Genomic DNA, 144,179 nt, shown 5'->3' with positions numbered 1-144,179 from the left:
TTTTTTTAATTTAAATCAAACCAATTACAAAAATTTTAATAAAAAACGTTTCGCCATTTTGAAATTATGACGTCACACCAGCTATTTTGAAAATCCGTAATTATACTATAAAATCGGGAAGAAATACAAAATTTATAAAAAAATATTTAAAGTATATTTTTAACAAATTTTAATTTAAAACGCACTTACATAATAGTCTTCAGTTTGAAAACGGTAAGGAAAAAATAAAAATGGCGACGGATTCTTCCTCCACGGTGACAACCAATAGACTGACCTCCCAAGACTAATACCAATGTAAATATTACGGGAGCTAGTATGGCCTCACGTTCGTCATCTTATTTTCATCTGCTGGAGGCCGCCATTTTGGATTAATTCATCATAGTAGCTATCTTGTTTTCGTCTTTTGGAGGCTACCATCTTGGATTATAACATCAGAGTCAAAATCTTGTTATCGTCTCCTGGATGCAACCATCTTTATTTTCAGTACTTGTAATTTGGAGTGCTAGGTATCAAACATCGCCTTCTAGAGAGCGCTGCTGCCATCTTGTTTTCAGTACTCGATACCATGAGCGCTATTTTCATGTAGTACACACGTCTGCCAGAGTGTGCGGCCACCATATTGTTTAACTTTTACCCACTAGACGACTAGATGATGGATAATTTAAGCTTCTATGAGGAATTTTCGTTTTATTGATTTTTTTTTTGGCAAAAATCCTTTCAGTCATTTCAAATTTCAAAATTTAGAATTCTATTTTCTTTTCTTAAAAATTGAATATTTACATTTTTCAAAAAACATTTTTTTAGATTTTTTGGGGGAATAGTTTTTTTTCTTAAAACTTGAATTTTTTGCTAATTTTGGAGAATTTTTGGCAAATGTCGACCAATTGTGATTCTTTTTTGGAATATTTTTGACAAATTTTGAAGGTGAAGGTCAAACTTCAAGGTTAAGGTTATCCAAGATGGCTGCCGTTAGTCACATCCAAGCTTACACACATCGCCAAACTACCACACACAGAACCCATGCACCGTGTCGGTGGGCCATTTACATACTCTTCTATTAACATAAAACTGTAAATATATTTTTTTAATTCTGTATATTATTGTTAGTTTCACTTGAATTGAATAATATAATATTGTGTTTGTAATTATGATTATTTTTCACTTTTTCATTGTTTCGTTTTGTCAAGTAAAGTATATATAGCCTACTTATAATTGATCTAAACAACATCCTACTAATATTATAAACGCGAAAGTTTGTAAGTATAGATGGATTGATGTTTGTTACTCTTTCACGTAAAAACTACTGAATGTATTTGAATGAAATTTGGCCTACAGCTAGCTCATAACCTGGATTAACACATATAACCCTTATTAATATGAAATTCCATCCCTAAGGGAGTGAAAAAGTGATAAAATCATTTTATAATAGAAAAAATCATAGATCATAGACATACAAATAGTGAGAGAGTGTCATTTCTCTATGTCTGACACACGATCATACACATAGTGAGGTATGGCAAATTAATATTTTTCTCCTTGGTGAGACCAGTCCGCTTAGTGGAGCTCGCAGCGGCTAGCAAAATAAAGGCGCTAATAACAGTTTTGTTCTTATATTCGTCAATAGATAGAGTTGCCTTGAATTTTAAACGCACCATCGTTTGATGCGTATTGCATGAATTTAATTTTCGTTTGTTTGTGCCGTATGCGTTCCTATACCATTCATCCGATTCCGATGAAATTTTGGTGATTTGTTATGCGCATGCCCATGAAGGTTACTGAGATGATATAACTATTTTTCAATTGTTGGAGCACGAATCGTGTCAAAAAATGTGTTTATTTCATTTTATATAGCGGCACTTCATCTGTTTTTGTGGTATAAGTGCGCACGCATGACACAACTTATTTAAATATAAAAGAGAGACAGAGATAGAGTGATATATATATAGAGAGATAGAGACGGAGATATAAGTTGAGATAGAGCGAGGTATAGAGAATGAAATGGGTTAGATAAAGATATATACCTATAGATGTATAGAGCTATATAGAGACGTATATATATGAGATATAGAGATAGTGGGAAGTAAATATGTAGATATAAAGAGATAATTAGAGATAGAGAGATACATAGATGTATATAGATGCAGATAGGGATAAATATATATATAGAGATATGGATAGATGATTTGTATATGTGTAACTACTTTAAACATATTACAAAACAAAACTGAATGAGGCATTGCAATGCAGGCCGAGCATTAGCTAGATAATGGAATCTTTTCAATATTAGTAATCTCTTATTTTTCAGCTTTTTTCTAAATTGCTTTATAAAGTCTTAATTACATACAGACCAGGTAAATAACTTTAAACTGGCAGAACAACGTCTGTCGGGATCTGAAAGTGATATAAATTAATTTTCACATTTGACATTCAAATTAAGAAGACAATTACTAACTACATCTTATTTCGAAAAAGGTGCCCTTCATCCTGTGTTCAGCCCGGGCAACGCCGGGAATTGCAGCTAGTAATATATAAGTGAGTACAAAAAAATTATATTTTTAAATAATAATTTTTTATATAAAACAAAGATTTTTACTCTATCTCAAATTTTATTTAAATACGTTTTAATTTATGTAAGATATACCTACTAACATTTGTTTAAACTGGTTTTTGCCAATATCTCAGATTTAATATTAACTTGTAGTCTAAAATGTGTAGTATATAAGATCAAATCAGCATAAAATATTATCTTTACTCTCGTTGGATAAAATGCTTTCCTCCCAATTATAAAAATTTAAACATAATAATGGTCAATTATAGAGGAATGTGAATACCAATGGGTATTTATTTCATATTTGTCTGAAAAAATACACATTACAAAACCTAGCATATCAAATTTCCGAATGTTTAACTCGCCATGAGTAAAATTGGAAACCTCTGTATCGGTTCAAATGCTTTTCAAAAATTGCCAATAATTTAAAAATTGTTGACTTTGAGGTAGGGCTAATGTTTAATATTATGTTATTAAAGATTTTTTTATAGTTTACAATGGCGGCTTTATTATTTATTGATACTGATTTAATCTTGTTTTCTAACATCTACAGTACTAACTACTTAATTAATATACAATGGTGTTCCAATTTTTAAAATAAAATATTTTTGTTTAGAAAATCATTTCACAGAAAATACTAAACGTATCATAACAAATTAAAGATTTTGTATTGAATTGATAGTACAATTATTTTAGATTCTTTAAAAGTAAATGTAGTTTATCGCCTCAAAGAACATACTTACCATTTTAATTACAGATTAAGATGCAGTAGGTGTTTAATATGGTAATGATTTGTATTAAATTGTTAAAAAAATTCAAGGTTTCACATGCCAAAATCATAAATTAATATTTTTTTTACAAAGTAAAAAATTAAAAACAATTCCTTAAATCTTCTAAAAATTATTTTTCGAAACTAATATTCACATATTAGATATAAACTAATACTATATATTAGCTTTAAAAACCCACGGAAGTGTTCGTAAATACAAACACTTGTGTGTCCTTTTACAATATAAAAAAAATTCCCTTTTGGCACAGCCTATAGGCGTAGGTAGATTTTGAAGTACCTATTTTTCTGGAAACAGTTCGGAAACTTCTATAAATTACAGAAACATTTTAAGAAATATCCTATATGTTCGCCAATATTGAAAAAAAATATCGATTTAACATTTTCTCATATTCTATGCAGCGAAAATATTTTGAATGTGTTTAACTTACTGCATCCAGCATTGAATGTCTAAAAAGAATTTAATATTTTGCCTATTAAGGTAACCAAGCAATTATTTTTGTCTTACAAAAACTATTTTTCATCCTATGGACTAATACGTGGTGGTATAAATTTTTTTGGACAAAGGTTTAAGATAGTATTAAAATGGTTATTAATAAAATCTGGCATATTTGATATTAAGAAAGGTTTTTTTTTATTTCAACCCCTGCTTTTACGGTAATAGTTCGTTTCTTCAAAAATTGTTTCAGCCAAAGGTTTTGATAGAGTAAAGGAGTTTTACAATAAATTATAATGGATTTGATAGTATAACTATTGTAAACATGGAACATATTCACACGTTATTTTTATTTCTAGTATTTCAAAAATCAGCGTTTATTTAATTCTTAAATATGTTAACTTTTCAATTTATGTGGTCATAATATTGAGTTTATGTATTTAGCGACCCAGTTTTTAGCCAGGTATATTTTATCTAGAAATTTACGTCTTGATTATATTTATATTTGGTTTTGATTTTCTCAACATATTTGTTTTCCTTGTTTCATTATATATACCGTTTTTACCTATGCTACGCAGCAATTCACATTTTATTATATTCACCTACACCTTTGCCAAGATTGCCAAGTAGGAGTCTTGCATAGTTTCTCTTAGGAGGGTTGTTCTTCGGCCAGCGAATGAACTTGAATAGTAATTGTTCTTCAATAATCAGAAAAAGGAAATGTGTTGTCGAGTCTAGGCTTCGTACGTGTCAAGACGTCTCCCGTGCGTGTGGCGGTCCCGATGGTCCAGGGATCCCGCACTGGAGTCAGCAAGATGCGCGACCGGTTGGGGTTTTTACTGGATTTCATCCAGAGTCCAAGTCTAGGACGTCTGAATTGCATTTCAACCAGACTTAGGCAGTCGTCTGGGTCCTACTGCACAACCGCGTCGTGTGATAGCAGATGTACAAGTGTCTCAAGAAGTCCTCGGAGCTGAGACTTTCCCTGATGTCAACGTTGGTGATACCGATACTATTTTAGGAGTTTTCAGCCAACCCGAAGGAAAGCAGCAGTGTTCCAGACACCTTCCTAGCTTCGCTCCAGATACTCTGGATCAACGAGGGACAGATCCAGAGGTTCCTGAACTCCAAGAATATTCTGTTCTATTCCCTGAGCTAAGCGATCTAAAATTACTCTGCAATTTTATGACAAACTCGAGGCAGATAGTCATTAAAAGGTCTTATTGAGTTCTAATCATAGGGATGGTTTAGCTGAACAATTGGGTCGTTCATTTAACTGACACAATTTGTAGAAAGAATAAAATATTAACTTTCAGTTAAATAATTACTTTAACTATTTATTTTAGAAATATTCCGTTATATGCTACAAAGATTTTTCTTAAATGCACGCATTTTATATCTATTAACGGCATTAGGAGTATATACATACAAAAAGGAATTAAAACTTACATTATTTCATTTAAGTTTCAAATTGTATTTTTTTTATGTTTGCTATTGAGACCGATTCATGCCAAAGACCTACTGAAATTATTAACAGGTGTTTATTATGTGCGTGCATTTCTTATAGACTCTTAGCCGGATATTACACACACACACTTACTCATTTTACAAATATCATATTAAGTAGTTTGAGGAAATATATTTCATAAATTTCCATTTTACCATTCCTTTATTTTCACCACATTATTAAAAAATTTAATGCCTTTTTGTGTTTCTACCCTTTTTATTTACAGCCTTTGCAGTAATTTTATCTGTGATATAAAATTTACTTAAGACAAATTTTTTCAACAATATTTAAAAAGTTTAACAAAAATAAACATTATTTCGATAGAGTACATGGTAATGATGTTGTTTTTTTTTCAACCCAAGCCTTTTTCAACCTCTTACAGTAAAAAAAATTTGAAAGAATTTAATGGCGTGCCTGCGAAGGGAGTTATGGACTTTTTTGTCATTCAACCCCTCTTTATTCGACCCCTTGCAGTAATGGTCGGTCGTATAAAATATTTTTCAGGCGAATGTTTCAACTGAACGGATTTTTGCAGTGTATATGTACATATATAATTTTTTTTAAATTAAACTTTTTTATTTTTCCAAACCCCTAGAAAAATGGCTCATCTTATCAATAATTGTTTCAAACAAAAGTTTCAGACAAAAATTATAAGACTTACGAACAATTCTAACGGATTTGATAGTCTACGTACTGAAAGAGTTATGTTTTTTTTTTCCTACCCCTTATGTTTTCAATCCCTTGCTGCAATTGTTCGTCTAATGAATAATTGTTTCAGAAAAAAGGTTTAGATAAAAGTTATAATAATAACAAACAATAAGTACGAATTCAATGTTGTGCCTACGAAGGGAGTTATGAATTTTTGTTTGTCCTCCAACCTTGGTTTTTCAACTCCTTGCAGTTTTGTTTGGTCGTATCAACAACGTACTCAGACAAAAGATTTTGGTATCACTCCTACGATTTATAATACTTTCAAACGGATGTGATATTTCCCATATTATGGGAGTACAGCGATTTTACTGTTTTTAAAAACACAATCCACATTTCTACCCCTTTGGTCAGATATTGCCCATTAACGAGCTCGACTGAGATTTTCTATTACTAAATTTTATGTATCACTTTGGAAGTAATTCGTGAAAAATTTCAGCATTTATCATGACCACAATATTGTGATATAAATATACATATATATAATCTGTATCGCAACATTTAATGTTTTCGCCAGATTAAATTATTATTTATGTTAATTAATTTGTATAGTCTATGTCTGATATTTTATTTAATTGAAAACGGTAAATATTCTAAAATGTATATCTATTTGAAGATTATTCTATGGACTGAATAGACGTTTTAAATTGAACAATTACCGAGATCCCTCTAAGGAGGTAATGAATTTGAAACGGTAAATGGTTAAGTTGACGCCGTTATTATTTAATGTAAATTATTATTTCAGTATTGGTATATTTAAATTTTATGAAAAATTTTGTGTTCCGCGCTATTGTTGCGCGCGGATTTCAGAAGTTTAACAGTAATTAATGAAACAGTTTTTGGTTTTCGGCCAATCACGGGCCGCTATTTAAAATAAGTCACTCATTGTTAACTGACTTAATTTGAGAAGGTTGAGAAAGAATGTAATGGCCGGTTTAAGCTATAACTGCTTCGTGACGTCGACGGAAATAAATCCTAAGAAATAGCTAGAAAGTTGTAGGCATCCTGAAATAAGGATGGTAATTATGCATTTTTAGAGTGTAAACGTGCATAAGTAGGGCTTTATCTAAAAAGATAAAGACATTAGGAGTGATATATACGTGAGTAAAGAATTGTAAGAGTCTGTCACTCCAATTCAGTGCTTATCACCACGTACCTCCCATACAATCGTCACATCGCGGGCTAAACGAAATATAAACATTGAGAATTTGAATTTAAATAATATTGTCTACGAGAAACTGACTTTTTTTGTATAATTTATTTTGTTTTTACACACAATTTAACTTAACTCAGAGGTCTGATGAAAGAGGGACTCTGAGCTCTACCGAAATATTAAACCTATCTAGCCGAGGTAATATTTATTAAGAACCCAAATTCATTGAAATAAAACTGTATATATATCGTCGAACCCGAACCAAAGACTTTTGCTAGGTAATGAAATGTGCGCATCGTCACTCCTGTCAGTTGGTAATTTTATGTGTACTGCGGTGTCAATAAACAGTTAGGAAATTTGAACTAATAATTAAGTATTAATAGTAAGAGTAAATTTGAAACATTTCTTTAAATAAATCAGTAAAATTTTCAATTGTGTGTTGATTTTATGTTATTTCTATTTCACCTATTCAAGTGTTTTCAAGCCAATCCCTAACTGTAGCATAATATTCCTAACACATGCCAACTGAATGTTACCTAACCAGTATTGTTTTACACAGAGAAAGAAAGCTCTACGAAATTGAATTGTCTAACACAAAGTGGGGACTATACCACACAGAGTAACAAAAGTTGCCCTACATAGTTTAGTGGCAACCCAAGAGGGGCCATTTGAGTATCTAAAAGGGTCCGCACAATATCTATCTATAATATAAAAATGAATCGCAAAATGTGTTGGTAAGCGCATAACTCAACAACGCCTGGACCAATTTGGCAAATTTTTTTTTTTTTTTTTGTGTTCGTTGAAGTTCAAAGATGGTTTTTACGGCGAGAAAAATTCGAATAATTGCCGGAAAAACTCTAAAACTAGCCCTTTTCTTTTTCCCATACAAACGTTTTCTAACTAAAACGAGCACTCATTGTTGTTTAAACAATGTAGGTATGTTCCTAACGTCAAAGAGTCAATTTGCACTTTATTACCTCTATAAAAAGTTCAATCATATCTTTCAAAACAGTGTGCATTGGAGCACAGATAAACAAATAAAATAAACCTAAATCGAATAGTTCAATTTGGTCGGCTTCGCGATATTATTTCATTTGTTTTACTTTAAAATGCATCAGTTTTCAAGTCATTACATTAGTCAAACAAAACCAGCGTTACCAAAAGTATTTCATAAGTTTAAGTTATTATTATTTCATTTCCCTATTTTAAATACGGCTTGAAGGATTTGACTCCAAGTCATATCAAATTTAAAAAAAGTTGAAACAACAACAAACTTTCAATGTCAGTGTTTTTTTTCCCTTGGATTTTAGGTTACCTACCCTAATGAGTTTGCTTTTGTCAACTTATACACGAAACAAATTCTTACCTATATAGTGTTTTGTGCAGTGTTCATTTACCTATGATCGCGAATTATTGCATGTGACAAAATAATCTATAATATAGATATGCCTCCCATTAGACGAATCAATTTAGGTAGAAGAACCCGAAATGCTACAAACCAAGCTAATTACCGATCTAATCATGCACTACAATGAAAATAAAAATTATTATGTTTCACATGATTAACAATAAAGAGATTACTTATTTTTTTAATTTATCTTTTTATTTATATGTTTTATTTAATTATATTTCTCATTCACAACACCCTATCACCAGGGTGACGGTTCTGTTCAGGAGAATTTTTTGCTCCGACTATAAAATATTTAGGAACAAAAAATTGTCACATTACAAATCATTTTGACAGGACTTTATTGCAATTTAATTAGGCAGTACGAAGTCTGCCGGGTCAGCTAGTATAGATGAAGAGAAAATAAATTTTTTACCTTTAGAATAATGTATTAATAGATGTCCTTAAAATATAATTAACAACACAAACCCCTTGTGTGTTAAATGTGTTAAAAAAGAGTGATACTTGATAATAATACAATATAAGTTAACATTTATTCAAAAAAATAAAATAAAAGTTAGTCCTCCAGCCAATAGATTATTTGTAACATTCTCACGAATGTTATTTATATATTGCTATCCAGTCTTCCCCTTTTACGGCATTTACTATACATAATTGTTGTTATATGCAAACGTTGCAGAAAATGCACGACTTATTACTATAAAGTACCTAGTTCGAATCAGGATACAGGTTACTAAACTAGTAACTTCTATGGCATATAAAAATCTTAGAGTGCTTTACAAAAAAAACTGTCATATTTTATTTTTGAATAAATAACATAATTAAGCTAAACAATAAAATTAAATGGATGTGTTCAGTTATGTACCTCGAACTCAATCACACTATTTTTCACAGATTTCCGAATGGTTAGAAATAGTAGGGCGTAGACTGTTTGGTGTATTATTGCATTTTGTACTAGATACCAATTAAATTACTAACATTAACAGATATTGAAGAGTGACGAACAAATTACAAGAGGTAATAATAATTATGTACTGTTATTTGATTTCAGTTGCAAGAAAAAGTTCTTCAGGCTAGTTTCAGATAATACTTTCATTGAGGCAGTAAACCAAATTAATGGGTTTAATACCAAGAATGAGCAGGATGTGTTTTTGCAAGGACTAATAATGCGTAAAGACGTTCAAAGAAGAAGGCGCAGGAAAGACAACCTGGCAGACGAGAAAGTATGTTTGTGTACCATGTAAGGGACTCTGGTAAACTGGTTGCTGTGTGTAAGAAAGCATTTTTGAGTATTTATTGTGTTAGTGAATCTAGTGCCAAGCGTTTGTGCCAGCTGATAATACTTGGAAAATTACCAAGTGATGGAGAGGGGAAAACACAAACCATCAAGTGCAAAAGACGCTACTATTCTTGCGGATATTCATAGCCATATATCCTCCTTTCCAGTTCATAAAACTCATTATGGTGATGTTGATATTTATTATCTTAGTGGAGAACTAACAGTCAAGAAAATGCATGAAATGTTTGTTGACAAATATACAGACAGGAATGTATCATATCATTACTACCACAAGTATTTCAAGAGCCATTTTAGTTTGAAGTTTTGAAGACCTAGTGTTGATACTTGTGTCATTTGTGAAGAAAAAAGTATTAAACTGAAAAGCAGTCTACATGACACCGCCAAACGCGTCGCAACGGCCGAACTCCTTGTGCATAAACGCAGGAGCAAAAAAATCTATTTAACATTGAAATGTGCATCTCAATTGTGCATCGAAAGAGATGATTTTGTTGCATTGTCATTTAACTACATGCAAAACATATCGTTGCCAAAGATTCCAGTGCAGGATATGTATTATCTTCGTCAGCTGACTGTTCCTGTATTTTCAGTGCACAGCCTTAAAACCAGCGAGGCCGTATTTTACATATACCACGAAGGACAGGCCAAAATGGGGCCGAACGAGGTATGTAGTTTCCTACTTGACTACATGAACAACTTTATTCCTGACTCAGCAACCGAGATATGGTGGTTTTGTGACGGATGTCCAGGCCAGAACAAAAACAACACTGTCATCAGATTTTTAATGGCATTAACTGCACATAAACGGTTCCTCAAGATCAGACTTCTGTTTCCCATCAGAGGCCATTCATTTTTACCTTCGGACAGAAATTTTGCTGTGGTGAAAAGGTGTTTGCGTCGTTTGGACAGATTCTACACACTAAAGGATGTGTGTGAGCTAATTGTGCACTCTAGTGCAAAGAATAAATTTACAAAATAACATTGTCGAAAGTGAAAATGTGTACAACTTTCATAGTTGGTGGCCAACTATTTACAAAAAGAATGTAAATTCACTGGAATCATCAACCTGCAATGTACCACCAAGTCAGAAAATCCCGTTCAGCATTTCCTCCTTCATGGAGTTCCAATTTTCTGCAGACCACTTCGGCATTGTCGTAGCCAAGCCATTTATTGATAGCCTAGTTGCTCACACATTTGCCCTTGGCCCAACATATCCCCACAACCCAGGTCTTCCAACTCAGAAAGCTTATCCCAATGGTTTTATCCCAATTAATGCAGACAAATTACAAGATGTACGAAAGATGCTCAAATACATTCCAGAAGAAGTCGTGCAGGCATTCTACCTTGGCATTGTACAATAGGCAGCAATAGACCATTTAACGTTTACCACATGTAGGTTGTGTCTGATGCAGAGTGAATTGTTGACACAATCTTATTATGTTGACTGAACTGTTATTCTCATTGTTGAAGTATCCTTGTAAATTGAGAAAAATAATCCTACTATCTCTGAAAATTGTTTGTAACACGTGAATGTATTGTTGAAATAAATTGATATTGATCTTAAAGGATAAGGAGTTTCTCAGTGCTATCTGCTAAAAAATATGTTGCCAAACATACAACAATAATTACTTCGTAACTTCACCTCGTTTCTTAATAAAAACATTAAGAGATTAATTTAATTTTAATGATAATTATTACAAAATATATTATATTTTGTATTGAATAATTGTAAATTTGCAAAACGTCTTAAGTCCAGCATTTTTATTTATTTATTCTAAAAACATATAAAATTTAAACCTTCTTTCAGAAGTTGAAAAATATTCTCAATACTGATCTGTTTGCTTTACGCCAATAAAAAGTGGCACAATATGTGCCAACAGCACATTACACAGTTTTTTGTGATTTTCTCAAAAATATTAGTTTGGACTTACGTCGTTTTGCAAATTCACCATTCATATATATATATATATATATACATATACAATATATACACATATAGATATATATATCCTTTTGAGTTAACGATTGTTTTGGGATCTATGGCCTATGAAACGAAAAACTATATCAATATTTTCCAGAAGTCGCACTGTGCTACAATAGGTAGTATTTATTTCAAATCTACCTAAAAAGTGTCTATCAAATATATGGCGAGGAAATTTGTTATCCAACAACAATAATGAAACTCGTCCATAAACTTGAAAGATGTGTACCACTAATACCTCCCGCATATGGCGAAAACTATAATTTTTCCTTGAATTTAATTTGTTTTATAATATTTGGGCTTGTCTGTTTAGTAGAAAACGCCATTGGTTTTTATTTCTAATTTTTTTTTTACTTTTTAAAAAGTTTAATTTTAAAAATATATATATTTTCAAATTTCAGATTATAAAAGGTGAACTTTTAATCTTTGTTTACTTACAGATTTTATTTTTCCATCTTGATAATTTTCCGTCTTTTTCTTTTCAGATTTTGTATGCATTGGCAATAAAAATAGTCGATTTGGACCTCTAGCATAGTGGCTTTGACGAAAGAAGTATGGCACAGAGTGGCGGGAACTGGTTGCAGATTACATCCGGTCATCTGGAGGCGCCATGATTGTAGCTCGCAGGCATGCCCGCACGAGCCCGAAACTGCGTCGAAATGATTGAAAGCTGTTTTGCCAGTTGACCAGCGAAACGATGAAATCAACGAGCCCTCGCACACGCCGCGCGCTGATGGGCACAATATTCATTAGCACCATCCCATTAGGCTCCCAGCGCTCCGCTACCCCCTCCCCTGGCCACGCGACGACCCTGCAACACTCCAGAATATTCCATGTCGGTAAATTTTAGTGCTTTCCCCCCAAAAAAAAAGCATCATGGATTCCGTCAGATTTATGACAGTCTAAAGATCACTCTTTCGTCTTAATGACTCAATTGGCTGCAGCGTTCAGCAGATAACTACAGCAACAGTTAATTGCTCCCTTAACTTACATTTAAAAACAGTATTAATTGTTTAAAATGGAGTCCAAGATAATTTAGCAGGAATTTACTGTGAAAAAAAAATGATTTTTGTTTCAAATTTTGTTTATAAGGTGCTCCTTAGTTATCTGGATACAATTCTCAATAAAGTATTTTTAACTATGTTAACATATCTAATACAATTTGACATCTTTCTTCAAATTGAAAAGACTGAACTACTGGACTTGATTGTGACTCTGATATGTCGGTAGTACACTGGAACCTCTCCACGCTATCTCTAATCGGGTGAAAAAAATGCCATATCTCGAGTCACATATAGGTAGTCCCTAAAGTTTAATATTGCGATACTGTGTTGTGATATGTTGCAGGCCAAGTACCGGAATAAGGCGTTAACTCAAGCCTACCAGTTAACATTCAGGGTTGGCATTTTTGGACAGCAAGCTAAGGAATGATCCAGGCCACTTTGCTCTTGGGTATCTGTAGTTTATGTACATAAGTTAAGTTTTCCTTGCAAGTGCTTCTTTTGCAATAACTGGAGTAAGAAAAATAAATACCAATGGTATGTTATCCTTCTATCCATGACTGGCTTCCTTTTGGGAATTCGTCTAAAATACCGAGAGCCCAGTTGGCTTCACAAGGTAGCTGCTGGTAGCTACCCATCATTCTCCGAGTGTGCACTCCTCATGGGCAGCCAAGACTGGGCTAGCCAAGATCCAACCACGGCTCTTGCGCTCACCTGTCTTCCTTGCTCTCACTTCACCCACCATGCCCTGATGAGCATCAGAAAGCATACCCTGAGGCACCGCACCAAAAAAGGGTTTACCCCCCATGTTCCAGGTGCATCGATACTGCACATCAGCTCCGTTTTCCTCCGGTGGAGTTCGGGAAGCAGATCACGTCCATCCAGCTGCAAGACAAGGATGGTGGGTCACCCAAGAAGGTCACCTTACACACGCCTGGAGGAGGAATTCCCGTGTGTGTTATGCACTCTTGCCCGATCGTCCCAACCTACTAAGAGAAAATAGTGCCACGTTTACGACCTCTGCCTCCGACTCCACATCAACTTCTTTATAAACCGAATAATACTTGCAACCCTTAGCCCCCCTGATAATCCATGCCCCGCCGTCTTCTGAACTGTTTTCAAAACCTACCCCCTTATTCCCACACATAACCGCCAGTTTTAGTAGGGTGACTCTTATGAGATTCTTCTATCTGTCACACTGTGCCAGATGGTCTTGCGTAAGCATTGGCAGTACAGGATAGCACAATAATAAGCAAGCCGGGCAGTTCATGTCTGAAACACCAGTTCTCTTTAGGTCCAGCTCGATGTCAAATGGTGCTCAACGTATGGCAGAAGTGGCTATGAGTTGCAGAGTACCGGCCATCTTTATCAAGCTGAGATGTAGAAAGTGTGCAACCGAGAAAAGTCTTGCAGTGCGGCCCACGTCTCCTGGACCAAGAAGCCCTAAATGACATTATTTTTACAGAATCTTAAATAAAGTGCCGCATATTAATTTTTTTTAGCACTATGTAGGCTACAAGTAACAGTCCAAAGTTCACTTCTTTATAGTAGATAATGTGTTAGTTGTTGCCAAACATCTTGACGGTTATTTGCGCGGAGTTGAAGTAGGTTATCTTCAGAGGGGTTTCAGGAAAAGAATGAAATAAAAACCGCTACATCCTTCGTTTACTTTTAAAACATTCGGCTTTGCTTCACAGAATAAAGTTCTCAGTAATTGAGAGTGACGAACATCAAAGCGTGAAGTGGAATTCAATATTAGAAAAATTACAATAACATAGAACATCGTCATAATATTTGACCACTATAATTTCATATATACTGATGTAAAAATACTCATAGTAAGTTCGTGTGCATAGGAGAGAGCGCATGCAAAGAGCAGGGAAATTAAAAAATTTTATTTATTGTGCGGACGAATGGCACAACAGCCAACGAGAACAGAATAGATTGGGTTTTGTCGGATGTGCGAACTGTTTACATTTATCCTACTAATATTATAAACGCGAAAGTTTGTAAGTATGGATATATGGATGTTTGTTACACTTTCACGTAAAAACTACTGAATGGATTTGAATGAAATTTGGCCTACAGCTAGCTTATAACCTGGATTAACACATAGACCCCGTATTAATATGAAATTCCATCCCTAAGGGAGTGAAAAATTGATAATTTCATTTAATAACAGAAAAAATCATAGATCATAGACATAAAAATAATGAGTGAGTATCATTTCTCTATATCTGACACACGATCATACACATAGTAAGGTCTGGCAAATTAATATTTTTCTCCTTGGTGAGACCAGTCCGCTTAGTGGAGCTCGCAGCGGCTAGCCAAATAAAGGTGCTAATAACAGTTTTGTTCTTAACTTCGTAAATAGATAGAGTTGCCTTGAATTTTATACGCACCATCGTTTGATGCGTTTGACATGTCTTAAATTATCGTTTATTTGTGTCCTATCCGTTCCTATACCACTTATCCGATTGCGATGAAATTTTGGTGATTTGTTATGCGCATGCCCATGAAGGTTACTGAGACGGTATAACTATTTTTAATATTTGAAGCACGATCGTGTCAAAAAATGTGTTTATTTCATTTTATATAGCGGCACTTCGTCTGTTTTTGTTGTATAAGTGCGCACACATGACACAATTTATTTAAATATAAAAGAGAGACAGAGATATATTGTGATATATATATATACATATATATATATAGTGAGATAGAGACGGAGAGATAAGTTGAGATAGAGCGAGGTATATAGAATGAAATGGGTTAGATAAAGAGGACCTATAGATGTATAGAGCTATATAGAGACTTATATATAGAATATATATAGATAGTGGGAAGTATATATGTAGATATAAAGAGATAAATAGAGATAGAGAGATACATAGATGAATATAGATGTAGATAGAGATAAATATATATAGAGAGACGGATAGATGATTTATATATGTGGAACTACTTCAAACATATTACAAAACAAAACTGAATGAGGCATTGCAATGCAGGCCGAGCATTAGCTAGATAATGGAATCTTTTCAATATTAGTAATCTCTTATTTTTCAGCTTTTTTATATATTACTTTATAAAGTCTAAATTACAAAGAGACCAGGTAAATAACTATAAACTGTTTGAACAACGTCGGTCGGGATCTGAAAGTGACACTTCGACACTTCTATGAGTGAGGGCCTCTAATTGTACCTCAGTCCTCCAGATTAACAGTGAACCAATGACAGAAGCAGCACTAAGGTATAATTATTTGAATTTTAGCATAACACGAAATGAACCCGCAAATTTTTCGGGTCTCTAGCCATTATTTTATTGTGTTTGAGATAATAATTTATATGACAAAATATTGAATTATTTTCATGACAATTTTTTACAAATATTGTTATTTACTCTCCGAAAGAAGGACAGTAGTATACGAATGTATGTTCTGGGACTGGCTTCTGGCTGTGGATTGTGCGGATTGTGATTGCCGACCGCCATATTGGATTTTGATGTCACGGCGGCCATCTTGGATGGATGTGACCTTGACCTTTGACCTTGACCTTGACCCCGGCGGCCATTTTGGATCCGCCATCTTGGATCCGCCATTTTGGATGACGTCATGCGTTCTAGAAAATTCCGGTGATGTGTTTTCTGCCATATTGGATGATGACGTCACCGTTGCAATTTCCGTTACGGCCGCCATCTTTAACTTTTTTATTTATTATTCGATTTAAACGAATTTTTTTTAAAAATTATAAAAAAATTCAAATAATAAAATTTTAATAAATTATTTATAAAAAATATATTTTTACGACACGGAATTCGGAGTCCTAGGTTCGAACCCGACAAGGCAAAAAATTTAAAAATGGCGACCGGCTCCTTCCTCAATGGTGGGTGCTGGCAGACTGACCCCCACCACTTATGTCAAAGTATACATATCTTCACCTAGTATGATGCCATGTCCGCCATCTTGAAATTTGGACGCCATCTTGAAAATCTTTATTTATTATCCGATGTTAATGAAAAAAATTCCAAAATTCATCAAAAAATTAATGTATTTGAATTCTGTTTGAATATATCGATGTACGTCCTTGGTTCGATTCCCGACGAGAGTAATGGGTCGATCCTTCCTCCATGAAAGTTACCTAGACTGATATACCACCACCAGTACCAAGGTATATATCATCAACTGGTATGACATCATGTCCGCCATCTTGTCTTCATCCGCTGGAGACCACCATCTTGTTTTCGTCTGCTAGAGTGTGCCGATACCATGTAGTATAATTATCTGGTCACCATACTTTTGTCCTCAACTGTTGAAATTGAACATTGACCTTGAACTTAAACCTTGACCTTAAAATTTGACCTTGACCTTGAACTTTGACCTTGACCTTGAAATTTGACCTTGACCTTGAACTTTCACCCTGACCTTGAAATTTGACCTTGACCTCGAAATTTGACATTGACCTTGAAATTTGACCTTGACCTTGAAATTTGACCTTGACCTTGAAATTTGACTTTGTCCTTGTCGACCATCATGGATACGACATTTTATGTTCAGTACATGCTACCAGGAGCGACCACATGCTGGAGTACACCATCTTGTGCGTGTACTTGTATTATAGAGTACATTTCCATCTGGTTAATTTTATTCTAACCCGCTACAGTGCAGTAATCATTTATTACCGAGGTGCCCCCCGCCATCTTGAAATTCGGCCGCCATCTTGAAATCATGTAATAATGTAGCTAGAAAAGTGGGAAAAAATCCAAAATTCATCAAAAAAATCACTCATTAACTTACATATTGATTCGATCCGCTCCAGTCCTTGGTTCGATACTCGAACGATGCAATAATGTTTAATTTTATGAAAAAATAATAATAATTTCAATAAACCATGTTCAACATTCTTAAGAGACTTTAAATCCTCTACCACCATCATCCTATCCGACATCAAGACCATCATCTTGGAATTTTCGTAATAATTAAACTAAAAATTCAGGAAAAAGTTATAAATTCTTTAAATAAATTTGCAAACAATATACTGATTAATTAGGTCGTCTAAGGTCCTTGGCACGATCCTGGACGAAGCTAAAATAAATTTAATTTAAATACCAGAAAAGCATAAGGTTCGAGAAATAAAACACCACAAAGTCGTTTACAAACATAATATTTATTACACAATTTCTATCATACTACAGAATCACTTGCGAAAGCCAGCAATCGTATAAACATTTAGCCCCGCATAGACGTGCAACGACTACTTCCTAGCTCCAACAGCTCCAAATGCTCCAACAGCTCCAACAGTTCCAAATGCCCCAACTGCCTTTTCTTTCAACAGCTCCAATGATATTGGGCTTCAATGCTACGAGTCTAAGAGACTACGAGGCTACAAGGCTACGAGTCTAAAAGGATCTAGCTGGTTCCGAGTTATACATGGCTGAGAGACTGCATGACTAAAAGACCGCATGACTAAAAGACCGCATGGCTACGAAACTACATGTCTATGAAGCTACATGGATACAAGTCTACTCGGCTCCAACACACAATGTACACACAGTACACCCAGGAAACGGGACGTACACACAGGAAAACGTAATGTACAAACAGGAAAACGAAATGTACAAACAGGAAAACGAAATTTACAAACAGGAAAACGAAATGTACAAACAGGAAAATGAAATGTACAAACAGGAAAACGAAATGTACACACAGGAAAACGAAATGTACAAACAGGAAAACGAAATGTACACGCAGGAAAACGAAATGTACACACAGGAAAACGAAATGTACAAACAGGAAAACGAAATGTACACACAGGAAAACGGAATGAACACACAGGAAAACGGAACGTACACACAGGAAATCGGAACGTACACACAGTACACACAGGAAACGGAATGATCACACATACAGTAGCGGAAACACAGGCTTATTTAAAAATCAGGATACAATAAATAAATCATACTTTTTTAAAATATAAATAATTCATTTTATTTTTCATTAGTACACACATGACAGTTAATCAAATGATTATTGTATGTAGCCAGCGTTCCGAAGTTCTTACATTATGGACGATACATCCTCGATATGCGAGTAGTTCCCTCTACGAACAGATGCCACCATCAGTCTTAGCCGGTCAACCAATATGTTTGGATCTTTCCATGATGTGGAATCAATCTCTTCTGCCACCATCTTCATTGCTTGTTTATTAAAAATATTATTATCTCTGGGGTCCTCCGTTTTAACACCAACCTCAGTGTTACTTTCATCATCTAGCCAGCGATCATCACAAGCTTGATCAGATTTATTTATTATAACACGACGTTTCCATTGCTTCGGTCTCAGTACACCACCACATTCTTCGGTCTTGTCAGCTTTAGGTTCTGCATCACAGTCTTCGATCACGTCGCCAGCTTCAGAGTCACTGTAGCAATCACCGTAGAAGGCATCGTCTTCACCCAGATTACCGTATAAGAACTCGTTATCGTCGATGTCGAAGTGTCTGCATCACCTTCATGCTTCCTTTTTAGGAGTCCATTATTTTTACAAAGTATGGAGGATCTGCTAAATATAGGCTTGAGTGTATTTTCACTTTTCAAGGTGTTGATACTCCCATTAGTTTCAGTCTTCCCGAAACCATCAGCATCCTTCAATATTTGTTTCTCGTCACGATCGGCGTGCTACGGCTTCCATCTTTTCTATATTAATAATATTATTTGTCTTAAAATCTCCGCGTCCGTGTCACTATCACAGACGTAAAGTCATCAACACCGTAGCTACCAGTTATAATACCAGGAGCTGCATCAATATCACTCATTTTATGATATCGTCTCCACATTTCTGTTGTCAGAGATGTACCACAATCTATGATCTTGTGAGCTTTACAATAGTCTCTATTGTTTTCTAGACATGGTTAGCTCCATTCTCATTTTCTTTAAAAGCCTATGTGTCCAGTTTTATTATTTAATCCTTCAACCCATCATCCCAAACACAATTAAATCATCTTAGTATATATAAAAAAAATCATCAAAGTTCCTTTCATTTAATCTTGGGAACCGCATCATCCTTTCCACCTATAGTGTAGTTTCTTGAGCCCAAGAGTCTTTCATTATATATACCATGCAGTGTTCTTCAAGAGATGAGATATACCACCATTTCTACATACAAATACATCCTATCAATGATTTGTTTACACAAAAAAAAACCTTCACGCTATTTTTACATGTTTTATTAAATTACCACTTCGACTAAAATAATTACCACACATAGTAATTTCTACAAACGACTCTATGCACAAGACATTTTAACCATCATCTGTCTGAAAACAACCATGTCCCATCTATATCACTAAGTAAACGAGGGTTAGTGGAGATAGGTCAAACAAGTGCTAATCACCCATAGAACAATAGCCATGAGTTCGATACCTATCGCAGACATTGTAGCAGCTATGTATTTTCCTTACCTCATGTAGAAAATATGTTCCAATGCATACGAATTTAAACTTATTCACGTGCGTCTAGTCAAAAGTACCTAAACTCAAGCACGTTAACCTCAAAAAAAAAATTCTCAAGGATAGAGGCAGAGACTTCCCAATCGAGACACGCATATCGTCACCCGCAAATGAACATTGACCCCTCGCGCAGGAGTTGCAAGCTTGCAGAATGCTGCGGCAGTCATATGTTTGCTCGAGTCATACACACATCACGTCGCTAGTCTTCCCACTCATTACACGTAAAACTCCAGTGAAATCGTAATCCAGCATACGTAAAGTACTTGCTGGAACCACTTCAAAGTATGCATCACTGAACCAGAGCAGAAAATCAGCTTACGAATGTATAACTTGCTACCTACAAAAATAAATGTGTAGTACATATACGAGAGGAGTCGATTCCTACATACCATACTCAATACTCTGATAATTATGTGACAAAAAATTGTAAAATCATGACCCCGCCCAGTATACTTTTATTTTATGTTGTAAAAATTCATGTCGGCAAGCAGCAACGAAGGAGTGAGTAACTTGGACAAAGAACCGCTTTCCAAGTATCCGGAATCTTACTGATACAGCCCATCCAGTGCACCAGCATACCCCGAAGTGTGGTCAATTGATAATCATTCTTTAATTTTTTAATATCACCTCCACAGTGTACACCAATATATGACAGGTTACGATTTAAGACCATAAATTTCCCACAAGTCTGTTAGTTTTATTTCGGGAAGTAATAAATTATTTCCCAAAAATAATAAATCAAGTTCCTATCAGATTTGCTCTAATGTTACGGCATTACCTGTACCTGCACTTTACCAAAATATCTCCCATAAAAATCTAAGAATGCAGATGGCATACTCAGACAAAAATAATTTTAGCAAAAAAAAAAACAGTCTTCAGCATTATTGGTAAAAAAAATAATACACACAAACAAGACATAACGCGCATTACAAATTCGACCAAAATTACGGATCCCATTTAGTTTATTGCATTAAGATAAACGATGTAGGTTAGAGAAGAATGAATAAAAAATTCTTTGATTCTATAATTTATTTAAAATTGTACATTTATGCAGATTAAAATCTGACACTATATATATCGTATACATTTCTCAGTCCACGCGACATTCATTTTTATTAAAAAAATTATTATAGTTCGTTCTATGAGTGACAAAATACAAATAATTCATGCAGATCTCGATACATCAGTTCAGGAGTGTAACACCTTAGAGCACCAGAGATGATGCTAGAAACCCGCCTTTACAAAATTTATAATGTTTTTTCAAGTAAAATTTTCGTGTAACCTGTATACCGCACTTCTCACACAGAAATTTTACACGGTCAAGATTTCTTCTGCAGTCATGCTTTTCATGGATACGTGTACTTCGTAGTCGTTCAAAACGTTTACCACAGTAGCAGCACTGATACAGATATTCATCACAAGTACCATCGCTTCCCCGCTGTACAACTTGCAAATGAACTTTGCTTTTACAATGCCTAATCAAATTACTTTTGTTTGTGAAATGTACACCACACGGGTCACACGGAAATGTCACACGATTAGCGTTTCTTCTACATACATGATTTTCATGTTTTCTTGCATGTTGACGGTATTTAAAACTTTTGTCACAGTACGTACACATATGTCTCCTCGTTAGACCTTGAGTCACCGACGGCTCGGAAAGTATATTACTTTCAATGTGCACTGCTGTTGTAGGCGACGAAGTCCCGTATGTTGCATGAGCTGGAGAGTTCCCAGTCGACATTGACAGACCATCTGTACTAGATGTCAACGAATCGGAAGTATACACGACTGATGCAGAAGCTGGGAATTGCTCACAAAATGTTTTATTTACCAAATGCGGAGTAGTTACAGGTATTGTAGTCTCCTCTTCGTTCGTTAATGCTCACATTGAAGTCTCTTGGAGTGAAGAGGCAGTAGATACAGCCATCATCGGGATCTCTAGAGATGGTAGGCTCGTTACCATCGGAATCTCTGGAGCTGCCCTCATCGTTGTCATAGGGATCTGCTTCGTCATCATCGCCTCCGTCGTCAGGGACCCCGGTGAAGACGCGAGACCCTCCGTCAAGATCTCTGCAGTCGTTGACCCCGCCACCATTGGGATTTGTACCGATTTCGACGTTGCTACCATTGAGTTCGGATACACATGAATATTCATATACCAGACTTATATGCAGACAAGTCAATTCATCAGATCTGCACTGCACCATTACAAGAGGTGGACTGAGGGGCCTGCTGTCTAAGACTCGCTTAAATAACAGTGTTCGCTTGTATAATACGCAAGTCAATACATCATCCATTGTTTTTACTATAAAAAATTAGGAATTTAAAAGAGTACAAGTTTAAATTATATACTCAAACAACTAATCGCACATCGTACATACAAGGTTCATTTAGACTTACTAGAGGAGCAAGAGTCTGTAATCAATGGAACTTTTAGAATCCAAACAAAATTTAAACTACTCAAATGTAAATTTTATTATGTACAACTACACATAACCTACAACTGACTCCAAATGTCTACAACACATGACTAAATTAGTTTATCCGGTACCAGGCTAGGTCCAAAGTCAATTATTTTTTGTACCTCTGATCTACAGTTCAGGGGAGCTTCAGTGTTGATATAACTACAGCAAAGACATGCTCAGTATCATACATCTTCAAAATCCTAACTTTTCAGGGTTGATCCTTGTTAAGCATTACGACAAAAGTCTCCGAAACAAGAGACCTACTCTATAAGTTTACTAGACATTTTAAGCTTGTCATAGCACACATCGATAAATATCTTCGTAAATAACACAAAATATTATCAGACCACTAGCATTCGATTTATGCACATACAGTAGATCACCAACATATTCATCAACACATGTACATTCTACATTAAGCTCCTCACTTACTAATATCATCCTACTCGACTACACTCAGCACACATAAACTAAAATAAGTCAAATAACATCCTATTATTTTTTTACATTCGGATATTTAACAGCATGCCAACTGCTAATTAAATAAGCCTGACAGTGAACATGTTAGCAAAGTTTACTTTTATATAGGACCAGGAATCCATTGAACCTTCAGAACCTAGCTACACATACACAGTGCTGGATGCAAGGAATTCTACACTCATTAGCCATCACTGACACTCATATTACATCATAAACACTTGAGTCAACACTCATTTTCCATCATTAACATGCACACAAATGCAAATTAACCATAGTCGACACTCAATTAAACACTCACTTTCCATAATCTAAACTCAATTCGGCACTCATTTTCCATCATCGACACTCAATTCAACACTCACTTTCCATAATCTAAACTCAATTCGGCACTCATTTTCCATCATCGACACACAATTCAACACTCACTTTCCATCATCTGCACTCATTTTCCATAGTCAACACTCAATTCAACACTCATTTTTTCCATAGTCGACACTCCGTTTCCATCAACGACACTCAATTCGACACTCATTTTCCATCAACGACACTCAATTTGACACTCATTTTCCATAATCAACACTCAATTCGACACTCAATTACCATCATCGACACTCAATTCGACACTCATTCTCCATCAACGACACTCAATTCAACACTCATTTTCCGTCATAGATACTTAATTCTACATACTCTTTCCTTCTTCAACACTCATTTTCCATCATCTACATACAGTAAAATTGAAACTTTCCATCATCCACACAGATACATATAATAATATTCATACTCAACTCAATTCTTTAAAGTAGCAAACGCAGGAACTTTATTAGGGCATGAATAACGACACGTTTTAATATCAATTTTTAAAATTATATTTATATCAAAAATACAAAAGTATAAAATTTCATCAGTCAATACACATTACGAACTTATTATATATACCCTGAAATTCTAAGTTCATCAAGAATAGTCCACGTTTCTTTGATAACTGATACAATTTCGTCATCTTGCGAAACAAGTAAAAGTCACAACCTGTTCGTTAACACGTTCGGGTCTTTCCACGATATATAATCAATTTCACTTGATGACACCATCTTCTTCGAATGTTTGCTGAACATATTCTGAAAATCGTTGTAATAATGATTATGATAATTTGTATCATCATCATCGGTGCTGTCCACATCTTTATCAAACACACTGACATCTTCATCTTGCATATCCCAGTATTTCGAATTTTTTGACATTGGAGTACCATCATTAGCATCAAGCTTACTTGCTAATTTTCCAAAAAAATATTCCAAAGCCTGTAGAAGTCTACTATAAGACGACTTGTCACTTTTTCTGGAAATGTTACTTTCATTATCTTCTACCTTACTTATATCTTCAACACCAGTTAAGCTATTTCCTTCCTCAAGACCTAGAGATATTTTAACACAATCGCTTTTAAGACTAGGTGGATCAATTTCATTGTAAGACATACTGTCCCCGAGCATAGCGTCTCCATCTACGTACTTTATCTCCTGCACGAGCTTGGCTTTACAAGTTTTATCGTGTCTTTTTAAATTATCTCTTCGTGTCAACCGTCTTCCACACTTGCCACAAATTAGTATTTGACGGTATGGGCTTTTAACACATTCGTTCTTTTCATGTCTACGAGCATTATAGATGTTACCAAAGTATTTGCTACAGTATGTACAATGTCCTCCAGATCGAGATCGATATTTGTGTATCGTACCTTCACTAGTCTGTACGTACTCCATAATGGTTGAATAGCAACTAAAGGTATTTTTTAGGTACTTCGTATTTTCATGTATGAACATTCATCAATTATTTACGAAAAAAGATTTTTTTTCTCATTTTGAAGAAAAAATCATGTTCCACGTAGTTTTACTACCCACCTTCATATTTCCTCATATGTTATGTTGTAAAAGCAACCAAAGTTGGTTGTAGGTTACGGAATGCTCACTCACGATCTCTTGAAAAAGGTGTGCCTCCCTAGATCTCAAGAGGAAGAACATTGACCTTATTTAAAAATTAGTGAATAATATCATGGTCTAGCAAGAATCACAAGATAATCTATTCCCATATTAGCAACCATCATGTATCAGTTGTCTGTATAAGCAGTCAATGTTTTGTGTGGGATGCTGGATGCTCCCTTACGATCGCAACAGAAGGAGGGCTTCGCTAGAACTCAAGAGGAAGGGAAATCTTCGTGTGTGATAGCGTTTCTCAGTTGTTTCATGACGTAGTAATCGTCTGATTAATGAACTTTTGTTTTTGCCTGATTTCCACCTGTTAAAATTCTTTTTTAAGTGTTGATTTGATAATATGACTTCGGAAATTTATACGAAACTCTGAATAAAATTACCTGTCTTAGACACCAAGGACAATACAGTTTGTCTTTCATGTTAATGCTTCTCAGCTGTCTCAAAGCATATTATTTGTCTGAGTAAGGTTATTATTTTTTAAATCCACCTGATAATAATATTGTAAGTGCTGATTTATTGACAGAATTTCACTAATTAAATGTAACTCTGAATAGAAATGACATGACTCAGTAAGTAAAAAATTCTTCATGCAGAGATAGATCTCTCACAAATAATCTGAAGCACTCGGTGAAAACCATCAGATGTCTAGTTAGGTATAATCAGAAACACTTGGAGAAAGCCATCAATATAATAACAAGAATAATCTGAAGCACTCGGAGAAATCCATCAGATGTCTAGTTAGGTATAATCAGAAGCACCCGGAGAAAACCATCATAATATTGTCAAGAATAATCTGAAGCACTCGGAGAAATCCATCAGATGTCTAGTTAGGTATAATCAGAAGCACCCGGAGAAAACCATCATAATATTGACAAGAATAATCAGGAGCACACGGAGAAAACCCCCATAATATTGACAAGAATAATCGGAAGCACATGGAGAAAACCACCACAAGTTTTCTTTGATATCATAAAAATACAGAAAAACAATATTTAAAAATAAAAATAAATTAATAAAAAATTTTAAATGACAAAAAGAAAATAAAATAAATAAATAAACAGATTCTGCTAGCTTGTGAACTTCTCATTATTGAGCAAAGATATAGTTCTAGCACAAGCCAGAATTTTATTTCGTTTTCCTGTGTGTACATTTCGTTTTCCTGTTTGTACATTTCATTTTCCTGTTTGTACATTTCGTTTTCCTGTTTGTACATTTCGTTTTCCTGTTTGTACATTTCGTTTTCCTGTTTGTACATTACGTTTTCCTGTGTGTACGTCCCGTTTCCTGGGTGTACTGTGTGTACATTGTGTGTTGGAGCCGAGTAGACTTGTATCCATGTAGCTTCATAGACATGTAGTTTCGTAGCCATGCGGTCTTTTAGTCATGCGGTCTTTTAGTCATGCAGTCTCTCAGCCATGTATAACTCGGAACCAGCTAGATCCTTTTAGACTCGTAGCCTTGTAGCCTCGTAGTCTCTTAGACTCGTAGCATTGAAGCCCAATATCATTGGAGCTGTTGAAAGAAAAGGCAGTTGGGGCATTTGGAACTGTTGGAGCTGTTGGAGCATTTGGAGCTGTTGGAGCTAGGAAGTAGTCGTTGCACGTCTATGCGGGGCTAAATGTTTATACGATTGCTGGCTTTCGCAAGTGATTCTGTAGTATGATAGAAATTGTGTAATAAATATTATGTTTGTAAACGACTTTGTGGTGTTTTATTTCTCGAACCTTATGCTTTTCTGGTATTTAAATTAAATTTATTTTAGCTTCGTCCAGGATCGTGCCAAGGACCTTAGACGACCTAATTAATCAGTATATTGTTTGCAAATTTATTTAAAGAATTTATAACTTTTTCCTGAATTTTTAGTTTAATTATTACGAAAATTCCAAGATGATGGTCTTGATGTCGGATAGGATGATGGTAGTAGAGGATTTAAAGTCTCTTAAGAATGTTGAACATGGTTTATTGAAATTATTATTATTTTTTCATAAAATTAAACATTATTGCATCGTTCGAGTATCGAACCAAGGACTGGAGCGGATCGAATCAATATGTAAGTTAATGAGTGATTTTTTTGATGAATTTTGGATTTTTTCCCGCTTTTCTAGCTACATTATTACATGATTTCAAGATGGCGGCCGAATTTCAAGATGGCGGGGGGCACCTCGGTAATAAATGATTACTGCACTGTAGCGGGTTAGAATAAAATTAACCAGATGGAAATGTACTCTATAATACAAGTACACGCACAAGATGGTGTACTCCAGCATGTGGTCGCTCCTGGTAGCATGTACTGAACATAAAATGTCGTATCCATGATGGTCGACAAGGACAAAGTCAAATTTCAAGGTCAAGGTCAAATTTCAAGGTCAATGTCAAATTTCAAGGTCAAGGTCAAATTTCAATGTCAAAGTCAAATTTCAAGGTCAAGGTCAAATTTCAAGGTCAATGTCAAATTTCAAGGTCAAGGTCAAATTTCAAGGTCAAAGTTCAAGGTCAAGGTCAAATTTCAAGGTCAAGGTCAAATTTCAAGGTCAAGGTTAATTTTCAAGGTCAAGGATCAAAGGTCAAGGTCAAATTTCAAGGTCAAGGTCAAAGTCAAATTTCAAGGTCAAAGTTCAAGGTCAAGGTCAAATTTCAACGTCAAGGTTTAAGTTCAAGGTCAATGTTCAATTTCAACAGTTGAGGACAAAAGTATGGTGACCAGATAATTATACTACATGGTATCGGCACACTCTAGCAGACGAAAACAAGATGGTGGTCTCCAGCGGATGAAGACAAGATGGCGGACATGATGTCATACCAGTTGATGATATATACCTTGGTACTGGTGGTGGTATATCAGTCTAGGTAACTTTCATGGAGGAAGGATCGACCCATTACTCTCGTCGGGAATCGAACCAAGGACGTACATCGATATATTCAAACAGAATTCAAATACATTAATTTTTTGATGAATTTTGGAATTTTTTTCATTAACATCGGATAATAAATAAAGATTTTCAAGATGGCGTCCAAATTTCAAGATGGCGGACATGACATCATACTTGGTGAAGATATGTATACTTTGACATAAGTGGTGGGGGTCAGTCTGCCAGCACCCACCATTGAGGAAGGAGCCGGTCGCCATTTTTAAATTTTTTGCCTTGTCGGGTTCGAACCTAGGACTCCGAATTCCGTGTCGTAAAAGTATATTTTTTATAAATAATTTATTAAAATTTTATTATTTGAATTTTTTTATAATTTTTAAAAAAAATTCGTTTAAATCGAATAATAAATAAAAAAGTTAAAGATGGCGGCCGTAACGGAAATTGCAACGGTGACGTCATCATCCAATATGGCAGAAAACACATCACCGGAATTTTCTAGAACGCATGACGTCATCCAAAATGGCGGATCCAAGATGGCGGATCCAAAATGGCCGCCGGGGTCAAGGTCAAGGTCAAAGGTCAAGGTCACATCCATCCAAGATGGCCGCCGTGACGTCACAATTCAATATGGCGGTCGGCAATCACAATCCGCACAATCCACAGCCAGAAGCCAGTCCCAGAACATACATTCGTATACTACTAAGGACCTTTTACCTAATTTTTGTGTAGTTCGTAAAAATAGCATTGTACGACACTATTTTACTGTGTCTGCTAAATTTTTGATTCAATGCAAAATTTCACTGGCTTAAATTTATGCATAAAAATCCAATTGTTAACCAATCTTATACATGCGTTGTGCACAGTACTACTATATTGATATGCACTCATTTAAGTTTCATCATTGTGCACCCGGCTTTATATTACAGTTATGCACATTAAAGAGAGAGTAATCTGATAGAAACCTGGTATGAAGACGTAACAAATAAGTGTTTACTTTTACTCGTAATTAACTGAGAGAGAACTGCAAAATAAAACGGCTTAAGCAAATTGTATATCAATTAAATTTTTTTTTTTTAATCTGGTTCTAATTAAACTGTCCATCCAACTTACGTATTGTATACTGTCATTTTATAAAGTCGTCCCTTTAGTTCACTTGAACATACTACAGGTTAGTTAGTAGTTGGCAGCCAAATGTTTGCAGGACGGATGGAATCCTACTGGCCTGTGACTGGTTCGTCACGCCGTGAGGGATGAGAGGGAGAAGCTGAGCACTGGGATTCGAACCAAAGTACCCCAATCACATCCACCTATATTCTCCAACCATGCTTTTGAAATTGCCCTCAGCGCAAGGCGGGTTTTAGTCCTGAATGCAACCCCGCTAAGAGTCGCCAAACATCCGTTATTTACTCCACAATTAAAACCAAACAGGTATTGTCACAACTAGAAGTAGTGGGCGGCAATGCGCGGCTTGGAGCGCTCCGCGGGCCCGTGGTTCGATGCCCGGATCTGGCAGTCGGACCTGGTTGCCCGCGATGGCTGTGATGACAGCGCAGTTGCAGTTCACCATTCGGCGGTACCGCCCGATCTAACTACAAGTCTGAGCCTAGACGCGTTTTTTTAAGACGTTTGGCGATAACCGTGTGTGAGTCGTTACTCTTCAGGACGTCTCACTTAGAGTGCAGTCCAGCTACAAAAGTAAATATGCTGTATAATTATTATAAAGGTTATAATTCAATTATATCAAGAATTCATCATTAAAATAATTTCTGAACTATTAATTGATTGAAAAGAAGTGCGTTTTAAATTGCAAACATCGATTCAACCGTAAACTGATGAGTATTATCTCCAAAATACAAGGAACTTATCTAGTTAAAATAATTATTATTTACCAGTTTGGTATATAACAATCCTTTCGCAATATATTCATGTTAAAAAACGAAAATATTACGCGTTGAGACTTACAAAATCTTTAACCTCGTCGCTAGTTTTAAACTTTTACTAAGGTTTTTTGGTATAGGCATAACTTTAACTTGTATTGTGCTAAATTTTAACATTACGTTAATTTTTTTTAGCTTACACACCTAATAGTGATAATCAACTATGGACTTGAACATGTTATTTGATAAGGAAACTTCGTCTGGAACAATGGAAAGGAAAATTATGCGTTAGATTTCTAGTTTTATACAATCGATCGTGTAAATATGTTAGCAGTATTGTAATACCCTTATTGTTTTTAATCTATGCAAAGTTGGATACTCTGTAAAAAATTCATATATATATATGTTTGCCAATACAAGTCATGTTTTACGATTATAAATGTAGTTTAGTTAATTGCTATTTGGAAACAAATGCTTATTAAAGTATAGTGGAAAGTTTGTTCATTAGAATATTTCACAAGTAGGTAGAGTTCTACGTTTCAAGAAAAGGATGTATCATTTTCAACTTATGATATAATAATTGGATATTATCACGTTATGATAAAACTATTCAAGAATAAAAAATGGAACTTCGTCGCAGAAAGTATTATCGCGTCGCGCAGCGATTAAATTGCTCGTGCCAGTTGCTGCTTTCCTGAATCATCGACGAGTGAGGAATACCAAGTTAGTTTACACTCATATAGTAAAATAATGAAAATGGGCTATTAAGGTACATATCTAAGTGATGTTTTAATCAAAAAAATATGAATAATTTTCAATTATATGTAAAAATGTTCTTGTATACTTCATTTAGCAGCATGCAAATGTAATGATTACATAGTAAAGTTTTTTCAAACTAAATTATACAACTTTATTAAAGATATTTTGATTTTCCCTAGCATATGTTGCTTCATAGGCATTTATGCACTATTATTTATATGTTAATAACAAAGGAAAACTTTTGAGAAAGACTTGAACGACTTATTTTTTTACATTTTACTTTTTCGTTTATTTCCAATATAGTCTACACATAAAATTTTTTTTACAATTATTTTGGAACGCGTTAAAAATATTATACTATTAATAATAAAATAAGAATTTACTATTTTAGACACGTGCCCAAATGTTCGTTCTATAAATGAGTAACAGGATGTTCAAATCATTGCTCTACAATTTTGCTAGCCGATGTTAAAATGAGCGTTTTGGTAGTCCCAGAAAATTTTATATTTCAATTATTTGTGAAAACTTTATTACATAAATAATGGTTAGTTTTAATAATAACGGTTAATATTTATTGTCAAAAATTGATCATACAATTATCATGATAGTATTGAAGAATTTATAAAAAAATATAATCATTTATTGGGTGCTATAAATATTTCATATATGAGTAACATGAGCACTGTTCAGCTTCAGTGTCACATTGGTTTTAGGAATTGTTGATGCGGTAATATATTTGAATTGTAGCAATTTGAATAACCATGTTCTTTTGCTCGATTATATAAACTTCCAGATCCATGCAAATTATTATTTATTCTTTAATGTTCTAAATCATTTGCACAGACGTCCCATATTCTTATAGATCAATAAAATAAAGAAAAACTTGTATGTATTAAAATTTTATTATTATATATTCCAAAAACTTACATGGTGTTAAAATTAATTTTTTCAATAAAATTATGCTGTAATGTTTACCTATGGTAGGACCATTTTTCAATACCAGCAACCAAATTTTATTATCAATGTTTGGCAATTAATATTAAACTAAGTATTGAATAAATTTTGCACAAATCACTCAAGTGTAAATTTTATGGAACAACAAAGGAAAGATAAATTTAACATCGGCTAGCAACAATTGTAGAGAAATTATTTGATACTTTTTCACAAAATTTCTTCTCTGGTATTAATATATAAATAATAGTGGATAAATGCCACTGAAGCAAAATGCTAGGGCAGAACAAAATAACTTAAATAATGTTATATAATAGAGTAGAATAGCAAATATTTGGCGCAGAATAATTACAAGCAAAACGTAGCTTGATCATAATACACGATAAAGGAATTTGTTAAGAACGGTAATTATTATTAAAGTTCCGTTGCGCTAGGTACGGTTACAGCCAAACCCACAAGCTGCACCCCTCACGCGGGCAGGTGTTGCTGAGTCAGGCTATGTGACGGCTGCAGCGACCCGCTCTGAGAGCGGCTGCGGCGGAGAGCGCGGCGTCAGGCGGCGCCGATTGCTCGCGATCAGCGCGCTGCCCGCTCCTTCCGCGACCTTCGCCCCGAATCGATACGTGTTGTTGTCGGCGGCGGGTCGTGGAATGTTGCCAGGTCGGAACCGTACACACCTCCAACAAAGATTTGCTGTGCGTTCCGGTTGTGCTAAGTGGGCTCGGGGGTGGCTCCAGAAAATATGTTTCGGGAGGGGCCATCTTACAAAGAAATAATGCAGTTGCAAAATAAGTATGTTACGCAAGTCGGATATTTACAAAATTAAAGAAATTAAATGCTGAACTTTAAAAAGTTTCATAAAACGTTTGAGGGGAAACACTTAAGACATGAATTGAGGTATTTAAGTAAACATAAATATACCCTCCAAAATATAAGAAACGTGCACTTATCAACATATTAAAACTACTTTTAAAATATTTTAGTTTACGTTTGGTATATATTTTTTTAAATTTAATGTTTTGAAACCACCGATATTCTTTACCAAAATTATCTTAATTAATTTTAAACTTCGAATACAAAATGTTGGTCGAAATTTACTACAAATTTACGTTTTTAAATAATTTCGACAAAAATGATCATTTATTATTGATATGAAAAATTACAACAAGAATTCATAGCTTGGAATTGAACATGGGCCATTTCTTGTTAAAAGGAGGCGTCCAATGTAATTTTGCAGTAGGATAACATATTATGCACTCGGTTGTATATTTCTCGTAGTAGAAGCATTACCTCTCACGTGACCTCGTTAGCCAAATGGGTGCTTCGTCACTGTCCGCTGCTAGTGTAGGGCCCAACTGCACTGCTGCAATCTACTCGTCGATATCTCGAATGAGGTGGCTCTAGCTTCCAACTCCTAGCACTATTAATTGGACAGTTACGTGATGCACACACGATGGATTTTTATTTAAGTTTACCAAGTACTATTTATTGCTTCAGCTGATTATGATGCAGAATAAATAGGGATCAGAATCATTTGCCAAATTTATTCAAGAATAAAAAATTTATTGGGGATGGGGAAAAAGACTATAAAATTGAACGACTTAGTTTTTACATTTTACTTTGTTGTGGATTTTCCAATATGGTCTACACATAAAAATTATTTACAATTATTTTTGAACGCATCAAAAAAATTGTACTACTAATAATACAAAAAGAATTCATCATTTTAGACATGTGTTAAACTGATCGTTTTATAGATGAGTAGTAACTGTATGTTCATAATTGCCAAGTAGGAATTATATCCAACGACACCAATGAAATGCTTAATGATTTGTGTTGGTTTCATGCCAGCGAAAATCAATGTCAGCATATGCAACAAATGATATTTCTTTATTTCGTTTATGACATGATAAAATATTCATAAACAGAACGCAGTCCCTAAATGTCCAACTGTTTCGCCATGTACTGACTGTTGTGTTCATCTAGGCTGTCTTCGCTAGTTTGCCAAGTGCCTTATACTGTCATTAATTTTTTCTTTGTTGTATTCTCTATTTTGTCACTTATTCGGTTCTTTTCAGTGTCATTTCTAAGGTTTTACTAAATCGATTAATTAATTTGCATTGTAATATAACAACCTATGTTGTTATTTTTAGATTAACTTCTGTGTTTAATAAAGATTATATAAATTTCCATGTAATTTGGTTTTCATAGACGTACAAATGCGTGGCAATGGCGTTTATTCAAAAATTTTCAACTGATTATTTACTTTGAAAGCAACAAAAGTAAAGCTTTTTTGAAGTTAAAAAAACGTCTTTAGGCGCCCTAACAAAATTATGAGAGTGAATTTTTGCGATGCGCGTGCACCATGCAACGAAATTTTCACAAGATGAAAAAAAAAAAAGACTACGTACAATTAAAAGGTTATATATGTGTTTTAAAATCATATACTTAAGTGATAGATGTTGAAGAATGGTCCATATAATTAAAAAAATAATAATTTTTATTTTGAATGTTAGTGATAGAAATTATGTTTATACTCTTTTCAAATAAATTTATATAAGTGTTGTTATGTTTTCTTATGTATAATTTATTTGCATTATAATTATATATTTCTTATTTAATAAATAACTTAACTAAATAAATAAGAATAAACATTCAGGAAATTTCCTGATTGTTATTTATTAATTACCACTTAACACTATTATTTTAATAAATTAAAAATTAAATTTTATGCACGTGTTTGTATTAATAATGAATACTGAATATTTATAATATTGTAATTCTATTGTATAAATATTTTACAAAATTTATTCATAATAAAAATGCAATCCTTTAAATGTTTTATTTTTATTTATTATTAGCCTGCATAATTAAAGTTAGTTTTATCACGCATGGATATTATAACTTATAACGCGCGTTCATAAGTACAATGCACTCATTTTTTTCCATTTGGGTAACTGTTATGGTTGACCTTAGTTCTATTATAAGACCTGACCAACTACAGGTTATGATTGATTGAGGAGCAACAATGGCCGTGCGTGTGCAGAATAGCAGAGCCGGAAAATACTTTGCAATGTGGCAGCAACCAATTAATAAACGATGCACGAGTAATTGTTTAGTACGTTTAGGAGAAATTCTGAACAAAAATGCATGTGATAGAACTAAAACTTCTTTGATCATTCAAACCTCAACTCGTAAGTTTATCGTAAGGGGTATAAAGGCAGAGAGAAAGAAGACAATTTTCTAATTAATTATTGATAAATCAATAATTATTAATTAACTATAAATATTACTCACTGTTGAAATACATCATAAAGAAAAACTGTGGATGTTAATGTTTCTTCAAACAATACTCGAACTCACCAACACTCTGATCGAAAAATTAAATTCTTGACAGGTATAACTATATATGCAGGAAATGCAGGGACTGTCTCAACAACGCTCTCTGCGCTGCTGGTTGAACAAGGAGGAACGCGATCACGCTGGTAGTAAATATAAAATTCAAGGCACTCACAGCTGACTGTAAAGGATACATACATATAGTTTTTCAAACAAACGCATGTGCAAACTCTCTGACTTATTTTTTCGTTCATCTATCTCTCTCGGTTATATTTTTTTTGGGCGGGGTGACGAATCATCACACAAAGAGGAGAATTAAAACGAGCCCAGTAACGTATATATCATAGTGCTCTCTTTATATTCTTTGATCAAGTAACTGTTCCATGTCTTTTTCGCGTCAGAAACTTTTCAAAACAATGTTTTACGAAAACGTTACATTAAAATTCGGCCTTGAAGTTTCCCTCTCATCGCACCCAAAGAAGTTTCACTTCAAGAATTAGGGATTTACTTACTTAATTATTTTAAACTGACATAATTGTTACTTCAAATAAGTTTTGAAATCTCGTAATTATATTTTTATAAACTCATCGTGGTCGGAAGAAAATATTTGACGCTTATTAGTTCTTTTACATTTTAATCCTGGTCAACGATTATAACATCACATAAGCTCTTATTTGCCTGCGCAGTAAGCTGCAAAATAAAACTTTTATGTGTGACCACCAAGAATAAAGTTATGATCTTTCGCAGTTTAGAATTTAAATTTAAATTTTGAAATTTATTCATAATGGGTTCCTTTAAAAACATAAGGTGCCAAAATGTACCAAATACATTAATTAAATGACGAAATCAAGTCCTTAATTGATAAAACTAACAAGGTAAATTTACCAATATATTTTTTTAATTGAAAAATTACCAAGATAAATGTCAAATTAATTAATCTCCTATTATATGAGGGTTTTTTTTCTGCCATAATTCAAGTGAATAATTTTTTTCACAAGCGTAAATCTACACAAACTAACCAAAAATCAGCAAAACTGTTACTGATAGTAACACAATCAAATTAAATTTACATATGCTCATCCTTTGTATCGCACCTGTTGATCCCATGGTTATGCTAGTGTTTATTTATTGAATCATTTTAAAACTCTAAATAGCAAGTACAAATCGTTCATTAAAATGTCTAATGTGTCTAAGCAATCAAATCCATAAACTTTCGCTCACCAGTAGCTAAAATCTGTATACATTACCTATGCCAACAGATTATACCAAACTAAGTGGGTTTTAAAATGCAAACATAAATTCGACCGTAAACGAATGAGTATTGTCTACAACAAACAATTAAATTATCTAGAAAAATTAATATTTATTTAATTATTATTGACCACTTTGGTATATAATAATCCTTTCGCATTATAGTCATGTTAAAAAACGGAAAGATTACGCGTTGTGACTTACAAAATCGTTACCTCATCGCTAGTTTTAAACTGTTACTAAAGTTTTTTTCTTGTATAATCATAACTGTAACTTGTATTGCGGTTAATTTTAAAATAACATTATTTATTTTTTCACTTACGCACTTAATAGTGATAATAAACTAAGGACTTGAACATGTTATTTGGTAAGGAAGCTTCGTCTGGAACAACGGAAAAGAAAATAATGCGTTAGATTTCTAGTTTTATACAATCGATCGTGTAAATATATTAATAGTATTGTAATAAGCTAATTTTTTTAAATCTATTAAAGGTACAACTGTTTGTAAATTTTTTATTTATATATGTTTGCCAATGTAAGTCATGTTTGGCTATTAGAAATTTTGTTTTGGTTACAAAAAATTTTACTAATTACTATTTGGAAACAAATGCTTATTAAACTACAGTGGAAAATTTGTTCACTATAACATTTCAGTAGTAGGTATAGTTCTGACGTTCTCAAGAAATGGATGTATAATAACAAGTTTGAAGTTGAATTATCTTATGATATAACTTATGATATAATAAGTGGATATTATCACGTCACGATAAAACTATTCAAGAAGAAATAACACAGGTAGACATAAATTTTCCTTATTCTGCAAGCACTACCCCTATAATATATATTGTGAAGTAGATCCTTCCGCTTACACCGTCACGTAGGTAACATACTTCTGAAATTAAAACTGCGCGGACGAGATACGTTGAAGGAGAGATGATGGATTGGTAACCGGGTCTTAATAGTCGATGCTCGGGAGATCGCGACGAAGGCCGCATCTGTGCAGCAGCGAGCAGCTGAGTCCCGCCTGCGACTGCAGATAACGTTTATCGCCGCAGCTCCCCGACCGGAACACTGGGTCCACGCGCTAGCAGCGCTTGTATCGCCTGCAGCAACTCGCGCCTACTCGCTGGTCACGTGCGCCAGGTGAAGTGCTCATATTTCGTAACGAAATGCCTAGTTTGCAAGTCAATTATCTGTTTTCTGTCTTAGTTTCTTAGTTTTTTTTAGGTGCTGACTGGCGGCGGAGTGAGTGGTCAGTGCAACCACTCACCACCAGGGGCGCTTGCGTCCCTGGTCACTAAATCCAGTACTGGACCAATAGCAAAGCGGACCACGAGTCCCAGTGCCCAACCCCCGCATGGTAGACTCTTTTCTACTCTGTCCAACACTTCATCCAGACCATCATCTGTCTCCTGTAAATTCCTGCACGTAATGCATGCCAATTTGCATCCCGCATGAATGTGCCCAGGGTTTTCCCTGTGTCTATGCAGGTTTTACCTGGGCCCAACCTATCTCTAGTTATAGTCTAGATTTAAGAGTGAGGGGAGTTAGTCATGGCGCCAATCGCTGCCATGGCTGGCCAATCCCCTCCTAGCACACGATGCATACGACCCTCTCCCTGCATTGTTAATCCCAGCATGACTAGGCGTATAGGCTTTGGTCTGAGACGCACCTAGGTCCCTCCCTAACCCGGACCACTCCAAAATATACTTAGTTTTAGTTAGGTTAGAAAATAAAAAAAAATTAATCGTGAAGTGCTCAGCCGAGGATCAGATCTGTCTTGGGTCGCGTCCACCCTTACAAGGTCCACTGTTAGGAGTCACGGAAAATTAACGGACTTATAAAACGAAGAATGTAACCTAACCAAACAAAGATTTCTTCGTGATTCAAAATAATGCTTCATCTTTGTAGAAACTACGCCTTATTTCGACTTCCGAGATGTATATTTCCTCCTTACCAAAGGAAAACATTCATTTAGACCAAAAAGGTGTGTTCTTGCTGTACAGTTAAACAGTTTTAATTTTTTTTCATACATCTAGAATACTCTTTTGGCTTCATGTTCAAAGTAAGTAAAAACAGTGACCGTAAGTTTACGAAGATAGCCGTCAATTAACGAAGATCCCTGGCTAATTTGTAATGAGCTTATTAGTATGTATTGGCCGGTACTGGCGATGGGTTTTGGGTGAGGATTGACGATTGTCACCTGACATCTTGGATTATGCCGTCACGGCGGCCATTTTTGATTATCTTCAACTTTTATCTTGACCGTGATCTTGACCTTTGACCTAGACAAGCAACCTCAGTCGCCATCGTGAATTCCGCCATCTTTTCATCAAATTCCCCAATCCCCTAATGTTGCAATTTTTGTTATGGTCACCAACTTGAATTCTAAAAACATATCCGATTTATTGGATCTGATGTCACAACCGCTTTTTTAGATTCTGATGTCAGGTCCTCAATCTTACGTTCGTCTGCTAGAGGCCACAATCTTAGATGATGTGACGGCCACCATTTGTTTTTTTTTTCTGTTCTGCTGGAGGCCACCATCTTGGATTCCATCATATTTATTTTTGATGTTTGTTCATAGACAGCGCCAGCATCGTTCTGTCTCATGCACTTAAGGACGATGTTCCATTACCTGATTATGTTGTGGTCCTTGAGGCCTTACTTAAGGCGCTCGAGTTTAAAGTCGGAGATCGCAGAAGGGAGTACCAACTAAATGCAGTGAGAAGTACGGTCCCTAGGCAAAAAAGAATGACCTGGATAATAATTGAAAACATCACTGCCTGTTTACTATTTAATATTTCCGCTTGGCATCGGCTTGGTACATTGAAATACAGAACCATTTACACAAATCTGCAGAAGATCTAGATCTCGCATTAAAGAAAAGGACATCTAAAGTAATCACATATTATAAACACTATATTACGGGTAATTATACAAATATTTAGAAAGCATTAGTTTTTCCCTAACAGGTCCGTTGATTACAATCCTGGATGACGTAATTGTCTATAACTGTTGTTTAGGCACAATTCCCAATGTTTTGGTCAAACCGGACTCTCGTTTCGACGTAATTATGCGAGTCTCACATCCCGCACCACAGCAATGTGTTAAGTCTGGCTTGCAGTTTACGTAAATTCTCACGTAGCGTAAAAAGGAGAAGTAGAGTTTATTGCGCCACATTACGATTCAAGAAACTAGCAAGATAATGAATTTGAGTTTATGATCAGTCAAGTCTCTCTGCTCATTGTTTTTCTTTGAAAAACCAACCCGGTGTCCGGCTGTTAATAGCGGTTGCGTCGAGGCTTACTTGTAGTTGCGCAGCATGGTGGACGATAACCCGGGCTGGGCACTCGTCGATGCGTAGGTGAATGGAACAGCCTTTCCATTTTAGCAGCGGCGCAACACGCCTGCACCCGCGAGCCGAAGTCGACTCCTCCAGCCGCCAGCACCGTCTCCCCGCTCGCCAGCCGCAGCCCGTCGCAGGTTAACGCGTCACCATGACGTCATAAGGCTCAGCGCGCCGCGCGGTGTTAGCTCGCGGAAACACACACAAGCGCAGCGCCGCGAATGTCCGTAATGCTTTGGTTTTAATCGATCTTCAAGACGAAATTGAACCAAGTGCCAAACAATCTATCATAACATATTATATAATTAATTACCAAATTAAAAGGAGGCGTGGCAAACGCCTCATCCTTATCGACACAATAAACTTTTTTTTTCAAAATACATTGGAAGCGCTGTGATTAGAACTATGACAACATGGACCTCTGGATTAGTAAACATTAGCATTTGAGTGGTAGGTCATCGAGACATTTACCTGATTGAGAATTAAATAAGGTATATAAAAAATAACACATTTTCGGAAATTTAACACTTTTTAAATTGAAAGAATTATAGCATCACCAGTTCAAGACAGAGCCGCCATATTTATTTTAAATACTTGCTTCCAGTAGCACTAATCAACACACATCACCTACAAAAGAGCGCTGTCGTCATTTTGTTTTCAGTAATAGATACCAGGAGCGGCAATGTAACGTAGTACACACGCTATCTGCTAGAATGCACAGCCACCATTTTAGTTTAATTTTTACCCACTAGAGTGCAGGAATCATTTATTACTGTGGCGTCCGCCATCTTGAAATTTTGGTGCCATCCTGAAATTCTCTAATTGTTAAGCTAGAAATTCGGAAAAAATTCCAAAAATCATCAAATAAATCACTTGTTAAAATATTAATTAATACGATTGATACCCGTCCTCGATTTGATTATTGACTGATTCAAAAAAGTAAGTTTTAATAAAAAATTAAATTTAAATAAAATTACTAATATTTAACAGATCTGAGGAATAAAACATCACAAAAAATAAAAAAAAATTAAATTTTACATTATTTCTACTATACTACAAGTACAAAAAAATCACTAGCATTTATCGATTTTTAGTCTTCTTAGAGTACAAAGCAAGTTCTTTACATGTGTTGACATGTCTTTTTCCGAGAAGATCCACATGAGAGTTGATTACCACAGTTTACACAGCAGAGAGTTCTCAATTTCATTAAAAGGACAGTGAAATATTTCATGATGCCTTGCATGTTTTATACATACAAATGTCTTGCCGCAGAATATACAGTTTGATTCGGATGACTGCGTAACGTGTCTGTCCCAATTCCTAATGTGACTTTTTAAATTTACGTACTGTATAAACTGACTACAACACCTGTTGCACTGATATTTAAAAAGGTTCCGAGTTATTATTACTATTGTGTATTACATAATCAATAAATTTAAGTTTTTGGTGCTGTCACAGTACGTACAGTCAGGTGATGAAACACTGTCAAATTCTGCCTAATTGGTTATTGATTTCACTGCTGCTGAAGACACTGTAGTCATTAAAATCTCCCAAACCGCTGGAACAGTATGTGCAACTGCTGACGCTGTTGCCAACAGGAGCTACGTCGTCGTAGCCTCCAGCAGAACAAAAAAAACATAATGGTGGCCATGACTTTATCCAAGATGGTGGCATCTAGCAGACGAAAACAAGACTGTGGACCTGACGTCAGAATCTAAAAAGGTGTTTGTAACATCAAATCCAAGATGTTGAACATGTTATTAGAATTCTAAATTGTGACCGTAACAAAAATTGCAACATTCGAAGATGGCGGAATCCAATATCGCGACTGAGGTCGAAGGTAAAGGTTAAATGTCAATGTCAAAGGTCAAGGCCAAGGGTCACGATCAAGATCAAAGTTCGTGGTTATCCAAGATGGCCGCCGTGACGTCATAATACAAGATGGCGGATGACAATCGTCAATCCTCACCCAGCACCCATCGCCAGTACCGGCCAATAGATACATACTACTGAGCGTACTTCGTAAATTGAAGGTGAACATTTTTAACATTGTGTATACTAGTTAATTTTGAGGTTCTTTATCATAACTCTTTTATGGACTATTTCTTAAATTTAACTCAATATCTCTACATTTTTTGTTGTGTCACAAAAATTGTCAACATATATTCAAATTGATGTGACTTTATGGGTGTATAAAGTCGCACAAGTAATGATACTTGCGAGTACTTGTGGCGGAACCAAAAATGCAAGGAAGGTATCAAGTTATAATTTAAGAAATGGCTTTTAAATACAAGTAATGATAAAAAAACTACATGGCGTGTAAAACCCATCCTTAAGACATATTGTGCAATAAAAATCGTGTTTAAACTAAATGCTTGTTGCAATAATTATACACGTATATTAAAGTAAAGAATAAAATTTATAAAATTATATAATATATTTTCCTCGGCATATATTACAAATTGTTGCGTATAAAACAGGGTCAAGAGACAAAATTTTACTGTAAAATTATTTTGTTGCAATATAGCAGTATGTCTTGACTATCTAACGTTATTACAAGTTTAACAGAAAATATATTTTTAAAATAATTTGTGTTTAAATATGCATTTTCATTTCCCTGAAACCACCATACATAAATAAAACAATATTAAACAGCACGCATGAAAATGTTATTATGTATCCATAAACCAAGCACCATTTCCTAAAAATCAGAATTTGTGCACATTCTGTTGAGAACAACGTAATTTAGTTGGAAAAAATAACAGTTCTTTTCCTAACATCTGTTACCTTAAAATATTTGAACAAACTAAGTGCAACTTTACCTAGGTTTTGTTTTTTTCTGTTTTGCACTACAAAACTCAAAACCTTAACCAAGCGCCTTTTACTGGTCTTGGGCTCAGTAATGTTAAGCGAAGCAGGTAGCTGCACTTGTTTTCACAACAGACAATGCAACATTAGTTGTTAATGTTTAAGTGTTGTTTCGTTTTAGTTTAGTGGACAGACTCATTTAGGGGCCAAAACGATTTTTGTAAAATCACTTTATGCTAGAAAAGATTACCTTGCGCTATCTTCTTCCAGGGCACACGTTTTTGCACAACGACAGTGATTTTAGAGTGATAGAGAGCGTGCTGAAGCTACAACAGCGGTTGCTTGATTTCCGCGGAAAATTTTTATAATTGAGCAACTTAGATCATTCATACTGTAAAAAAAAAAAAAAACAATTCCATACATTAACCGTCTTAATTTTGCAGCAACGTTTTTATATAAGGACGCGCCCATGTAGTTTACAAAATATGTAATTTAACTACACCTTAATTCCTTACAAAGACTGTTCTTTAAGTGTTCATTTGCGTGACGTTAATTTGCAAGAACGCGGAGTGATCTAAGGACAAAAAAAAGAGATAGGGTTGTGTAACTTGTGGATTGACGTGATTCAATGTTGCTAACTGCTGTAGTCCTTCCCCAGTTCCGCCGTCACCTCCTTTGTCGGTCTGACGACTCCTTTGGCCTGTCAGTATCCAACTCTTTCCGTGGTCTGTCTTGCTCCGTGCGTAGGGGCCTTAAGCTGAACACGCCCAGCACCTCGGCCAAAAACACGTTGAAAGCTACGATGCCTGCGGTAAAAGGTTATGTCACAGCAAATGTAAAACATTGACATCGGCAAGATCTCTTCATTAACATATTTTCCAATAATTTTCATTCGAAATTCGTGTTTCACAGTTACATTTATTTTGCTTACTTTGTTGTTATACTTCGCGATAAATAGAGAGAAGATAAGCTGCATCCGAATACTAGCCTAATGTGTCCCTAAGCTAAGGGATCCGCCAAAAGTACAACGTAGTGGATACGGCCATCTTTTCGTTGCTTCCGAATTATTCTTACCAGAGATGCATCGGCATCCCTACATGCGTCCACTCAAATCGAGCTGTCTAGAGATGTGACACTCGCATCCACTAATGCGTCCCTAAATACATTAGCTTCGTAATAATGTTTTATTTTTTTGTGTATAATATTACTTTAGATTTTGGCATAATATTTCTGTAAAACGTTTTGTGCATAAGTGATGATTTAAATAGGGGCAAAAAATCCTTAATAAAATTACCGAAAAGTGAACTTAAACTTACGAGGGTATTTAATTCTCACTATACGTATTTTTTAATATTTTGAGTTTCGTAACAAAATTTTTATTTTGGTCGTTGAGATTTATAACAGATATACTACAATAATTTTTAATTTGTCGTTATTATTTAAGTAAGTATGCTGAATATTTGTAGATATCACAACTAATTATTACTATATTACTTGCATATTAGTACAATAAACTGTCAACATCTGGTGCTAGCAGTGAAAGTATTCGGATACTATCCATCCCTTAGAAATGTGACCTCCACATTTTGTCTCATTTTCTAAGGGATGTAGGTATGTGTGTGCTATGGACGCATCCCTATGTGTTCGGATACAGCTTATGTCTGAAATGGCGAAACAAAATGAAAATACTGAAACATTAAAATTTTTATACGCTATGAAATATTTTGAAGTAAACAGTTTCCAATTGGTTGAACTACCCATTAAAATGTTATATAAGCTCTTTGCCCTACCATAATTTTAATTTTTAAATTATAATACAGGAATTAAAAATACATGCGCTTTTTTTAGTTTCTTATGAGTGAGGAACTTCAAACGCATAAGAAAACGCACTGAAAATAAATTTTGTAGCAATTATTATTATTTCGACGAAACGTTTTCAGTACTATAAAATGTCTATTTAATAACTAATTAAAGTGTCATACAAAGTGATACTATCAACGGAAAATATCTCCATTTATTTCATGTTACCACAGAAATATATTAATATCAAAATACATGTCTAAATAATATAACCAATTTCCATAAAATATTCCATTTTGTGGGAGGGGGTGAGGGAGGCTGCCACGAAAAGAAGCGTTTACATAGTAGACAAAAGAACACAGACTCGTCTGGTACTTTATAATGTCTCGAAAGTCAATTTCCGGCGGCAACAGTTGAAAGGCTTCTTGTGCGGTCTGGGCTTCCAGGCGACCAACCACGAGCTTCTCCGAGACTGTCGCAGGACAATGCAGCTGCGGGTTTTCATAGAACGTTGAGTAAACACAGACAATAATCATTATCTTGTTAATACCTAGGCGTCAATGTGGAATAATTAATTCTAAAATAATCTCAACTTCCGTAGATATTTTAATGGTCACAAGCTTAAAAATTTAGTTTATTGAGTTCAATTTTATACAAAAAATGTAATTTTTTCAAAGATCTTTTGAATGGCTTTTCACAGGCCATAACAAACGTTTTAAAACAACATTATATAATATATATTTATTCCCTTACGTAGTAAATATTTTCATAATTATTTTGTTTTAAATACTTGAAAATTAATAAAACAAACATTCAATACTTTTTTTTCAAAAAACAAATAATGGTAAATTAAAAATAATAATTACTACAAAATTTGTTCCCAACTGTTAGTAAATTTGTATAATCAGTTAGAGTACTAGTCAATAGTTAAGTAACATTACGAAATTTGTACAAATATTTTTGTTGTTAAACAATTGGAGCAATATTTAATTGTAAATGTTTTTCACTATTTAACCAAAAAAAAATTATATATCAAAATGAGCAAAATTTACAAGTGTATATACATGTATACGCAAACGATTTAATGCTGCCACAAACAATATAATAAAATTGGCAGTTGTGATGTCATATGAATTGTTCTTTTTCTAATTTATGCAAATTTGAAGTTCATTCTTCTTCAAAATTTATTTCAAAATTTAAATAAACTGAACGAGCAAATATAGGGCTAAGTGCTCTCTTAAACCTAAAAATAACTAAGGAACACTGATAACCCTATTTCACTGGCCTATTTTGTATGAAAAATAAATGAGTATTATTTTTTTTGCCACATTTTAGGAAAATGGTTTTATAAAAGTACAAAAATATTTATTTTTTAAAAAAAGGTGTGGGCTTATTTTACCTTCTGTGTTTTAATTTTTCTTTTAAGACAAATGTAAAGAAAAAGTAAAATATATATAGTGAAATACCAGTAAATTAATTGTGTGTAAATCTTTAAAACGTAATATAATGAACCGTTTTTGGCTACTCTAAAATATTTCAAGTTTAAAGGCCAAATATATAATAAAATATTTTTAAAATATTGAAAAAAAAATTATGTTAATGGTTATGGCAGTGTGAAAAAAAATATGTAAAAAAATATAGCACCACATTTTTAAAGTTCGGATTGTGTGGTATAAATTTTTTGATGGCCTTAATTATTGACAAGTTCTTGGGGGAAAAAATTTTCTGTTTCATTGGTGATTTAATTAAATATTGTGTATTCACAAAAAAATCTTCAAATTTATTTTTATATGTTTATAATTTTATCATTTTGAATAATAAATCTCGTCGAAAGTACTATATTATAAGTTAGCATACAGAGTTACAAAATAAGAGCCTCCCCTTCTTTAAAATTAAAAATTAATACATAAATAACAGCTGTGAAACGAGGGTCATATGTGCGCTACTCCCGTGTAGTTGGTTTGTGAAGTGACATGTATGTGGTAAACAAAATTCCTAACTTGTCTCTTTACCAATCTATTATGAAGCCAAGCTCTTAAAGGTAGCGTCCAGAACTATATCACTGACCAGTGTAGGCCTACTTGATGAGTGTTTTAAAATCATCCCCCAAATAAAAACGTTTAAAAGTTTTAAATGCATAAAATAATGAATGGGGTTTTAATATTGTTTTTAAACAAGGCACTGAGAGATAATCAGAGTGTTTGGCCAATTTGTTTAAAACGTGTTATAAAGAGTGAACCGCCACATTTAATGGTTCTTTGTGTGACGAAGAGGGTGGAGATTAAGGAAACTTAAATTTTATTTAAAAATTGCTCATTATACATTGGCCTGGTCTCTAGCCAATTATCCACAAGCTTTACTTCTGCAAAACCATTTCATTGACCTGTGTATAAGTAAATTCAGATTTAAGCTTCAAAAAAAATACCAGTCCCACAGAACAATTTGCGATAAGGTTAAAAAAGATCGCCAAGCGAAGACATAAAATGTGCGAACTGCATTTTCGTTACGTGAGTCATGGCCAGCGGGCTGATTATGAATACACTTTGGCGACACAAGTCACGATAAACATAGAAAGTAATGAACATTCCCGCAGGAAGAAGTTGCGTGATTACGAACACAAAATTTTTTGTTAAACTCAACCATTGATGACGTTCAGACTGTATATACCGACATCTTTGAATAAAAACACACATATAGGACGGTATGAATTGCACCGGTGCTACGTTATTTACCACGTGTGTACCAATTGGTGATGTGAAACGAATAAGAGGAAAGCGATGTATTAAATATTATTTATTATTATTGAATAATATGCCATGTGAATGGTATGATTTTAGTTTTATTATATCTGTAAGAGTTAAGGAGTCAAACATATTTACAATGATGTAAATAATCGATAAGCACACGCTTGTTAACCTCAAGACACGTAGTTCAAATCTCAACCCTGAATTTTTTTTACTTTTTAAATAATATTATAATATATTTTCTTAATAAAAAAATTAATCTCAATAAGGTAAAGGGTTATTTATAGAAAGTATTTACAGACTGACTTCAGTTGTTTAAGCAAAAACAAATAAACTCTCATTTACTAAGTGTTATAAATTTTTCAGGTCAGTATTTTAGTTTTGCCCTAGAAGCATAACAGCTAACAGGTGTGAAAACTTTATAGTGTTAACAGTTAAATGAATTTTAACCAAATAACCAGTATTTTAATTAAATTCGTTGTCTAAAATCAGGTCCAAAGTCGAGGTTTTTTCAAGCCTTTTCCTCTTTTAACGGAGCCATTTATAATAGTTTAAATTTCAGTTTGTTTCATACTGCTAGCTGCAAGTGATGGCATCAAGCAAAGTTTACGACCCAGGCAGCGAATTCTAGCGGTGGGCGCTGAAAGTGTGCGATTCGCGTCTAGAAATTCTGGGATGTGCTTGCGAATATTTTATTGATCATAAAATGCATCACGATCGGCATTATTTAAAAGCATTATAATTAAAACTAGCTGTACCCTGCCACGCTTCGCTGTGGCACATTGTGATTGAATAGTTGAGAAATGAGAAACAAAACAAAGAATACATTTCATAAAAGTTTAATTTTGCAATACTTGTGGACATACAATATTTTTAGTTTTTCCACTGTATGCGTAGATATAAAGACTATCTGGTTTTCCGACTCGGGAACACGCAACATACAGTTGTCCATGTGAAAAGCAATCCACATCTAAATCTAAACCACACAATTCAAAAGATTGACCTTGAGCTATATTGATTGTGATTGCAAATGCCAATCTAATTGGGAATTGCAATCTTTTAAATTGAAATGGTGTATCGGTCGGGATCATGGGTATTCGAGGAATGAGGACACCTTCACCTTTGAAAGGCCCCGTTTAAATTGTTGCTTCCACTACGTTATTCATTAATTTCTTAACTGAAAGTCGCGTGCCGTTGCAGAGTTTTGGCTGATTAATATTCCACAAGAGGATAATTGGCACACCTATTTTCAATTAAAGTATGTGTTGTGGTATCCCTGGCAGATCAAGTGAGTTTAAAAATTCCGTTGGATAATTAACTACTTAATCTGCTTCCACAACAGTGTCTATCGACTTATATGTAATTTCATCACTTTAAATACTGGATTGAATAACATTATTAAGTTGATAGTCATCATTATTCTTTGCGGCAAGGATAGCTCTTTCACTGAGCCAATCGTGATTTCTATGATTTTTTTGAATGCCAAGAAATACTTTTTCGATCAGTTCTTCTTTCGATGTTAATAAATTACAAAAATGATCGGGAAATGATATTCGTCTAGACGTCTCATCGACTGGCAGCTGTCCGTTTCCAATTTCCAGTAACTGTCGTGAGAATACCTCAGCTGATGGATCATTCTGCAACTGGACACGCATATTTGTAGTCAACTGCAATGTACGTACGTGCCGCCATAGTGTTGAATATTTCAGGCAAGCATTTATTTCGTCTGCTGGTGTCGATCGAGAAATTACAGGCAATGTTTCCTAAAATCTCCTGCGAGCAATATCAATGCATTCCCGAATGGTTGAACGTTTCCACGCAAATCTCGTAACGATCAATCAAAAGCTTCAAGCGATTTTTTTATGTGCCATCGTGCATTCATCCCAAACAATTAGTTAACATTTTTGTAATACTTTTCCCATACCGGATGCTTTGGAAATATTGCACGTAGAAGTCTCGACGATTTGCATGTTTAATGGCAACTTTAGAGCTGAATGCGCAGTTCTCCCACCTGGTAACAATGTCGCAGCTATTCCAGACGAAGCAAGTGCTAAGGCTATGTCATTTTTTGATCGAACCATTGCTAGAATCAATCTAATTAGGAATGTTTTCCCAGTTCCTCCTGGCGCATCCAAGAAGAAGATCCCCCCAATTCCATCTCTACACGCAATCCCACATCAAATGTTGATAGACCCATACAAAACATAACCTCTACTTACGACTGATGCAATTGTTATTATACAAAACATAACTTCTACTTACGATTGATGCAATAACCATATACACGCAATCCCACATCAAGTGGTGATAGACCCATACAAAACATAACCTCTACTAACGATTGATGCAATTGTTGTTATTGGCGATAAAACATATTAATTAAATAAAAATTAAAAAAAAGGTATAGGGTCTAAGGAGTTCAAAAAATGAATAGCCTAGAACCATCTACATGCAATCCCACATCAAGTGGTGATAGACCCATACAAAACATAACCTCTACTTACGATTGATGCAATTGTTGTTATTGGCGATAGAACATATTAATTAAATTAAAAATTAAAAAAAGGTTTAGGGTCTAAGGAGTTCAAAAAATGAATAGCCTAGAACCATCTACATGCAATCCCACATCAAGTGGTGATAGTTCCATACAAAACAAAACCTTTACTTACGATTAATGCAACTGTTATTGGCGATAGAACATATTAATTTAATTAAAAATTTAAAAAAAAGGTATAGGGTCTAAGGATTTCAACAAATGAATAGCCTAGAACCATCTACATGCAATCCCACTTCAAGTGGTGATAGACCCATACAAAACATAACCATATATATATAACAAAATATAGCCCTTTCCCGCTCGCTTCACTTGACGTAGTTTTTTCCATTGCTAAGAGAAATCCTTTGGCATGGAGAAACTTTTCCATAACAGAAAATGTGTGTTTTTGGTTTTTATTGGTGAGAAAACACATTAATAAAATGGCGCAGTTACTTTTTCGCGGTCGCGGGTATGTTGCTGACGTGAAAAGTAGATAAAAACAATCCTTGATGCGAGTTGTATATAATTGTAAAATTTCAGCTCGATCGGTGCAGAACTTTTGAGTTTTTGAAGCGTACACAAACCAACATAACATTTTTATATATATAGATCATATTCCGTGTTTCTATTTAAATGTTTATTTGCAACATGAACAACATTAGAGAACACGTAAATTTGCTCGTTACAGTGGTTAGATGTTTACATTTCACTCGCGATTACTAAAAGGCTCGCTTACATTTTATTTTTTACAATATAAAATGACTGACAAAACACGTTAGTTTACCGGCTATCAACTAGGTAGAGTCTATATAGGCAGAGGCATCTATTTTTATTCGTAGAATTCATTTAACATATACTAATAAACTGCAGCCACCAAAGCAAAATAGTCTTCAGTTTTCTAAAGAGCTTAGTTGAGATAATGTTTAAAAAAAGTTTCTAAAGTTAAAATGGTGACGTCATAACAAAAGGTAGAAGCAACAAAATAGAACAAAACTTTTATTGAGACACACAGCAGCTAGTGTTTGTTGGTTGTGGTTGGCAGCACATGGCTAATATATATCGCCGCGGTGTTGCAAGATGGCCCACCGCGAAGAGTCACCTGGTCCGGCGATAGCGAAAGTAGAATGTATTGATCCGCCAGGCCGCGGGTAAACACGGCAGGTCGGGCACGGTCACGCTGCGGACAAGCAAGTCCCTCCGCTCACCGCAGTGCATAGAGCACACCGCGGACGAGCGAGTCCCTCCGCTCGCCGCAGCGCATAGAGCACACCGCGGACGAGCGAGTCCCTCCGCTCGCCGCAGCGCAGAGCACACCGAGGACGAAAGTCCCTCCGCTCGCCGCAGCGCATAGAGCACACCGCGGACGAGCGAGTCCCTCCGCTCGCCGCAGCGCATAGAGCACACCGCGGACGAGCGAGTCCCTCCGCTCGCCGTAGCGCATAGAGCACACCGCGGAGGAGCGAGTCCCTCCGCTCGCCGCAGCGCATAGAGCACACCGCGGACGAGCGAGTCCCTCCGCTCGCCGCAGCGCATAGAGCACACCGCGGACGAGCGAGTCCCTCCGCTCGCCGCAGAGCATAGAGCACACCGCGGACGAGCGAGTCCCTCCGCTCGCCGCAGCGCATAGAGCACACCGCGGACGAGCGAGTCCCTCCGCTCGCCGCAGCGCATAGAGCACACCGCGGACGAGCGAGTCCATCCGCTCGCCGCAGCGCATAGAGCACACCGCGGAGGAGCGAGTCCCTCCGCTCGCCGCAGAGCATAGAGCACACCGCGGACGAGCGAGTCCCTCCGCTCGCCGCAGCGCGGAGCACACCGCGGACGAGCGAGTCCCTCCGCTCGCCGCAGCGCATAGAGCACACCGCGGAGGAGCGAGTCCCTCCGCTCGCCGCAGAGCATAGAGCACACCGCGGACGAGCGAGTCCCTCCGCTCGCCGCAGCGCGGAGCACACCGCGGACGAGCGAGTCCCTCCGCTCGCCGCAGCGCATAGAGCACACCGCGGACGAGCGAGTCCCTCCGCTCGCCGCAGAGCATAGAGCACACCGCGGACGAGCGAGTCCCTCCGCTCGCCGCAGCGCATAGAGCACACCGCGGACGAGCGAGTCCCTCCGCTCGCCGCAGCGCATAGAGCACACCGCGGACGAGCGAGTCCATCCGCTCGCCGCAGCGCATAGAGCACACCGCGGAGGAGCGAGTCCCTCCGCTCGCCGCAGAGCATAGAGCACACCGCGGACGAGCGAGTCCCTCCGCTCGCCGCAGCGCGGAGCACACCGCGGACGAGCGAGTCCCTCCGCTCGCCGCAGCGCATAGAGCACACCGCGGAGGAGCGAGTCCCTCCGCTCGCCGCAGAGCATAGAGCACACCGCGGACGAGCGAGTCCCTCCGCTCGCCGCAGCGCGGAGCACACCGCGGACGAGCGAGTCCCTCCGCTCGCCGCAGCGCATAGAGCACACCGCGGACGAGCGAGTCCCTCCGCTCGCCGCAGCGCATAGAGCACACCGCGGACGAGCGAGTCCCTCCGCTCGCCGCAGAGCATAGAGCACACCGCGGACGAGCGAGTCACTCCGCTCGCCGCAGCGGGGAGCACCCCGCGGACGAGCGAGTCCCTCCGCTCGCCGCAGAGCATAGAGCACACTGCGGACGAGCGAGTCCCTCCGCTCGCCGCAGCGCATACAGCACACCGCGGACGAGCGAGTCCCTCCGCTCGCCGCAGCGCATAGAGCACACCGCGGACGAGCGAGTCCCTCCGCTCGCCGCAGCGCATACAGCACACCGCGGACGAGCGAGTCCCTCCGCTCGCCGCAGCGCATAGAGCACACCGCGGACGAGCGAGTCCCTCCGCTCGCCGCAGCGCATAGAGCACACCGCGGACGAGCGAGTCCCTCCGCTCGCCGTAGCGCATAGAGCACACCGCAGAGGAGTGAGTCCCTCCGCTCGCCGCAGCGCATAGAGCACACCGCGGACGAGCGAGTCCCTCCGCTCGCCGCAGCGCATAGAGCACACCGCGGACGAGCGAGTCCCTCCGCTCGCCGCAGAGCATAGCGCACACCGCGGACGAGCGAGTACCTCCGCTCGCCGCAGCGCGGAGCACACCGCGGACGAGCGAGTCCCTCCGCTCGCCGCAGCGCATAGAGCACACCGCGGACGAGCGAGTCCCTCCGCTCGCCGCAGCGCATAGAGCACACCGCGGACGAGCGAGTCCATCCGCTCGCCGCAGCGCATAGAGCACACCGCGGACGAGCGAGTCCCTCCGCTCGCCGCAGAGCATATAGCACACCGCGGACGAGCGAGTCCCTCCGCTCGCCGCAGCGCGGAGCACACCGCGGACGAGCGAGTCCCTCCGCTCGCCGCAGCGCATAGAGCACACCGCGGACGAGCGAGTCCCTCCGCTCGCCGCAGAGCATAGAGCACACCGCGGACGAGCGAGTCCTTCCGCACGCCGCAGCGCGGAGCACACCGCGGACACGCACATTTCTCACTTGCAGTATTTATATGCAACTAGCACCTACTACTAATCTTGTGATAAAACTATTTACTAATTTACATCACAATCTATCTGTAGCATGTTTTATTTCCTCGCGCAGACCGGGAAATTACCTCTTGGTGGTCCGTATCCCTCCCTTTGGGTTCATGCAAAAACATAATTACAAAAAAAAATTGCAATATAGCTACCCAAGGTGTCAAAGATATCATTTGGGAAATAATATTTATAATACTTAGTAGGCAACATTATGGTATTTCCTCCATATTACAGCCTTCATGCAAAGAAAAGGCAGGAATTTTGTTTCCAAGGACAGTCTGTATTTCATGTCAGTTTGCACATGTGTAAGTATGTATATTCATAAAAATTAACTTTGTTTTTATGTATTCATGAACATTAATTTATTTTTTTATTGTTTGTCTTAAAAATTTAAAGTATTGGCTTAAGAACAAAGTATTTTAACAATTAATAAACAAGATATAAAATACTTTTTTTTTCCTCAAGCAAAATCATTACTTTAAAATTCTATGTGAAATCGTTAGAGATTTTAGTGCGGCAATATACTTTTGAAAATTCCAAAATCAATTATAAAGAATACTTACTTGACAAAAAAGGTATAATGTTGATACGGGACCTCTCACAAATTCCTGCCTACGGCTCTGCCTAGACATGACAGAGTGTGTCCGGTTACTACTCACGTGGAAAAAAGGCAGCAGTCTGGGTCCCATCAGACATGCGCATTGGGCGGAAATGTTGTCTTACGCCGGTATTCCAAATAACATAAACGAGGTTTCAAGTGTTTAATATGCTACAAATGCTCCTTAAACGAATTCCTAGTGCACTATAGGTAACGGCCAGTCCCTTATTTTTAGTAACTAGGTTTCCGTGACCTATCCGTTTCCGTTTTTTTTCCCCCCACAATTCCGCGCTCGTGCAGAGCTCATTTTTTCGTTGAATTCGTCCGGATAGCAGACCCGCGCCTGGCGTAATTAAATTGTTTAAATTCAATTTCGTGAATATTCGGGGACGTAACAAACGTATTGGTAAGCCAAATGAAACTTTATGGTAGCAAAAATATCCTGGAATACATTTTGTACACTTTAATTGCCATAACAAGAAATAATGGCAACTTAAAAACTACTTGAGAAAATAAGTATAACACCATTTAATTCGTCTAATGGTGCTATAGGCGTTTAGCCGTAACAATTGTATCGATGGTTGCCAAACGTCCCCTACAATGCGTTGAAACCAGTTTCTAGCTTCGCGCAGGGCACCGTTTATTAAAACTGCTGCCAATACGTTACAGTTGCATCCCAACAATGCAGTGCTTATTCGCTTCCTTACCAAGACGTCACGGAATACAGGCCTTAGAGCATAATGAGAGTCCCTCACTTCAGTATAAATGTATAAATAAGCCTGGCTCTTGGATTGTAGTTGCTTCAAGATATAACTGTTATTTTATTATTTTTAAATGGCAGTCGCCATTGTTAAGACATTTGCGTACGACATAAAATTGCCCTCATACCGTTGTTGACTGCTAAACGTTTTCTCACAAACCATAGTACTGGGAACTACTATCCAACCATCAGTTGACGTCAAAAAAAGACGCAAAATAGCCACTTTCCCTTAAAAATGCAAGTGTATGGCACCCTATCCTTGCGGAAGAGCGCAAAGATGACAATATTGTGCTTAAACGTAGGCTGTATGTCATGTGGGATGAGAACTGGTTCATAAAAAATGCAAGAACACAAGACGCAAGACGTCAAATTTTCGCCAGTTCATAAACTACGCAAGGCGTAGTAACAAAACGCAGTTATTTTTCCACTTCCAAATTTTTTTTCGTTTTGAGTTGCAGTTCCAACAGCCATATTTGAAGATATGGTTTCTTAAAACTTATAAGTACGCAGACTTTAAGTACAGAGAAGACCACGATGTTCATTTGACTATTTACATCACGTTACACTTCTGAAACTTTCACTTAGTGAAAGAAAATAACACTTTTAAATCTAATGATTCACAAATTTATTTTGTTTAAATGATAAATATAAATTACTATATTTAGTATCCGTTGTTTTCCGGGCTAAATACACCATAATATAAGCAACATCACTACCGAGTTTCAAGTCTGTAGGACTTACACTTGAAACACGGGAAATTTCTATTTTAAAGTCACATTGATTGCACAGACTCGGTGCATCAAGGCCAAGCATCAGAAAAACTAGGACGTCAATCTTCAGCTTCATTTTGTGGGAGGTCAGATAGTCCCTAGGCAAGACGTGACGAACGCACCAAACGATAGCGCGTCACAAATTCAAGGCAACGCCAATCCATTTATCGAAGTTCTAAACTAAACTGTCATTAGCGTCTTTAGTGCGCTAGCAGCCGCGAGCTTCACTAATCGTATGTGTTTTACCGAGGAGAATAATAGGAATTTGCCAGTCCTTACTATTTGACCGTGTAGCGGACATAGAGAAATGACACAAACTCGCTGTGTGTGTTTCTATGATCTACCTCCGATGATTATCTATTATAAAACTGAATTTACTCCTTTTTCATTCCCTTAGAGATAGGATTTCATAATTACACGTAGTATATAGCACTCTCCGGCCCATATACTATGTATATGTAAAAAAAAACATGTCGATCCGTTGCTACGTGAAAGAAGGACAAACAAACAAACACCCTTTCTCATTTATATTATTAGTAGGGATTAAAAGTATGAGGCCGGGCGCCATCAGAGTCCCAACTCCCACCATACACGCTCACAAGTACAAATTAATTTTTGATACCATATAGTTTTAATTTATAGGATCGGTGATGTCTAGCAACTTGCGTGCTTTCTTAAAGGACTGTAATTTTCTTGGGTTGGTCGCGTGTTGAGATGTTGCGTGTTTGCTTTCCGTGCGTAGCTTACGAACCCGGCCTAAGCGCCGCGCCCGAGCGCCGAAGGGGGTGTCGCGAGCGGTGGAAGCGGCAACCACGTGACAGCGTGTGGGATATGGTGTCGCTACTGCGCTCCACAGTAAAGGTTGTGTCTGGTGCATCGAGCGCTACGCTGAAGCGTGCGATGTGCGCGCAGCCGGTGGAACAGTAGCCGAGAAGCACACGGCATCCACTATGTGACTGAAGACTAAGGCAGGCAGGTTATTTTAGTTTGACCAACGTCTGCTTCAATAGAGCGGTGCAGTCTTTAAAGCGTTGTTACAGGTGCGTGTTTTAGCAGGTTGTATTAATTAGCTTTCCTAAATAATGTTTACGATAAATGATTTATGATAAGCTGTGGCTAACAAGTAAATTTTATTGCCAGCATTAAAGCGCCACATACCCAGCAAATACTTTAATGAAAGTCGTTTAAGCAGTTATCACACGATGCCATATGTTTCTATTAACCCAGATTAATTTGAGTGACTCGCGTTCTACATGACGAGATGGTCTTTCGATTTAAAAATCAAACAATGAAAAAATAAATATTATTTCAAACTTTTGTGCTAGCCCACGAGATTGAAAAGTCTCAGTAAAAAAAAAAATCGATCTTTGTGGTTTCAAGGCCACCCATCTCGCAGTGAACGAATTATTCTATTCATGTTTTGGGGATGTCTGTGACTGACTCCTTGGAAATAATAAACAAAAAATAAAGTAAAGATGTGTAATCGAATCTCAGCTTTCAGGCGTAATATTAAAACAAAAACAATTAAAACGCTAGGTAGTATAGAATGTATTTATCATTTTAGACCAATGCAATAAATGTCCTATTATTTCAAAATCATATTTAACATGTTGAGTATTTAAAATCTAAGAGAACACATTTTTCAAGTCTGTAGAAGCTGTTGATTCTAAGGTTAAACAAAATAATAAGAGATATTAAATTATTTTAAGGAATTAAGATAGCATTTTCTTGTTGAATACCTAAACACGAATAAGCCGTTAGGAGTGCATATAGCAGAGATCGCATAGTTAGATAAATATTTGACCGTTGTTCTTGATTTCATTAACTTATAGACAGGAAATTATAAGTAAAGTTTTCTGCTAGTAGTGACCGAAAGTACTTAATATTAGCAGACTAGTTAGCTACTTACAATGTTCATATTCTTGGCTAGATATGTTTTTTGTTGAGAATTTCGCCAAAGGAGATATTTTCAATGGGTAAAAATCTTAGCTCTAGGTATCCGGCATTGGTTAGGAATAATTTCGTGAAAATCAACGGAAGTTGATGAACAGAAATGTCAAAAATATGGCGGACACACACGTAGCAACATAAACCCATATATAGTCAAATTTATAAACGTTATGTAATAACTAAACGTTTTGTCAAATGAGATTTTATGATAATGAAATTACCCTGAAATGTATTTGGCAAACTAAAATAGTCACAGTAAAACGTATTATAAGTTTCGAAATAACTAAGAAAACTGCTATTAAATTATAAAACATATTCTTCTACTATCTTTTCTCAAGGTTTACTAGCACAGCGGTAGAGCGCGCGTTTGGTAATCTAATGGGGCTATGTTCAAATATCGTCACTGGAATTTTTTTTTACTTTCTTTATATCATTATAATATATAAATGTTTGATCAGCTTGATATAGTTAAGATTTGTTTTTTAGAAAATATTTAAAGAATTATTTCAGTTGTTTCAGCAAAAACAGATATACAAACATTTATTTACTATTAAAAAATATATATATTAGGGTTTCAGGTTAGTTAAGTAGTAATGCTATAGAAGTATTACTTCAATGGAATTACTATGAGTAGTGAGACTTGATAGTAATTACTGTTTAATGAATTTTAACAAGCTGGTAGCATTTGAATAAAATTTCTTGTAGAAAATCAGGTCCAAACCCAGGATAATATTGAAGCCGTTTCTAATAGTTTTAAACTCCCTCTTGGTTTGTACTGATAATTGCTATTTGCGTTTGATGATAGCTACGTAAAATTGTGTGTCCGAGTTTGGTATTGTAAGTTTATTTGCAACATAAACAACAAGAGAACATATAAATATTCTTGTGACCGAACATAGATGTTTACACACTGTAAACAATTTTGTGCTTTCTACAAGGAAAATCTTGAAAATCCAGTTGCCAACGATATGACTCGTAAAACTGCAAGGCAGAACTGTGTAAGATTGCCCAATTTTACTGCGTGTTACTGCCTGTTAATTTACATATTCATGCAGTTGTACATTTACCAAAACGAATAGTAAATGTTACTCCATAATTTAAGAAATTTACACCTACAATAAACACATAAATTTAAAATTCTAAAAAAACAACTTAATTTTTGCCTAAAGTATTTGGCAAATAAACTGCCCTTAAAACGATTTAAAATATATCGACTTGAAATAAAACGTATGTAGCAATTTTATTAAGAGGTGATAAAAAGGGCTCATTAAATAAAATCTAAGGTTATTTAAGTGGGGAGCTGTCAATATGCCTATTTATATTTGCTTTTAATAGGGCATTTAAATTTTGCTCTTTAAAATAATATGCCTTTAACAATAACTTAAGTGTGTATACACAACTACCGTGTACTGATAAAATACAGAATAAAGATTAATTTTAAACCCTTGTATCCCGAATTTAACAAAGTATTTATTAAAATAAATTATGTTTTTTCGTGTATTTAAATCGCTGTCTGTAGCTTACTTTCATTTTTCACAAAACATATTTTCAAAAAATCTACACATTATTACATTAAAAAATATAACACCTAAACTTAAAATTTTAAAACCTTTGTATTTAAATTTTCGAAATTTATTACTATGTAGTACTTTTCATCACCCAATGTGCAGATAAATTTATCTTAAATTAAGATATTTTTGTTAAATCTTACGTTAACGTAATTGAACATGCGATGTTTTCTAGCTCCACTTATACGTATAGCTACTTTAAACTATAAATATCGCAATCACTAGTCATTTGTATATGCTAAAAGCACTGTTTAGCGATGAATCATACATATTTTTGCTTTAACAAGGAAAATATCTTCTTTGATGCCACAATCATTTTCAGAGCGTTTTGTAAATGTTATAAAAGTTTTTCTTCAAGTACATTTGACAATATAGTTTTATAAAGATTGAAGTAAATGTTTTTTTTAGTTTAAATAATAATTATATAGACACGCTAAATCAGAAATTTAAAAAAAGTAATCATTGATTTATCATCACATCACAGTACTAACGTCATAATACAAAGAATTAGCATTAAATTTTCCGCAGTGGTGAACTTAAAAAGAAATATTTACCGTTTCTAAAGAACTTCTTTGTAACATTACGCGATGTGTAGTTTTTTTTTTTTGCTGGTAAAAAGTCAATGTAGCCACGTGTTACAATACCCCTTCACATGACACACGCCCACACGCACACACACACGTACACGTACACGGCACCGGCCCACGCGCCATTGGTCGCCGCTGGCCAATCAGGCAGCCGCGTCACGCACCACGTGGCTGTGGCAGTCACGACTCCTCGTCGCACTGGTTCAGATCTCGGCCAGTCTGTGTGGCCCGCGCGCTGCGCCCGGCTGTCTGTGCACTTCGACTGACGGGTTTAGCCGCGGCAGCTCTGCCGGGCACGAGACAAGGCAGGCCTCGGCTATACGCGTGAATGCGAGGCACGTGCTTGCCCACTGGAACCCGTGAGTTCCGTCGGACTGTAGTGCTCGTGGTGGCACGTCATTTCAGAACGCAGAGATTCGGTTCTCGTGTCTTTACGAGTGGACAAAGCATAGCTTCATCTTGCGTGTTTGAGAAATAACGTGATACCGGGTCAAAAAAAAACCACTTCATCTTGTGTACTGGAGCTAGGATGCACTAGGCTAATCACAGCATCTCTACTGATAGAAACCAAAACGCGTAGTCTAAAAAAATGTTGAAATAATGTTTGGATTAGAAATAATTCCAAGTACTTTAAAAGCAATTTTTCATATCTTTGCACAACTGTATTGAGGCATATGACGAAACGTTTAGAAATACGTTGATTGTTTGTTTTTAAAAACAAAATATTATCCTTATTAAACGATAAAAATAACAGTACCAAAATATCATTCATCGTGTAGTTGAATAACGTTTAACTAAAACATTATTTTTCACTTTTAATTATTTAAAGTACTTTTAAAAAAATTGGGGTATGTATGCAACCTTCATCTAATGTTTTTTTTTTTGTTTTTTTTTTCCGGTCCGCTTCGCGCAGGTCGGAACAAGAAACAAGCGCTGTGTGACGCGATGGATGCGCGCAGCGACCACGTGACGACTGGCTGCGCCCTCACAGCTTACCGCACTTCCCCTTCGCCCCCTCACCTAGGCAACACCACAACGCATACGTGTGAGATCGACGGATTCTGCGCGAGCAAAACATTGCAGTCACTGCGTGGCACGGACATTGCGAGTGACATCAACAAACGGACACAGATCACTTACGAAAAAGGTTTACAAGCATTTGTTGGCAGAATCACGCGTGTGATGTAACCGGGTTTTATTTCTAGTGAAACTAACTAAATGAATGGAAGAAAAATATAAACTTTACTTTAACTCCCTTACCTTTGTGAAAGATCGGCGGAAAAATATCACTTGCCCAGGTAATGTTTCATCGGTTTCCAAACAAAATACACTTCAGACACTTTTATTTCAGATGTTTAATGTGTTTAATTAAGAAAAATTAAAAATGTCAACACAATCATCAAATGTCTTCGATTATTTTTCGAAGCGAATCTACGTTACACACGACACACGTAAGATATTTTTTTTTACAAAATTTTTATTTTATATTTTAACGGTATCTACGCGGGGGTTATAACGATAGGAACATGTAGACATACAATACGGGAAGAGGGTGGAAATGAAAGTCGTGGACGCACACAGTTGAAGAAAGACGCGTACAAACGAAACGAACGGACGACACTCTACGATACGATCACAAAATAGAGCCGTGGCCGCTACATATCGCCGCTGCCCGGCTGAGTTACGCAGCTCGACTCTCAGCTGTTTTTAGCCGGAGTGGCGCGCGGGCGCTCCTGGCGGCAGACGCCGCAACTGCTCGGGCGGCCACGCCGGCTCGCTGGCCGCCACGTGTCCCGCCAGCCTGCTGCGGCTGTCGCTGCTCCGTGCTCCAATACGTGCTTTCAACACAGTTGTCACTAGATGCTCACTACATGTTACTTACAACATTTAGATGTCAGAAATTTCGTTTAAAATCTGATATTTAATATTGATATTCATATCACTTAACTATGCATCTGTAAAAATCATACGACTTACCTTATTTACATACACTGTTTTCAAATACTGCTTTAAATGTATACGATCTAACATAACAAACATAACTATTTTAGAATAAAAAAAGAACAATTAAAAAAGTTTTTACCACAGAACTTTATATTCCTACAGGAAAAAAATTACAAGCATTAAAAAACTGCACACAAAATAACATAAAAATATGAAAATAATAGTCCCAAAAAGTTTGTAATTATCAAGTATTACAGAAGTGAGAATTTTAGAAAATTAAATTTATTTAAATGCTTATTTTCAAATATTTACTCTGAATGAAATTTTCTTCTTTTTTTAATAAAAATAATATAATAAATTCAATATAATTTTACAAAAAATATTGTGTAAACTAAAAATGAAAAAAATTTATATATAAAAAATATTTGACAGTTATCTATTAAAATTTCATAGAAAATTAGCAAGTAGTATATAAAAGAGGCTCCGGGCTCAGATTACAGGTTGAGAATGGAAACAATGTCCAACAGCCCTGACGTAACAGCGGCCATCGTGAATAACGTTTACAATGACCTATTACCTTGAACTTTTACCTTGACCTTTTACCTTATATTTCACTATCTTAACACACTTTGCCCCAATCCCTGAATTTTGCAATTTTTGTTACGGTCACCATCTTGAATTTTGGCGTCATGTCCGCAATTTTGTTATCGTCTGCTGGAAGCCTGAATCTTGGATGACGACACGACCACCATCTTGTTTTTTTCTGTTTCACTGGAGGCCACCATCTTTGTTACTGCTGTATGTTTTAAAGAGCGCTAGCATCGCTCTGTCTCATTCACATAGTTCGATGTTCCAATACCTGCCAATGTTGTTGTGGTCCTTATCGGCACAATATATATATATATATATATATATATATATATATATATATATATATATATATATTTAATACATTGGAAGCACTGTGATTCGAACCATGACAGCTCGGACCTCTGTGATGGATATCATACGCCTTTGACCGCACGACCATATTTTTATTTTTACTTTTTTCATTTAATTTTAAGAAACAGAGTACATTATATCATAAATATATTGGGATCAAAACAATTCAATTATTGGTCCTATCTATAAAGTACTCCAGTGCAATGCTACAGTTAAAAAACCATTCACAAAACCCAAAAAATGTTTGTCCATAACTTTGTTTGAGGGTACCGTATTGAATTAGTTCCCATCGCTCTAGTCTGAGATGTTCAAAGAAGTCCTGTGTGTCCGGCGGGACTGTCGCGGATAGCTGGTACTGCAGGGCTTGAGTGAGGAACCACATAACTCCACGCTGCCGCACACGCGGAAACAACTTGAATCGAATATTCACAATATAATGATCTGGCATGTCAATGACTGGAACGGTCATAATCGTAGCAATGCGGAGTTTTACCCCGCGCCATAATGGTCTGGCATATGTACATGATATTGCCCTGTGGTACGCGGTATCTATGTCCCCAAATCAATTACTAATATTTGTTCTCTCAAGATGCATCTTCTTTATCTTGTATACCATTGGGATAATATCGTAGTAGAATTCATAAGCAGTTGACCGCAGGTATGAAGGTGATGCCGGATCGGACTGTTCCCGCTATAATTGTACCCAGTTAACATTTAAGTGTGGCACTTGCTTTGGCGGTATCTTCTTTGGAGCGTTTTGTGGATTCGGCTTGCTGTAACATGTTCGCATTCGGGAAGTTCCTGAATGATTGCGTGTACGGTCTGGTATGCCGTTCGTTACTCAGCTGGGTGTCTGTCAACACCATCAAGCACATACCACTGCAATTGTTTCACTGGCTCATCCTCTCGTAAAAGGGCCTTAATTACATTCACAGTAAATGGTGCAGTTACCTTATCTTTAATGCCAGTTAGTCCTAGCCCACCGGCACTTGTAGGAAGGTAAATGTTTGTGAGGGCGACATGGAACATATATGACTTTCATAGAAACCATCCGACATACATGGTTAGACGGGTCATTATAAAGCTTGTATTTAATTTCCATAATCCTTTCCCTCTGTGCCAGACCTTATTAAATGCTTTTTATTTAATTATAACCATCACTTATAGACATAAGAACTACACAATTTGAAACTACGTCTGTTTTATGGCTTCCCCGTACTTAAAACCTGTCAAGCCTTGTCTTACTGTTTGTGGTGGCTAAGGTATAGTGGGGTGTGTTGTTGTGCAAGACAGTGATAACGTCTTCCAGGTGTAGTTTTCGAACTAGATTTTGCAGCGGCATATTAACAGGGTAAACTCCCCCGACGTGATCTCGATGGTCTATAATGCAATCGAAGTCCCCTCCGAGCACAATGCGTTGATAAGTACATTGGAGGAACGGCGCAATGTCAGTGGTGTACAGCAAATCCCGTTCCCGCCTTCTTTGCAACCCTGAGGGAGCATAAATGTTTATAATTCAGAGGTCCCATAAATCTCCAGACATTATACGGCCATTATGATGACGGTATAGGTTTTCCAGTTCGAATCCCGGTCTCGTAACAATTGCAGTCCCCTCTGCATTGTAACTAGTTTTTGCATATGCATTATAGTTGCGGAATTTATTTGTTATTTCTGGTACGATTTCTTGAATGACCAAAATGTCGATCGCATTCTGGTTCATAATTATTTCTTATTCGGCTACTTTGCTCTCACTGACACTCGGCATAAGTTAAGAGATTCTATAGTATGATCTGCTATTATAATGTCATTTTATTTTATTTTTCTTATTACTTTTACGGTTTTTCACTGCATAAATGCCCCACTTCGATAATTTCCAGGGATTCCAGTCGACTCCCACAATGTCTCCATGTACAGCGAGCTCTCTCTTATACTTCCTGACTGCCGCGATGTTTGCTGCTCGGCCGGTCGCTGGTCCCCTCCTCACTACTCTTATCCCTTGTCTGGCTGTTGTCGGCTCGTGTCCGGGTTGCCGTCGACGGCCGCTGAGACCGGCTGCGCTGTCTCTCCTTGGTCCCGGGGCCGGTCCCTGGAGCGACGTCACCGCCGCCGTCTCCAGTGACGACGCCGCATGTGACGCTTCCTGGTGCATTGCTGCAGGTGGCTCCGTCTTCTTGTCGCACATGTTTGAAGTCTGCTCAGGGTGCTTCCCGACTAGTTCCGTGGTGCTGACGGTCTGAGTCTCCATCTGTTCCGCGCGCCACGAGTCTGATTATCCGCAGTTCGTCGCAGCAGTATGTTCTCGCCGTGCGGCGACTGCGATAGAGGCCGGCCGTTTCCCACCCGGGAACACCCTGCGGACCTGCCTCGCCCAAAGTACCGGCTAGTTGCATCATGTGTTGACACTTCCAGCGAGCCTGCCGACACGGTCCCACTGCGATCCTCACTGGCGGCTGTGGCATTCGTGTCGTGCGCCAAGCCGTCATCGGCACTCGTGATTCCTGTTGCCGTGTGGTTTCCATGCTGGTTGTTATCGTGTCTTATTCCGTGTCGTTGTTCCAGGCGTGTCTGAGCTTATTATGTTCGTAACAGCGCCCTGCAGACGTATCGATATGCGAACATTTTGGTCTTCCGTTGCTACTGTCCACTGTATGTGTGACTGTGTATGTTCAGTGCCGACCTGTGGAAGCATAGGATATTCATTTTCATTATACGGGGATCACGCCACGTGATTGATGTTTACCACCACTTCTGCGTTGTTAATTTTGTCTCTCTGCAGTTGCCAAGGCCTAAGAGGGCTCTGCTTCAGCCCCGTCAGCTGGGGGAAGTCTGCCCGGAAATGCTCTGTCTCGTCACAAACACTGTGCATTTTCGGTTGATGTTCATGCGTCACGAAAGCTCGGTGACCGTCGATATGCAGATAGGAGGGAATGAACTTTTGTAGAGCCATTTTAACTAGCCGGACGCCTGTCTTCATCCTGTGTGATGTTTAGTTCCTATTCCAGTATTCGTCCTGAAAAGAGATTATTGTGCCGTACGTCATCAACTTTATACTGATACAAAGGTTGTCAATTTCTACCGGTAGATTCACAACATGGACTAACTTTTGGCTCGATAATAATTATCTTTCTATCTAAACCTGGATGTCTTCGCCCGATGACGCCTGCAGCTGGTAAGATCCCCCCGTCTCTTGTAACACTTTGCCCACGCGCATACTAGACGTAAACTTAAAAAAGACTCAGTTCAAATATCCGTCAAGTTTAGCGCTTCAATGGCATCTTCAGTTAAACATAATACATTTTCTGGCTATTGTGAATAACAATGGCACGTGGTCGTGACGTAACGGTTACGCGTAGCGTATTTTTCGGCGTGACAGACATTGCTTCATCGCGTACCGTCGCACTCGACCGCGTGGAACTCCGCCAGAACCCGCTCCTGGAGCACGAGATGAACTCCTCGGCTGTTCCCGCCCAACTACACTATCAATACATCTACCAGACTCAGAATTACTCAGGGTATATAAAAAATAACACGTATTCGGACTTGTATTTTTTTTTATTAATTTTATGGGAATAATAGCATCAACTCTTAAAGACCGAGCCGCTTTATTTTCTCAGTACATGCTAGCCGGAGCACTAGCGTAAACAACGTCTGCCAGAGCGCGTTGCCGCCATATTAGTTTAATTTTTGTATGTTATAGTGCAGGAATAATTCAATACAGTTACGTCCGCAATCCTTACGGCTTTCTCGGCCACCATTATGAAATTATGTAATTTGTAGGCTAATAATTCGGAAGAAATTCCAAAATAATCAAAAAAATTGCTTGTTAATTTGCTAATCGATTCGATCGCATACAGTGCTTTGTTCGATCCTTGATAAATACGAAAAAGGTAATATAATTAAAATTACAAAAAATACAGGTTCAAGAAATAACAAAATTACAAATAAAAAATGTATTACATAATTTCTGCACAACTACAAGAACAAGTACAAATAAAAACTAGTATTTCTTGATTTCTGCATCTGCTACCCATGAATTAAAGCATAAAAATACGTAGTTTCAAAGTAGCGGCCGTAACGAAAATTGCAACATTAGAGATTAGGGCGTTTCATTCCAAAATGGCAGCTTTGTCGATGTTCAATATCAAAATCAATGGTCAATGTCAGATGCAAAAGGTCAAGGTAAAAGGTCAGGTTTCAGTGTCAAGGTTAAAATTCAAAGGAAAAGGAAAAATCAAAGGCAAAGGTCAAGGTAATCCAAGTTTGCCGCCGTGACGTCAGAGTGGTCAGTCATTTTAATCATGGCACCAGCACCAGTGCCAGAGGGAAATACTATATACTACCGATGTCCATTGAGCTATAACTCTTTAGTATATGGCACTGTAGTGCATCAACTTATACACCATTTAACTGATCGCCATGAAAATGTATATATTAGGGTGGTCCTTATTTATAGGGGCGACAAAAAAACTTCGTAATTCCGGGTTGCCCACCCCTCATTTTTTTCCCTTTCCTTTTAAAATGACGACATACAAAAGATATTTCGATAATTTTAACGTTAACCCGTGCCGCATCGCCATTGAATTTGGCAATGTAAGGTTAAAAATTAAATCTCGCTAATAATTCAAAAATGATGTTATATTTTTTACTATTTTTTCAATGAATATGTATTTTAGTAAAAGAAACACAGTTTTGTAATGTTTATAAAAAAATTATTAATTCAAACTTAAACAAATTTACGTCTTAATAATGATTTATTTTCTTGCATTCCAGGAATTTCTTCCCATAATCTTCGACACAGCCTTTGGGGGGGGGGGGGGGGGAATAAATAACTTCGTAATTCTAGGTTACCCACCCCTTCTTTATTTTCCCCTTTTCCGTTAAATGACAATGTACAAAGTTCCTTTAGTAAATTTAAATTTAGCCCGTGCAACATAGGCCATGAATATGGTGAAAAAAGGGTAATAAAATTAAAACATGCAAATAAATTAAAGATGCTTATAGATATAATTTTATTTTAAAAATACATTTTAATGAACATTAAGGTGTTTGATAAAATAATAATTCCTACTTAAACAAATTTTCGTTTTGATGGTTTTTTTGTGCAATCAGGGAATTGCTTCCTGTGGTCTTAAACACTGTGAAAAAGGAATTGTCTTTGTTCTTCATTAGCTGCGAAAGGTCCGTTAAAATCTTGTATTAATTTCACGCCCCTCTCTGCCGTGTCATTTACTACTCTTAAATTACTAATTTTTTTTTTACTCTCTAAATAGTTATCGTCTGCGTCCCAAAAGTCTGGGCTATGATTCAAAAAGTTAGTGTTGATTTCTAATTTTTTCAGGAAATTTAAACTTTTTTAAGAAATAAAGTCTTCAATATTTTTATCTTAAACAAAAAGAAAAAAATCCCTAACCATTTTTTATTATACTCTATAATAATATTTTATGTATATGCCATATAAAAATGTATTTTGAGCCAAGCATGTTTAATAATGACAGGTTTCCGTTATGTTTACAATATTTTCATAAATTTCATAAGCAAAAATAAATACAGAAATGATCTGACCTGCAAGGTGAAAAGTATCGCTTGGAGAAACGGATACTTTCTTTACGTGTTGAGATTTTCCCGTTTTAAGTTTTCAAACATTTTTATTTTTGATTATACAGCAACATTTTTATCAAAAAGTGCTAAAATAGCCAAATCTTCTGATAAATACCATAAGTGACTGCAAAATTTCTTCAGTGCAGCAGACGAAATACCTTTATTTATGGTTTCATATTTTTTCAATTGTTTTATAAATAGTAAGTCATTCAATGGCGCCTGTACAGCTAACGAACACTCCAGCCAGGCTTTTACATAAAGTTTCACTAAGATACACACATATTTTTCTTAAACTGTTAACTTCAGACACATTCAAGTCTAACTGACGACTGAAAAAAAAAAAAAAAACATTTTAAAGGAATACAAAGCTTTCACCATCCATCGGGCATTATGGAGAGCTCCTGGAGGTTTAATTTTGTAGTTCTGTTCCGGATCCTTTCCAATAAAAACTATGCACAATTCAGTCAGTTCACGGTAATTATGTTTTAAATTTTGGTTTTGCAGCGCATCATACAAATAATTTGTGATGTTCGCATGTTCTTGTTCATCCAATATTTATTTTAGGTAAGTTTGCCCCGTGATATAATTTTCTTGATCCAATGTATTCCATTGTTCTCTAATTTTTTTCGAAAAAAACTATATCTGGACTGAACGAAGCCTTTGAAAACTTCTGTTCGAAGACACTCCGCTAAACTATCTCGTACATGTGATGTCTACAGGGGAAGTATATTAGCTCTCTTCCGGAATATTGCTATAAATACGTTGCAGCGCCATTGAAACTTCCTGTATTAGACACAGTAGTGTTGGAGCACAAAATTTGAACTTTTTCTTGCAATCCCCAGTCTCCCAGAACAGTCTTAACAGCTTCCTGAACTATTTTCTAATTTTGGTATACCCCAAACAATTTTTCTTTGTTACCATCATAGGAAATTATAACCGACAGACTTTCTTGCTTTGTATTTCGCACATTCAATGCTGGAAGTATTTAGCTTACCGTCCCAATGCACAGTTACAAACTTAGGCACATATTCTTGAAATAGTTGTTTAATTTTCAGATTGTAATTTTTCCTAAACCTTCCTCTATATCTTTGTAGAGAAGTCCTATTGAGAGCTATATCTGTTATGTTAAGGCCTAGTGCTTCAACTGCTGCTTCTAAAATGAATACTGCATTCTGTTGACTTATTTTCAACGATCCCAGGCTGCCATTAACTTCGGTGTGAAAATGCATTTCCGACCGCGCATTACTTTACCCGGTTCATCGGAATTTTATTCGGCGGGTTCTGTTATTTAGGTGGGACAAGGTAGGGACAAACTAGATTAAGGTTTGTCGGATGAATCAGACTCTTCAGAACTACTTTCTGCGTCAAGGTGAAATTTAATATTACCCTCGCGGTGTGCCTATTATTTGGCCCTCCTTTCATCAAATATAATGGCTCTCTCGATTGACCGTTCCTCCTGTTTTGTCGTCGTCTTGTCAATCCCGGCAATACTTCCTTTCCGTCCAGGTTCTCTTTGGAGCTACAAAAATATTTTATCTTCTATTTTAATTAACTCCAAAGCATTTGCATACGCGATATCAAATAAATTATTTAAATATAATATGAAATAATTCTCACGCTCACGCTGCGTTTCCGATGACCGATGATAACTCCTTTGTAGTTTACGCCAATGAGAATGTAATTTAATGAGTTTTTCCTGGCAATGTTGCAGTGATCTCGTAGGGATCCTGGCCTTCTCCCAAAAAATTAAACACTCCCTTATCACTGAATTAGCACTTTCGGAAAGAGACAACTTCACTTCCTGTAAATTATAAAATAAAACTGAAAGTACTCGCATGATTGAGGGTAGGTTTCAACCACGAACTTGGTGAGACACTGATCCCACTAAATAAACTTTTTTTTATCGACACTTCTCAAATTGGAACACATACTTGCTTCATAGCGGGGACTTGTTACATGCCCAACAGCTCGATACAAGCTGATAAATAGACCTGAGAAGTGCGGGAGGACCTGGGCTCGGACATGTCGAGGCTTGCACGGACATGTCGAGACTTGCACGGACACGCCCGCGCGTGTTGCGGCTCGCGCCGGGAAGCGCTTCGTCCTCCCAACTTCAGGCTCGATGCGGCACGGGTTCCCGACCTCTCATCCTAATGAGTGAGGGCTCATTTTTTTAATTTTTAACAAAAATGAAAAAAAATTGGGGGGAGGGCGATTTGAAATCAAGACTTTCAAAAATAAGGACCACCCTAATATATAAATAATTATTTATATAATTTGTACTCGGAGAATATTCTCTGGCATCCATTTAGTAATAACACGTCATGAAATAGCGCTGCAACAGATAAACAACTATTTCATTCAACCGATCTCAATAAAAATAGGTATATTGTGATGTTTACTGTCCTTAATCCCCAGTAACAACAAATAGTGATTGTAACTGTGCTTAGTAATTTGTGAGTGAGTTTAAATTGGAATATCATTACCGCCTGAAATGCTGGGCATCGATTTGAATAACTATTATATTTTGTTTATAAACAAATAATGACATTTGTGTCAACTATGATTGGATGTCTCTTTAGTCAATAAACATTAAATATGGAAATTTATTTGTAATGCCACGCAAAGATTAGAACATTGGAACTACGCGGTAACTGTCGGCCAGTAGAGCTGCTGAAACATTTTAAATTAATAAAATATGTTTGTAATTAATTTACAATTTATACCAATATAAATTATATAATTTATCAGTATTAGTATTATTTAATTTTGACAAATTTTTCTAAAACTATTTATATATTTCTATATTACATACAAGCTATCCATTTTAGAAATACAGAGGTAAATAAATAAAAACTGGCAGGACAACGTCTGCTGGGTTCTGCTAGTACTTGTATATAAAATGTAGGATTCTACGCAAGTAATTAAATTAAATATTTTTACTAATGATGCCCTTTTTAAAGAAAGAGATCTTATTTCCATTGTTCATCAGTTGAAGATAACAATTGTCTTCTTTTTTTTGTTACAATACATTCAACCAGAACAAGTATTCGTAAACCGTGCATAGCAGAAATAAAACATTAATAAATTAAAAATTGCCTTATATAAGTGCCATGAATTTGCAAATACCTTACTCGCTCCTGACTCGATTTTAAAATCTCTTATAATTGTTAAATATTACGTATACGTATATTTTTTTTAAACTATACCATCCGACGATATTTATGGTCAATTCTGAAGAAGAAGAAGAAGAAGAAGAAGAAGAAGAAGAAGAATAAGAAGAAAATAGAAACATAGCTGAGCAATTATTTCACGAAGATCTAAAAGAGAATTTTGTTTCAAATTCCCTTATTTGTATGGTGACTTCACAGCATGGCGACTTACAAAGAAATTAATAATTAACGAGAAAGTTAACTCGTGCACGTTACATGAACGGAAAATTTAATTAATCTCACTTGAAAGGTGCCGACGAAACAACAGAGAATCTCAAATATATTTCCCCCTGAAGCGAGCGGAAAGACTTGTGGAAAGGGAGGCGGGCAGAATGTGGGATTTTCAGTTGTTTGTTCTTAGAGTCCGCCCGCCCTCACAAAGCTCGGATGCAGTAAGAGCCGATTATCGCACTAGTATTTCCATTATTTAAAATAGCGGCTGGCTCGTTGTCAAGAAGTAGCGCAATAAACACCGCGAGAATAATTTTATCTGTATCTTTTTTTAATGTCAGAGTCATAGAATATGGCGGCTAAGTTAAGTTAACAACATGTACTACTTCTAACGATAATGGTAAAGGAATTTAAATAGTATTCTAAATCAGAACGTTGTGAGATTGTTATTTAAATATTATTTAAGTACTGATGTAAAAAAATTGATGATAAATTGGTTCATTAGCAGGTGTGGTTCTGAACCAAACGTCTGATTGGTGTAACTATTATTGAGAATTATGATCTTTCAGTAACGTCGTTGTTTTTGATAACATTAAATTATTTATTGGTTTTTAAGATAGTGCACTATTATCTGTGAACTTAAGTAGTAAATAAATTATTTTGAGCGTGTTGATAAAGTTTAGATAGTTTTTTTTTCATCTAAACAAACTAATGCTTCTTGTAGAGGAGGCAGGGTTCTTTCCTAGATCCTGAATAACCACCTCTACCTTATGGACTCCAACAACCAAAACCTCAAATGTTTTTTATTGCTTTATACAATTTACCCTTTATTTTTCAGCTTGGAATTACGAAGCCTGTACTCCCGGCCACTGTCAGCTTCAGCTCGGCTCCTCGCGACCTCTCTAGCGAATATCCGCCATCAAACTTTTGGTACAGATTTACTGGGATCATTGCATTCCAGCGCCCGCTTTTAAAGGTTTAAGAAGTACCTATAGATAAATATAAATTTTACAACACGTATCCTACATAAGGGCTTTTACACACGCTGAACTTTAAGCATTATTATTTATTAAATACAGAGAAATATATTACTTACAGCGTAACATTATTCTTAAAATATCAAATACTGAAAATTGAAAAATCCAATTCATTAAATAAAAAAAACTCTTTATATTTACGCAGTTAATGTAGATAAAACAGCATTAAAGTATAATATATATAAATTAATATTAAGAAGAGAAGTATGTTTGATAATAATTTTTTCTACATAAATAAAATACAGACTTTACCTGTTCCCGATAGATTTTAACGCAATAGTAATGGTTTATAGCGAGATTTTGTTTGCAGAGATAATAAATCTTGCAAATTTATTTCCACCGCACATGTAATGTGGTTTGTGTTATTACAAAGGTTTATAAAAAGCGATATTCCAGATTCGTACTTGAAGTAATACCTTAGAGGTTATAAATGTAAAGGAAAAAAGATTTCTATTGACCATAAGATAATGAGTGTTATTTCTTATATAAATTATCAGTGCATTTCTGACTTGTTATCGTTTGCATAGTGAAGTAATAATAATAATGAGCCTACAGCCTGCGGCTTAGTCAGCAAATTATCTTCCTGTGTCCCTTACACAAATTCTCCTCCTTCACTTTTTTTCCATTCTTATCCTCTCATCTATTTCTCTAGTGACTTAATTTTAAAATAATATAATTAAACACACCCTTTAAAGTTTTTTGAGATTGTTTAAATAAGCCAAAAAACAGAACTGGAATAACCTAACATAGTAAGAAGAGCAAACTATAAGCTATTGCCTACGTTCAAAGTTATGATGTATTATGTTGGTAACTGCTAGCTTGTGAACTTCTCGTCTCTAATTTCCTATTCCATTGGCGGATTTTTTTTACACATAGGGGATTGATATTAAATTTAAAACGGAACGCAAGTTGAACTGGAAATACAGTTTCACTCTGAGCTAATTTGCAGAACACAAAACCCTTTAAGCTCAGGAGTCGCCAGTTTGCGTAGGTGGTGCTGCAAGCGAGAAAACAAGGAAGCAGTACTCGCGCATGCGCTTATCTGAAACTGTTTGAGTTACTCTTTATGTACGACCCTGCACCAAAACTATACAGTGTTTAGAGTTTATAAAATTAAAATTGAAAACTACGAAATTCTTTAACGGACATACTGTGCTTTGGGCTCCGAACCACTGGGTGACCTCCTTGGTACCCGCCATGCCGGAGGTCGGCGATAAGCGTGACACTCAGCCATCCATCAAGTGCACGGAGGATCCAGCTTTCAGTAATACGTTCCCTCGCTGTCCGTGCGTGAGTCAGGCTTATGTGGCAAGGAGGCAGTTTCGGCTACGGATGTCATGCTACGTCCTCGAATACCTTTGACGTACATATACTAGGGTTTGCGAGTCCGAAATTATCAAAATGTACAACTGGCAGTTATTAGTAATTGCGCGTCTCATACTTAGTTCTGTAGTGTGCTTTTAAATGGAAATTTACTCGCTCTTTCTAATGCACGATTTCTGCCATTACTACTGTTCTATTTTACCAGATATACGCCATAGGGCACAGACGTTTTTGACACAACTTTATTCTATAATGAAAAACTTATTTATACGTATCTCAAACTTTGTATTTGGCAAAGAACAATTTGGAATTAGAATTTCGAAGAAAAAAAATATTATTTTTTGTATTTCAAGTTTATGGTATAGTAATATTTATTTCGTACTTCTAAGGAGACGTAAGTAAAATACGCCATTTTGGTTTCAACAGTTTAAGTCAACAATTTTTTATATCTGTTATTAAAATGATTGGCTATATTAGAGCATAGTTCATAATGCCATGGAATATCTTGTAGTTAATAGTGATCATAAAGTTTATCATGTAAAATTCTAATTAGTGATCAGTAAAGAATAATTAAATTTTATTACTACAAATACAACAATACTGCCAATGGACACTATGTTATGGACTGTGAAAATTCAACAAATATTTAATTATAAATAAATTAAAATAATTATAATTAACAATAGAATACAAAATAAGATTTAATGTAAACAAGTTGGGTAGAATCAATTTGGGAACAGAGAACGCTTTTTATTTTTTACTGCAATCTAAGAGTTAGACACTCTATAACTGTTACAACGACTTCGTTCCCGTGAAATTTAAAATTAATTGTTGGTAATACGTGATCTTAAACATACTTGGCACTTTAAATTAATAAATAACAGTTATAAGAAATCAAATAAGTATTTAAAGAGTTTCTCTATGAGTAGTATAGGATAGTATGTTCTGGCACAGGATGCAGGATGTGGATGGTGCGGATTGTGATTGTCTGTCCGCCATCTTGGATTGTGACGTCACGGCGGCCATCTTGGACGAGCGTAACGTGACACTTTTTCGTGTGTGCAGCCGTCGTAACGGGACACAGCGTAACGGGACACCGCGTAACGGGACACAGCGTAACGGGACAAGTAGATCACGGCGGCCATCTTGGATCCTCCATTTTGGATGACGTCATTTTGTTTTCTAGAAAATTCCGACATTGTGTTGTCCGCCATTTTTAATTATGACGTCATCGTTGCAATTTTCGTTATGGTTGCCATCTTGAAATTTAGACGCCATCTTGAAAATCTGCAATTTTTATGTTAGAAAATCGTGAAAAATTTTAAAAATCATTAAAAAATTTAAATAATCGAATTAAATAAAAATCTTAAAAACCACTGTTGCAGTTATCGTTATGGTCGCCATCTTGGTTTATATAAATGTTGCATATTTCGTTACACCCGCCATCTTGGTTGAGTACTATACCATTCTTACACTTTACGTTACGACCACCATATTGGATCCTATTAATGTTGCAATTATCGTTATGGTCGCCATCTTGAAATTTAGTCACCATCTTGAAATTTAGACGCCATCTTGGAAATCCGTAATTTTTATGTTAGAAAATCGGGAAAAATTCCAAAATTCATCAAGAAATTAACTTAATAGAATTCCGATTGATTATATAGATTACCGTCCTCGGTTCGAACCCGGTGAGGGCAAAAAATAAAAAAATCAGATCCTTCCACCACAGAAGCCACCTACAGATTGACCTACCTCCACCAATAACAAGGTATTTACCATCAGCTGGTATGACATCATGTCCGCCATCTTGTCTTCGTCCGCTGGAGTCCACCATCTTGTTTTCGTCTGCTAGAGTGTGCTGACATCATGTTAATATATTGTTCTGTTCTCCATACCTTTAACCTTGTATATTAACATTAAACTTTGACCTTGACATTGAACATTGACCTTGACCTTGACCTTTGACCTTGACCTTTGACCTTGACCTTTGACCTTGACCTTAGACCTTGACATTGACCTTGACCTTGACCTTGAAATTTGACCTTGACCTTAATATTTGACCTTGACCTTGAAATTTGACTTTGTCCCTGAAATTTGACTTTGTCCTTGTCGGCCATCATGGATCCGACATTTTATGTTCATTACATGATACCAGGAGCCACCACCTGCCAGAGTACACCATCTTGTGTGTGTACTTGTATTATAGAGGACATTCCCATCTGGATAGTTTTATTCTAACCAGCTACAGTGCAGTAATCATTTATTATGGAGGTGCTCCCCGCCATATTGAAATTCGACCACCATCTTGAAATCATGTAATAATGTAGCTAGAAAAGCGGGAAAAAAATCCAAAATTAATTAAATAAATTTGTAATCCATATAATGATTGATTGGATCGACTAAGGTCCTTGGTTCGATCCCTGACCGATACAAAACATCTTAAATTTAAAAAAAAATACTAAAAAAGTGTTGGTTTAAGAAAATAAAAACACCACAAGTTCTTTTTAAAAAAATGTTATTACATAAATTCAATAGGAAACGAAACGTATACACACATTACACACAGGAAACGGAACGTACACACAGTACACACAGGAAACGAAACGTACACACAGTACACACAGAAAACGAAACGTATACACACATTACACACAGGAAACGGAACGTACACACAGTACACACAGGAAACGGAACGTACACACAGTACACACAGGAAACGAAACGTTTACACACATTACACACAGGAAACGGAACGTACACACAGTACACACAGGAAACGGAACGTACACACAGTACACACAGGAAACGGAACGTACACACAGTACACACAGGAAACGGAACGTACACACAGTACACACAGGAAACGAAACGTACACACAGTACACACAGGAAACGGAACGTACACACAGGAAACGAAACGTATACACACAGTACACACAGGAAACGGAACGTACACACAGTACACACAGGAAACGAAACGTACACACAGTACACACAGGAAACGAAACGTACACACAGTACACACAGGAAACGAAATGTATACACACATTACACACAGGAAACGGAACGTACACACAGTACACACAGGAAACGAAACGTATACACACATTACACACAGGAAACGGAACGTACACACAGTACACACAGGAAACGAAACGTATACACGCAGTACACACAGGAAACGGAATGATCACACATACAGTAGCGGAAACACACACGCTTAGTTGGAAATCAGAATACAAGAAATAAAACATACTTTAAAATATATAATAATTTATTTATTTTTCAATAGTACACACATGAAAGTTAAACAATTTATTAGTCCATCATTTTTACAAAGTATTGTGGATCTACTGAATATCGGCTTGGTTGTATTCTCACTTTTCACGGTGTTGTTACTTCAATTAGTTTCAGTCTTCACGAAGCCATCAGCATCATTCAATTTATGTTCTTCAACATGATCGATCGATCTAATACCATCTCGCTCAGGTCAAGGAAAAATTATTGTTGTATTCTTTAGTCTAGTGGATCCATCGATGTGATCTATGACGTAAGTAGGCTTGGCTTTACATGTTCTACCATGTCTTTTTAATCCCTCAATTCGTGTTAACAACCTGATACACCGATTACAGCTTAACATTTTACGTAGTGGGTTTTTAACACAATCATTCTTCTCATACCGTTCAGCATTCTTTATCAAGGTAAACACCTTGCTACAGTATCTGCAGTGATGTTGTTTTGATACAGCTACATACATCGAAGGCTCCAAAAGGCTCCAATTGCTCCAACAGCTTTTTGTTTCATCAGCGCCAATGATATTTGGCTAGAATGCTACGAGTCTAAGAGACTATGAGGTCTCAAGGCTACGAGTCTAAAATGATCTAGCTGGTTATGACTTATACATGGCTGCGGCGAGTCTGCATGGCTAAAATACCGCGTGGCTACGTAAAAACATGACTATGAAGCTACAAGGATACAAGTCTACTCGGCTCCAAATAAATGCAAGACGACATGGCTACAAGAAAACTTGGATACAAAGCTTCAATTCTACGAGTCTACAAGACTCCACCAACTACCTTCGAGTGTTTAAAGCTCCAACTGCTCCATCAGCATTATGTTATAAGATTACAAGGCTACTTGCTTACGTAGCTACAATTCTATGAGGTCCCAAGACATCATGACTACACGACTACGAGCCATGAGGTTACGAGACTACACGCCTACGAATCTTAAAGTTTACGAGACTGCAAGGCTACAGAGCTACGAAGCTTCTAGAACACAAGTTTATGTGACTGCGAGGATACAGGACTTCAAGTCTGCATGAGTTCTTGACTACGAAGCTACTCGTCTACAAGGCTCCAATTACCGTATCTTTCTTCGACGGAATTTTCTCTTTTGCTCCAACTGCACCATCAGCTTTATGTTATAAGATTACAAGGCTACTTGCTTACGTAGCTTCAAGTCTACGAGGCTCCAATGCATCTTGACTGCGAGACTACGAGACTATACGATTGCAAATCCTCAAGGTTACGTGATCTCGAGGCTATAGGTCTATGAAGCTTACAGAACGCATGGTTACGAGACTGCCTGACTAATTGGCCATGGCTACGAAACTTCATGTCTCTAACTGACTAATATAGCACCATTCAGTAGTGAGAGTTAATTTATCTCATGCAAAGGTACTTGTTGCAAGTAGTTCCGCTTTTCAACAACAGATATCGCCACATGTTGCTTACAGATAAATAAAATTTATTTCTTTTATGTAGGATGCAGGATGCTCACTAACGCCCGCAAAAGAAGCACGGCTTCGGAAGTCACCAAGGAGAAGGAAATTCGTCTTGTACGTTAGTGCTTCACAGATGTCTCATGGTATATTACTAGACTGAGTAATAATTTTTTTTTTATTTCCACCTCATTAAAAAATATTGCAAGTGACGATTTAGTAGCCGTAAATCACTAATTAAATGTAACTTTGAATAAAATGACATGTCTCATTAAGAGTAAAACTCCTTCATGGAGAGATCGGTTTCTCAGAAATAACCAGAAGCACTTGGAGAAACCACAGGAATGATCGCAAGCACACGGAAAAAACCTTCATAATATTGACAAGAATAATCAGGAGCACACGGAAAAAACCTTCATAATATTGACAAGAATAATCAGGAGCACACGGAGAAAAACCATCATAATATTGAAAAGAATTATCGGTAGCACACGGAGAAAAACCATCATTATTTTGATAAGAATAATCAGGAGCACACGGAGAAAAACCATCATTATTTTGATAAGAATAATCAGGAGCACACGGAGAAAAACCATCATAATATTGACAAGTATAATTAGGAGCACACGGAGAAAACCGACATAATATTGACAAGAATTATCGGGCGCACACGGAGAAAACCACCACACATTTTCTTTGATATCATAAAATTAAAAAAAAATTAAAAATAAAAATAAATTAATAAAAAGTTTAAAACAATAAAAAATCTACAAAAAATACATAAATAGATTCTGCTAGCTTGTAAACTTATCATTGTTGAGCAAAGATAGAGTTTTAGTACAAGCCAGAATTTTATGTATTTTTTTGTAGATTTTTTTTTGTTTTAAATTTTTTATTAATTTATTTTTATTTTTAATTTATTTTTAATTTTATGATATCAAAGAAAATGTGTGGTGGTTTTCTCCGTGTGCGCCCGATAATTCTTGTCAATATTATGTCGGTTTTCTCCGTGTGCTCCTAATTATACTTGTCAATATTATGATGGTTTTTCTCCGTGTGCTCCTGATTATTCTTATCAAAATAATGATGGTTTTTCTCCGTGTGCTCCTGATTATTCTTATCAAAATAATGATGGTTTTTCTCCGAGTGCTCCCGATAATTCTTGTCAATATTATGATTGTTTTTCTCCGTGTGCTACCGATAATTCTTGTCAATATTATGATGGTTTTTCTCCGTGTGCTCCTGATTATTCTTGTCAATATTATGAAGGTTTTTTCCGTGTGCTCCTGATTATTCTTGTCAATATTATGAAGGTTTTTTCCGTGTGCTTGCGATCATTCCTGTGGTTTCTCCAAGTGCTTCTGGTTATTTCTGAGAAACCGATCTCTCCATGAAGGAGTTTTACTCTTAATGAGACATGTCATTTTATTCAAAGTTACATTTAATTAGTGATTTTTCGGCTACTAAATCGTCACTTGCAATATTTTTTAATGAGGTGGAAATAAAAAAAAATTATTACTCAGTCTAGTAATATACCATGAGACATCTGTGAAGCACTAACGTACAAGACGAATTTCCTTCTCCTTGGTGACTTCCGAAGCCGTGCTTCTTTTGCGGGCGTTAGTGAGCATCCTGCATCCTACATAAAAGAAATAAATTTTATTTATCTGTAAGCAACATGTGGCGATATCTGTTGTTGAAAAGCGGAACTACTTGCAACAAGTAGCTTTGCATGAGATAAATTAACTCTCACCACTGAATGGTGCTATTTTAGTCAGTTAGAGACATGAAGTTTCGTAGCCATGGCCAATTAGTCAGGCAGTCTCGTAACCATGCGTTCTGTAAGCTTCATAGACCTATAGCCTCGAGATCACGTAACCTTGAGGATTTGCAATCGTATAGTCTCGTAGTCTCGCAGTCAAGATGCATTGGAGCCTCGTAGACTTGAAGCTACGTAAGCATGTAGCCTTGTAATCTTATAACATAAAGCTGATGGTGCAGTTGGAGCAAAAGAGAAAATTCCGTCGAAGAAAGATACGGTAATTGGAGCCTTGTAGACGAGTAGCTTCGTAGTCAAGAACTCATGCAGACTTGAAGTCCTGTATCCTCGCAGTCACATAAACTTGTGTTCTAGAAGCTTCGTAGCTCTGTAGCCTTGCAGTCTCGTAAACTTTAAGATTCGTAGGCGTGTAGTCTCGTAACCTCATGGCTCGTAGTCGTGTAGTCATGATGTCTTGGGACCTCATAGAATTGTAGCTACGTAAGCAAGTAGCCTTGTAATCTTATAACATAATGCTGATGGAGCAGTTGGAGCTTTAAACACTCGAAGGTAGTTGGTGGAGTCTTGTAGACTCGTAGAATTGAAGCTTTGTATCCAAGTTTTCTTGTAGCCATGTCGTCTTGCATTTATTTGGAGCCGAGTAGACTTGTATCCTTGTAGCTTCATAGTCATGTTTTTACGTAGCCACGCGGTATTTTAGCCATGCAGACTCGCCGCAGCCATGTATAAGTCATAACCAGCTAGATCATTTTAGACTCGTAGCCTTGAGACCTCATAGTCTCTTAGACTCGTAGCATTCTAGCCAAATATCATTGGCGCTGATGAAACAAAAAGCTGTTGGAGCAATTGGAGCCTTTTGGAGCCTTCGATGTATGTAGCTGTATCAAAACAACATCACTGCAGATACTGTAGCAAGGTGTTTACCTTGATAAAGAATGCTGAACGGTATGAGAAGAATGATTGTGTTTAAAACCCACTACGTAAAATGTTAAGCTGTAATCGGTGTATCAGGTTGTTAACACGAATTGAGGGATTAAAAAGACATGGTAGAACATGTAAAGCCAAGCCTACTTACGTCATAGATCACATCGATGGATCCACTAGACTAAAGAATACAACAATAATTTTTCCTTGACCTGAGCGAGATGGTATTAGATCGATCGATCATGTTGAAGAACATAAATTGAATGATGCTGATGGCTTCGTGAAGACTGAAACTAATGGAAGTAACAACACCGTGAAAAGTGAGAATACAACCAAGCCGATATTCAGTAGATCCACAATACTTTGTAAAAATGATGGACTAATAAATTGTTTAACTTTCATGTGTGTACTATTGAAAAATAAATAAATTATTTTATATTTTAAAGTATGTTTTATTTCTTGTATTCTGATTTCCAACTAAGCGTGTGTGTTTCCGCTACTGTATGTGTGATCATTCCGTTTCCTGTGTGTACTGCGTGTATACGTTTCGTTTCCTGTGTGTACTGTGTGTACGTTCCGTTTCCTGTGTGTAATGTGTGTATACGTTTCGTTTCCTGTGTGTACTGTGTGTACGTTCCGTTTCCTGTGTGTAATGTGTGTATACATTTCGTTTCCTGTGTGTACTGTGTGTACGTTTCGTTTCCTGTGTGTACTGTGTGTACGTTCCGTTTCCTGTGTGTACTGTGTGTACGTTCCGTTTCCTGTGTGTACTGTGTGTATACGTTTCGTTTCCTGTGTGTACGTTCCGTTTCCTGTGTGTACTGTGTGTACGTTCCGTTTCCTGTGTGTACTGTGTGTACGTTCCGTTTCCTGTGTGTACTGTGTGTACGTTCCGTTTCCTGTGTGTACTGTGTGTACGTTCCGTTTCCTGTGTGTACTGTGTGTACGTTCCGTTTCCTGTGTGTACTGTGTGTACGTTCCGTTTCCTGTGTGTACTGTGTGTACGTTCCGTTTCCTGTGTGTAATGTGTGTATACATTTCGTTTCCTGTGTGTACTGTGTGTACGTTCCGTTTCCTGTGTGTACTGTGTGTACGTTACGTTTCCTGTGTGTAATGTGTGTATACGTTTCGTTTCCTGTGTGTACTGTGTGTACGTTTCGTTTCCTGTGTGTACTGTGTGTACGTTCCGTTTCCTGTGTGTAATGTGTGTATACGTTTCGTTTCCTATTGAATTTATGTAATAACATTTTTTTAAAAAGAACTTGTGGTGTTTTTATTTTCTTAAACCAACACTTTTTTAGTATTTTTTTTTTAAATTAAAGATGTTTTGTATCGGTCAGGGATCGAACCAAGGACCTTAGTCGATACAATCAATCATTATATGGATTACAAATTTATTTAATTAATTTTGGATTTTTTTCCCGCTTTTCTAGCTACATTATTACATGATTTCAAGATGGTGGTCGAATTTCAAGATGGCGGGGAGCACCTCCATAATAAATGATTACTGCACTGTAGCGGGTTAAAATAAAACTATCTAGATGGGAATGTCCTCTATAATACAAGTACACACACAAGATGGCGTACTCCGGCAGGTGGTGGCCCCTGGTATCATGTAATGAACATAAAATGTCGGATCCATGATGGCCGACAAGGACAAAGTCAAATTTCAGGGACAAAGTCAAATTTCAAGGTCAAGGTCAAATATTAAGATCAAGGTCAAATTTCAATGTCAAGGACAAAGGTCAAGGTCAAAGGTCAAGGTCAAAGTTCAAGGTCAAGGTCAAAGTTCAAGGTCAAGGTCAAAGTTCAAAGTCAAGGACAAAATTCAAGGTCAAGGTCAAAGTTTAATGTTAATATACAAGGTTAAAGGTATGGAGAACAGAACAATATATTAACATGATGTCAGCACACTCTAGCAGACGAAAACAAGATGGTGGACTCCAGCGGACGAAGACAAAATGGCGGACATGATGTCGTACCAGCTGATGGTAAATACCTTGTTATTGGTGGAGGTAGGTCAATCTGTAGGTAGCTTCTGTGGTGGAAGGATCTGATTTTTTTATTTTTTGCCCTTACCGGGTTCGAACCGAGGACGGTAATCGATATAATCAATCGGAATTCTATTAAGTTAATTTCTTGATGAATTTTGGAATTTTTCCCGATTTTCTAACATAAAAATTACGGATTTCCAAGATGGCGTCTAAATTTCAAGATGGTGACTAAATTTCAAGATGGCGACCATAACGATAATTGCAACATTAATAGGATCCAATATGGTGGTCGTAACGTAAAGTGTAAGAATGGTATAGTACTCAACCAAGATGGCGGGTGTAACGAAATATGCAACATTTATATAAACCAAGATGGCGACCATAACGATAACTGCAACAATGGTTTTTAAGATTTTTATTTAATTCGATTATTTAAAATTTTTAATGATTTTTAAAATTTTTCACGATTTTCTAACATAAAAATTGCAGATTTTCAAGATGGCGTCTAAATTTCAAGATGGCGACCATAACGAAAATTGCAACGATGACGTCATAATTCAAAATGGCGGACAACACAATGTCGGAATTTTCTAGAAAACAAAATGACGTCATCCAAAATGGAGGATCCAAGATGGCCGCCGTGATCTACTTGTCCCGTTACGCTGTGTCCCGTTACACTGTGTCCCGTTACGCTGTGTCCAAGTACGACGGCTGCACGCACGAAAAAGTGTCACATTACGCTCGTCCAAGATGGCCGCCGTGACGTCACAATCCAAGATGGCGGACAGACAATCACAATCCGCACCATCCACATCCTGCATCCTGTGCCAGAACATACTATCCTATACTACTTCTATGCACGCTTAAATAACAAAAAAAAACTTTGCAAAATAGATTTTATTTTCACAAATATATAAATAAATTAATGTTCTCTATTTATTCGTTATATATTTAGTTCGTTTTGTGAAATAAATAAACGATTAAAGCCATATTACTAAGCAATTTAAGTCATATGCTTCACTAATAGTGTAAGTTAAACGCCAAAGCTAGTTAAGTTTCAACAATCATACCAAAAAGCTTAAAATTTACTGAGAAAACAGTGATTTATGCAGCACTTTTGTAATGAAACATTTTAAACACGAAAACCCAACTTAAATGACTGTTCGTTTTAATTTTTACTTACTACGTACTTTTTCCATTGTATATATTTTTTTCTTCATTACTGATAACCCTCCCCTTATCAGAGATACTGAGAGTGATGCATAACAGGCTTGAAACTGGCAGAGAATGTGTATAAAGTGTTAAGAGGTTACAAAAACATTTTTTTTAATAAATATCACAACCCTTTTCAAACTGACGATGATAATATATTTGTGAAATACTTATGATATGGCGTGTTATGAAAGTCTTCACACAACTCAACTCCATGCAGCAGTTTTCTGCGGGCAAACAAGTTATCAGCCATTAGAGATCCTTAGTACATGCGTGCATATTAGCGTTAAAGAAGCATTTGCGTGACACGTAACTAAACGTGCTTTTATTGCACGCAAATGCACAAGGTAATATCGTGAAACACATAACCTGCTACACTGCCAAGGTTACTGAACATTATTAATTTATCACTTAGATTACTCGTTAGAAAAATGTAACAGTTTATATATAGCTTGCCAAAACTCATAAATAAGAAGCTATGGATGAACAAAAGACTATATAGGCCCTATATTTGCATTCTGAATATTAAGTGGGGCTACAATAAATATCATAAAAAACATTAATAAATATACACCCTAAAAACATTTGTTTATCACAAATACTAAACAACAAACTTTATACAACAGCTTTTACGACAGGCACACCGGCTTAGCTAATTATTAGTTATTAAAAATAGTAAACGTTTCTGCTCTCCATATTAATTGACAATTATTATGTTATGTTACAGTTTAATATAAACCATTCAGCTGTATTGTCCTACAACGGAGGCCATGTATGCGATAACATACACGACTATTCACACTTGTCGGCAGCGACCGAAAAAGAACCGAAAACAACCGCATGTGTGTGAAACAGGCCTAACGAGAACAGCTCAGCTGATCAAGCGAAGTCACGAGTCGACTTATGTCCCTTAATATTCTTGCCTCTTCGACTTGCTGATTGGGCTGCGAGACGCAACTCCGGGGCAGCAAAAGGTAACGGTACGACCTGAACATCTAGGACCACTACTGCAACAGTCTTGTCCTAGTCTTAAAACAGACAACTAGGACACATAACATCGGCACTCGTCGGTCGCACTCGTGGTCTCGGCAACTCGATACTTACTGCTAAGTTTACTGTAGGAGGTTGTGCCTCTTAACATTGTAACGACACGTGAACGCTGGCAGTTAAAGTCTTAAATTAGATACCATATCCACATGCCCACTCGCCTGCTCCAAACCACGCTGTCACCACACGCCAACCTCTATCAGCCCGTTACTCGTTACGCCAAAATATTTCTAAGTCCAAACGAGTATCATTTATCAGTAGCCTCGTTGACTCGCAAATTCTTCCCCGCCCTTGTAGCAACATGCAGGACAAGTCTAATACTTTACGATATGAACGAAAACGGAGAGGATTTATCAATTGTCAAGTCCTAGAGGTGGCGGCGAAGGCGACGACAGCGGGCGAACTTCTTGACGGCGTACACGGGCAGCAGAGGTGTCTCAGCGTCATCGACCTGCAGGCTTCTCCCTCCTCCGCCGCTCGAAGTGGGGAAGTCATACTTGCAAACCGTCCATCTAGAAGGCGGTAGAAATAACTGAACTGTTCCCGCAGGAGGTGACTCTGGGCGCAGTTCCCTGTCCAGAGCACGCCGATCCGAAGGCGGTCGAACCCTAGCGAGCGGCTGCGATGCTGCGCGCGGCAGGCCGGGCGGGTTGCGTCGTCCGGCCGCTAGGTGCACACTCGTGGACAGTGTCTTCATGTACTTGAACACTGTTAACGTAACATTTCAATATGGGCGAGTTTAAGATACGTGCATTTTCATTCTTCAATCAGTGAGTTTAAATCTTTTTAAAAAATGGGTGCGTGTACTTATGTACCGCGCGTAAGAAGTTATACTTATTTGGCATCATTAAAAAATAGTTTTTAATTGCATGCAAATAATTAATTACAATAAAAGAATAAAGGGGCTGCAAAAAGATAGTAAACACATTCAATAAAGTTCAGTTTAAATTTGAAAAAATAAATGATATTTAGATAATAATATATATATGACATAATTTGTTCTAAATATTATAAGATTATTAATTTTTAATATTTATTATTGATTATTTAATATTTTAAAAGAAAATAAATAAATTTAATAATAAATTCAAAAAAATAATTTATGTTTATTCATTTTTTAAATATTTATTATTTTCTTAATTTAATATTCACTTTTCATTTTTATTAAAAAGTTTTTATATTTGTAATTTATTTTTATAAATATTTATTATTTATTCAATTTAATAATAAATATAAAAAATTAATATTTCAATTTGATGTTCGATTTTAATTTTTATCACAAAATTTTTATTAAATGTTTTATCAAAATATTTCTTATTTTGTAAATATTAAATAACCAATAATACATTTTTAACATTGATAATTTAATAATATTAAGTATTAATTATATTAAATAATAATATTTTAATTTATATCAATAAAAAGTACATACGGATAGTTAACCTCAATTTTATTGGAGCACTTAAAAATTATATAAGCACAATTATTTTTACTAATATTTATGAATAGTAAATAATACTAATAAAATATTCAATTTAAATCACTACTGAATATAATTTATTAGCACATATATAATTCGCACTTGTATGAAACTAAAACACGTGTTTTGAATGTAGAAACAAGAAACATGTGGATAGATATTATACATATGAAAACAGTGATCAGAGGCGACGAGCGTGCCAACTTGCGCGACTAATAGAGGTTCTATTTCTATTTTGTTGGTAGCATTTTTTCGAGACTTAATGATCGGTTTAGCGGGCAGTTTCAACCTGTTAATTTTGTGTTACAGTGATGCGCGCACATCTTAAAATTTCACTCTCATTATTTTTTCATAACGCGCCTAAAGAAGTATAACTTCAATTGGTATCCGATTGGTATGTCGACTGGACATGAACTAGACCTAAGACTGTTATCGGTGCTCTACATGTGAATGATAATGGCTTCTACTTGGCGCAGTCTGCATTTCGTGGAACATTGTAGGACTACTATTATCTAAATACGATTAGTGAGTCAAAATACATTTGTAATTTTCTTGAAGATATTAGACAGAACATAATCAATCAGCTTACTGATGACGTAGCAACAAACGGACCTTTGAAGTATAACTTGTGGTTAAACTGTTTATATGGAAAGCCGTATCCGTTCGATGACAAAGTGAAGAATTGTGCATTCAAGACATTGGCTGCAGTAATTTACAGTTCTGACGATGTGAAGCAAACTGTTAAACACGGTATCCAGAAAATCTGTCAAGAAGAGGAGGACTATGTCAGTAAAGGTTCTGATTGGTCTCTGTCTAGTATAAACCGATTGGAGCTAAGAATTAGTCATTTCACGCCTATGCAGGCCTAAATGATTATAAAATTGATAACTATCGCAAATGATCCTGTAGTAGAATAGAAATTATGTAATAAATATTATGTTTGTAAAAGAACTTGCGGTGTTTAATTCCTCGAACCTGACACTTTTATGGTATTTTAATTAAATTTATTTTTAGCTTCGTTCAGAGATCAAACTAGGAACGGATATTGATCGAATCAATCAGTACATAAATGTGTGATTTTTTTGATGAATTTTGGAATTTTTCCCGAATTTATAGCTAAATAATTACACAATTCCAAGATGGCGTCCAAAAATTACAAGATGATGGGTGCCACGGTAATAATAAATTATTACTGCACTCTAGCAGGTAAAAATTACACTAACATGGCATCAGCGCACTCTAGGAGCCGAAAACCAGATGGTTGCCTCCATCAGACGAAGACAAGATGGCGGACATGTTATCATACCAGGTGATGATATATGTACCTGGGTATTGGTGGGTCAGTCAGCAGGTGGCTTTCATGGAAGAAGGACCTATAGAAATTTTTTTTTATTTTTGCTCTTACTGGGTTCGAACCGAGGACATCAAGGCATGTGTTTTAAAGAGTATTTTATTAAAATGTAATTAATAACATTTTATTATGATTTTAGAAATGTTTTCCAAATTTCTAGCATAAAAATTACGGATTTCCAAGATGGCGGCCATAACAATATGTGCAACGGTGTTTTTAAAGATTTTTATTAAAATTGAATTCATATATATTTTTTACATTTTTTCTGAATTTCTAGCTTTAAAATTACGGATTTTCAAGATGGCGGACATGATGTCATACTAACTGATGATATATGCTATTAAAACAGTGGTGGGGTTTAGTCTGCCTGCAGCCACCCTGAGGGAAGAATCATTCACCATTTTTATTTTTTTTTTGCCCTCCCTGGGTTCGAATTGAAGGACTCCGAGCTCCATGTCAAAAAATTATGTTTTTAAAATAATTTTTATTTAAATTTTATTAATAAAATTTTTTTTATGAATCTTAACATTTTTTCATTAAAATCGGATAGTAAATAAAGATTTTCAATATGGCGGCCGTATCAGAAATTGCAATGGTGACGTCATACTCGTAGATGACGTCAGCGGCTTAGAGCTGCTATCTCTTAGGACTTTTAAGCCTCTTTTAGGCATTTGTGTTGTTTCTAAAGCAAAAGACTTTTGAGGTTTTTCGAAATCCTAATTTTTGAATATTTGAGGAAGAAATCAAGAAATTTTTTCTCAAAACGGGAATTTTGAGTCATTTTTAGTTATTTTTGAGGAATTTTGAGGATTTTTTGTGTCCAAAATGGCCGCCGTGACGTCAGAGCAATCGGCAGGCTCCACGGCATTAGCACTAACGCCTGGCGCCTGTCCCAGGGGAACATTTACATACTACTTACAAAACATTTAAAAAATAATTCATCGGGAATAAAGTAATAGCTTTTCACCAGGTAATTGTATCCGGTTAGTTAATTACAAAACCAATGTGATCTCAAGGTTTTTCATTGGCAAAATCACACAAAATTAAAGATATCACAATACGCATCACCGCAATAAAAGTTCAAAATGTTACACATGAAATGGCAAAAGACATGAAATATTTGACACATCTTATTATTTCAACTAACGCACAGTGCATTGTGATGGTCTGAATTATCTGTAAAATGACCAGGGTATTGACTACGTTTATTCCGATCTCAACGAAATGATTGAAAGACTTTTACCCTAAGTGGCTTTGTAAACGGTACAAAAACTATTTATACACGAACAAAATAGAAAACTAAATGACTCAAAAACGGAAAATTTATATATATATATATATATATATATATATATATATATATATATAATGTGTCGAATCGAAATATCACAAAAAATTCTTGCCACTTTTGTATAACAGTATTTCGCTCTAAAATATATTATGCATTTTATAACTTCGAAAAAACACATTAAGAAAAATGGTTAATACTTTAAATTAATTTACGTGGAAGGAATAATGAAGTTAAGAAAAAATAACAGCACAGACCAACACAATGGGCAAACGATGACCCAACGTTTAATTCATCCGATCTCTGTGATATCCAGGTTTGTTTTCGTCTGCATTTAATGTTCTTGTTGAAACGGTCTATTCATTATTTACACAATGTGATCGTCTGTGCTGTTATTTCTTCGTAACTCCATTCCTTCCATTAAGTTTTCTGTGGTGTCTGTTATTTGAAGTTTGAAATCAGCTAGCAGATTTAGACTTGTTCTCTGTGGGTTTATGTTTTCATTTTTATTTCTTATTTTGCACTATTGAAGTTTTTCTATGACAAACATTGCAGAACGGTAATGTCGTATGTCAAAAGAATTGTATTACATCAAGATTGTTTGTTTATTATTATGTTAGAATAGAACATTTTTATATTTTTTCGTCTTATAAAGAACATTTGAATACACAGTTTTGTAAATAACTTATTTTAGTTTCACTGCTTATAGTCTCATAGAAGCGCGTGCAGGTAGAGGTGAAGAGGCGGTTTATGCGCAAGCCATTTTTGCCTGTAGCTCCACCTCGCTTTAAAAATCGTGCGCCCAATGAGAAATTACATATATGTAGCTTCTAAGATATTGTTAATTTCAGGGTTTTCTAAACACTGGGATTCCGTTTGTAATTAAACAATTGTTAATGTGTATTCTATATTTTTTTTCACAGCAGCGTAAAAATAAAAATATATTAATTATACGCTGTAGCCAACTAACTTTCTCAAATTACAGAAGCATCGTTTACAACTAGACAGAGGATGGAGTAGAAAAGAGAGTTAAATAGCTACATGGCAATTCACGGGTTATTTGGGGGTAAAGGATTGTATTAAAATATTCTCTAGCCTAAGAAAACGTCCCCAAAGTTTCAAATTGTGAAAGTAATTAAAAAGCGGGTTTTGAACGCACGTCATCTGTACGAAGATCACTTTATCCCGCCATAATATTCTTATTTTTACGCGTGTATTCCGTAACTTTAAAGTACTTTTTAATTTTACTTCAAACCTATCATTCAACTCTCCTTTTGCTTTCAGTTGTACTCGTATTCGTTTAGAGATGACATGCGGTTTGGGAAGTTTGACGATACATAATTGTCAATTTATGCTGTCATAAACCAATATATACTTTTTGCAACTAATCCAAACAAAAATATTTTAACAAGATTTAAAAATAATAAATAAAAAATTTACTCGCTGCTGATTGTGTACCTCCCAGAAGAACACCCTCATTTAGTTCAGCAAAACGAAGTGGAGTATTTATGTTTATTTGAATGTGCTCAGATAGCGCTAACGATTTATAAATAGTCGCGAAGTGCTAGCCCTCCGACTCTCTCTGTCTCTATCTCTCTCTTCACGTCGGCAGTCCGTAGCGTCACCATCCGGACTGTGATTACTGCGTTTTAATTAGCACCGTTAATTAGCTCGTGGCCTCCGCCGGGGCCAAAGCACACGCTCGCGCGCGCTCTGTGTTTCGCGTCGTTAATTACCAGCGGCGAGCGATAAATCGCCGGGATTGGTCTCGGCGCCATTGAAAGAGAACTGGCCACCGCTGTGCTGGTGCGTTAACAAGTGCTTTTGCGTTTGTCACCCAATTTATCGCCCGCGGACAGCTTTAACCTCTAGCTTATGTTGGCCGGCCGCGTCCCGATGTCCTGGCAGGTGATGTAGGACGCTTTGAAGTTCAGCCGTCTTCAATGTGGGTTGGCCCACCAGGACTTGTCGTCAAAACGGATTAAATTTATGAAGTTTTTTTTGCTCAAAATTTTAATGACGCATTTAAAATTATGTATTTCTTCTGTGCTGATCTGTTGCACATTTAAGTTGTTTTAAATGTTAGGAAATATATATAGCTAGATATTTCTATGGCCTTTCTTCAAACATGGTTGAATGGCTGAAGCCACGAAACCTTAAAAGGTTTTAGAAGTTATACTTCTTTGGCGTGTCATTAAAAATGACGAGAGTGAAGTTTTACGATGCGCGCACCATACACGAAATTTTCACAGGAAGATGTTGGACCCACGTGTATCAACATATAGTAACTTTCATAATAATTATGGGATATACCAAATGTCTTGGTGTGCCAAATTAAATTATATGTTAGTGAAACTACCCTGGAATATGTTCGGTAAACTAAAACTGTCATAGTAAAGAGCAATTTCAAGTTATAAAAACCCTAATTTATACTGCTGTTACAACATTACTATTAATCTTCTCCGTTCACTATTCCCGTCAAGCTTCGTAGCTCAGTGGCTATAGTGGGTAATTTATAAAGGAACGTGGTGAAAAACCGTTCCTCCCGCAAAGGGGATAACCAGACTAAGTTCTGATTAGAACGAAACACTGGCACAGTGTTGAGAGATACACATGAAAAGTTTATTGGAATGTTTACAAAGTCAAATAAACGACCACTCGTGTATTCTTGAAGTTAAGTGCGGCAGCGCATAGCTACTGGGAGTACTACACAAACCCAAACTATAAACAAAGTAATGTCAAAGTTAACAGAAAGTAATTTTTACTTTGAAAAACAAATTACTGAAAGAACAATTTTTATTGCAACAGAAAAGTGAAAAGTTGAAAGTACTCTAATAGACAAGTGACCTCAAATGGTCTTATTGGAGACTAAACGCAACTTGCTAATATGGCTCTGAGACAACAAAGTATTTTCACTACATGATTATTCACAAGACAAATAAAATCAAAGCAAACTCTTAAATTAATAGTTGCTGGAAAATATTAAAATTCTGCAAGTTCATTACACATTGCATGCATCCTTTATTAAACTAGGACATATTAGGTCTGTTCGACGTGTAAACGATATTGACAGAAAAGTTAAACCCCTCGGTTAAGTGGGTGATGACTCAGTTGACATTCGCCTTAGAGATCGTTGAAAGTGAGTTGTCCCCTCCCCTGAAGCGAGTCATCTCGTAGTCACGGTGCCTGCCGTGTAGCGCCCTCCTCACTAACGACGCTCAACACGGACTTCGCTGGCACGGACCAAGCGCGGAACACCAAGTTCCGAAGATTACATCTACAGCTGGGCGCAAGAGCAACCACATCCCCTATTCCGACTCTGAATGGAGAATTACCATCATGCAAACATCTCCACGTTGTTCGCGTTCCGAAGCTCTGATAGTGATATAAGCTCGTCACACTTCAGCAGTTTCCACTTCGTCGAACACCCAAGTCCACAGTGGTGTTTAAAAGTGTAAGTCGAGTTATTATTGCAATGCCCTAATGTGTCAGCCACTGCCCCAATCTCACACACTAAGTCCTCTGTATAGCCTTCGACGACATGTGCCCTTCTAGCATGAATACACTTTTTCACTCGCCCACTCGCACTCGCTCGACGATTAAAAAGAAAAACAAAGTCATTGGCGAGTGGTTTCGTACCTTGGCGGTAACATGCCCTTACCCAATGATCGTTATTAAACGAGTGGTTTTTCATAAATTACTCGCTCAGCGAGTAGCAACTCGCTCCGTAAGTTGCGTTGTCGAGTTTCTGAACAAACGACCAAATACCTCTTCAGTGGCTATTTCCTGTTGGCACCTCGATGCTGATTGCTCTAAGTGCGAACCCACTTGTAAAAAAAAGTCCAGCTGACTTCTGAGGCTAAGTTCAACATGCAGCGCGGTGTGGCGTCGGGCAGAGTGACCTTCCTGGGTGATGTGGTGATGGGCAAATTGAAGTTCCTGGGTGACATGGTGATGGGCAGTGCGACGGAATGGTGACGTAGTCGGGTGTGAGAACTTCCTTTTCCGCCTCTCCGAAGAGTCTGGAGACTGCAGGCCACCCTGGCATTTATACACTCCTTGGGCTGGTATCGACTTCGTAGTTGAACCATCCAGAAGCACGAGTTACTTCCTTTAGGGACGGAACGAGGAGTGGGAGTTCAGGTGACTAATTACGTGGTTCCCACTCCACTCTCTTGGCTCGGGCGAGCCTTGAGCTAGCTGTAGACGAGGCATGCCGGAGAGATAGGCCACCAGAGATGCCTCACTGTTCTGGCGGTAGTGTCACGTTCAGGGGCTAACTTCCAGAACATGGTCACAATCATGATTACGTTGCGGGCGGGAAACCAACTGCAATTGATCTAGGCAGTAAAAAATGTTTTACTTTTTTGTTACAAATTACTGGATTAAACAAATTGTATTTTAAGTAAATATATATGAATATATTTTAATTGTTATCTCATTGCTCTAATATTAATATTTACTGAGCTTAGTACATTGGATTGAATATTTCATACTAGGCAGGCCATTAACCTCTATTTTTAATTTAAGTACCTAATATTAAATTAATTTTTTTTTCAGGAAATTAATCTCCATAAACTCGCATAGCTAATAAAAAATGGGGTTTGTCTGTGTCATGGACACGGCCGTGTGTTGTACGTGAATACGTGTACGTGACAGAAAATATTATCTATAACAAAATACAATATAGACTATTTTTTATTTTAACACCATACATATTCACTATAACTATTTTACCCTAATATTATATATATGCAGTCGATATATTTTGACGAGAGCTGACGATTGAAACTCCAACGAACGTCGTAACTTTTCCGATTAAAATGTTATACTAAATGGAAATCTCGAAACGCAGCAAAAAGACCTCAAAATGGCGGTGCTTCCCCCTCCACCGCGCGCGATGCGTCACAGTCCCCACTTAGCGTAACGAATTCTTTGACCCTTTATATATCCAGTGGTATAATTAAATTTTCAATGGAGATGTTAGATATGTAGCTGTAAAACCAAACTGTATCCCCCGATTTTGTTATCATTCGTTTTTTGATTGGCCTCCCACTATGGAAGAAATTTTAAATACGTGTTCACGTCAATAAGACTTTAAAATAGTACAACTATCCTATAATACTTAATCATTTCCTTGTCATTTAACGTGTTCGAAAACTATGTAGTATTAACTTTTTAATGCATTTTAAAAAGGTGGGCAGAAAGTCCAAGCCGAGTTTCGGTATTTTTTTTTCAATTCTTCTTCGTTTTTATCAAATACGTGTCATTACATGGTTTAATATTGCGTTCTGCAAATCGAATGATTCTAGACTCAATGTAGCTGCTCCGGTAGCGAATTCTATTGGCGGGTGCTGAACCAAGTCGCAGTCACGTTCATAAATTAAGTGATTGATATTAAATATTCTTCCATATAATTAAAAAATAATTTATTATGTTTATTAGTGACAGAATTTGTGTTTATAAACTTTTCAAGTGAATTTTTAAGTGTTTACGCATAAATGAGGATATATACCCGTACGTATAGTTTATTTGCATTATAAATTACTATAGTAATATTCAATAAATAATTTAAATGATTAAATTAAGTACATTTAGCATATTATTTGTTTTTCATTATTAATAAAATTTATCTGATTATTTTACTTAAATTAATAATTAATCTTATACTCATGCGTATTTAGTACTGCGTATTTATCATTTTAATTATTGTTATAGTTAATTTACAGTTAGTTCTGTATCTTAAAGCAAAAATAAGTAATAACTTCTAAAGAACGTGCATAAGTACAAACATACACACACATTTTTTTTTACATAAAGCCTTGTGCTAGGGTTCACTGCTATGTGTTTTTATCATCTAGGGTGCTTGTGACGTTTTGTAAATGCCCTGCACAACAGTAAGAGCAGAACGGATGAAATCGTGATTTTTAATCTAGAATTTATACTGTATAGTGTGAAATATACTTCATGTGCAAAAAAAAAAATATCTGTCAATAGATGACATTCGTTGCGGGCGAGATACAATCCCAGATAACGTTCACGCCACGCACCGGGGAAGGGCTAGTTGGACGAGGAAGGAAGGAGCGAAAAGGGGGAGGGGGTTTCCACGATTGTTCCGATGGCGGCGCTGAAACGTCCATCACGCGCTTTACGACCGGCGCAAACCCTCGGGCGCGGCTCCAGCCGTCGGGAGTCGGGCTATCGGCGGCGGGGCCGGCGTTAATCTGGGCCCGTGAATCATACCGCGAGGCTGGCAGTAGCGCCACGCTCTTGCCTGTGGTACCCGGCGTGGTACCCGTCGGGAGTCGGGCTATCGGCGGCGGGGCCGGCGTTAATCTGGGCCCGTGAATCATACCGCGAGGCTGGCAGTAGCGCCACGCTCTTGCCTGTGGTACCCGGCGTGGTACCCGTCGGGAGCCGGGCTATCGGCGGCGGGGCCGGCGTTAATCTGGGCCCGTGAATCATACCGCGAGGCTGGCAGTAGCGCCACGCTCTTGCCTGTGGTACCCGGCGTGGTACCCGTCGGGAGCCGGGCTATCGGCGGCGGGGCCGGCGTTAATCTGGGCCCGTGAATCATACCGCGAGGCTGGCAGTAGCGCCACGCTCTTGCCTGTGGTACCCGGCGTGGTACCCGTCGGGAGCCGGGCTATCGGCGGCGGGGCCGGCGTTAATCTGGGCCCGTGAATCATACCGCGAGGCTGGCAGTAGCGCCACGCTCTTGCCTGTGGTACCCGGCGTGGTACCCGTCGGGAGCCGGGCTATCGGCGGCGGGGCCGGCGTTAATCTGGGCCCGTGAATCATACCGCGAGGCTGGTAGTAGCGCCACGCTCTTGCCTGTGGTACCCGGCGTGGTACCCGTCGGGAGCCGGGCTATCGGCGGCGGGGCCGGCGTTAATCTGGGCCCGTGAATCATACCGCGAGGCTGGCAGTAGCGCCACGCTCTTGCCTGTGGTACCCGGCGTGGTACCCGTCGGGAGCCGGGCTATCGGCGGCGGGGCCGGCGTTAATCTGGGCCCGTGAATCATACCGCGAGGCTGGCAGTAGCGCCACGCTCTTGCCTGTGGTACCCGGCGTGGTACCCGTCGGGAGCCGGGCTATCGGCGGCGGGGCCGGCGTTAATCTGGGCCCGTGAATCATACCGCGAGGCTGGCAGTAGCGCCACGCTCTTGCCTGTGGTACCCGGCGTGGTACCCGTCGGGAGCCGGGCTATCGGCGGCGGGGCCGGCGTTAATCTGGGCCCGTGAATCATACCGCGAGGCTGGCAGTAGCGCCACGCTCTTGCCTGTGGTACCCGGCGTGGTACCCGTCGGGAGCCGGGCTATCGGCGGCGGGGCCGGCGTTAATCTGGGCCCGTGAATCATACCGCGAGGCTGGCAGTAGCGCCACGCTCTTGCCTGTGGTACCCGGCGTGGTACCCGTCGGGAGCCGGGCTATCGGCGGCGGGGCCGGCGTTAATCTGGGCCCGTGAATCATACCGCGAGGCTGGCAGTAGCGCCACGCTCTTGCCTGTGGTACCCGGCGTGGTACCCGTCGGGAGCCGGGCTATCGGCGGCGGGGCCGGCGTTAATCTGGGCCCGTGAATCATACCGCGAGGCTGGCAGTAGCGCCACGCTCTTGCCTGTGGTACCCGGCGTGGTACCCGTCGGGAGCCGGGCTATCGGCGGCGGGGCCGGCGTTAATCTGGGCCCGTGAATCATACCGCGAGGCTGGCAGTAGCGCCACGCTCTTGCCTGTGGTACCCGGCGTGGTACCCGTCGGGAGCCGGGCTATCGGCGGCGGGGCCGGCGTTAATCTGGGCCCGTGAATCATACCGCGAGGCTGGCAGTAGCGCCACGCTCTTGCCTGTGGTACCCGGCGTGGTACCCGTCGGGAGCCGGGCTATCGGCGGCGGGGCCGGCGTTAATCTGGGCCCGTGAATCATACCGCGAGGCTGGCAGTAGCGCCACGCTCTTGCCTGTGGTACCCGGCGTGGTACCCGTCGGGAGCCGGGCTATCGGCGGCGGGGCCGGCGTTAATCTGGGCCCGTGAATCATACCGCGAGGCTGGCAGTAGCGCCACGCTCTTGCCTGTGGTACCCGGCGTGGTACCCGTCGGGAGCCGGGCTATCGGCGGCGGGGCCGGCGTTAATCTGGGCCCGTGAATCATACCGCGAGGCTGGCAGTAGCGCCACGCTCTTGCCTGTGGTACCCGGCGTGGTACCCGTCGGGAGCCGGGCTATCGGCGGCGGGGCCGGCGTTAATCTGGGCCCGTGAATCATACCGCGAGGCTGGCAGTAGCGCCACGCTCTTGCCTGTGGTACCCGGCGTGGTACCCGTCGGGAGCCGGGCTATCGGCGGCGGGGCCGGCGTTAATCTGGGCCCGTGAATCATACCGCGAGGCTGGCAGTAGCGCCACGCTCTTGCCTGTGGTACCCGGCGTGGTACCCGTCGGGAGCCGGGCTATCGGCGGCGGGGCCGGCGTTAATCTGGGCCCGTGAATCATACCGCGAGGCTGGCAGTAGCGCCACGCTCTTGCCTGTGGTACCCGGCGTGGTACCCGGTGGGAATCATTCACTGTCCCCACCCCCCAAACCCATCACGAAACCCTCTTCGCAAAATGGAGTTATTAAAAAAATAAACTATAAAGACACATAACGTTGAAAAACAGAAAAAAAATCTCTCTAACTCCCACAATATAATAAATACCACATCCGTTTCAACTTATTATAACTCTTAGGGGCAGTACCAAAAACTTTTGTCCAAATAAATTTTTTTATACAACCAACCATAACTGCAAGGGGTGGAAAAATCAAAGGTTGGAGGGCAAAATAATTAATAACTCATTTAGTAAGCACACCATAGAATCAGTTTTAATTATTTTTTAACTATATAATTAATATGTAAAACATTTGTATAAAATAAAATTAGAAACGTGATTAAAAACAGGGGTAGAATTAAAAAAATTCTGTACCATGTACACTGTTAAATTCATTCTATTTTATTGTAAAACTATAAATTATTATCTACAATTTTGTCTGAAATTATTTTTATACGACCGACTATAACTGCAAGGGATGGAATATACAGGGGTGAAAGAACATAAAAATTAATAACGCCATTAGTAATTACAAAATTAAATCCGTTTGAATTGTTTATAAGCCTTATAAATATTATCTAAAACTTTTGTCTGAAACAATTTTTATACAAATATTTATTTATGTAAATGGTTAATAAATAGGGATTAAAATAAAAATAAATAAATTCATAACTTCCATAGTAATGATGCAAACAATTCCGTTCAAATTGTTTGTAAATTTTATAAGTTTTATTTAAAACCTTTTCTGGAACAATTTTTGATAATATGAGCCATTGCTGCAGAAGGATGAAAATAAAACAAGGGTGAAATTTAAAGTAAATTCATAATTCCCTTTCGATGTTCATTATCAAATTCATTCTAATTTGTTGCTAAACCATGAATTTTTATATTGTACTTCCGTCTGAAATAATTTTTTATTCGACCTACCATTACTGCAAGGGGTGGAATAAACAGGGATTGAATGAAAAAATTCTTAATTCCGTTAATCGGCACACTGTCAAACCCATTCAAATCGTTTGCAAATACTACAAATATTCCCTAAAACCTTTGTCTGAAAAAAACTTCTGATACAACCAACCACTGCAAAGTGTGGATAAAAAGAGGTTAAAATACGAAAATATATTTATAACTCCCTTAACACGCACACCATCTTATCCGTTCAAATTGTTTGTAAATCTTATAATTTTTATTTAAAACTTTTCTCAAACAATTTTTTTAATAATATAAACAATTATTGCAAAAGTGTTAAAAATACTTCGAGTGGGAATAAGAAAATAAATAAAACTGCAACACCATGTACGCTAACAATTATATTTTTTGTTTAACTTTATAATTATTTTCTAAAACATTTGTTAAAATAAATGTTTATCTAACCAAACATTACCGCAAGGGGTGAAAATAACAAAGTTTGAAAGTGTACAATGAAATCCTTTATATTTAATTGTATGAATCCTAAACTTTATCTAAAACTTTGGCTGAAAATTATTTTAGCTGAAACGAATTATTGCTGTAAAAACAGACGTTGAAATTTAAAAAAAAAAATCAAAACTTTCTTAGTATCAGATCCGTAAGGATTTATTTTAAACCATCGTATTATTAACTTAAAATATGGTGCAAAGCAAACTTTTATACGGCCACATTATTAGTGCAAGGGATAAAAATGAGTGATTGAAAGTGTTTGAAGGTCAAAAAAATTGAATTATTACCTAAGTTGTAATAATATTTATTTCGTTCTCAGCTATTCAATGCTGTCTGCATTGTGTTAAAGACATCCATAATATTTTTGCTTCATTAAATGAGAAAATATTTAATTGCTCATTTTGTAATATTGGAGTACATAAATATGTTATGTACATTAAGTTCTTAAAATGTTCCAAAATTTTATAGAAGTTTCCAAAACATTTCCGGAATAAATATGTACTTCTAAATCTACCTGCACCTGTAGGCTTTGATAAATGTGACTTTTTTAGCTGAGCTTAACTTGTAGTTGTCTAAGATAATTCTTGACCACATTATGTTTGAAAACTTTTCTTTCACAAAATACATAACGTTAGAAAAATTTTAACGTTAAATTCAGATTTGGTACAAATTCTACACCTTCAAAGAAGTCTATTTCAAGAAATATTTTTTGATACTTCGGCAGCTTGTAGAAATATTTTTAGTCGTGAAATATCTCCAAAGAGACTATCCTTAGAAATTCATCACAGTTAACGACACAGTTTTAATTATTTGGTTTCGTTTCCTAAATATACAAATAAAAATAAATAGCTTGTATTATAACTTTTACATTGGTAAAACTCATTAGCACGACATGGCACTTATATTCTTCAGTAAAAACCACAGCTAACACGACAGATCGACGTGGGGCGACTGTACGGCACGGCCACGAATAGTATTGGTTGCGGGTTGAGTGTCGATAAGTCACCGGTTGTTTATTTCTCGCTTGAATACAAAATTCGGAGATAGACGCGTGCTCTCAACTACAGAGCATTCCTGGCATTTTTTACTGGACTAAAAAGTTGTAATACGCATTAGGTATTTGGATTTAAGTTAATTGTCAAGAAAAGTCATTTGTGGAATCAGTTTTGTATTATCTTATTAAAACGCTTTGTTCACCCAATATTTCTAAATATATTTGTAATTCTGTCACCCCCTCAGTGATGATACCCATGGTGGACCACACCCACAGCATTCCTCTACCTGCCCTTTGGGAGGTCGGTTGGGCTGGTGAAGCTGGCTCCCTTTCCCACAGGGCATGATTAACAAGATTCCCCACTTTCAACAGTTATATTTAGAATTTATGTTTACCTATGATTAATGTCTACTACGAGGTCATGATAGACTGTGTCACATCACGACACGAGTCACAGATGTTAAGAAAGTTATGTTACATGTCCTACTGCAAAGAACTCTTTAACTGTGTCTTTAACTTTTCTTCAAATTAGACAGCCCTCGAAGTTATTACCAGTGGAGCCCATTTCCAAAATGTGATAAGCAACACATGATTACAAAAACAATCACTGGCAATCATATGAAGTAGTTTACAATCACTGTTAACAGATAAAACACGTAAGAATGATATTCAGACATATAAGTACTTTGAAGGTTCTTGCAATGGTATGATTCATATAAAATGCTAATTTTCGGACATAGACTATTGCTGGTTATTCTGTAGGTCATAAGAAAACTCATTAATGGACAACAGGTGAATATGCGTAAAAACAGAAAACCAGCCAAAAACAGCCTATGAAAAAACCTATTCTCTAATTTAAAACTTCTGAAACCGATTTTCCCCTGCGCAAGAACCATTCAAAATGCGTATCCATTTTCAGTATGGATCCGGTATGCATCAGTCAATTCAGAAACTGGAAATTAAAATGATCATTCTTTATAAATGAACAAATTACATGACTTTTCTCTATAAATGTCTTAGCAAAAGTGTCATTATGACTGGACTTACTGTAAAGTATATAGGTACAGTTAACAGCAAATTTGCTCGTCATGTTAGTGTCGTAAGTTTAACGCCATAAAGTTCTCGTTCAGGAGCCTGAACTTGAATTTGGTTGTTAGCCTTTGGTGTCATACCACACGCTCTGTTCCTAACATAGCAACATAGCAACATAGCAATTAGCTTCATCCCTGAAAATTTAGGAAACCCGGCTAGCTCCACGTCACAACCGCGTGGCCTGAATTCGACCACAATAGCTAGTCTACTATAGAATGTGCTCGCTGAAAAAGTTCGTTACCCACTGCGTGTTTATGTATCTATGTATATGTGTTTATATGTGTATATATATATCTGTGTGTGTATATATATATGTGTGTGTATATATATATATATATATATCCCTCCGCAGAGTGTGAAGTACCTTGTACTTACCACAAAAATGTAGCGCATCTAGTGTTAAAATGAATTTAAGTTTTAATTCGGCACCCGTTTTTCATATCTTATGCTTTTTTTGAAATATTTTTTGTTGTTGCGTGAGATTTTTTCTTTTTTTCTTTTAAGTAAATACTTTTTGCAAGCCCGACCTGCAAACTATAATGATATTAGGGGTGAAATGTGCGCACGAGGGTTTTTGACGTGCAAACTGTTGGTGGTCGTGTTTTGCTATTGCGCGAGGTGGCCGATAGCAGCGCTGGGAGCGGCGCAGCGAGGAACGACCACTGGCGGAGAGACAGCACACTCGGCTATGGGCAGACGACGAGGAAAGTGGAGCAGCTGGACAACATGAAGCGAGGCTAAATAGTGCTGAGTGGACTGGCTGATGCTGCGACCGCATGGGTGTACGACTGGGGTTGCCGGGATCGTCTGCCGACTACCGTAGAGAGCTCATCGCTGCGCACCAAGTAGTTCAGTTATTTTATCCCGTCCCTAAGGGTAATAACGACCAGGGAATATTTATTAACTGCACTTTACTACCCAGGAAAACAACTTATAAATTGCTTGAAGTAAACTGTGATAGTGACTCCTACCTAGTAAGGGGAAATGTGGTTGTTGGACAGAAAAGATCGGCGCGCTTACACTAGGCACGAAACTGGTTGGTCGTGTTGGTGCCTGGAATCGTTACATATTTTCATTGTTTGAATAATTAATTTAGGGTGCCGCTTTAGTTTTTGGCTACGAACAGGGTACTAGAAAAATATTATATTATCTGCACTGATGATAATATCTAGTGCTGAGGAAAATAGCGGACTTTTTTCGTCGCATATAACTGTTCCCTATAAAATCGTGCGTTACTTTAAGTATATGGCCAATTATAGTGATTATATGCCGGTGACAAACCTTTTTTGGTGTGAAACTAAATAACTTTTTTTTTTTTGTAAATTTTAGTAAGGAACAAGGAGTTTGGATCGGCTTGCTTTTTTTCGGGAGAAAAACTACAAGGAAACTGAAAAGCCTAGATGGACTGGGTTGGGTTATATTGTAATTATATTGTAATTATGGTTTTGTTGTATATGTTTTGGGCTTATATGCTTTCATAATATTTAATGTTAAGTAATCTTCTTTATTATGTAGGTATGGCATATTTTAATTTTTAAGAGTATTATTTTATTTTGCTCTTAGTTGGGCTTTAAATAAATCAGGTATTGAAATTAAGTTGGATGGTGAATATGAAGGTGTAATAATTGGTGTTGTAGTTTTTGGTTGGAATATAATTCAAGTGCTTTTAAGATCGTTTAAGAGCAAAATATGAATAAATATTGTTGATGAAAAGAAGATTTTTATTTTCATATAAACTGAATAGTCATTACTTTTCCCTTTATTTGAAGATATTTCCACTCTTGCTAAATCTTTGGCGGTAGGGATTAGGTGTGTGTTTTGCTGAAATTGCTATGGTTGTAACACTGTCATATATTTTACACTTAATATCCGGTCGATGGCAGGATTTTCAGTGTTGGTAGAGCTCTGAGAAGGGTGGAGAATACCGCAAGTGCACGGGGTGGACTACAAGTAACCCCCGAAGCACTGACATCAAGAAGCGGCGTTCAGACTGGCCTGCCCGCCGCCTTGCTGCCCGTCGGTGCGCTGTCCGGGACTATTCCGGACTTAGACTACGATCAGGTAAGCAGCACCAGTTTGATACTTAGGCATCGGACTTAGTTCGTGAGCCAGCCGCGAGGACAGCCATCGTCAGGGACTGAACGCGGAGCGAACGATTCCCAAAGGTAACTCGACCGGCAAGTGCGGAAGATCGCTCGCTCACTCGCTCATCGGTTATTGAAGATAACTGCTGAAACGAGTCAGGGAAATAACTCGTTAGTGGTGTAAGTTGAATAGCTCGTACTGCGATTAATGACACGCAGGTGAAAGGGGGGATTTGAATGTACCCGTGAACTATTAATAAAAAATTAAGTTTTGGAAGCTGTCCGTGAACTTGTGAGTTTTCACTATTTTCTTGGTAGTTGACAGGCGAATAAATCTAGCGTGGTGCTCAAAGGTGAAACCAATGGCACTGGCTTTTCCAGGCAGTCCCATACTTGGGCTCTTTCCCCCCAAGTCGTCCTTGGTTTGTGTTATGTGGTTTGTACCCCTAGTGTCCTGCACAGCTGTTGCTTGTTACGTCCATTGTGGTTTCTTCTTGTCCTTTGTAGGCATCCTTCGTTGTAGTGTTACTGACTTAAATGCGCAGTTTGATTCTTCATTTCCTGGTTCAACTGACACTATGGCTATTCCTCTTCTCGCATAAGCTGCCTTGTTGGGTTTTTTCCATTGTTTTCCTTCTTGGTTTCTTTCTTCGAGTTGGGTTTTAGTTCATTGTTTTCAGTTTGTTGTTATTGTATGGTTTCATATATTAATCCAGTATCTGGGAATTATTGAGAACTCGATGACATCATTACCATCATTATCGTCAAACTGGATGGAAACTTTATTATCAACATCGCAGACCCTGATGGCAGCATTGCTGATAGTTCCAGAGATCCCGATGGCGACGATGGTGTCGACAATGAGGCAGATCCTTTTGGCAACGACATTTACTCCTGTTTTTTGTCTGTATCTTCAGTTTTATTCTGCTGTTTGATTTTTTATTATTGTCAGTAGTTCCTTAAAGATGGTTTATTTTTTCTGTCATGGTTGTGCATTTGCTTTTGCTTGTGTGCAGGCGGAAACTCTCATTTTATTTCCAGTTATAGTATTCATGTTAAGAATTATAACTCTGCCATAGAATCCAGTAGGGAAGCCCCATCTAGGCGAATAATAACCTAGGTGGCGGTAGGCCCAGACGTAAGTAACCTAAGTTCAATAGCTATGAGAATAGTTCAGTACAGGGAATAAGTTCCCAAATTTGTAAAAGAACATTAAAAAAATTAAAACTGAAATAAAATAAAATAAATCAATAATCAAATATAAATAAAAAGAAAATTATAAATAATAATAGGATAATTGACAGGTTTGCTCCACTGACTGGCCATGTGATAAAGGTGGTATGTTAGTGAGTTAAAAAACATCTAGTTTGTCACTTTCAAGCAGGCAATAAGCCACCAATTAGAAGCAACAGTTTATATTCCATCCCGAGGCATGAGGTAGAGGTCCAATGGATCAGTACTCTAAAACAAACTGCAAAGTGTATCTGGGCGTTACTCATTAGAGCACATGCTCAGGGTCGTTAAGCAAAAATAAAACTGTCCATCAGTACTGTTTGTGTCTGAGGACGGGAACATATGTCATTTCCCCAAACCTCTCAACTGTTGTCTTAGGAAATCTGTGTTCATCTGTGCTGTCTTCGTTGTGGTGTCGAGATCTGTTTTTGTTACATTAATGGGTTCACCTGTGTGCCTCTGTGTGTTGTCACTGTGTTGTCTACATTAATTTTTTAGTATCATCGTTGGGTTCATCTGTTTGTCACAGTGTTTTCCAGATGGCTTTTGTCTGTATTAACTGTTCCTGTTACTACTGCCACGCCATTGTTAGCGCACTGTCTACGCGTGTGTTGTAATAACCTTTTCTAACATATTATTTCCACGTAATTTTCTGTGTTGTACATACATTTTTAGTTCTTTTATCGGGAGATTTTGGCTTGTTTCTGTGTACATGCGTATTCATCTTTATCATAAATTACTGAGGTAATTTATGACATAAAGTGTAACCAGCAATGGTGTATGTCGAAAAAACGACATCTCAAATCATTGACAGTTAAAATAGCTTTTAATAACTTTAAAATATGGAGACAGGACACTTGACAAAGACCATCCCAATATTGGCTTCAAGAAATATAGGAAGCACAGAAAACCAACATCAGGATAGCTGGACCAGGTTTCGAGCCTGCGTCCTATGGAAAGCAAATCCTGTTATTTATCACAGCGTTACTTTACTGCTTAATTTCTAAATAAAATAAAAAAAGATACGTGTAACTAAGTACACGTGATAGAAGTGAAACTTATTTGGCAATTCAAACCTTGAATCGTAAGTATATCGTAAGGTGTTAAACGGCAGAGAGAAAAAGAGAAAAATATTTTCCAAATAAACATGAATTATTAAATTAATTACTCACTTCAAAATAATTGTTTTCGATATCAATTATTATTGATCAATAATTATTGGTTAATTAACAATTAATATTACTCACTGTTGAAATACACCACACAAAAAACAGTGTGTGTTAATGTTTCTTCAAACCATTCTGCCATTTGGAATAGGCAAATCTTAGAACGAAACATGAAATTCACAACTGGTAGCGCTATTTATGCGGGAATGCAGGGACTGTCTCAACAGAGCTCTCTACACTGCTGGTTAAAGAACGCGAGCGCGATGGTAGCAAATATAAAATTCAAGGCACTCACAGCTGACTGTAAAGGATACTTATATCTATTTTCTGAAACAAGTGCATGCGCACACACTCTGTATTATTCTTTCGTTTATCAATCTCTCCCGGTTATATATATATTTTTTTTTGGGTGTGGGACGAATCATCGCACAAAGATGAGAACGAAACGATCCCAGCAACGTATATAGCATAGTGCTGCCTTTATATCTCTTTGGCCAAGTATCTTTTCCATGTCCTTTTCGCGTAAGAAACGTTTTACAATAATGTTTCATGTCTATAAACATATGAATAAACTTTTAATGTCCATCGGAGCTGGCAGCAGTTTTATAATACCTATGTTTATCAAGAGACTTATAAATATGCCTTAAAGAAAAATTACGTAGTCCTTCCTCATTGGGCGCTTCTGGCGACCTCCCGAGCTGGTCGTTACTGTGGCTTATTCTATTTCGTGTAACATCTTTGTTCTTCACGTGCAGGCCAGCAGTATAACGATAATGGTATACGTGGGGGTCGCAGAGGAGAAGACCACTCCCAGTGCAGGCCTGGATCGAACCCGCGACCCGCCGAACGGCAGCCAGTCACGCCACCGCGCGACAGAACACGCTCAGGGCAGTGATGATGCCGATGGCGTGTGTGTGTGGCCTTGCTGACGAAGTTCAGCCACCGCGAGACAGCAACATGAACTGCGCTGAAACATACTGTGATGGGTCGTGAAAAAAGGGGCATTATTGAGTTAGGAAGAGGGGTGGTTCATTATTGAACAGCATGCAGGTTTTTTTTACGGTTCTTTTAGCTATCGATAAAAAAATTGATCCCCAAAAATAATTATAGCTACAAGTTTGTACTGACAGTTATAAAAATGTTCATGCAAAAGTTCAAAATAAACACTACGTTTACTCGAAACTTTGCTTGGGGATTCAGGTTTGGTCGATAGTTGTTAGTTGAAGTGCTGAGTAGGCTACTGGGAGAAATAATTAGAATATTTCCCTAGTTGCGTGTTCAAACTTGCAACGTTACCTACGTTCATTCAAATACACACTTTTTTTTTAAAAAAAAAAAGGAGACCATATCAGTAATTTCAATAAACAAATATGTATTTTATATTACCAAAGACAAAATAGCTTATCCTCTCTTATTCTCGGCAGTTTTGACTTTTTACAAGACCACTATGCCACAATTGAGTGGTGTGGCCGCTTTTTCGTGTGCGAAGGGTATATAAAGTAAAATTTTTATTACTAGGCATCAAATATTTTTACCTACTGACTGATAGAATTACTGGGCTACTTTAAAGATTTTAATTAGTATTATTAGTAGTATGCAAATGTATGTTCTGAAACTGGCGCCGGCGCGTGGAGCCAGAACCGGTGTCCGCCACCTTGGATTGTGACGTCACGGCGGCCAGATCGAAGACAGATGTGACAATTAGCCTTGTAGACGAGTAGCTTCGTAGTCAAGAACTCATGCATACTTGTATTCCTGTATCCACGCAGTCACGTAAACTCGTGTACTAGAAGCTTCGTAGCTCTGTAGCCTCGCAGTCTCGTAAACTTGAAGATTCGTAGTCACGTAGTCTCGTAACCTCATGGCTCGTAGTCGCGTAGACAAGATGTCTTAGGACCTCGTAGAATTGAAGCTACGTATCCAAGTTTCCTCGTAGACATGAAGCTACGTAAGCAAGCGGCCTTGTAATCTTATAACATAATGCTGGTGGTGCAGTTGGAGCAAAAGAGAAAATTCCGACGAAGACAGATGCGGCAATTGGAGCCTTGTAGACGAGTAGCTTCGTAGTCAAGAACTCATGCAGACTTGTAGACCTCTATCCTCGCAGTCACGTAAACTCGTTTTCTAGAGGCTTTGTAGCTCTGTAGCCTCGCAAGCCATGTATAACTCGTAACCAGCTAGATCATTTTAGACTCGTAGCCATGTGGCCTCATAGTCTCTTAGACTTGAAGAATTCTAGCCAAATATATTTTGAGCCCAAAGACTGTTGGTGTCAATGACTGATGGAGCCAATGAATATTGGAGCCCATGAATATTGGAGCCGATGAATATTGGAGCCAATTAATATTGGAGCGAGCATATTAATGGAGCCAATGAAAATTGGAGCCAATGAATATTGTTACAATGACAAATGTGCTGCATTTTCGTTGATGGTGCTGCCTTTTCGTTGTCGGTGCTTCCAAATGTGCTGCTTTTTCGTTGTCGGTGCTTCCAAATGTGCTGTCTTTTCGTTGTCGGTGTTTCCAAGTGTGCTGCCTTTTCGATGTCGGTGCTTCCAAATGTGCTGCCTTTTCGATGTCGGTGCTTCCAAATTTGCTGCCTTTTCGATGTCGGTGCTGCCTTTTAGTTGTCGGTTCTTCCAAATGTGCTGCCTTTTCGTTGGCGGTGCTGCCTTTTCAATGGCGATTCTTCCAAATGTGCTGCCTTTTCGTTGGCGGTGCTTCCAAATGTGCTGCCTTTTCGTTGGTGGTGCTGCCTTTACGTTGTCGGTGCTTCCAAATGAGCTGGCTTTTTGTTGACGGTGTTTCCAAGTGTACTGCCTTTTCGATGTCGGTGCTGCGTTTTCGTTGTCGGTGCTTCCAAATGTGCTGCCTTTTCGTTGTCGGTGCTTCCAAATGTGCTGCCTTTTCGTTGTCGGTGCTTCCAAATGTGCTGCCTTTTCGTTGTCTGTGCTTCCAATTGTGCTGCCTTTTTGTTGGCGGTGCTTCCAATTGTGCTGCCTTTTTGTTGATGGTGCTTCTATTTTTAATGTTGTTTAGACTCTAGTATTATAGTTAATTGTTCTTGATTTGACTAGCGTATTATTCCATCCAGTGCATGTATATAAGCGAGTCCTAGATAGCAGGACGCTCAGTTTGTTACTGGCGTTTACGGTGTAAGGATCACCTAGTCTGTTTCATCTTGTGCACAAGTCGTGACAATTACCTGTACTTGCGATCTCGATTGCATCTTTACCATCTCTAACGATGAACTCGATGGACGTTGTACCATCGTTTATGGGAACCTTGACGTCAGCGACGACGATGGTGGAGCATATCCCGTTGGCAACGACGACATCAACATTGGAGGAGACTGCATCAGTCGTGGTACCACCAGCAGAAGAGAGCTTATTGATTACAGAGCTGGCTGTGCAGGAAACCTCGATGAACGACGATTCGACCTTGATGGAGACTTCAATGTATGCTGATTTGACAACAACAACTAACGAACATCGGTGCTGTTACTGCGACAAGATTTTCTCAAACAACAGCAATGCTCGACGACACGAGAAGAGCGAATGTGTCAAGAACCTATATCGTTAAACGATTGTTTGTGAGAAATGCCATAAGCAGATTGCCAGAAAAGATGAAAACGCACATGAAGACATGCAAAGGCCCTGCAGAGCGGCAGAAAGTAAAGGTTTTGGTGCAACAATGATTCATCGATGTGCATAAGAGTAAGCCTGGAAGTGGTACTACTACTGTTGCATCCCCAGTATCTGGATCAGGTCTGAAAGGCTCGTCTTCATCACCACGGTATCCTTGCAGCTACTGTGATACGTCGTTCGCATATATCCATGATGCACGAAGACATGAGCGGAGCAAATGCATGAAGAATCCTTCTCGCATTAAGTTTCGCTGTGACGAGTGTCTTAAATGGTTTTCTCGAATTGACAGTTTTAGACATCATACGAAAAAATGTAAAGGCAAAGTCCGTTCGCCTACTGCAGAACTACCTGCCGACATTTTGACTCCTCGCTTTAGATTGGAGACACGGAAGCGAACAACCAAAAAAACAGATACGCAGCAACCGATTGCTATGACGTCTGAACATGGAACTAAATCTAAGACTGTGTTCGGGGCATTACAAGTAAACGATAATGGCTTCTACTTGGCGCAGTCTGCATTTCATGAAACGTTGAAAGACTACTTTTATCTAAATACTTTTAGTGAGTCGAAAGACATTTGTAATTTTCTTAACGATATCAGACAGAACATAATCAATCAGCTTACTGATGACGTAGCAACAAACGGACCTTTGAAGTATAACTTGTGGTTAGACTGTTTATATGGAAAGGCATATCCGATCAATGACAAAGTGAAGAAGTGCGCATTCAAGACATCTGCTGCAGTAATATACAGTTCTGACGATGTGAAGCAAACTGTTAAAAACGGTATCCAGAAACTCTGTCCAGAAGAGGAGGACTATGTCTGTAAAGGTTCTGGTTGGTCTCTGTCTAGTATAAACCGCTTGGAACTAAGAATTAGTCTTTTCACGCCTATGCAGGGCTAAATGTTTATAAGATTGCTGGCTTTCGCAAGTGATCCTGTAGTAAAATAGTGATTATGTAATAAATAATATGTTTGTGAAAGAACTTGAGGTGTTTTATTTTTGAACCTGTCACTTTTATGGTATTTTTTTAATTAAAGTTGTTTTGTATTGGCCAGGGATCGAACCAAGGTCAGGAATCAATAATTTCCATAATGAGCGAACTTTTGTATGAATTTTGGAATTGTTCCCGAATTTCTAGCATTAAAATTGATGATTTTCAAGATGGCGGCCGTAACGAAAAGTGCAATGGTGGTTTTAAAGATATTTATTAATTTGGTTGGTTAATTTTTAATGATTTTAAAAAAATTTCCCGATTTTCTAACATAAAAATTACGTATTTCCAAGATGGCGTCTAAATTTCAAGATGGCGGCCGTAACGACACATGCAACATTAATAGGATCCAATATGGTGGTCGTAACATAAAGTGTAAGAATGACATGGTATTCAACCAAGATGGCGTGTGTAACGAAATATGCAACATTTATATAATCCAAGATGGAGACCGTAACTATAACTGCAACAGTGGTTATAAGATTTTTATTTAATTCGTTTATTTAAATTTTTTAATGATTTTTAAAATTCTTCCCGATATTCTTACATAGAAATTACGGATTTTAAAGATGGCGGACGTAACGGAAATTTGCAACGTTGACGTCATAATCCTAAAACTGGCTTAAAGCGTCTAGCTCTTAGGAGTTTTAAGAAATTTTTAGGAATTTCGTGGTTTTTAAGGCAAAACGACTTTTGTGGTTTTTCGAAATCCTAATTTTCCCTCGAAACGGGAATTTTTCCCTCGAAAACGGGAAATTTTTTCTTCAAAACGGGAAATTTTGAGTCATTTTTGAGGAATTTTAAGGAATTTTGAGTCAAAAATGGCCGCCGTGACGTCACAATCCAAGATGGCGGACACCGGCTCCGGCTCCACGCTCCGGCGCCAGTTTCAGAACATACATTTGCATACTACTATTATTTTTAATGTATTTGCAGTTTTAATTTATAGGATTTACTACCACAGAAATATTTCAAACTTTTTTAAATATGATCGTTATAAAGTAAAATCTCATTTATCGGGCCTAAGTTTATCCGGATCCTCGGATAATCAAGATCAGATTTGTAGACATTTTATTCAATGTTCACATAAAAGTGACCATTGTCTTCGATGTCTATGCAAATAAAGACGGTGAGCACATGATAATGTACCCGACTGTACTTCAAACAAACACTATACATGTTTGAAACAGAATAAATTTGAAGAATTCTTTACTAAGAAATTGTGCGAAAAGTAAATTTTATATTTTTTAATATCTTGTATACAATAAGGGATATGTTTTGTTATAAAATATAGTTTTATTGCAGTAAACGGTAAGTCTGCTTATTTAAAAACATTTTATTGCGTATTTCCTATATTACCTTGTTCGTCCGGATTTTCGACTGACCGTATAGCCTTTGGTCACAGTTAGTCTGGATTAACGAAGTTTAATAGTAATAATACAAATTATGAAACGCTAAAACAAGATTTTTCACTTGATTTCTACTCATTGGTTGATAAAATAAAACATATAGACCTAATTTGTACGTAACGACATAGCGTAGGAAAAGAGCCAAAGTTTATTACGCTCGTTGGCAAAAACATAAGTATTTATAAAGTTTCAATGAAATATCTGATCCGGAGATGAAACGTAAATCAAAAACATCCTATTTAAGAAGAGCAAGTGAAAGTATCTTTAACGAGCAAGCTATGTGTGTTTTGGCCATCGAGGCTAATCGCTTCGTTTACCTTCCACCTCGACCAATCACAGTGCCCTTTTTCGGCGTGCAGTGCCAGCGTTCACCAACACGTCTCCGTGTGAGGATTCCCTACAATATCCAGAGGAAAGATTGTCGTGGGCAGGAAGAAAGGATTCCGAGAAAATCCATCCGGTCCCCAGGACAGTTCACGTGTTCCTCTTACGTCATAATTTTGGAAGACCATGAAGGTCATAGAACCAGCCATAATAGCTTTCAAACATCACTAACTGTAGTTGCAATTGTTTTATCCATCACTTAAATACAGTTCCCCGAATTATCATTCAAATTTATGGAACGAAGATCTGATAGTGAATACCGGGAATTCCATCACGATTACAGAATTGTTCCTGAAAATAAGCTATGATATTTTTTCCTCCAATATACTTGGGATTAATCGTTGTGTGTTATTAAGTTCGAGACTTTGATATCGATAAGACGTTCAGCCAAAATAAAATTAAAAATTAAAAACAGTAATTTTGCTGTATGAACCGATATATATATATATATATATATATATATATATATATATATATATATATATATTCGAATTAAGTATTTTTAACTGTGGTAATAACTTCAAATAGGTAGAAGAAATTGTTTTATAAATCAGCAGTATCTCGTTACAAAGAACAATCATCAAAATCATATTTTTAGGAAACTATTTTCATTGTCTCTAAATCAAACAACCTCTGGTTTTACGAGATAATACTCTACTTGTTATTTGGATCACGGAACTTATCTAACGAACATAAAGTGTTACATAATATGTTGTTTATTTTAATATTATTTTATATATGAAACATTTTCAATGGTGTATTTTTGTTTAAATAACATTATTTACTTTAAATTAAAAATCGGGTTTTTAAAATCATTTCAGGTAGTAAAGCAATTACAAATTTCATGTTTCTGGTCCGATTGTACGATTGTGGCATACTTCATACCACACCGAAATCAGAAAATGAAAATGTGACATAGTACCTTGGGTTTTGTTCAAAGGTTCAGTTTGAAATTTGCTCACATATTCGGCTGCAGGGTTAATTATAATTCATATTTTACTAATATATTATTTAAAGTTATTTCTATGAGTAGTACCTTCATTTTTAATTTGGAAATGAACAACCAGTTTATTGCAAAATATAGAGCAAGTGTTTAAGATGAAAATTAAACGTATGAACTATTTTTTCTTTAACAAAGTTTTATAACTATTGTCTAAAATATTTCTATCATAAAAAATTAACTTAAATAATTTGGTGTTTCGCCCTTATTTCGCAATAATATTTGTGGCTAGAAAAATTAATGCAATTTTCATCTCCATCCCGAAACTATTTTTTTTACCAACGAATTTTTAATACCATAACAGATGTGCAACTTACTTAACAATCAGTGATCCTGATTTGTAGCAGCTGTATCATACCTGTATATATTCATATTGCACACTTGCTAGGCCTGGCAGGTTTTGTTCTAAATTTGCTACTTGCATTTTCTTTAAACTGTGGTAAATTTTGTAATGTTCCATAAACAACATTAGCCAGACACTGAGTGTTCAGCGTTGAAAATGTTCTCTATTATTTGTAATAAGTCAGTTGTCAGTTATAACTTCAAATGAGTCTACCAAGCTGGGAAAGAACTTCAGATCATAAGTTGCATAAACGTTTTCAACTAATTTGATTTTACTTGGAAAACGTTCCGAATGATACCATACGCTAGTGGGTTTTCTCGGGGTTTTCCTATTTCTCCTCGCATTCATTCCATCAATGATCTATTAGCATCTCAGCACTTTCGATGATTAAAATGACGACGAAGTCAAACAAATGATATGCACAGTTATTAATTGTATCCATGAGAACAAACTTACCTGTCGAAATGGAATTGAATTTCTTTAATAAATAATTTTTTAAAAAAAATGTATTGCAATGACTTTCTTCAGCATTGACCGATTATCATTACCGCTACTGAGCACACATAATCTAAATATTATTATGCGGTCTACTCCAAAAAAGTATATACTGGAAGCCAAATAATAGCAATGCCAAAAATATAATGTACTTTAGCAAAGTACCTACTTCTTTTATTGGGCCTGTCAACTGTAAATTTGAATTATTGTTTCAGCAGTTTATATTATTTTATTTAATGCACTTACAGTATATTAACCGATAGTATTAACCACGAAAGAGAAGGAACTGGGCGTCATGTCTTATTTAACCACTGGCTTAGTAACGCATTGTAGTTATTTAAGCTCCCATAGTTGTTTGAGCTAGACCGGTGAGAGTGAACTTGATTCCGAACATAATGGTTCCAGAGTTAATAAGAATTAAATCGTTATTTGAGCATTAGGCCACAAATTAATCCTAAATAATTTCGCATGTAATTTTTATCCTTGACTAAAATTAAATTTTATATGCATAAGTAAGCCAATTAATCTATTTATTGGTTGATACCATTGTCTAAGGATTTGGACTGAAGCACAAATTATTAAGCCAGCAGTTGTCCTTGTTACTTATGTACTGTGCCAGAGTAGCCCAGGGTGTGTCAACAGGAATTTAGTGCAAAAGTTACATAAAAGCATATATACATTTATAATCACTCAATAATTATTTTTATTGAATTATTTAACTTAATCCTTGTATATATTTCCATTCATGTTGTAATTTTTCGTTCTTTTGACCATAACTGGAGACGCAGAAACATTACGCAGATATTACTGGTCACGTCTTAAAAGTCAAGCACCAGTAAGGTTTTACTACATCCTCAACTGAAAAATATCTTGTCTGATACACTATAGTAATCGGAGGCTGTAGCAAACTGGTTGCAATGGCACTGATCACAAAATCAACAGCGCACAAACAAAGGTATCGGCTCGGGTGTGGAAAATTATGAAAGTCAGTGAAACTTGGAAAGGCCCAGGAATTAAAAACGTATTTTTTTTTTATTGAACCAAATATTTTTGTAACAAATAATATTAATCCAAATTACGTATAAATTAAACCTGTTCAAGTTTTACTTGACATGAAGTTCCTTGCAACACTGCGAAGTTGAAAGAACTGTGATCCCGGCCACCAATGCGCTCTAGACTTTAACGCTTTCTCGCTTTAAAAGAACATTATGTTATTATTTTAATGCAATTTTAACAAATTTTTCAGAAATGAATTTTTTTATAAATAAATTGAAGTCGTAGCATTTATATTTTTTTTAGTTAGTAAAATTTCAGCAGCTTATTAATGGCGACGGTATATTTTAAATATATTATGTATTTTTATTATATTTTAAAGGTTATTACTGAAATATAAATTATGATATTATGGCGTTGTAACGTTAAGTAAAAATGAACTTGCTTTAAAGACGTTATGTTCACGCAGTTCGCTAGTTCCGCTGATTGCCGCTAGAGGCGGGGTAGTAACAGAGAGTGACGTCAGAACGCGCCAGCTGTGAGCGTGTGGACTCGCGCCGCTAGGAGGTGAAGTCGTCTCGGGGCGCCGAGCCGGTGCGGTCACGTGTAACGAAGATGCGTGAGCGCCGGGCTACTGCAGTTTTGAAACATATTCATCGGCATGAAGAGTGTGCCGAGGGCACGCCTTGTGGTTTGCGTGTGCCAGAACGGCACAGAACTTGCACGCCGCCTAATACGAGACTACAAGTGAGTGACGTCGGCCTTCTATTGTCTGCCCCCGCTGAAGAAATATGGCCCTCAGCGTTTGCTTCATACCCAACCTCTAGCTGCAATCAGCGGAAATACTAAGCTGCGTAAACATAACGTCTTTAAATCAAGTTCATTTTTACCTCATGTTACATAGCCATGATAACTTAATTTATATTTAAACGTCATTCTTCATGAACATAACTTTAATTTTAGCAAAAGAAGATCTTGGCAGCCAACTTATTTATTTTCAAGTAACTATTAAACCTCAAACGTCACTCGAAGACCTAAAATTTTGTAATGATCAATTCCTGAGCGTATTAAACGTTTTAAGCAACCCTTTAGCAGATATTTTGTCATGCTGCGAGAAACAAGAAACACGCGCCAAACGTACAGAACTTTTGCAATTGTATTGAGAAGCCGGACTTAAATAAAAAGAACTTAAGTTTTTGTAGTTAAAGTACGTATTCTATTTTTCGTAGCATCTATGTAGCAGACATGACAATATTATTGCATTTTGTAACAATCCGGACCTCTCCGACTAGCTATAACCTGAATCATACATGCATACAGCACTTGCATAAAATGCGACGTCTTTTAGGTATTTAATTTGAGAATATTAATGACACCAATAATGGCCGCCGACAATATCAATCTACGCTCTAGCTCCAGCGCTTGGGCCACATTCATGTACTACTCGCATGCGCGAGTACTGCTTTGTTGTTTTCATGCTTGCAGCGCCACCTACGCAAAAACGGTGACTCCTGAGCGTGATTCCCCCAATTAGTAGAGGGTGAACCTGTAAAATTTCTTTGGAAACAGGATGGAGGCCCGGCCCTCTCCATTGGAATCTGTTTGTACGAGAGTGGTTGAAGGTTGAAGTCCCTGACCGTTGGATTGGTTGTAATTGTCGAGACACCAGAGCTATTTTTAGCTGGACTCCTCGTTCATCTGACATAACACCATGTGATTTATTTTCCTTTGGATCCTTATAAAAGATCGTGTCCAATTTCCGCCGTTAGATTATGATTTTCCAGAGTTGAAACACAGAATAGAGTCGGCTTCCATTACTCCGGACGTGTTAACCAAAGTGTGGGAAGAATTGGACTTTAGGTTGGATGTGTTCCGTAAAACTTAAGATGCAAATCCTACTTATATTATAAACGCGAAAATTTGTAAGTATCGATGGATGGATGTTTGTTACTCTTTCACGTAAAAACTACTAAATGGATTTGAATGAAATTTGGCCTACAGCTAGCTTATAACCTGGATTAACACATATACCCCATATTAATATGAAATTCCATCCCTAAGGGAGTGAAAAAGTGATAATTTCATTTTATAACAGAAAAAATCATAGGTTATAGACATACAAATAGTGAGTGAGTGTAATTTCTCTATGTCTGACACACGATCATACACATAGTAAGGTCATGCAAATTAATATTTTTCTCCTTGGTGAGACCAGGCCGCTTAGTGGAGCTCGCAGCGGCTAGCAAAATAAAGGCGCTAATAACAGTTTTGTTCTTATATTCGTCAATAGATAGAGTTGCCTTGAATTTTAAACGCACCATCTTTTGATGCCTTTGTCATGTCTTCAATTTTCGTTTGTTTGTGCCATATGCGTTTACCATTCATCCGATTGCAATGAAATTTTGGTCATTTGTTATGCGCATGCCCATGAAGATTACTGAGACAGTATAACTATTTTTCAATAGTTGGAGCACGAATCGTGTCAAAAGTGTGTTTATTTCATTTCATATAGCGGCACTTCGTCTGTTTTTGTTGTATAAGTGCGCACGCATGACACTATTTATTTAAATATAAAAGAGAGACAGAGATAGAGTGATATATATATATAGTGAGATAGAGACGGAGAGATAAGTTGAGATAGAGCGAGGTATAGAGAATGAAATGGGTTAGATAAAGAGTACTTATAGATGTATAGAGCTATATAGAGACTTATATATAGAAGATATAGAGATAGTGGGAAGTATATATGTAGATATAAAGAGATAAATATAGATAGAGAGATACATAGATGAATATAGATGTAGATAGAGATAAATATGTATAGAGAGATGGATAGATGATTTGTATATGTGGAACTACTTCAAACATAACAAAACTGAATGAGGCATTGCAATGCAGGCCGAGCATTAGCTAGATAATGGAATCTTTTATATATTAGTAATCTCTTATTTTTCAGCTTTTTTCTATATTGCTTTATAAAGTCTAAATTACATACAGACCAGGTAAATAACTATAAACTGGCAGAACAATGTCTTTCGGGATCTTAAAATAATATATATTAATTTTCACACTTGACATTCAAATTAAGAAGACAACTACTAACTACACCCTGTGTTCAGCCCGGGAAACGCCGGGTATTGCAGCTAGTATTGAATATTTTTAAGAAAAACTATGTTACTTTACCTTCAATTTGATGTTTGATTTGTTGTAAATGGTATAAAATAAACTTTTATGTCTTTTAAATTGGGACAATCTTTTTCGGACATCATGTACTACAACGATGCTCTTGCCAGCATGTAATGTGATCCGCATATTAGGGTCAGTGTTCCCGCGATGTGCGCGTGTCTTCAAAGGCAGCCGCCCACGGAGCACATCTTGCACCAGGGCAGACAGCCGACTCTCTTTGAAACGGGCGGGTGTCGCCCGACCAGACGCTCCTCGCCACGCGGACAAACACCGCGGCGACGAGGTCGTGAGAGGCGCAGTAACGGGATCAAGGGCCCAGGCACGTGAGGAACAAGATAACCACTGTTCTACCGCCAAAGAGCAATCACCTTTTGACCCTGCTCCTCCGATCCTTCCTCCTCCTCCTTTTTCCCCAACTGCTCTCCGCTAAAAGGTTTTATTCCTCATCCCCCACCTCCCTCCTTTGTGTAGAGGCATGGAAAAAGAAGGAAAAACGAACTCAATTTCCATATTTCTCGCGCACCGGATTCTTTCCTGGTGATATTGTTTGATCTCCATACCTTCTTTTACGAGCGCGTCACATTAAACCTATTCCTCCTCTCCCCCCCCCCCCCTTATAACCCCTCAAACAACTTGTTCCCCTCATTACGTGGAGTGCCGCGGACTGCGGGGACGACGTTCCAGCCGGAACGGAGCCGACTGAGTCCCGCAACCACAGATCATATATCTGAAAGACTGGAAACTCGAGGTTTTTTTTGTTTTGTTTTTCTGTGCACGCCGACTACACTGCCATCTATAAATGTGGAAATGAAGTAACGTGATCAAAAGTGCGTGACAATTGAATCTATTTCATATATACTTTTGATCACGTTACTTCATTTCCACATTTATAGATGGCAGTGTAGTCGGCGTGCACAGAAAAACAAAACAAAAAAAACCTCGAGTTTCCAGTCTTTCAGATATATGATCTGTGGTTGCGGGACTCATATATATATATATATATATATAGTTAAAGGTTTATTTAAGCTCAAGCATAGGCACTAGATAGTAGGGTATTAATTATAATAAACGCCTCAGCAATCGTATTATATTTGTATCAAAAGTAACTAAACTAACTTTGAACGACTTAACTGTCAAAAAACATTAATTATTTTTGTATCACACGCAACTAAAATATCTTTGGAAGTAAGTAGTGTATAGTAGTATGTCCTGCGCAGGCTTCAGGCTTGTGGCGCCAGTGCCGATGACCGCCATCTTGAATTGTGACGTCATGGAGGCCATTTTGGATTACGAACTTTGACTTTGACCTTGACCTCGTCGGCCATCTTGGATCCGCCATATTGGATCCGCCATCTGTAATCGAGTACCCAACACACTAACGTAGCACTTTTCGTTATGCCCGCCATCTTGGGTGTGTATGACATCATCATTTCAATTTTCGTGATGGCCACCATCTTGTATTATAGAAATTTGCAAGTTTCGTTATGGACGCCAAATTGAATTCTAATAACATGTCCGCCATCTTGATTCTGATTTCACAGCCACTTATTTTGATTCTGACATCATGTCCACCATTTTATTTTCATCTGCTGGAGGCCGCTAACATGGATGATGTCACACCCACATATTGATTTTTCTGTTCTGCTGGAGGCTGCCATCTTGGATACCGACATCTTTGTTTCCTATACTCCTAGACAGGGCCAGAAGCACTCTATCTCATAACATAATGTTGATGTTCCATACCTACCAGAGCTATTATGATCCTTATCGACATATTAAATTAAATTTTCATTCAAAATACATTGGAAGTGATGTGATTCGAACCAACACAGCTCTGACCTTTGGGTTGGAAAACATGCGCCTTTAACTGCATGGCCTTCAAGACATTTACCAGACTGAGAATTAAATAGGCATATAAAATAACACACATATTGGGAATTGAATTTTTTTTTAATTTGAAGAATTAATAGCATCGCCTGTTCGAGACAGATCCACCATAGCTACCAGGAGCGCTATTGTTACATAGTACACACGGTGTCTGCTCGAGAGTGCTGCCGTCATCTTGTTTGCAATATTTGCTACTAGGAGCCCTAGTGTCACTTACTACAACATCATATGCTATAGTGCGTTACCGCCATATTATTTAGAGTTCAACCCGCTAGAGTGCGAGAATTATTTTTTTTTTACTGTGGCATCTGCCATATTTAAATGTGGATGTCATCTTGAAAATTCAAAATAATTAAAGTAGAAAATCGGCAAAAATTCCAAAGTTAATTTTAATAAATCACTCATTAATTCACTGATTGATTCGATTGATTACTATCCTTAGATCAATCAATAGGCCATGCAAAAAAAAAATTTTATGTAAAAAACTCTTATTAAAAAATATTGTTAAAAGTCATTAATGAGGCTTTAATTCTTCTACTATAAGCCTCCAGCAAGTCGATGATGACATATTGACCGCTAGACACACATGACTTCTTGCAGCATATCATACTAGAGCGATGGGAACTAATTCAATACGGTACACTCAATCAAAGTTATGGGCACACCTTATTTGTGTTTTAAATACGGGTTGTTAGCAGTGATTTCGCATTGGATTACTTTATAGATAGGAATAATTATTTAATTGTCTTGATTCAAATGTATAGGTAATATAATGTATTCTGTTTCTATTGATGAATAAAAAGACAAGCGGTCAAAGCAATGAGTTGGTCATCTGAAGGTCATGGGTTCGAGTTCACCCACCTCCGAGTTATTTTTTACTTATTTAAATATTTTAAGGAACCATCATAAGGATTAACATAAAGCGATTTTTAAAGTATAAGTAGCCAATACCGAGAAAACCTATAAAATACGACTATCCATGACAACATAGTACCTCGCAGACGATACTAGCACATGTAGCGAACCATTGGGCAGGATTTATTAATTTTTTCCTAACCTAACTAAAACTAAGTGTTTTTGGGAGGGTCCGGGTTAGGGAGGGACCTAGGTATGTCTCAGGCTGAAGCCTATACGCCTAGTCATGCTGGGATCAACCATGCCAGGAGGAGATTGGCCAGCCATGGCAGCGATTGATGCCATGACTATAACATCCCTCACCCTTAAGTTTAGACTAAACCACTAGATAAGTTGGGCCCAGGTAAAACCTGCATAAACACAGGGAAAACCCTGGGTACTGTCATGCGGAGAGCAAATCTACATGCATTAAGTGTTGGAGAATACAGGAGACAGGGATGGTCTGGATGAAGAGTTGGACAGAGTAGAAAGAGTATACCATGCGGGGGGATTGGCACTTGGCCTCGTGATCTGCTTTATATTTTCATCCAGATCTGGATTTATAGACCAGTGACGCAGGCGCCCCTGGTGGCCATACCCACTGCCTCCAGCGAGCACCTAATATTAAACAAGAAGGAAGATTAACACGTACAAACTATATATGAACAAGAAACATGTTGCACTGTGTATACGCTATGAAGGGGCTGGGCATACATTACTTAAATATTCCACATATAATAACTGAGAATAACTTAAGACTATTATTTTTTTAATTGTCTTTCCTGTTTTATTGTATTTTTTGTTCTTAAGCTATTAGAGTATGATATGCTATGATAAAATTCTTAAGTTATAACACTTAAATGTAGTGGAATAACTGCCAGCATATTAGGTTATAGGCGAAGGAAAACTGTATTATTATTGCATATTCGTTTTGATACTTGCAATTCAACATCCCATGCCGTTCAGGAACACAAAACCGGCGCTGGAGGCGAGGCCTGCCAGGCGGGTTGTGCTTATCGGATATAGGGAGTCAGACCTGTCACAACAGGCAAAGAACCACAGGGGCCGATTTTACACATGCGTGCTTCGGACCATTTTGAATTAACAGTATAATTCACTAAGACAAGATTATTAATCTGCTCGCGGGTTTAGTGCACCGCCGGCTCGGTCGGCCAATCACAGCGCATCTACGGAGGTCTGTGTGCCATGATAGAGATCGGCATTTTATATTCACGGTGCATGGCCGATTCCTCACGATTGGTAAGTCACAACTGGGTAAGCCAACAAATCGTAGTCACATAAGATTTACATTGCGCCAGAATCTGCATTGTATACTACTAGAATAGGAAAGCTAAAGTTATTTAGTTCGTTTGTAATGTATTTTTATTACTTCGTTTTGGTATACTTGGTAAATAATGATACTTATGACCATGTGTGTTTAGGGAAGTCGAATTTTTTTTAATAATATAGTGAAATTATTTATTTGCTCTAATATATATAAAAATAGTGGGAACAGCATGCGTTCTAGTACGTTATTAAAATTTTCGAAAATACTTTACGATTTAAAATGTTATTTGTGGCTTTTTTGATCTAATTTGTGTGCTGTAAGAATTGAAGTTAGTCCAGCATGCTAGTAAACTGTGTGTTTTTCACCACTCATTCATGATTACTAGAAACTTTAGATTTTTGACAGATGAAATTGGATGTGTTTAATTTTTTTTTTTTCAACCCGTAACAACCAGCCACTCACGCTTACAGAGCAGTAGAATATTATGGAAATTTAGTAGAAAGGTTTGTGCCAGCCAAAATTTATATATATTTTTAACGATACCGAAAATTAAATTAATTAATTTTAATTAACTTAACATCAAGACAAATAAGGTTATTCAACTCTATAACTGTTTTTTATTTTATATATGAATTTGAAAGCAATTTTTAGTCTACATATGTAAATTTAAAAAGTGTTTAGAAAAAGAAGTGTTAGTGCAAAAACACACCGTCAAATATTTTGCATTTAAAAAGGGTTTTCCGAACAGAAAACAAATAAAAAGAATTGAATATTGTTTTGAGTTGCATTTAATTAATTTACCATAAACTGACGAATTATGATGTTCACATAATAAAAAAAGGTTTTAGACTTGAATTTAATTTTACGTATTGAAATTGTTTTATATGTACTGCATAAAGTTAAGTTATTGATATTTTTTTAAGAATTGATTTGCATCGAAAATATAAAATATATATTTTTGTGACATTATTATTTGGAAATTCAGTACTTTAAATTTTTATGAATTTTTTCTTTAGCTTTCGTGATTGAAGCTATAAAAAACCATTTGCTTCATTTCATGCTCTTTATCATAAATATGTGGAAATACTTTCATCGTTTTCTTACTTTCGTGGTCTTTTTAATTCACTGTCAAAACAGATATATTTTTCTTTTTATTTCAAACAAAGAAAGTTAAAAAAAAACTTTGGACGTTGAGAAATTGTAAGGAGAGTTCATTTTCCTTCCAGTTATCTCCTTCCCCACCTGTTTCATCGCTTCTAAGGATTAAACTTTTGTGCATTGTTGCTCGTTATTTAGCTACCTATTATTTTTCAAAAATTATTTTCCTGAATTGCTGTTTGTCACCTCGGAATGTAGTCCTTATGCTGTGTTTTCCTTGAGGGCACTACCATTTATTCCGTCTCTTTTCCAAGAGGTTTTTTTTTTATCACTGCACAATGAAGTTACGGCAAAGAGTTATTAAACTTCCAGTTGCTCCGTTACCTTTTTTTTTTTTAGTTATCGCTGGAAGTACGTTGAAAAGTGAGAGGGTAAGTTATATCTAAATAAAACGTACAATAAAGAACAATGCGTATCTCATTGGAGATCACGAGAAATTGTCTGGCTGCATATTAATTTATAAATACAGCACAATTTTTTTTTCATTATATATATTAATTTCTAGTCTATATGTTAGTGACACAAGTTTAAGACCTCAAACATTTAAAAAACTGTCATTTTTGTTTAAAATAAGTATATTAATTTATTGTATTAATTCAAGTTTTAATTTAATATCTGAAATTAAACCAAGAGACCAATATTCAATGTTGACTGTAATATTTTTTTCCCTAAACATTGTGGATATTTACACTATAATCGTTTTAAATATTTATGTATAATTTACGATGTATATATATTAATTAATTAAATATTTAGCTGTTGTATTTTTCTATTGGTTTAATTCTCATCTGCGTAAAACTCTTCAAAAATAATAGGATCATTGCAATAAAGTAAAAAAAAAAAAATAACGCCTGTGGTTAAATTAAATAAAGTAACTTAAAAATGGCCATGTTAATTGTATAAAATTGTATAAAATTAATTGTATAAAATGTGTTTTTTTAAAATATATCATACCTTTAGAGGGTAATTAGCTAATACAGTGTTTGATATCACACCCTACCTGGACGTTCCTGATCCGGAAAATAAACTGAAAGTTTTATTGGCCGTTTGAAGATCATAAAAGATAAAAATGTTTTCTGCAGATAAAAAACTTGTGTACTTAGTTATTATAAAGTGTTACGGACGTGTTTTAAATGTTGAACGTACGCCATTTTTTATAGTTATATTTTGGATGTTTTTAAATAACGTTTAAGGCGTACTCTATACCCTAAACGGCTCCTATTTAATGAGTGAGAAACATGTTTAGTTTTCAACGCAATAAGGAGCATAAACCATTTAAATCTTTTCGTTGTGGAATATTTAGTCCGTATGCTTGTTTGAAACAGAAAACTCAGCCACATTGTTTTGCATGCAATTTAATCAGTAATGTCGCAAATGACTATAATGCAAACCAAAAGGGTGCGTAAACGTTTACTTATTGTAAACATCTGAATTTTTAATTATGTCTGGCATATGTACATTGTGTTACAATATATGTGTAATATGTTACATGTGTCAATACGTCTTCGCTTTTATATTCGCTAACTTAACAGTTTATGGTTATTTCTTAGTTTGTGTGTAGTTTCGTCTATATATGTCTTGATTTTAAGCCACGACGCAAACAGAGGGGTCTTATAAGTTTAACGTGTGTATCTGTATATCTGTCTGTGGCGTCGCAGCTCCCAAACGAAGAACAGATTTTGATTATTTTTTTTTGTTTGAAAGGTGACTTAATCGAGAGTGTTCTTAGCTATGATTCAAGAAAATCTGTTCAGCCGTTTGAAGATCGTCAGCTCTTTTCTAATTTCTGAAGGGATGTGAGCAACTTCCAAAAGTCTGATCGATTCGAAATTTGGTATCCTGTTACTTCAGTGATATTGAAAGGACATGGTAACCTTGACCTGATGCAGTATGGTATGGATGATGTAGTACGGTACAGACTACAAAAACAAAACAATGGTAAAATACGATGATAGTGTTTAATGCATTTCAATTACTTATAGTAGCTACAAGTGTGAATTTCAATTTTGGGGGTATTTTAAATTTTAATTTAAGTTTTATCTCACTTCTGATTTCAGTTTCCCAGCAGCTGCGTTTTGTATGAACTTTTGACTATTGTGTGTGCTCATTTTTATGCAGTATTTTGTGACTCAAATGTAAAGGCAAATATGTTTTCAAAGGATATCGTTACAAATGTGTTTTATAAGGTTCCATTAGGTTCCTCTGTAACTGTCCTTGTCTTGAGAGGAAGGAATGATGCCTGTAACTACTATAAAAATTATAACAAAATATCAACGTTATTATTAATTAAATAAATACTTGACTTTTTTACATATTGATACATATATATGGATAGTAGTTTATTTCACGTTTAAAGAGTAATATTACTATATATTTTATGCTAATAAAATAATTAATGATAATTATTATAATGATATAATTATTATAATTAATTATTATAATTAATGATAATTATTGTAATTATTAATCATAATTAATGATAATTAATAATTAAAATAATTTATCCTAGCTACTTGCATTGAGAAAAAAAAATTTGCGAACGACAAAATTAAAATTATTTCTAGCAAATGTTTAACTTTATAGAATACAATTTTTACTACATTTATAATTCCCTTTCGTATTTTGGTCTTGGAAAACTAATTTAACGTAAGCTTTGTTTTGAATCAGTTAAGGAATTTTCCTGTGAATATGTCAAAGTAGTTTATGAACTGGGTTCCGGCTACAGGGTGAAGGGTGAGGATTGAGACTCTCAGCCCCCATCTTGGATTATGACGTCACGGCGCCCATCTTGGACAACGTAACCATTGCACTCTTTGTTACGGCCACCATTTTGACCTTGACAGTTGACCTTTATCTTAACATCGGCGGTAATTTCTGATCCACCATCTTGCATTCCGCCGTATTTGTTTTGGGTTTTTGTTCCTAGAGAGCTTTCTCAAACACGTAAGGTCAATGTTCCATTACCTGCCATTTTTTTGTGGACCTTATTGACATAATAAATTTAATGTTTTATACAAAATACATTCGAACCGATTGATTCGAAACATGACAGCTCGGACCTCTGGGTTGGAAAACATACACATTTGACCACACGGCCATCGAGACATTTACCAAACAAGGAATAAAATAAGGCATACAAAATATAACACACATATACGGACTAAACTCTCTAAAATACCACCATCTTATATTATAAAAATTTTGGACGTAATATATACGTCATAACCACTTCCTTGGCCGCTATATTTTAAAAATTGACCAAAAATTCGGGAGGATCAGAAAAATTATTTTTACTTATTAATTCATTTTTTAAAAGCTCTTAACTCAAGAATATTTGAAAAAACACTTTGCAATTTATAATAAATATTTAAAAATAAAGATTTTAATTAACTTTAGCTTATATGTTGTTATTATTTCTATAGATGTAGTGATAGGCACAGAGGTTGCCTAAATATCACATTGCTTTTGACATACATAACATAATATTTAAGCGCGATGATTTGTTAGAGCTATTGCCATTACACGTCACATCTGCCTGGCTTTGTGCCATACATAACTCTTGTCCACATAATAAAAATAATGTTATAGAGCCACAAAGTTCATATATTCATACTCCTAAAGTATAAGATATGCATTGTAATGCACTGCCAAATATACTGCGTGTAAAGAAGCAGAGCTTTAGGTGCTATCTTTGCTATTCTATGTTACCAGCTCGTCAACAGAGAGGTCACAAATAACAGCTTCTCAAAACGAAGCAGAACAGGGATGTATGAGAAGGTTTCGGTCATGGCCTATTGCCAAAGAACCACTTGAGTATTATCCTGCACTGACTTCGGGAAACCGCGGGAAACCAACACAACAGTGGCCGGATCGGAATTAGAGCCTTCTCCTCTGGAAAGCGATTCCAATATTTTACGATTGAGCACACATAGCTTCCAATTATAGACAGTATGGTGCAATTAAGGAACAGGGATTAGACAATGCTTTACTTACTTTTCATGAAATACAAGGAAATCACATGGAAATTTTAAACAATCCCGTTCAATCGGACAACATTCTCGCTGCTTTTGTTTCACCTTTTTCCGAAGATTTTAAGCAGTTACAAGTCATAACCCGAAGTTAATGTGAATTCATAAGTGTAAAGGAATGATTTGGATGTATGCCTTAATTGAGGCTTTGAAATTAATGCTGTTTAAAAATAGAAATAACTGTGTCTATTATAATATCTAGCTAATGTCCAGCATGCGTTGCAATGCCTCAATCAATGTTTTTTACGTGATAACGTATTATAAATCGATGAACGCCGGCTGTACGCACAAAAAAGTATGACTCATTGTCACGTTCCGCCTGAGCCGAGCGTGCAAGAACCGGTAAACCACCGTGCGAGAAAATCTTCTATAATATCAAACAGATTAAGGCGGGCTTTTTATCTTATCGTTCGTGATTATATTTAAACAAATTATTTAAATTAAATTTGCAAAAAACTGTCCTATATAATATTTGAAAATTAAAAATTATGCAATTTTTCATATATGTTTTCTTATGACGCTAGCACGTAAAATTATCGTCCGTAAACCGACTTTACAGACAACCCCCCTTTTTTTTTTGTGATTAGTTTGAAGTGGTACTGACGTCGTACCTCCTTGCCCCTTAGTTAAATCCCAGGTCCCAGGACTGTCCAGCAGCTCCGTGCGCGCGGGAGTGTCATCCTGATGTCCTGGTGTCCAGTCCCGCCCAGACCACCGCCGAGGCGAGACGTGGTCGCGAGGCGCTGCATCGCAAATATATCTTTGTTACTTCTGTTTTACTGTTCGTTCTCTTCTGTATCATGTGTGTGTGTTTTTTAGCGGCACTTCTTAGTGCCCTGTGCTATAATGAATTGCTAATGAACTGCAAGTATTCCTTCGCGACTTAATCCGCCAGCCCTCCTATTTGACTTGCCGTGCACACGTGTCGTGCGTAAGGCGTGCCTATGGGCGTGTCCACGGGGCCCCATCACGTGCACCAGCCAGTAAGTAGTTCACTAAGTTCGCTGCATAGTTCTCCGCGCGGGTGACGTCATCGGACAGCCGCACTGGGCCAGACAGTCCACTCCCGTCTCAGAGCTAGAGGCTGCTCTTTCCACGGAGCCGGCGCCGGTCAAAAGCAACCCTCCAATCATCAGCAAAGCGACCGAGCGACGTCCGCCGCGTCTCCATACCTCTGTCGGAGATGGGCCCGTGACAGTACACATGTACAGAGCATCTCTCTATCTTTCTATGAACATCTTCTTATCCCTATCTACATATAGCTATCTCTATATCTCTATCTCTCTTCTCTATGCACTCATATCTATATATATCTATAAATGTCACTCTATAGCAAAGGAAATAGAAAATTATGTTTTTACCTATCTATCATTTCATCTAACATTTTACCTGTCACAGGTGTTACATAGGTATATAAAAATATGCGCTTATTCGAATGAACCGTTGTTTCAAAATTTCAAAGTAATCAGTGAATAATTTTCGGAGATTTAAATTTAAAAACGAACGAACATCAACATATTTAGTTTTATAGGTTTAAAAATATATTGTTTGTGTTTAACTAATGTATGACATGTGAAGGTCATGGTATGATACAAACTCCCGCCTTGAGTATAAATAACCAAGCAACTAATCAGCGGTCTACTCAGATAAACAGGTAGCAGGTATGAATGCCAAGCACAAGCCGAGAAACTGACCTGGCTGGACGAAAGAATGATGATGAGATTTAAGAGTTTTGACTGTATTTTCAAGTTCATTTTATTGAGTTGAGCCTCGAACTAAGGTTAAATTAATTTACGAATGTTTCATTTATCGAACATATCCTATATATTTTTTTCATTAACTGCTCCGTATGTTGTGTATTCGTTCTCTGTCATGTACAGCCAAGAGCGCATCCAGGAAGACTTCTCGGGAGGGGCTATCGTACAAAGAAAGGATGCAGTTGCAAAACATGACGTTAAGTAAGTCAAAGAATGGCCTTGGAATATTTACAATTTCGTGGTTTCAAATACTGGACATTAATAGTTTCATACCATTTTAGACTAAAAAAAGTTTATTTTACACATGAGTTTAAGTTTGCAGGTAAATATAAAAGTACTTCCCAAAATAAATAATAAATAAAACATTCGAACTCGGGAGCGGCTGTCGCCACCACTGCCCCTCCTCTGGAGCAGCGCCTGTATACGACGGAAGGCAATGAAAACAAAAGTTTGTTCAATTTGACTGAACTTTCCTTGGACGCCGCACCCGCCTATACAACATTATCATATTTTCATCCTTATAGACGTCGTCATCCGTGTGCTGTTTTGACGTCAGGTTTGAAAAGAGACTCAATTTTAAGCTCTTGTTTGCGCCCGCTCCGTTACTGACTCCACCCTTCTTAATAACGTCCAATTGCCGTGGTGCTAGTCCCGTTCCACCCCGAATCCCTGATACTCTCCCCCCTCCAACATCCCACTGAGCCAGGCCTCCGGCGGCGCGGATCGATCAACTGTCCTCCAAAAGTTCCAAATTGCGAAGCAAACAAGGGTCAAAGAGGAGGCGAGCGCTTGGGTTTCCCAGGGTGGAAGGGGTAGGGGAGTGATAGGGGGAAGTTCGGCTTCGCAGGGAAATGTGAGGGAAGCGTTTTAATTAACGCGATTACATTTAACAATGATTTAATTTGACGCGGCGTGCAAGTCAGAAGAGGGTGTGACAGCCTGGAACCAGAGCTGTTGATGAATTGACCTCGTCTGTCTGGTTCAGTTCGTGACGCAGTGCGGTGACCGGGGCCATCGTTCAGGCTGTCTCTCTCACTCTCTCTCAACTGCATCAACCTGACACTAACGGGCAGAAACTCTTGTTTTAACTGACATATTTTGCTTGTAAAAAGAAAAATGCTCACAGGAAATATTATATGTATTTGCTTCCATTATTACGAACTGAGTCTGCTAATCACGTGTATTTATGTATGTATGTACCTATATATATGAAATTTTTCTTTCGAAAAAAATCAACAAATTTAATTTGACGGTCTTGAAAACTACAAGAGTTCTCACCTTACACCTCTTCCGATTTCATTGGTGACGCTGCCATATTTTTGCTCCTTAGAGACTTGGGTCCATACGGTTTTATCGGAGTTAATCTTTATTTTACTACCACTGCATTTCTCCAAGGTCACTTGCTTTTCTCGTCATTCAAGAGATAATCTCCGTTAGATCAAATGGAACATCACTTAAGCTAGCCTCGATTCGTCTGCTATTGTCGAACCAATTTACATGTGATAAAATTGTTAAATGATTTACTATTATTTATGATATTATATTTGGGGAAAATCGAGCTATCGTTGGTTCGGATTAACATTTAACCTTTTAAAATTCATTTTTTAATTTTTCTTTCACAATATTTTGCCCCAATGAGAATTAAAAGTACTTAATTTTATATAATGGAGATTTCATTGGAAAACAATGATCCAAGTTAATAAGTTAATTAAAAATACAGTGTTGATTCTTGGTTATCAAACAGTAGTATAGTTTGGTTCCTCCGGGGAATGGCTTCAGGCTGTGGTGAGTCACGGTCACCTCTGACGTCACGGCGGCCATCTTTGATGACCTTGACCTTTGACCTTGACCCTTAACCCCGGGCGGCCATATTATATCCAATATATAGCCATCCATACATATACATTAAGCGTCTTCGGACCGCATACCGGGTCATGAACAATGTCAGACATATAGACCATGAACATACAGTACACACAGGAAACGGAATGAACACACAGTACAACAGAACACACAGGAAACGGAATGAACACACAGTACAACAGAACACACAGGAAACGGAATGAGCGCACGGTACACGCAGTACACACAGGAAAACGGAATGTACACACAGTACACACAGGAAACGGAATGAACACACGGTACACAAAGGAAACGTAAATGAACACACAGTACACACAGGAAACGGAATGATCACACGGTACACACAGGAAACGGAATAAACACACACAGTAGCGGAAACACACAGGCTTAGTTAGAAATCAGAATACTGGAAATAAAACATTAAATTTTTACTTTCAATATTTAATTTTTTTCTCAGCATTACAAATACATGTAAAACAAGCAATTTTTGTATGTAGCCAGCTTCCCTCAGTTCTTCGAGTATGAAGGATATTTCTTTGATGCACGAATAGTTTCCGGCACAAAGCGAGCCGGTCAACCAATATGTTTGGATTTTTCCATGATGTGTAATCAATCACTTCTACCACCGAATTCCTTGCATGTTCATTATAAATACGTTTAATATCATAATCGTCCCACTGATCATAATAAGCTTTATAAGATTTATTTATTATAACACGTCGTTTCCATCGTTTCGGTCTCAGGACACCGTCACATTTTTCGATCTTGTCAGCTTTAGGTACTTCATCACAGTGTATGCCTTTGTCAACAGCCTCAGAGTCATTGGTTGCAATCACCGTAGAAGGCATCGTCTTCACCCAGATTACCGTAAGAATTCAATATCGTTGTGTCGAAGTGTCTTCATCGTCTTCTTGCTTCCTTTTTAGGAGTCCATCATTTTTACAAAGGAGGAAAGATCTACTTGAATTCGGCTTGAATGCATTCTCACTTTTCACGTTAAGAATTCTTTCATGGTCTTCATTCTTCCATAAATCATCAACGTCCTTCAATTTAAGTTCTTTGTCGAGATCGGAAGAGCCACAAACATAATCTCTCCCAAGACAAGAAAAATTATTGTCGAAATGCAGATCACTCTTCTTTAGTCTAGTAGATCCATCGATGTCCTCTATGCCATAAGTGGGCTTGGCTTTACATATTCTACCATGTATTTTAAGCTGTTAACAACCTACTACACCGATTACAGCTTAACATTTTACGTAGTGGGTTTTTAACACAATCATTCTTCTCATGACGTCTAGCATTCCTTCTTATGATAAAATCCTTGCTACAGTATCTACAGCGGCTTCCCTCCGATTCAGCTGCAGAAAAGAAACCATGCTCCATGGTAGCTTCTGTAACTAATGTTAGATGCAAACTGACAGTTTTACAATTGGAACCATTACTAAATAGAATTTTTTTAAATTTTTCATCAGCGAGAGTTAAGTTATCTTATGCAAAGCAACTTGTTGTAAGTAGTTCTGCTTGTCAACAACTGATGAGGACACATATTGCTTGCAGGTAATTATTATTTATTTTATATGGGATGCGGGATGCTCACTAACGATCGCAAAAGAAAGAAGGCTTCGCTAGACAACAAGGAAAATTAAGTTCGTCCGTGATAGTGTTTCTCATCCGTCTTATCAGATATTTTTGGACTGAGTAATGTTTTTTTTTAAATCCACCTTATAAAAATATTGTCAGTTCTTTTTTAGTAGCAGAAGTTCACAATTTAATTGCATCACAGAATAAAATGACATAACACATTAAGTAAAAAATCCTTCATGCAGACATCAATTTCTCACAATTAATCAGGAGCATTCGGAGAAAACCACCAGATGTCTAGTCAAGAATAATCAGAAGCACTAAGAGAAAACCATCTAAATATTGACATGAATAATCGGAAGCACTTGGACAAAACCATCAAAATATTGACAAGAATAATCAGGAGCACACGGAGAAAAACACCATAATATTGTCAAGAATAATTAGGAGCACACGGAGAAAACCACCATAATATTGACAAGAATAATCGGAACCACTCGGAGAAAACCACTACAAGTTTTCTTTGATATCATAAGATTACAGGAAAAAAATAAAAATTTTGAAATAAAAACAAAAAAATACAAAAACAGATTCTGCTAGCTTGTGAACTTCTCATTGTTGTGAAAAGTTAGAGTTCTAGTACAAGCCAGATTTTTTTTTGTTTTTATTGTAATTTTTTATTTATTTTCTTTTTCTGTAATCGAGGTCATCCAAGATGGCCGCCGTGACGTCAGAGGTAACCGTGACGTCAGAGGTCGGTCGGCACCACTCATCATAGCCTGAAGCCTGTTCCCGGAGGAACCAAACTATACTACTTCTAACGTTCACAAAAATTATTTCTGGCATGGCGTGATTTTTTAAAAGCGAATCACGGATGTTAACTGACACAGCAGCTGGTTTTTTTTGGGCTCAGCCAAGAACAGAAACAGTGTATTGAGCTTAAAAGCGTCAGTCACTAAACAATACTGTAGGAAAGAACATTATATATTGTCTTTCTATCAAACATCATCTTTCATATGGGCACAGTAATTTGACAATTTTGAAAGTGTTTTATAAAGCATAATGTTTGTGTAAAATAACACACACCAGTTAGGTGTCTTATAATCAAATCCAAATTGTTATTTAACTTCTGTTAGTGTAATTTTACTATTATTCCGTGTCTGCAACTAAATTGTTGCCACACGGATTCTGCAGCAGTAAATCGCCAAAAGGGTTTTTCACTTGGTGGTATGGAATTTTACCTTCGCCTCACTCTAGGCCGTGGTAATATTTGCTAAGCCATTCGTTGGACCGTTTACTTTTCTTGTCCAGTAGTTTCCAAGAACACGGAGACCACAAGGTGCGGGTTCGAGTCTGGCCGTCGTTGTCGTAGATGATGGCGATCTTCTTGAACATGAATCCGTTTTGGTTCCTGAAACCTTCAAGCTGGCAATTCGGTCGAAACTAAATTTAACTCACAAACGCACCCGTATATATGAGACAATTTTAACACGTTTGTCCCGACAATTGTACGATACAAGTCGATCGTTGATATCTCGATCGCACAGCTTATATGTGTCAATTTAGTCGATCATCATAATTGCAAACGTCAAACACCATTAACGGAGCCTTGTTCTGGAAAATGTTTGGACTTAATACCGGCGACTGCCCACGACCATTGCTGAAACTTGGCATACATTTGGTATGCAAAAAATATCTTCTATTTTCAAAGTCTATGTTTATGAGTAGTATACAAATGACGGTCAAATTTCAAAAGTCAAATTTCAAGGTCAAGGTAAAAGTTTAAGTTCAAGAACAAATTTCAAGGTCAAGGTCAAAGTTCAATGCCAACAGTCGAGGTCAAAGGTATGGTGAACAGAAAATTATACTAAAATGTCGTCAGCACACTGTAGCAGATGAAAACAAGATAGCGGCTTCCAGCAGACGAAGACAATGTGGCGGACATGACGTCATACCAGCTGACGATATATACCTTGGTATTGGTGGAGGGAGGTCAGTCTAGGTAGCTTCCATGGAGGGAGATTCTGTCGTTTTTTGTGTTTTGCTTTTACCTTTTTCGAATCAAGGACGGGAATCGATATAATCAATCAGTATTCTAATAAGTTAATTTTTTGGTGAATTTTTAACTTTTCTTCCATTAAAATCGGATAATAAATAAAGATTTTCAAGATGGCATCCGTAACGATAATTTATACAGTGGTGACATAATTAAAAATATCGCGTGTGGTGTAAAACATTTTTATTACTTTTTATTGAGAATTTTTTAAATATATTAATAAATTACTGGTTTACTCTCGCTGGAAATCGAACCGAGGACCGAAATCGTTTAATTAACTAAACATTTCAAGTAGGCAATTTTTAAATATTTTTGGGAATTTTTTCGGAATTTCTAGCATTGAAATTACGGATTTTCAAGATGGCTCCCGTAACGAAATATGCAACAGTTGTTACTTAATACAATATGGCGGTTCTGTCTCGAACAAGTGCTTCTATTATGACTTAAAATAAAAAAAATACAAGTCCGAAAATACATGTTATATTTATATATCTTATTTAATTCTTAGTCTGGTAAATGTATCGATGGCCGTGCGGTTAAAGGGTATGTTTTCCAACCTAGAGATGAGAGCTGCGTTGGTTTGAATCACAGCGCTTTTAATGTATTTTGCATAATAAATTAAATTTAATATGTCGATAAGGACCATAATAGCTATGGTAGGTAATGGAACATCGCCCTTATGTGATGAGACAGAGCGACGCTGGCACCCTCTAGGAACAAACAGCAGACACAAAGTCGACGGTATCCAAGATGGCGGCCTCCAGCAGAACAGAAAAAAAATCAAGAGCGATGCTGGTGCTCTCTATGAACAAACAACAGAAACTAAGTTGACAGTATCCAAGATGGCGGCCTCCAGTGGAACAGAAAAAAATCAATATGGCGACAATGACGAAAATTTCATCAAGAGTGGGTGGGGCGCTCTATTTAATGATGGCGGATCCAAGAGGGCGGTTCCAAGATGGCCGTCGGGGTTAGGTCAAGGTCAATCTCAAAGGTCAAGGTCACACTCATCCAAGATGGCCGCCGTGACGTCACATTCAGAGATGTGGCTCGGCACCAGGCACCGGACCCAGGACCCAGTGCCAGGACCGTCATTGTATACTACCTTCATGTTTATGTTCAGGTACAGGCAAAGGCCTAGAAAATATTAATCTTGTTATTTTACCTGAACACACACATTGCTTCAGATGAACGTGTAGTACATAATGACTCTTTGCGTGTGAAATTGGCTAAATAACTAACATTGTCCCTTTAACTAAACACCTAATATTACGCAGTAACAAGTGGAGTTAATCTTTGAACTTTTCTCATTGCAACAGAACACGTAACTATCTTGTCACTTAACATTTTTTTAATAACTACGATATTTTCTGTTTTTGATTAATATAAAAATATTTAATTTTAAATATGAGTTCGAAACTAAACTTGATCAGCCCAAACATGTAAATGACACCCTAAGAATTTTCAACAAAAAAATATCACATTAAGATAAATTTAAAGTTAAAATTTTTTAAATAGAATCTGTAATTGAGATGTCTGTCAAGGCTTAAGTGCAGCACCACTTGCGGTGAGGTATCAGTACCCGCCTAGCTGGGAGTGAGAAGCAAGGTTCTGTCGCCCCTAGATAAAGCACCGGCCGCCGGCCATGTTGAGGTATCAGTACCCGTCCCGCTGGGAGGAAGAAGCAAGGTACTGGTCGCACCTAGCTAAAACATAGACCGCTGGCCATGTTGAGGTATCAGTACCCGTCCAGCTGGGAGGAAGAAGCAAGGTACTGGTCGCACCTAGCTAAAACACAGACCGTCGGCCATGTTGAGGTATCAGTACCCGCCCAGCTAGGAGTGAGAAGCAAGGTACTGTCGCCCCTAGATAAAGCACCGGCCATCAGCCATGTTGAGGTATCAGTACCCGTCCAGCTGGGAGTGAGAAGCAAGGTACTGTCGCCCCTAGATAAAGCACCGGCCATCAGCCATGTTGAGGTATCAGTACCCGTCCAGCTGGGAGTGAGAAGCAAGGTACTGTCGCCCCTAGATAAAGCACCGGCCACCGGCCATGTTGAGGTATCAGTACCCGCCCAGCTGGGAGTGAGAAGCAAGATACTGTCGCCCCTAGATAAAGCACCGGCCATCAGCCATGTTGAGGTATCAGTACCCGTCCAGCTGGGAGTGAGAAGCAAGGTACTGTCACCCCTAGATAAAGCACCGGCCATCAGCCATGTTGAGGTATCAGTGCCCGTCCAGCTGGGAGTGAGAAGCAAGGTACTGTCGCCCCTAGATAAAGCACCGGCCATCAGCCATGTTGAGGTATCAGTACCCGTCCAGCTGGGAGTGAGAAGCAAGGTACTGTCACCCCTAGATAAAGCACCGGCCATCAGCCATGTTGAGGTATCAGTGCCCGTCCAGCTGGGAGTGAGAAGCAAGGTACTGTCGCCCCTAGATAAAGCACCGGCCATCAGCCATGTTGAGGTATCAGTACCCGTCCAGCTGGGAGTGAGAAGCAAGGTAACTGTCGCACCTAGCTGAAGCACAGGTCACCGGCCATGGTGAGGTATCAGCACCCGTCCAGCTGGGAGTGAGAAGCAAGGTTCTTGTCGCACCTAGCTGAAGGACAGGTCACCGGCCATGCTGAGGTATCAGCACCCGTCCAGCTGGGAGTGAGAAGCAAGGTACTTGTCGCACCTAGCTGAAGGACAGGTCACCGGCCATGCTGAGGTATCAGCACCCGCCCAGCTGGCAGTGAGAATCAAGGGAGCTGTCGTGCCAGCTGTCGTTCGTTCTGCAGGCCGTGTTGCACTGGAGGTACCCGCCTCTCTGGGAGTGAGTATTGATGTGGCTGTCGCACCCAGCAGCAGAACGGGCGATGCGAAAGAAGAACCAATGTGTAGGCGGAGATGTCACGCGGCGCTTCACGTGTGCTCGGCGTGGCTGTCAGCTGCAGGTGGCGTCCCGCACCGAACACTTCGCAGTTATTCTGTCCCTCGCTGTATTGCCGGGAAAGCTGGTGAAGAGGAGGGGGGATTAATTTTTTCTGTGTGCCGAATCTACTCACCATGACAGCTGTTGATGGTAGCGCTTACTGTTCGATTTCTGCAACCATCATTAAAAGTAAACGAAAGTTCTTCCTTTTATTTGATGTAGGTTATTTCTTGTGCTTACGAACAAGGCTACCTATATACTTCGTACATTAATATGTGACTGAAATGATTACGTAATCTCGACTCCACAAGAAAATATACACATACACTTGAAGCTACAGCCTAAATGGCCTAAGTGGGTGCCTTATATATAACAACTAAAAATGTCAAAAAATTATTTTTGTATTAATAAATATATAAAAGATATGTGGTACCTATAAATATAATTTAAGAATCCTACATTAAATTAACACTAATATAATAAATGCGAAAATTTGTGAGTGGGTACGTTTGTTACTCAATAACGCCCGAACCGCTAAATGGACTTGGTTGATATTTGGCATACATACCTATAGTTCATAACCTGGATTATTACATAGGTCACATATTACTATGAAGTTCCATCTCTAGTGGAGTGAAAATGAATAATTTGATTTTTATAACAGAAAATCATAGGTATTAGACATACAAAAAGTGAGTGTATAATTTATCTATGTCCACCACACGTTACATAGTAAAGTGTGGCCACTTCCTATCCTTCTCCTTGGTGATACCCGTCCGCTTAGTGGAGCTCGCGGCGGCTAGCGAACTAACGGCGCTAAAAATAGTTTATTTCTGAACTTCGTCAATAGATGGCGTTTACTTTAATTTTAAACGCGCTATCATTTGGTACGTTCGTCACGTCTTGCCTAGGGTTTGCGAATGTTTGTGAGTGTGTATTTTTGTTACTTCTTCACGCTGTATTAACACATTGGCTACTTTCTATCCCGAAAAAAAAATCTGTCTTTGTTCCTTTGATATTATCAGCGTCATTGAAACGTCATTAAAACGTGACTTTCTAACATTTGACGTAGAGCTTCGATCTAACATGTTTTTACAAACTAAATACCTTCATCCAGGAGAAAAAATAAGGTTACTGCAGGATAGCATTATCACGAAACTCTGTAACAACATAGACCATGAAGTAATTTAATATATACTATATGAAACTACATGGCACTCACAATTCTTAAAACATGCAGTTACTTTAATTCACGAGTCAATTTGAGGTGCTATAAGATTTATTCGTGACCCTATAGATAGCAGTGGGCTACCTATCTATGATCTCGTTTATTTTATTTTCGGATAGGTTTTTGTTATCTCTTTCTCTAACAATTGACTTTGCATGTGTTTGGAATTAAACTGATTTGATTATTTATCGATATATTTAAGGTTATAGGATAATTTTATTAGTGAGTTTAATTTATTTTTATCATGACTCGCAAACAGAAGTCGAATCTTTCGCAGAGCTCACAAAATGTTTGAGTTATGAAGATAGCCAGAAAGCAAGAAACGTCGCTTCATGGAGAACATACGAGAACTGAGCAGGCGGAGGTTCAGGCAGCTGCTCGGGCGACTGAAAGCTCAGAGCAGGTGGCTGCTCGACGCCAGGAGAACGCTCATCGCATATCATCTCAGCGTGCCTTTGAAACAGCAGAAGAGGCAGATGCGCAACGACGCACTATTACTCAACGACAAATCCAGCGTCGGCAAATATTTGCAAGGAAAGCGTGAGGTATTTTTGAATCATGTGCTTTTGACTATGACAAACTTTAGACTAAAGTAACAAGAGGCTCATCAAAATTTGCATAGTGAATAATGCATGCAGATTTTGAAGGGTATTAAAATGAAAGGAAGAAACGGCGGGAATGTGTTGCTCTGGGGGAAAGGTAGCCATTACCATGTTGGAAGAGCCTGTGTATTCGTTGAAACAACTATTTTCTGATGAAACGGATGAATCACAGCGCTTTCTTAAACTCGTGAATATATATGATTCGTATTTCTGCGTGACCTCGTTCGTGGCAGATAGAGTTCTTGCCATGCCTGGATTTTCACCAACGTTTACTATGCAGGGGCAAGTTTACCACAGAATAGGGTCATTACTACATCTGCCAAACGGTCAGCCACAATTTTAACATGTTAACTTTATGGGAGATGGAGAAGCGGAGATTGATAGACGGTGTCAAATTATTCAGGGAGTCGAACAGGCGATTGTACAAAAAATATAGCAAGTCCTAAATGCCAATAATATTTTGGTGCATGGATTCAAAATGGCGGTCGTAAACATGCCCTAGGAGAGCTGCAAGGTGGTTATCCATGCCAACCGCTTGCCGAGCGGGCAGCGCGCACGCCGCGTCATCTCACCGGTCACCACCGAGATCGCGGCTGTAGTACAGGGCGCCGACCCCACCGCCCCGATGGATCGTCCTGCGCAAGCATGACGATTCCCTCGCCAGGATTACCGACACGCACCGGTTTTGCGATACTCTTCAGTATCTGATTATGTTTTGGAAAGGGGAAAAAGGTATATCATTTAGTAGTATCCCTCAAACTAACCCGTCTGCTTGATGACCAAACCCCACACAAGAAAGTGTCATATATGGACTTCTATGCATTCCACCTCATGGTCCGTGAAAATAATTTTAACTTGACATTGTGGTGTAGGGCGCTTCTGTCTCAATTTTCAGTAGATAAGTAGATAAAGATGGATTGTGGTATGTACATTAAGATGGATGCTTTTTGCCATCATGTTCAACACTTGCGGACTCAAAAACACTTTTCCACTTTGGGATAAATACAAAAACCGCTTTATCAGAAAATATTGCGTATAGGTATCTAGATACAGCACAGACCAACGACGACCAACGTCAGAGCAGCTTGGTTCCAAGAGTCCTCTCGACACTTTATCGCGAGTCGTTTTCCCGACGTATCGGCACATTTCCGGCCTCTCCAGAGCTTAATTACCCACCGTAGTTGCACATTTCCACCCCAACCCCCCCCCCCCCCCCCCCCTTTTTCCAGGATTTCCTGGAAACTCTGCCCAGAGCACTGACCGGCCCTTAACCCCGGTCAAGGGCAGCCTGTCTCAAGGTCTCGACACTAGTCTTCGAAAGTACCGCCTCCGCCCTCTCGTGGTGGATTTGGAAGTTATTCCCCCTGGGTGTTTGAACGCCCGCTAAACGCCTGCCTCCTGGCGCCGCAAGCCACAAGCAGTGGCCCGGTAATTCTTTCCCAAGACACCAGGGCACTGCACTAGTCCCCTCCATAAGCTCCATGCTTTCGAAGTCGTCTCGTGCGAGAGATGCATGAGTCTATCTCTTTCTTGGTTCGGACTCTCCTCAGTAGGTCGCGCTGCGATCGGCCACTAAAACCAACTTAGAAATATCGAAGTCAGAATTTCTCGGCCACCCCCCTTCAGAAATCATCGGAACCTTTCGGTCCGGAAGCCGAAGTCCCCCCTCCCCCTTCTTTCGAAGGCTATCGCCTGTTTTAATTACGATTTGCTGCCACCCTGCAAGGACTTCGCGCCGCGCTAGCAGACTGACCACCTCGGATCATCGGCCAGCAACAACAAGACTTGAGTCGGTCGTCGTACGAAAATGTAGTCGGCTAGTCAAGGGATGTTGTTCCTAATCTCTTTCTTAACCAGTAGTTAGTCAGTTTGTGTGCCTAGTAGACATAGTTATAATATGCTACATTTCCTATTTATTTTAATTTATGGAAACGTCCGCGGCAACCGCGCGTGTTTGGCGCTGGTCCTCGGCTCGCATCCTGGCGGGCTACCTTGCTGAGCGCTAGGAGCCACTCCCTGTTTGGTGAGATTTTGCCAACCTTTCATTCCCTGACCATCACCGTTTTCGGTGGGCATTTTTTTTTGCCAACTTACTGACTGTCTGTGAACCAGTTCTGATCATGTTCGATTTGGGCTTGTTCACAGACAGGGTTCAAGAGCCTGGAGCGGGCATGACTACCGACTACACGCTTCCTTCCTCGGGGACCCAGGATTGCTAAGGCGTCCTGGTAGCATGTAACACATCACTTTCGGCCAGCTAACTTCAATTCTCCACACTTCCAACTTCTTAGTAATGTCTACAGCGTGACAATTAGATCACTACGTCGAAGAGACTGGAACATCCGATTTTTTTTTCCTTACGGGATTTTAATAACTCTAAGTGCTAACTCTGGAATTATTTATTTTAATATTTTTATTGTTTTTGATTTTGTTTATCTATGCTAAATGAAACCTAAAAGTAAAAGTCCAATTAGGGCCGGCCATACATTAAAATGTTCTAATTTTAATGTATTTGTCAACTCATTCATTAAATGTTATAATCTTAATATATTTGGCAATATGTACATATATGTAAATTATGTTCCTTTTTAACCTGTTTGTTTAATTAATTTTTTGTTTATTTATGTTTACTTAATTAAAAGTAAAATAAATATAGAGGTAATTGTATTTGGACGAAATCACGTTTGTTATTATTTTGCATTTGAAACTAAAATATCCACCAGTCTCCCAAAGTTATTCAAAAAGGAACATTTACGTTACACCAGTGAAAAGAAGATAGTGTGTAGCAGTACGTGAGAACATTAAGTAATAACAAGAAAAGTATGTACTATCAGTGTTCATTCTCTTCTCTAAATTAGGATTTTAATTTTCTAATGTAACGCATTATATATAAACAATAATAAATCTAACTAGATTCAAGGACAAACAGTGTCACATTATTATAATTAAAAAAATGTTTGCACTTCATTTGTTAAGGTTTGTTATCTCCTACAGCGACTCGAACAGAGTTGCCAAGGGAGAAAGGGTGGGTTTTTACCTTGCGAAGAAACTTAAACAGTTTTGTGTACAAGACACTTTTATTGGTTATGATATAGCACACGACAAACATGCAAACTTGGTACTGATACATCACCGTTCGCTTCAATAGCTGAAACAGGTTAACTGCAAATGGCTGACGATCTCTGTGAACACAAATTACACACATTTAATTTGATGCAATAATCTCGTAATAATAACATATAATAATCCTTACATTTAGCGATTATGTTAGCTATGGCAACAAACAATGTAATTTTTGTATTCTATATTCTTTGAATTAATTTCCTGATACTTCCAAAGTTGCAAACTATACTTATCTTTACTCAATTACACACAATATCTGACACACAATTCAAGAACATTCACTTGCATTAGACTTAGACCTACGCCAAGAGTTTGGGTCCGCCCTCCATTTTTATTATCTTTAACATTTAAGTCACATCCCTAGTGGCGCTTTCGCCTACACACTATTGAGGTGCGGCCAACTCGACGTCTTTCTTTTTCCGGTTATCCGGCGTCTCAGTCTTGTCTCTATCAATTTACTACTCTATGTACAAAGTCAATTCCGGGTAAGTTCGCCAACGCTGCCTATAAACCCCTCTTCGCCGTATGCGGACGACGTCGATGTCGACTTCCACACTCGTTGCACCGACTCGTTCCTTCCCCACTCGCTGAGCGAGTGTCCCTAATCAAAAGTCTGCTCCCTTCACTATTTTCCTTCAGGGGGTATTTGCCCACCCCTGAGGACTTCAAATTTGACTAGCAGCATTTTACAAAATTACTCGCCGAGCGAGTTCCTACTCGCTCCTGGCGAGTATTGGTGGCGAGTCGTGGCGTCTGAGGTTAAGTCCGTTTCTTCTTATTATGTCGCCTGCGGCTAAGTCCCGGTCCAGTGTGAAAAGTTAAAGTTCCACTTACTGCTTGTTGGAATTCGGCTAAGTCCCACCTCGGCTTCGGACGGAGGTGATAAGACTCCGGAGGTGACGGTGCGGCCTCCGCAGGCAGAGTCCGGTTGTTGCCTCTCGATGCAGAGTGACTGTCTCTCGTGGCGGTGCAGTGATTCCCTTCTGCACCGCGTGCGGATTCTTCTAAGTCGGCAGTGTCGTGGTGTAGTGAAGTTCCGGGCGTCGTGGGCGATGGCGGCAGCGTGACGATCTGTTGTCTTCTTCGGAGCGGTGTGGTAAGCCGAAGCCTCTGGTGGCAGCCAGGCACCTTCTGCTTGCTGCTTGCTAACAAACCCGTATTATACCCGGCGAACCCAGCATGACATCATCAAGTGCCAATCAGCACAGACTTGAAGTGACATCATCTAGAGCCAATCAGCGCTCACTGCCTTGTTGCTAAGGGCTCGGTCGCCTGTGAGTCTCGGGTTTCCTGGGGTCTGGGAGTTATGCAACCTCTTAGACTCCCGTGTAGTGCAGTTGTCCTGCCTTTTGGGGAATTCTCGTTAGGTAGGATTTTCCTACCATAACAGGTTATTGGATTTTGCTTCATCTATGTATGTAGGGTTCTCTGCAGTTGAGTCCACGTAACGTTTATAT

The 144,179-nt window shown here is 37.5% G+C and overlaps 1 protein-coding gene across 1 annotated transcript; it reads right to left on the bottom strand.

Annotated features, from left to right (window-relative positions):
- Positions 1–61,006: 61,006 nt before the first annotated feature.
- On the bottom strand, positions 61,007–97,809 carry LOC134531339 (transcription initiation factor TFIID subunit 4-like). The gene is made up of 12 exons (XM_063367036.1): positions 97,619–97,809; positions 97,395–97,568; positions 97,171–97,344; positions 96,947–97,120; positions 96,723–96,896; positions 96,499–96,672; positions 96,275–96,448; positions 95,684–95,888; positions 65,578–65,617; positions 64,926–65,011; positions 64,216–64,430; positions 61,007–61,115 (listed from the first exon to the last, which is right to left on the bottom strand). The coding sequence occupies exons 1-12, from the start codon at positions 97,807–97,809 to the stop codon at positions 61,007–61,009; spliced, it is 1,890 nt and encodes a 629-aa protein (XP_063223106.1).
- Between the last annotated feature and the right edge of the window lie 46,370 nt (positions 97,810–144,179).

This window comes from Bacillus rossius, chromosome 3 (assembly GCF_032445375.1).
Source record: "Bacillus rossius redtenbacheri isolate Brsri chromosome 3, Brsri_v3, whole genome shotgun sequence".
Classification (NCBI taxonomy): Eukaryota; Metazoa; Arthropoda; class Insecta; order Phasmatodea; family Bacillidae; genus Bacillus; species Bacillus rossius.
This window is presented reverse-complemented; position numbering and strand designations above follow the sequence as displayed.

Excerpts from the sequence above, each read along its gene's own strand:
- LOC134531339 (XM_063367036.1), bottom strand. The coding sequence starts at position 97,809 with ATGATTCACGGGCCCAGATTAACGCCGGCCCCGCCGCCGATAGCCCGG. Across the intron at positions 96,897-96,946 it reads TACCACGCCGGGTACCACAG|ATTAACGCCGGCCCCGCCGC; the intron begins GCAAGAGCGTGG and ends TCACGGGCCCAG. Across the intron at positions 96,673-96,722 it reads TACCACGCCGGGTACCACAG|ATTAACGCCGGCCCCGCCGC; the intron begins GCAAGAGCGTGG and ends TCACGGGCCCAG.